Source organism: Lissotriton vulgaris, chromosome 8 (genome assembly GCF_964263255.1).
Source record: "Lissotriton vulgaris chromosome 8, aLisVul1.2, whole genome shotgun sequence".
NCBI lineage: Eukaryota > Metazoa > Chordata > Amphibia > Caudata > Salamandridae > Lissotriton > Lissotriton vulgaris.
Window position 1 is genome coordinate 1,048,389,598 of NC_141696.1, and position 144,179 is coordinate 1,048,533,776.

At 43.4% G+C, this 144,179-nt stretch overlaps 1 protein-coding gene across 1 annotated transcript; it reads left to right on the top strand.

Moving 5' to 3' along the window:
* Positions 1-10,003: 10,003 nt before the first annotated feature.
* LOC147698269 (uncharacterized) lies at positions 10,004-114,175 on the top strand. The gene is made up of 4 exons (XM_086936211.1): positions 10,004-10,430; positions 10,711-10,892; positions 113,255-113,381; positions 114,033-114,175. Exons 1-4 carry the CDS (start codon positions 10,004-10,006, stop codon positions 114,173-114,175), a joined length of 879 nt encoding a protein of 292 aa, XP_086792337.1.
* The last annotated feature ends 30,004 nt before the right edge of the window (positions 114,176-144,179 follow it).

The following is a 144,179-nucleotide window of genomic DNA, read 5'->3' on the forward strand; positions in this document are numbered from 1 at the left end:
CTCTGATGCTTTTTCCTCCTTTTCCTCTTTCTACTTGTGCTGAAGCATGCAAAACAAGTAGAAAGAAGGAATTCTAGGAGATATAAATATATTTCTCCTAATCACACCTCCTTTGGGAAGGTGTAGCATTTTGACGCAGTCTCGGGTCTACCACTCATGGTACATCTGGAAATACACCCAAGTCCATGGATGGATCAGAGGGAACATGCATGCACGACCCATGGAAAGCCTCCTTGGGGTAGAGTAGCACAAGGCAGTGACTTGCACTGCCTTGCGTAACTCTAGATTTACCAAGTACTGCAGGGCCATGCAAAGTGTCCTTGCGTGACTTGATAAATCTAAATTTAGTGTTGCATTGCCCTTGTGTTACGTCACGTGACACAAGGGCAATGCAGCTCTTTGATAAAAAAGGTCCTAATTGTCTAACCTCTGAAGTAGTTCTTTACCAGCCACACAGAACTCTGCAAGTTCCAACAAAACATATTTTTCAGAGACCAGTGCAATTTTCTTTTTTTATAAATATAACTAGGGCCATTATTTAGAGATGGTAAAGAGTGAGCAAAATTGGCACATTTATCTATTTCTGAGTGATCAAAGTAATATGGCATTAACATCACAAATGCATGATAATACCACCCAGCAGCATCAGCAAACAGGACCTGTTAGGACGAGCAGATGAAATGGAGCTAATTCTGCAAAAATACATGTAGAGAAACTCATGGAAGCACTCTTTATAGAAAGTTTTCCCCATTCCAAGCTAATGTTTCTGTAATACCAAATGTTCTGTATGCGCTCTTGCAATTACCGATACACCAGATTACCCCCCAATTACTGAGAATTCTAAATAAAGGCCTAAGTGGTATAATAGGGAGTATTTTCTTACTTGGAAAAAGGTCTTTAAATTATACAGCATTGTTTATGAAGCAATTAGAAAGCAGGCACTTATTTACAAACGTGAACTAGAGAAAGTCTGTTTAAAAAGGCTTCAGCCCAGCAATGAATATAAAAAAAGACAACAGTTGCTCGGTATCTCCAAGCTATTCCTAAGAGAAAGAAATCTTTGCAGTAAAAGCAAAATGATAAATTCGTACAACCCAAACATGTCTGAAGAATTTATTTTCCAATTTTATTTCTTTTAGTGCTTATAACAAAAGCAGCGGCACCAACAATGAATATATGTAACAAACTAGTCATGGACAAGAGGTAGTGGTGAAATCACTCTTCACCATTTTCCCTAAAGTTCACTTCCAGAAACAACCTATATAATTTATATAGCATTGCATATCCGTTTTGGAACAAGCACTTGGCATATAGCTTAGAAAAACAAGACATAATTTTTAATTGGGGCAAATACATCTTACGCAACAATTTCTGATATTACTTAATACAGACTCCTTTTAAACAAACCATACCATCAAATTGAGATATTAAAATGACTCTCTACAGGCTGTAATTCTGTTTGTTTAAATCATGAGCAAACAATACCTTTGTCAAACATGAAGAAGAATTGCATACAATCTATGACACCTGTACATACAAGCTCACTATTTTACATAAGGCTTGAGCACTGTTCACCAGCACATAAATCTAAACACTATTATTGGGAAATACACAGTGGCAAAGAAGGGGCCACTGCATTTCTGCTTCATGGATTTCCGCATCCTTCGATCCTCAAAGCTGTGGAAAACCATAGAGGAGATGGGGATTGAATCAGGGATCATACGTTTCATGAGGCAACTTTATGTGGACGCAAAGGAAGTAGAGACGTGTGCTCAGATAGTTTTAATATCGCTAGGGGGGTCAAGCAGGGCTGTGTTTTAGCCCCGTTTTCAATCTCCCTTTACCATACCCGGGTAGAATTCCGCCTAACGTTAACTACCAGAGATACTGTCAGTAATAATAGGCTCCCATCAGTAGCGTAACAAAACTTGAGGGGGCCCCCCTGCAAAGCACATGGAGAGGGCCTCCCTGGCAGCCTGGCCCACTAACTAACACTTTGCCCACTGCCCAAAAATCTGGTACATTTAATGAAATGCCTCTATATTGTCTTGCTCAAAGTTCTAATGAGAAAGTTGGACACAACATACAAGCTACGCCATTTGTAACAAGGTCAAGATCAGATTATTTAACTTAGGCAGCAATCAGATCAATGCCAAGGAGCGGTCCTGTTTTTCTCAATAACTGGCTATCATGAAACAACAAAAGAAGAACTATGTAGGGTCCGAATTATAATTTATATTGATGGACAATAACGTACAACTATCACAGCAGCTCTACAGAAATGATTGCCATCATTAATGCCAACTGCTGAGAAAAATACCTGGAGTGTATTTCAAATGTAAGGAAGCCAGGCAGTGTTGTGTTCCATCATTACCACCTCCTTGACCTTTGGATTCTAAGACACTATGCAAGGCTAACATTATTTACATTCTGTTACTCCCTGCAAGAGTGCCCAAGTTCATTCAACGTATTTCTCAGGAGTTTTCTGACAAATAACGTAGAAGATGGAAATTATGACCTCCCATGTGAGTGATAAATACTTTTTTCAAAACATGCATTTGATTATAATTTAGGCCTTGTTACATTGCTCATCTGGTTGTACCATTCTTGATGAGATAAAGAGAGAATATTTGCTATTTTGACATTAGGCAGTCTACCAACGAGGAAGTTGGTGCAATCAATAGTGTGTGGTACTTCTGAATGCTACCAATTTCTCTTACATGTGAAAGGCTTTGTGGGTTCAACCAACTCTGAATTCTGTGAACTCTGGGCAATTCAGAATTCATCAACGTCTATTTACTAAGAGATGTGTGGATGAAGTTCATCTGTAGATGTAGGGTTCGTTTCTGCATCATGATGCACTTTCCCTAAGGTAATATTTCACATTGAGGGAATGTGATGTGAGCACAGTTGTATAACAAAGAGAACTGATGTACAGTGCCTGCAGCATTGCATATAACCTCAGAAGCACTTATGCAGAATGTAATCATTCTGTATCTTTGTTATCGTTTCATTTTTTGCGAACTTTGCACATAAAATGTCTTTTCCATGGGCCTAGACATGCCAACACACTTGATAATTGGGGCCATCAAATTCGAAGATGGCGGCACCAGGGACATCCTAAGACTTTTATGTGCCCTGAGCCAAGCATATTTTGGGGGCCCCTGTAAGTAACAGTTTTGAATTTATGATTCTATTTCAGCTCTTTCATACCCTCTTTGGCCAAGTCATTGACAGAGCACAGACCCACTTGTCTAAATCTAAATGTGTTTATATGTAATATTCAGGGACAGTGATGTGTGTTTCCAATATTGTAACACAGCAGCTGCTTGCTAATAATATTGCGAATAATCTCTGTCACACACACCCATTTCCCATATGTTTTATTGATGTTGCATGAAACTTAAACACAACATTTCTCTACAAAATGTAATAGACACACATATCACCCACAGTGAAAATAAAGCAGAGGAAAATGGTATTCAAAACAATCTGTTTAAGAATCATTCAAAGCCATCAAGCAAGCAAGATTCTAAAGAACAGAGCTGCTTCTATGAGGGGGCTCCCTGCAATGCTGGGGCCCTGAGCGAGAGCTCACTATGCCCATGCTATAAAACGTCTCTGGCATCAGTCCTTAATTAGTTGCAACAATCTCCCATCCAGTAGTGGCAAGTCAATAAAAGGCAACAATCATGACCTGGGGAAAACAAAGGAGGCCCTAGCAAGAGGCCGCCTAGACGTACTTAGGCGGTAGTCCACTCAGATGTACCTAGTAACAGCAAGCAACCCCCAAAAAAGCAGCAGTGCCATCACAACCCCCATAGGTACCCCACCTACCCCTCCCTCCTTAGCAGCGACCAGAGTCACTGGACACTCTATTAAAAAAAACATCAATCCAATGCCCTTGCAGGGCTGCCTGCAGGCTAGACTGGGCTGCATGTAAAATGCTTGCATAGAAAAGGGCTTGCCTACAAAAGCTTAGTATATTGTAGAAAATGCAGAGCCAGCTGCAAAGGCTATTGTCACATCTTGAATAAGCGTGTAAATTAAAATCGTGATGTCTCTTCTGGCTCAAGTCTGGCTACAGCAATGTGTGTGATTAAGACGCAGCTTTAGAGCAGGAAACACATTTTAAATGGGTCAGCATTTTTCATATCTCTAACATTTGTTGTTTATACCCAAGAAAGTACACCAGGGGTAAGAAAATGTATTCCCCAATCCAACTGCTGTCATCCAAGTTGGGTACCAGCAAATATAATCAGTCCTTTAAATGGAAAAAAATAAATGTAGGTACTCATTAATTTGAGCTGGGGCGTGGGAAGTGGCCGGAGTTAGAGGCAGGACAAGACATGATGATGCAAAGACATTTCTATGGGGTATTCATTTTGCCCTGGCATTTCCCTTGCTAGTAGTTTCCAACGTCCCATATATGCAGATTAACAGCTTTTAAATTAATACAGTCAAGCCATCAATAGCATTATTCATGCTAATATTCGGTGTGCCTCAGAACAAAAGAGACTATTAATAATGAGTACTACTACTGTTGCAGGACATAACAAAACGTGAGATATGTATCAATTTAAACAAAATGTGTTAACTCATTACACAAAATAAAGGTCTAACACGATATGTTAAGGTTTCCTTGTTTAGCAATATTTGCAGCTTCTTACTTGGTTGCTTTTGGCACCAAGTACATATACACAAAAACAAGCAGACATGCACACACAAAAGCATTCCACGCATTTCTTTAAAACTACCTTCTGAGAGTGTCCTGATTCCCTTCCTCTCTGAGCTTGCTTTCTCTGTCATACTCAAACATACACAGAGCAGGCAAACACACACACACACACACACACATACAAGCAGACAAATACACACCAAAAAGGTTCATATGGGATTATTCCTGCGCTACTGCACAGCAAGGGACAGTGTGAATGGGATTAACAGAGCAGGGCCTGAATGGGCCCTACTCTATCAAACAGAGCAGGACCTGAAATTTTCAGCAGACAGGTATCCCTTACAGAACGCAAATGAGCCGCTTCTGAATGGTTAAGCAGTGACTCGGCTAAGAACTAGAGAGGCGCTTGACAGTCAGAGTGCCATACAGATCTGATCCGCTCTGACTGCCTCAAGTACAGCTGCAATTGCACCAATGAGCTTACCTTTAATGAGTACTGGTACTCTCATTGGCAGTGAAGAAGTGCTGGTACTCTGATTGGTAAAATATAAAGTGCCGGTACTCAGTACCTGCGAGTACCGTCCCATTTAAGGCACTGATAATAATAGCTTTGGTAAAGCCCGCAGTCACAATGAAAGTGCTGTCAATAAAGCATGGCACATAAGGCTTTGCTGCACCGGGAGAGAGAATGGAACCACCATCCGCCGTTGGAAATGAAAGCACGGCCACAGAATCAAAACTTTCAGAACCCTTTTGGTCCCTAAACTCACGAAATGGCAGCAGCATGCCAGACAGTGGGTCAGACGCAGGCTAAGGGAAGATATGTAAAAAAATACAAATAATCACTAGTACATACGAAGAAAAATATTAAGGGACTAGGACACCAATTTTAATTATTGCCTTACTCAACGTCTCAGTACCCAGGTCCCACCAGTCAGCCAGCCTCACGTGCAGTTTACACTGCGCATGAACATTCCAGTCCAGCCCTGCCCCAGCCTGGCCCCACCTTGAGGTAGAAGACCATAAGCTGTGTGTGCGCTGCGCACGGCACACCACAAAGCATTTCATTTGTTTGAGGAGACTGGCGGATAACAAGTCTCCAACCTTTTCTGTAGTGAGAGCTACTTCTGATCATTGAAAATCATTGTGAGCTACTAAAGTCCAAGCAATATGCGCAATTTACAAGAGACCCCCCCAAACCCCTCTCTACACCCAGCTTTTTTCACTTGGAGCCTAATTTCTCCAGAGCTCATACTGTGGTTTGAACACGCACTGCAGTGAACTGATTTCCCGTAGAGACCAAATGAAAAGACCAGATCAGCACGTATTGATCATCACTTGCAAAAGTGAAAATACAATAATTTAATTTTTTTTTAACAAGTGGGTGTTTTCTTTTCCTTACATCTGACACATTCACTGTTAGAAGATAATGGCACACAAAGTACGTTAGAACCATTCAAATAAAGTAACCTAAATATGACACCGGAATGCGAAACCTATCATAGCTCTCTGCCTGGCTAGCAATGTGGTATCGAAAACAATAATTACAAGCAGGACCATGGACAACTGACAACCACATGCACACAAAAGGGCAACACTGTCACACCTATCCATGAATGTGACACTCTAAACATGTTTAAAATAATTAGGCTCATTTTATTTTACATTGACCAACTGACACTGTTACTAGATTGGGCCCTTAACAAGCGTCTAGCCAAGAATACACAACTAAAGCACATCTGGTCGAGGGAAGATCCCGAACACCATAAAATGGGCGTCTACCATGAGAAAGTGCTTAGGTACCAAACTAAGGGGCTCATTAGGATAGCAGATTTTCCGCATCCTCTGGGCCGGTGTAAGCCACCGCCGGCCCGGAGGATCCGGAAAATCCGCTGCGGACCCACCAAAGACCCACCGCCACATTAGGATGGCTGGTGGGTCCTGGTTTCAGTCCGCTGCTTTTCCACCGTGGTTGGCTTACAACCGCGGCGGAAAAGCTCAAATATGGTGGCGGTGTCTCTCAGACACCGCCAGCCATATTAGGATGGGGTTTAAAACATGCTTTTCCGCTGCGGGTTTTCCGCTGTGGAAAAGCATGTGGAACTTCACTGCAGGGGCCCGTTGCGGGCCCCCTGGGTGAAGAGGGGGTGGGGGGTGCACATCGGGGTACCTATGGTACCCCCCTGCATTTGTATGCAGAAATCGACAGGCACCGCACGGTGCCTGCCGCTTTCTGCATACAAATGAAATGTAGGCATTTTTACCATTGCAGCGGGTGCAGCTTGAAGCCGCACCCGCCGCAATGGTAAAAATAGAGGATGTGACCGCCAGGGTGGCGGTCACATCTTAATTTCACAGGAGGGAACTCCGCAGGCCATGCAGAGGTTCCCTCCTACTCTGGGATCCTATTTAGCCCCTATTTGTGGACGGCGCCATAGAAAGACTGATTGGCGGAGCACAGGCAGCTTTGTTCTGCACCTGATGTATTTGTAAAGGCATTTTATGTTTTGAGGTAATAACATTTGGTTCAGGGAGCTGTAAGAACTTGCATGTTAGTATGTCTGTGTGGGAGAGAGAGGACCTAATAGTTGCCACAAGCCTCAGTCAACTCGTTCAAAAACACTACGAAAGATCCAGGTGGATACTGTGTGGGTAAAGCTGCATAAAGGAGCCAGTGCACGCAGTGGTGAGAAGTGGTACCTGCCCCCTTACACTCTCATGATTGTGCATAAATATTCCCTTACTTCCCAGGCTCCCGGCATCATAGTCAACCACATGAGCTGCAGGCGCTAATCAGCATTCTACACATTTCCAAATGGTTATCCATAGTAAAGCTCTGTGGGAGACCTTGGAAATGACAGAGCTGGACGCTAATCCCAGCTGCGGCGTTTGACTGCTCAATTGTGTGATTCTGGGGAAATCTCTTCTCAAACTAGGAATAGAAGTAACATAAACACATATTAGTATACATAGTGTGCTGTCTAGTATATGTTCTCGCTCCCAGAGCCCATTACAACTTGATCTATGCAACTGACCTGTTGTCAACTGGACTCCCCGCACCATATTCTTCTATCTCCAGGACCTATTGCTTCAATAAAAATGTTCTTCATAAAGCGCTGCACTGCTGACTGGAAATAGATTCGAGGCAGAGGGACCTAGGACCTGTTGATGGCATTGCTACAATAAGATGCATCTTCCTATCCAGATTTGTACCTCTCCAAATGTTTGTGCTCCAGGATGTTAGTTTGACCCTGGCACACCTCACTCCTCCCACTCTACATAACCTTTGCATTGGAGCTGGCATCTCCTGATGACCTCTAATAGCGTGTGCATGGAGGTATTGAACCAAAAACATTCCCCATGATACCTTTAGGGACCACATGGCTTCTGTCCTACAGTAATACGAGAGTGGAAATTTCACTTCTGCTCAACCAGTTATACCCACGGTACAGCATACAACCTGGGGGGCTCCTGAGGAATACTGTAGCAAAGCTGTAAACCAGCTGCCTGCAGTGCCCTTAATGTAGCACTGAACTTTCATCTTAGATCACCTGTTAGGGCTGAGCTGAAGTTGCTCTTCCAATCCTTTTCCATTTAGGCTGTTTCTGTCCCCTCCTGATGGAGAAATCCAGCCTGTTTTTAGTCAACCGAGGTATTCTGTGGCGTAAACCCAGCAACGCTCAAGCCGTCTCTAGGCACCAAACTTCACCCAAGAAGCTGCAAGGAATCCATGAATAATTGTTTTCTCAAATATGTTGATGTACATTTCTGTTGCTCGATAGTTACAGTCCCTAAAAATGAGTGTTAGAATCACGGGGAAATGGGACATCAAGGAGGGGAAAATACCCTTTGAGGCCAGGCAGACTGCTCTTGTTGTTTTTCCCAACCCTTCCCCACCAGCAGCCACTGCTTGCAACTAACAAAGCACCCGCAACTATTTCAGGCCAGGGCTTACCGATTTATCTGCTGCTCCGCACGCAGAGCAGATATGTGGTGCCAGACTTGAAAAGGTAAGCCACTTACACACTACCAATCTTTCTGGCCTCTTCCTTACAGAACACATCGCGCAGGTTGAAAGTTTGGTGTCAGACTGTGAAGGGCAGGTGGCGCAGAGATCACACAGATGAAAAACAACGTAGTACTCTCCAGCCCGCCCCAGCTAAGTTCACATAAGCCTGTCAGAGCAGCTGGATTTGGTGAGGGGTGTCAACGGCTATTGAAAAAAGCCAAACAATGGTAAAAAGAGTAAAAAAAGGGCTACATAATCGGAATGCTGGTGCGAGCCACTCCCTGGGCCTTGGCGAGCCGGTAGCTCTCAATCTACCGGTTGGAGATCTAAGTCCCAACATGGTGTGTGGACCCTGCTGTGAATTACTGTACTGTGCGCTGAAGGGGCTCCCTGGAGCTCAGCCCCCCTGCAACACGGGGCTGCAGGGGCCTGTGTTACACCCCTGGCTCCCATCCTCTCCCTATTCTTTTGTATGCAGATGATGCCATGTTAACAGCTAGAACCGAGTGGGTCTTGCAAGCACTTATAAATGATTACATTATTTTTAAGGTGAACCCGGACTTGGAGTCAATAGCTCCAAAACGTACTTAATGCTAACCGGGGCAAACCAAAGATAAAAACCACTGTTTTCGCAGAAGGGCAAAAAGTGATGAAAACCCCCATGTTTTGCTATTTGGGGATACTTTTTGATAACAAGAATTCGTAGATCCAAATGACAGAAACAGATGCGCAGAAATGGAGAAGGCCATAACAGAGTTACACTCATTTACTAAGAAATTAGGATTTAAAGCAGTAAGGGAACTTCTTAATATATACCTAATCAAAGTAGTGGACGTGGCCTCAATCGGAGCAGGGGTATGAGAAATGACAAGCATGCAAAACATGCAGAGTCGAGGACTAACAGCCAGATTCATCAATGTCAAATTCTGCGATTTCAAAATTGCGAGAAAAAGTGAATCGCAATTTACAAATCGCAGAATGGCATTCATGAATATTTGCGAGAAAAAAAAGCGAATCGCAATCGGCCACAATCGCCGATTTCGAGTAGCAAAAATCAGAATAAATTCGCAGAATCGGCCGATACCCGTGTTGAAATTGCGATCCCGCAATTACCGAAATCGCAAATTGCGATCTCGCTAATTGCGAGATCGCAAAAACGGGAAGTTGCATTCTGAGCACAGTGATGACATCACAACCAGGAAGTAGGCAGGTTCCACCCTCATTCAGCAGTGAGAGCCTGAAGTGTAAGCTGCATTGCCAGGGCTCCCCTCCAGAGTGCCTACAGGTGAAAACGAGGAGACACCCCAGTGCCCAACATGTCACAGGAAGCTGCAGGTGGAACTTCCACAGGAAGAAAACGGAAAATTAAATTTTCTGAGCAAGAGCTCGAATATTTGATAGAGGGAGTCTGCAAGGACCAGAATCGCCTCTTCGGTAAAGACTCAAGAAGGGTGCCTGAGGCCGATAAAAGGCGGATTTTGGTGCGCATCCGCGCAAAAGTGAACTCTGTGGGGGTGACCCAGCGCTCTGTGGATGAGCTTAAAAAACGTTGGTACGACCTCAGAGGGCGGGCAAAGGAGAAGATCGCAGAGAGGCTGGGGGATCGTGTTGCGACAGGTGAAGGGGAACCCACTGTCCCACCAAACACACCACTCGAGGACCGAGTAGAGGACACCATTAATCCGCAGGCATGCGTGGGTGTGATCCAGCTGGACTCCTCCCAACCCACCCAAGATACACAAGGTAAGTGCCATGCGACTGCAACCCCCTGTCCCCTAACAATGTCCATGACTCCATATCATCCCATTTCAAACACCAGTCATGCAGCCAAAGCACACCACAAAAGCGCTATTGCATTGTGGGACATGTAGTCTGACCACAATTACCATCTCGCCCCATAAAGCCAGACCTGTTTAATGAGAGTCAATCCTGCAGCAAGTCAGGGAATGGTAGCCTGCATGCATGTAGGAAGCTTAAATGTGGAAGAAACATGTCACTAATCAACGTCCACTTTACATCACAGGTGGAGCAGAAATCCCCAGTATGGACAGCGATGCCCTGCAAATTGAGGATGACACAGAGGACACTGAGGGAGACTTACATCTATCCCCACAGCCAGGACCATCAGGGCAAGCTGCCACACCAGCGGTCATTCCACCACCTGCCCCTGTGGACAGTGCCACCTCTGCGCCAACAGGCGCAGCAGTACCACAGCACGTGACCCAACCACCAGTGGGGCTGACAACACCAGCAGCAGCATGCCGACAAACCCGCCGCCCTGCGGCTGTGAGGAGCCAGTCAAGCGCACTGGTGAGGGAGCAGTGCAATAACACATCCCGCGCTGGCAGGGGGCCAAACATGCGTCCAGGTGGGCTCTCTATTGAGCACCGTATGCTCCACGTGCATCAGACACAAGCCCGTCATCTCGCGGCTATACACCTCCAACTAAACAAGACCGCCAGGAATGTTAGTCTGATGTCAGACCGCATGGAGAGTATGACAGCTGCTATGGAGGCCAACACCCAGGCCAACACCCAGGCCATGTACAGCCAGCGGGACCTCAACCGGCGCAGACACCGGCAGCTGCTGACCTGCCTGTCAGCATACACGCGGTCCAATTACATTATTGGCAACGCGACCTCCCAGCTATGGCCATGCAGGTCCAAATGGTCCAGTGCTGTCAGGACGTTGCAAGAGCTTTGGAGCAGTACAGGGCATGCAGACAACTGGCCATGGCCAGGCGGGGGGGGGTGACGACACTAGTGAGGCTAATTCCAGCCAGAGTAGCCAGTCCTTGATACTGGTGGTAACACCCCGCCGCAGCAGCAGGCCCTCTTCTGCCTCACGGCTGAATCAGGAGGAGGATGTGGAAAGGAGGTTGGGAGCATCTGCCCGGAGGCGGCATTGAACATTTGAACATTACCATGAGGGGCCATGCTGCTGCTACAAGCATGCCCTCCTCAAGAACATGGGACATATGACGCAATATGTCAATCATGTAACAGTTTGCGGAATCCCCACTTTATCGCGCTGTAACAATAACAAATATTCTGTCTAACTTAATCTGACTCATGTCATTATTACTATTGTCATGCATGAGTGAAGTAATGGGTGTGGGGAGAGGGTGCACTAGAAATAGTTCATGCTAATTTGGTTACGGCGCCTGTGTCCTTCTGGAGGATTCTCCCCGCGTGCGTGACGCACATATGCAGGTGGTCGGTTGTCCCCTTACGACTCACTCCCAGAGAAATCTACAGGTATCCTGCGCTTGGTAGCAATGTTGTGGAGGATTGCACACACGGCCACGATGCGGCAGCAGACCTCTGGCTCGTATTTGATGGCCCCACCAGTCTTGTGCAGTATGCAGAATCTGCTCTTCAAAAGGCCAAATGTCCTCTCAATGCAATTTCTTGTGCGTATGTGTGCAGCATTGTAACGCCATTGCTGTGGTTTTGCAGGGTTGAGGTATGGGGTGAGGAGGTACTCACGGAGAGCGTAGCCGCTGTCACCTGAATGAAATGAGCAGAGGGTGAGTGCCTGTTCTGCGCAGCTACATTATCACAGTGTACTATTGTGGGGCATGTGTACTTACCTAGTAGGTGTCCTTCCCCAAAGTCTCCCCTGGCCAGTCGTGTGTGAATGCCGCTGTGCCGGAATATGAAGGAGTCATGTGTATTCCCCGGGTACTTGCCACTATGTCCGTTATGATTGTCTTAGCATTGCACACCATCTGGATATTGAGAGAGTAGTAGGACTTGCGGTTGCAATACATGTATTCCATTTGTGCTGGTGGGCAGATGTGGATGTGGGTACAGTCAATGCATCCTATTACATGCGGTAATTGTGCTACGTTGTAAAATTGTAGCTTGGTGTCATTCAAGTCCTGTTGGCTGGTAGGGAATGAGATGTAGTGGTGTAGCCGGGTCAGCATAGCCTCCAGGAAACTCCTTAGGCAGCGAGACATGGTGGGCTGGGATATCCCCCCTGCAACAGCGACTATCCCCTGAAAGCTTCCGGAGGCCAGATGGTGCAGGCTGCACAATACCTGGACATGGGTGGGCACGGCATTGGTCCTCCTTGTTGGGTGCTGCATCAGGGGGTCTAGATCCCGGATCAGCTTGATGATCATTGCCCCATTCAGGCGGTACTTAGCGTAAATTTGCTCCCTGGTTTGGCCCAGAAGGGTGACCCGCTGGCGGAATATCCGCTCCTGGATCCTACGTCTGTTCCGTGCTGCTCGCTGTAGCCTTCACCACCTGACAACCATGCAGAGTCCTGGCATTGTGAGAGTCCTCATGCTCCAGCTGCATATTCTTAAGTGTGTTTGGTCAGGCCTGCACCTGATGGTAGTTTGTAATCATTTTTTTGAAGAAAAAAAAAATTCCTTACTGGTTACCACCTGGTTTGGGTTTTCCCTAAATTGCACGTCGCAAATAGCGATTTTTGGGATTTTCGCAATCTGCGATTTTTCATGAATAGCGATTGTTTTGCGATTTTGCAGATTAATTCGCAGATTCCTTGGTTTCTCGCAGTTTCAGAATCGCAAATGGGCTTCTTCCAGATTTCTGCAAATTTATTTACAAAATCGCAATTTTTCTTTAGCGAATTCGTATTTTTAGATTTTACACTGTCATGAATTCCTTTTAATCAAATTGTGATTGCAATTGCTTATTCGCAGCTATTGCAATTGCAATTTGGCTTCATGAATCTAGCTGTAAGTTTTTAAGTCCATTCTTTCCCTTCCCCCAAGAACGGCTAATTATGTAGTCAATGCGGAATTGGGGATGCTGTTTATTTTCGACACACTGAAGATAGCTTTGGCACTTGATCTGTTCACATGCGGACACAGGCTTGAACAAACTGATTTTTAACAATGCCATGAATTTTAACTATGTGATGAAAATTCCATGGCTGGGACACATGTGAGCTGATTGGTTTACCAAAACTCTTTCTCACCCCAGAAACTAGTAAATCAAACCAAGTGAAACAAAGCCTTCAGTACAAGTTAATAGATCAAAGAGAACTGGCAGAGGGGTTTTACCATCTGTATTAACTTATAACACTTTGATCCCCGAAGAGGGTCTGAAATCATACTTGACAGTGGTTCGTAACAACCAGCAGAGATTTATTCTAACACGATTTAGGGCAACCGAACTCCCTTTGATGTTAGGCTTCCCAGGTAATTGCCATTCTATGTCTGAGGTATCACCGTGCCCGTGTGATAATATCTCCTCAATAACTAATTTGCATATCATATTTGTTTATACATTTTGTGCAATTTCAAGAAAAAGATACATTTTATCTATTTTTAAAACCCTTTATTTTAGACAATGTAGGCCAGCCCTTTTATACTTAGTCCAACTACACTTCACTTGTATGCTGTGCAATTTCTTCCTATTTGTGGCAAGTGTGGAAAATAAGCAAAAGCATTCAGGGGAGCATAATACAGGAAAACCCAACGTAAAGATCACACCTGGCCTATACAAGGTAATATATATATGAAAGGTGTTTTTTTTAGAAATGTGAACATGTATTATATATATGAATTGTGTTTAATTAAATTTGATAATGTGTCTTTTACTAAATGTTTTTATCTTGTTGTGCATCGTACTTTTGTGTTACTGAAAAGCAACAAATAAAATATAAATGTTCTGACCTGAGCTCACTATTTTGCATAACGCTAGAAAAGGGATGCTCCCCAATAAAGCAAAGTGATGAAATGGAGCCTGAGACCATCCAGACGTCATACCGACTAACTTTGCCATATAAATACCTGACAAAAGAAAGGGGTCAAGGAACAAAGCTGGTGATGGTATCCATTTTGGATGAATTAAGATGCAGAGCTGACAAAAAGATCCCCGGGGCCCTGGTGCTCTTAGATCTCTCCGCCGCATTTGATACGGTGTGTCACAACTTACTGTTGAAACGCCTGAGAGATCTGGGCATCGGGGGGACCGCGCTGGGCTGGCTAACTTCATTCCTGCAGGGAAGATCGCAGAGGGTCCAGTTGTCAGACCTGGTTTCTACATCAGCGGCCATAACCTGTGGAGTTCCGCAGGGCTCTGCCCTTTCACAGCTCCTTTTTAATATATATTTACAGCCACTGATCTCTGCTCTTAATCAGATGGAGTGTCAGATCTACAACTATGCAGACGACACACAGATTATCATACAAATTGAGGATTCATCTGGAGCCCAAGCCAGGTTGCATAACATCTTAAAGTTTACGAGTAACTGGATGTCCACCAACTCCTAGAAGATCAACCCAGAGAAGACCGAAGTGTTGCCCATTACCATATCTGGCAACCCGTGGAACGATCGCTTCTGGCCTCAGGAGTTGGGTAGGACCCCGGCACCAGCTAGGGTGGAGAAAAGCTTGGGCGTCCATATTGATTGTAATCTATCTATGAAACACCAAGTGTCCTCGGTGGTGGGCACATGCGTTGGCCTCCTAAGGCAACTGCGGAAAATCTCTCAAATGCTGTCTTTTTCCACTTTAAGGACTGTGGGGTCCGCAATGATTTTAGGACGTTTGGACTATGGGAATGCCATCTATGTTGGGCTCCCTCAGCAACAACTTTCAAGACTGCAAATAGTGATGAACGATGCAGCTAGGCTGATCTTTGGAAAATCCAGAAGTACGCATGCCTCTCCTCTTCTATGCCAATTACATTGGCTCCCTATTAGGCACAGAGGTTTATTCAAAGGTCTGTGCATCACACATACGGCAGTCTACGGTAATGCTCCTAGTTACATTAAAGCTAGACTGGTGCAGTAGATCCCTACAAGGACCCTGCGCTCGTCTGAGGACACTCTTTTGGCTAGCCCTCGCTATCGCAAGGCTACCTTCGGTGGACGTGCTTTTTCGACCACCCTACCGGCAGCTTGGAATAAGTTAACACTCGGCCTACGGAAGGAACCAAATTTATTGCCTTTTAGGCGAATGTTAAAAACAGTACTCTTCCGAGAAGCGCGGGGTCTGATATAATTTGGTTGCCTGTTCTCTGTAATGATCAGTTTTTTCAATTACAAGCGCTTAGAGACCAATCGGTGATAAAGCGCTATACAAATTGAATAAATAAATAAATAAATAAAGGAAGATGCCATGCAGCTCTTCAGATGATCCTTTGAAAACAACCTTAGCACACACGGGAAACCTAAAGTATGGATATGTTGTTTCATACACTCTGACCATACTGCACAATTCACAGGTCTGTATGTCAACAAAAAAAGGGCAGCCAAACTGACATACATGTCTACTGAAAACAGACAGCACCCCAACTAGACCTTGCAGCCGGCAAGACAAACTCCTCCCCTCTCCTATGCAGGGGCTAATTGATAGAAAGAAGGATTCAAGGCAAGCCAAAGCAAAGCATGGCCGTTCTGAAACTAATCCTTATATGATACACATTACATGCCAGTATCTGGAGACCCTGCATGGTCTTGACTATCCTTCGAAAGGTTCATGGAAAGTTTGTCCTAGTCACTAGACCACATTGAGTTTTCAGAATCTACAACTCCATGCCTGTATCTATGTACAGAAGTGACATATGATGGCATTTCCATGAGACCAAGGGTGCTGTGCAATGAGTCAACACTGGGCGTAGCGCTTATTGTAACTTGAACAAATTGAGGTTCCTTTGCTGCACGCCTACATTTAACTGTTGTTTTAAATCTGCCATTCGATTCCCCTTCATTAAAGTGTGCTACAAAGGAGTCTCCTTAATCCGTTCATGATGCACTGACAGATTGTAAAAATCCGCTCCTCCTGATTCGCACTGTGGAATTTTTGCTTTATGCTCAAGCCTGCACACACACTCTGCATAACTTTCCCTACGAATTTACTTCCGTTATCTGACCATACAATCCATGGCATGCCATACCTGGGGAAGTACTCTTTTAGGAGAATTTTGGCAGTGGACAAGGCAGTATTATCTTTGAGTGGATATGCTTCGATCCACCTTGAAAAAGCACAGACTACCACTAAAACATATTTAAGGTTGTTACATCGATCTATGTGAATGAAGTCTAACTGAATCACTTCGAAGGGGCAGGAAGGAGGAGCGAAGTGACCAGCAGGTGTGGGGGTTCCCTTGCCAGGATTATGCATCAGGCATATCATGCAGTTTCTCACCACTCTTTCTGCACACTTACTAATTCCATCATTCTTCCAGACTGGAGCCAACATCTTACAAATCCCTTTAGAACTGATGTGCGCTGCTCCATGCGCCATCGTTACCACCGCAAGCACATACGCATCAGGCAACATCCAACGCTGTTGTTTCGTCAAATCAATCCAACATCCATTCGAGTCCAATTTACCCGTTTTCTCTTTCCATGCAAGCTTTTCCTCTTCAGTTGCTTCTTCCTGAATCGTTCTCACACTTTCCATTGTGTCCTCACACATTCCCGAATCAGTAACCCATCTTGCAGACGTTGCAACATACATTCCACTCATCGGATTCCTAGCTGTCTGTTTTGCTGTCTCATCAGCAAAGGCATTTCCTCGACCAACATCATCCGTTATTGCTCGATGAGCACTGCACTTCACAATCGCAACTTCCATTGGTAAGGTTAGAGATTCCAACAAGTCATTGACTGGCTGACCATGCTGGATCTTAGTCCCATGGGACGTAATAAAACCTCTTTCCTTCCACAATCGGCCAAAACTATGGGCTACGCCGAACGTGCACTGACTATCTGTGAACACATTCACTCTCTTTCCCTTAGCTAAAACACACGCTCTAGTCAATGCAATTAATTCTGCAGCTTGGGCAGAATTCTGACTCACTCTTGCAGTCTCCACAATCGTACTCAAAGTCGTTACTGCATAGGCAGCTGTTACATCACCATTCTCCAATTTAAACAAGACCCGTCAACATACAACGTGCCATCTGGGTCTGATAACGGAGTGTCTTTTAGATCAATTCGTCCTTTTGTCTCTTCCTCAGTTCTAAAACAACAGTCATGTGGCTCAGAATCACTCGACTCCTGACTAGTCGGCAACAATGTTGCTGGATTCAATACATTGCATCTCTTAATCTGAATATGACTTGCTAACAGTGTCAGCTCATAGCCTGATAATCTAGCACTGGTAAGGTGCTGCGTCTTTGTTCGGTTCATGAGTGTATCCACGGCATGTGGAACCATGACTACTAGCATGTTGTTCATGACCAAACCAGCAGATTGTCGGATGGACGCTGCAGCTGCCGCTGTAGCTCTCAAGCAACTAGGCAACGCTCTGGCTACCGGATCTAATGTTGATGAAAAATATGCACAAGGGCGTTGTTTATCACCAAATTGTTGCGTCAAGACACTCAACGCGCAACCTTCTCTTTCGTGGACATAGAGTGTAAATGGTTTACTGTAGTCAGGTGTACCCAACACAGGAGCTGAACATAGTGCGTTTCGTAACTCAGAAAAGCTTTGCTGACATTCGTCAGACCATGGCACTGGATTCGGAACACCTTTCCCAGTCAAAGCCACCAACGGTTTTGCCAAGAGAGAAAAATTTGGGATCCATTGCCTGCAGTATGAAGTAATACCCAAGAACGCACGCACTTCTCTCTATGTGCTAGGAACATTCATCTGCGTAATTGCTTTTATTCTCTCTGGGGTCAACCTTCTTCCCTCCTTTGACAAGAGATGACCTAGATAGGTCACTTCTTGGCAACAGTATTGCATTTTGGAAGGTGACACCTTGTGATTTAAATCAGACAAATGATGCAATAAGGAAATTGTAGCTGCTTTGCAAGTTTCCTTGTCGTCGGCAGCTACTAGAAGATCATCGACATATTGCACTAAGGCAGAACCAGGAGGAAGTACAAAAGAATCCAACTGACTTTTTAATGCCTGACTGTAAATGGATGGGCTTTCACAATAGCCTTGTGGAGCATGTTTAAATCTGAAGCTTCGTCCTCCTAGAGAGAAGCCGAAAATATCTCTGCTTTCTTCGGCTATCGGAATACTGAAAAAGGCCTTCTTCAAGTCGATCACTGAGAACCACGTGGCTGTAGCAGGAATCAACGTTAACAATGCAGTAATGTCTGGAACCACAGGAAACTGTGGAATCACAATTTTGTTAACCTCTCTAAGGTCGATTACAAATCTATAGACGGGAGGTTTTGAGGGATCAGTGCGTTTTAGAATAGGCAGTACAGGGCTATTACAGACATTTCCTCTAGGTTCCTCTATTACGTCTTTCTTGATCAAATCTTGTACTATCAGTAGGAGCGCACGCTCACCTTCACTAGAGATTTTGTATTGTGGGATTCGTGGAAATTTGACATTTGCTTTTAAAGTTACTACATATGGTGGACTTTCCAAAGGACCTACATCGTTAGGACCAGTCGCCCAAAGAGTATCAGGGAGAGAACGCAGCTCCAGTGGGAGCGCATCCATTGACAAATACATCGGGGAGATGATTCTTCTACCTAATGTAAGCTGTACTCCTGAAGGAGAACAGTACAATGTCGCATATAGGCGTTTTAACAAGTCTAAACCAAGCAGATTTTCATTACAACCAGTCGTCAAAATCAAGGGTGCTTTCAATTGACGAGGCCCAACAGAAATAGACAAAGGACCAGAAACAGGGTTGTGAACAGGGGCGCCTGAAAAACCTACAGAAACATTTGTTAAGCCGGACAAAGGTGCGCCAGGGAGTTTTGCATGTATGATAGAACTTTTTGCTGCACCAGTATCCAACAGAAACGGTTCGACTACACCTGATGTGGCTACTGCGACATAAGGCCCACTCTGGTCTACTGGAACTGATACTACTCCCTCTCTTTGCCCAAGGCTGTCCTAGTATTCATTTTGCTGAAATTCCTCACCACCTTCACAGTAATCTTCAATATGATACTGTTGAGATCTAGCTGGCTGTGTAGACTGACCATTTCGTTGATCAAAATAATTAGAAGGGCGATCATTCGTTTGTGGAGGCATAGCACCTCGTCCTCGACCTCTAGAATTTTGCATAGAACCACCACGACCTCTCTGAGCTGCAGCAGCATTATTTTGTGCCAGTACCGGACACTCATTCTTATAATGGCCTTCCTTTTTGCAATAAGCACACTGATTCCATTGGTACTGCTGTCTCTGTGAACCATAGTCGGTCCTCTGATATGGCCCTTGCTGTGTATTCGTTTGATTTGTGCGAGCCGGATATGCTTGTTGCAAAAGGACTTTGGTTTTTAAATCTTTCGTTTTCTTATCTGATTTTTCCTTCTCTTCTTTATCCCTATTTTCATAGTACTGGGCAGTTGCAAGTATCTGTGCAGTCGTAGAGACAGCCCACGCACTTTCAGAATTCTTTAATTTATTACTGAGCTCTGGTAACAGATTGTGCACAAATTTATCAACAAATAATCTCTGGCCTCCTTCCGTGCTCATATCCTGACCACTGTGATCTACGAAAGTTTCCTCAAATCTAGTGAAAAAGTCAGAGACGCTTTCATCTTTCTTCTGCCTGCATGCGGACAACTTGTCCCAGTTAACGCGCAATGCTGGCATCAGGGTTTTCATTAAATCGATTATTCTACCGGGCAAATTAGCAATTAAAGGTTCAGGTTTAGAACCCCCAATTTGTTGACCATCTGCCGCAATTATAGCTGCCCAATCACCACCTAGAGCAACTGGATGATTTTCTCTACGAATTTTAGCCCAGATTGGTTGCGGTACTACATTACCAAATAGCATATCAATGTCCGCTAGATTCATTACGCAAGCTTCAACCGTCTGAGCCAACTCTTTGTAATATCCGGCGGGATTTTTACGCGTATCTGGCAAGGCCTGTTTTACTGCTAACACTTCAGCTCGCTTCCACGGAATGTGTATCCACACTCTCTGGAATTGCGCTGGAGCGGCTGCAATACCATTCACTGCATCAGCTTGAACGGCTTCGCGCCATATTGGCGGAACTTCCCTCATAGGATATTGACGACCTTTATTTGCGCTACCTTTCTCTGAATCTCTTGGTGAACGGAGGGAAGGATCAACCCTAAAACCTAGAATCAGTTCCATTGCTTCTTTTATCTCCTGACCAACTATCATACCTGCAGCAAATTTTTGTTGAATATGAATTAATTCGTCTGGAACTTGTTCAGAATCATTCTCATCCCATTCCTCATGTAAAAGGGAACACATAACATCAAACACATAGTGTTGTGTCGGTTCATTCCATTGCATAAATGTATCTAATACATCTCGTTCATTATACCTTCCAACTTTCGAAATCCACCTGAGAGCAGTGGAATCTAATATTCCTCGTTCTTCAACACTAGGAAGCTGACTACGTCTCTGAACAGATTCAGAGGCAGGACTTTTAATCAAAGTTTTGTAAAAGGGAGAGAGAATATTAGAGACAGATTCAGTAATTCTCCGACGAACAGAAAGCGGAGTCATATAGCTAGAGGAAGTTTGAAGTAGAGTGGTAGTTGGGACAGAAGAAACAGCACCAGTAGGTGTAGGAGGCAAAGTAGCTTGCGAAACAACAGGTATTAGCGGTACAGGCATAGGCAAAGGAGCTGGCAATCCTGGAAGAGGGGGTGCCGGAGGAATATTGTTAACCACAGGAAATGCAGGAGCTTGATTCAGGGGAGCAGGAGCAGGTATACCATACTAGTGTGTTTCTCAAACTTTATGTCCTAAACAATAAATATTTGGCGTTACACAGGAATCGTCAACAATATCTGATGTCAAAACATTTACGAACGAGAGGTTCCCACTGTTCCATCATAATCCCATGTCATCTTTCCATTCAAGAGCCAGACCGCCTCATCGTAAATTTCGTTACCTCCCCCTAATAAAGGCCCAGAAGGAAAGGAGCAGAGCCAGGTGCAGAAGATAGAAAAACAGGATAAGAGATGTTTGTGGGTCGTAAATGGGCAAGGCTACCAGCTTCGGCCGCCTAATCATGATCAGGCCAATGAACACTAGAACCAGTATAGCAGGACTGGCCTCGGGCAGGGGAGGCAGCTTCTGCCGAGTCATGCGGCCACAGCGTTTCTGTCCTAAGGTGCACGTGTCACTAGCAAGGTGAATCGCCGGCTAAAGCCTACGTGTCCTTATGTGAAATGAAGTGATCAGAGGTCACTGCATGTCCATTGACTATGTGAGGGCAAGAATACAAGATGGATGCCATGATCTAAAATGGATGCCATCGGTGTATCAGAAATGTGGTTATAACAGGAGTGCTCTTGCTCGTAGCATAGCGAAAACACCAGGATATACTAAATGGATCATTTGCGGTTCATCGGTATCAAAATTATGAGTTTACGACAATGTTGAAAACACGGGTTCATATCGTCACGGAACCTCATAACGCTGCGCTCTGCCTTTCTGAAAATGCAGAAATGCTCCATGTTTACAACAATACAGTGCATCCCTGCATTTTCCCTATTGCTGGCACTTAACTCAGCTGCCTACTTCCAATGCAGGCACTCTTTCACAATAGCGCAACAGTGTCTGCATTGCGGAAATTATTGTTTAAATGCAGGAAGCTGTCCCTTCCTGCACACCAACAGTCCAAAATGGAGATTTGTAACTTCTATGTGTGATTTACAATGCATGCAGCACACATAGAAGTTGCAAATCGTACGTTTTTTTAATGATTGTTTATGTGCTGGAAGTGATACCTTCCTGCACATAAACAATCATTCATGGCATTTTGCGCAGTGCAACACAAATAGAAACATAAATATAAACAATCATCCATGGCATTTTGCTGTTTCTATGTATGCTGCACAATACAGCACACATAGAGACAGCCAAAATAGGGAGAATTAAGGCATTTATCTTGTTTCGCCATGTTGAGACCAGGTTTCCCTGGTCTTAATTTTGGCTCTGCCTCTATTTACGCCACCCTTGTAAATAGGGGGCAGCGTCAAAATCAATGGGTGGTGTGGTTGAACACCCACCGCAACACCCATTGCCCACCCCTTTGAAAATTAGGATAGCGCAAAAGGGTGCCTTATATGCAAGGCAGCATTAAGCCACATGAAATGACTTAACGCTGCCTTTTAAATAAGGCAAAGCCCCTGTTACCACAGGAACATCAATAAACGTGACTTGTCTGTTGCGTTAGGGGCGTGTAATTATGCCCAAATGTCCTCAGCAGACTACTCTACAAGGACAATGGTACCTGGCAGGGAATTATCTGTTAATGGCCATGTTGTGGAACATGGGAAGATCAACAGTGCCTGCTTTTAGTGACTTGCTTGGCTCAACACATGACACGATGCATGCATGTGTATTGGTGTATGAGCAGCCCAATGAATGCTTAATGATGCAGAATATTTAATTGCTTCCCTTTTTGTACCTGATCCTGTCTGTCTTTTAGAGGTTGTGCCTTTTTTGCATCAGTGACAACTTTGTAGTTTGGAAGGGACTCATCAGTGTCTGCATTACACAGCAGAGAGGCTGCTATGTATTCTCCAGTTTAGCTGACTCGCCTGGTAGACCATGGATATGGCTATTTGAATTTTTCAGATGCAAATTGACTGGTATCGCTGATAGTTGAACCATGGCATGAGAGTTTCAGAATACTGGGGCATATTATCAAGGGGGTTTATCTCCGCTTTTTTGGCTTTAAAAGCCAAGAAAGCGGAGATAAAATTATCTCCCTATTACCTAGCTGTCGCTAACACCAGTTAGCGACAGCTAGTAGGAGATAGCGACCATCTTGTGCCCCACTTTGCATGTCAGTGATATTTATCACTAATGACATGCAAAGTGGGCGTGCCAAGATGTTAGAGACTGAAAACAGTCGCTAACATCGCTATCTCCTATTACCAACTTTTGGAGATATTCGCGCTAAGCGCGAATATCTCCAAAAGCTAACACCTGCCCTGAGCAGTTCTTAGCCATGTTATCCAATGGGAGGTGGATAACATGGCTAAGAGCATTAGCTCAGTAATGCATGAATATCGCTGACTTTTCAGCGATATTCATGCATTGCGGCGATTTTTATCGCATTTGCGATAAACCTTAGTAATACCAAGGTTTATTTGCGGTAAAAATCGCCGCAGCTTAGCGCTAAATTTTTGTCTCTAACCAAGCAATAGCGATAATTGTCGCTATTGCTTGGTAATATGCCCCACTGTTTAAATCTCATTGCTCAAAATCCTCTCTATATTGCGTCCATTACTACACAGTTTTTCCAGGCTCCTTAGCCATGCAACTATTCTAACTTTCTTGGTGTCCTTTCATCCATTAGTCCTATTTCCATTTCTTACAATATTATTCTGGTTCCTCCTTTGATCATTTTATCTATCTGAATACAAGGGGGTATAATGGTTCATCAAAGTGAACCTTCAATTTTGCCTTGGTATTTAACGCAGGTGTAATCAGTGCCACTTTTACATCCTAAAAGTAGTCTGAAAATATAGGCGCATATATAGCAATGAATGGGTTATTAACTCACGATGTTCATAGACATTTCAGCTTAGTTGAGGGTGTTGTCACATAGAACCACTGCCACATACAATTCAAGAGGTTGCTTCTGAAGGAATGTTCCTCTGCTTGTGAATGAAGGTAATAGAACATTACTGTTTGAAGCATTCAAGGAAGAGTACATGCTTAAAAGTTAAAATCTTCAGAAGAGCGTGAAATAATGTCAAGCGTATTTAAGAAAAGTGCTACATTGCAACATGATAATGACTTTAAATTTAGCAAAACTATGAAACTAAAGACAATGATATGAAAGCTTGTGCATGAGAATACACTGAGATCTCCGACAGGACCTATATTTGGATACAATACATGCTGAAGTTGCCACATCTGAGCATTACTACACCTTCTCTTCCGATAATTAACAAGGGGCTGTGATGAGTTTGAATAAGAGTCTGTTTGGTAACACAACTTTGACCAGGTTGGCACTTTTTAGGGACAGGAAGTGGATCTTTTTGATAATGAAAAAATACTCTTTTGTACATTATCCCAGTCGCCAAAGACTAAGAGTGCAGCCAACTTTGGTCCTGTTTTCTCTGTCACTATGATTCCATGAAATGTTTCATGATATCTTTACAACATATCAAATGGAGAAGCAACCATGCATCTGAGATAAAAATAGCTTAACCCTTATAAGTAGGTGAATGAATAATTGTTCTGGATGGTAGTCCACCACCAGGAGCAGCCCTTGCAGGTATGAACTATGGGACAGTGGGGCAGGGACTTGACAGGTGTGGGTAAATTAAATTAATAATTATTTTTCCCTCGTCATCGGCTGTTGATTCCCTCCCACCTCACCATACCGCTCCTCACCACCACAAATAATTAAATCACTAACCTGTTAGGTTCAGTTAAAGATTTGCATAATCTCCATCTGAACTCAACCCTGGTAGCTATGGCACAGAGTAGATAGGCTTAATTAGGCAACATTTTTACGCAATAAGCTTTATTGCGGCTATTTCAGCCAAAAAAGCACGAGGTATTTTTTACAATACAATAAAACATAATCAATGTCAGCATTGTCATTTGCAGTTTCACTTCATTTTAAATTCATACATTGTGCAAGGAATCGCAGTAGGAGTGCAGTGAATTAACCATGTAGTTAAGGCTATATAAAAACATAATTTAAGATAAAAAGTTAAAAAGACAATCTAAAAATCAGCGAACAATAATTTTAAAAGGAGAGAAAAACATCCCAGGTCGATACATAAAATATATCTCCAGAAGAAGGAAGTCGCTCTTAACTATATAGCTTCGTTTACCAAAAACATATGTTTCAGCCACATTGCAAAGAGGAATTTTGAGCACACCACAGCATGTACTAATGCAGTATCAGATTTCAGAATCCTTAGAAGACCTCGATAATTTCTAATGCCCATGTTCTTACACAGTTGGATGATCCATTTTGCCCAAGACAATTTATACGCAGGGCAAAAGAACATTACATGGGTCAGTGTTTCCTCCTCCACGATGCAGCCTGGGCATAGGGACTTTGTGTATCCAGCCCACTTATCAGTTACTGCATGGAGCAGGAGGGTTCCGTATCTGAATTGCAAATACAGCCTCCTTGCTAACAGTGGCTGAATCTGGTCTAAAATCAATTCAAATTGATAAACTGACTTAAAATCCAGAAACACTTGTGTTAAGCTTGTCGTAGCTACTCCCTGTATTACCCTTGTGAGTTTATAGGCTCTCACAGTCTTAGCTAATTGACTTTTGGAGATAGCTGGACATGCTTCTTCAGGCGAGGTCCATAGGTCCTCCCTGCCCCTGCACGGAAGGAATCCTTAATAAACAACAGCCAGGGTATGCGACCTGCAGCCCCCAACAATGACAGTACCACTTTCAGTTCATCCGTGTAATGCCTTAATTCCGGTCTACTCCACACCTGCCGTCAATACAGCAGCGGCCTAGCCGAGGTAAGTTCTCCTCTTGGGAGAATACCCAAATCCATTCGTAGTGGGACCAGGGGGGTACTTGTTGGTAAAGCTAGAATATTTCTTATGAGCTTATTTTCCGTGAGTTGGAGGCATTTAGGCGTACAGTGATCCCAGGGTTCTTCCCCATATGTGGCCGCTGCCCTAGCTTGGACTTTATAAATCTCAAGTAACTGGCTTATAATCTTTGTCATACAGGACTTGCGTCCTTTCATTAAACCTCCTACAGCTTGTATTAATTTCAAATTTACCTTAGCAATTTGGGTGCTCCATCCCATCTTGGCATTTAATGACAGACCCAAATAGTCAAATATTTTAACTTGCACTAACGGTCTATCGTCCATCAGAGGATATGGGCAGTTAGTGGTGGTGGCATTAAAGACTATATATTTTGTTTTATTAATATTAACTACCAATTTTCGCTTCTTGCAGAACTGGGCAAACTCATTTAACATCTTCTGCATCCCCATTGATGACTTGGAGAGGAGCAGGGTGTCGTCTGCAAACATTAGAGCGGGAAATTTAGATGACGAGATTCTCGGAGCATCTAGATCTTTTCCGAGAAGCAGATCATCTATCAGACCATTTAAAAATAAAGAAAAGAGGGTCGGGGCCAATACACAGCCTTGTCTGACACCCTTTCCAACTGGGAAGGGTGCTGTTAAAAAACGTTCTTCCCATATCACCCTGGCATAGGTGTTTTCATGAAGGCGTTTAAGTTGAAAGCAAAGATATGGCGGAACCCCCATGTCCATAAAGATATTCCACAACTGGTCACGGTCCACCATATTGAATGCTGACTTCAGATCTACAAATGTAAGATACAAACTCCTTCCTTCTAAAACTACCTGCTTCCAGTAAATTATCTGGAGCCTAAATAATTGGTCTGTAGTTCAAATCTTCGATCTGAATCCTACTTGTAGTGAAGTTAATGTGTCTCAGTCTTTAATCCATTCCTGTAATCCGACCAATAATATCCTTCCGTAAATTTTCTGTGTGACATCAATGAGACTGATTGGTCTGTAATTCGCAGGCTCAATCAGTGACCCTTTTTTAAAAATGGGGACAATCTCTGCCTCTGCCCATGTTGAGGGTAATGGAAGCGGTACAAAAGGGGGTATTGATGGACGGAGCATCTGAACCAATTAAACACTCACACCCAGTCAACACATCTGGGTTTAATCCATCACCGTTCTTTAGCCCACTCTGCCACCCCTGTTCAGACATGGCCATATGCAAATCAGTCTGAGCCTGTGCCTCATGGGAACAGTCCAGCCCGAACTGCCAAGCCATGCCTTCCCTGGACCGGAAACAAGCTTCCGAGGACCGGTTTTTGGCATTTCAGCCGTCTTCAGCCCGGCTTGCTTGAATCCAGTGGCAAAGTGAGCAAGGGACTCATGTCTGAGCATACCCTGCCAACTTATGGCGAACAAAGCGGTACAAAAGGGCGTGGTGATGGACGTATATGAAAGGCCATGAAGTATCTAGTTGAACAACAGTAAAAGATATGGTACCCATACTGTCTGTTCGTTTTTTAACAGATCCCCTGGGATCCTATCCAGCCCGGGCTCCTTGTTAGGTTGTAATTTTGCTAGGGCTAATAGAACCTCGCCACTTGTAAATGGGGATGTTTCCTGTATTAATTCCGAGTTAAAATGACAATGGGATGAATCAGAAGGAGGAGGAGAGGAACCAGAGTACAATTTTTTAAAATATAGAAACCATGATTGTTCGTCAATGTTAGGATCTATATCTGTCCTTCCCTCAGATTTCCTGGTGTGAACCAGGTTCCAAAATGATCTGGCGTCCTTAAATTCTAGGGCGTTCTTAATGGCCTGCCATCTATCATCCTCCCAGTCCAATTTAGCTTTTTTAATTATTCTTCAAAAATCAGCCCTGGCATCCCTAATGCCAACCCTGTCACTCCCCTTGAGTGCACAGAGCAATGCCTTTTTAGCTACCCTGCAATCCCTACTATACCAGGATTTTTTATTAAACCCGGATTTCTGTTTTTGCGAGCTGACATTGGAAAAGAAAACTCAGCTAAAATCTGAACCATTTCCATGTGTATTTCCCCGAAATTGGTTAAGGGGGCCATGTTTATTCTATTCTCAGTTAGGCCTCTAGCCTTTTCCAATAGAGGAATGACGCTTGTATAAAGCTTAGACAAAATGTCCGGAGACTGGTTGATTTTTGCCCACCTTATACACCTACCTCCATGTGCCACTTCTAGACTATTACACATTGCACAGACTCTTGACTGGTACCCACTCCTACCAGCTGGAAATCCAGATTCATAATTAGTGGGTTGTGGTCACTTTCAGGGCGTGCATTGATTCCAAAGTCAGTCACATGGTGCCAAAGTTCCACATTAAGCATTAAGTAGTCGATTATTGATGATACATCTCCTGTCCTGAAAGTGGGATTACCCTGGCTATCTCCATTAAACCTCCCATTACATGCTCTTAGTGAGTAAGTCAGTGTTAGGGTTGTTAACTGCAAGACGAGAGGTGTCCACCCCCTAGTGGGATAACTATTAGGAGGGGGAATTGACCATACTAAATCCTCTTCAGAGCTTATGGGTTGTGTGTAATTCCTTTAAGTGGCTCATAGTGACAATTAAAATCCCCCCTAATAATGAGGTGGATGCCACCCTCAAGTGTGCCAAGGAAGTCTGCCAGAGAATCTATAGTTGGGGAGGTGGCCCCAAATTGCACTAGCCTTGAGTAGACGTTAACAACAGTTGGTCTAGGGAGATTACTGTCTATCAGGAGGATGCACATAATATCGGGGGAGCGCCTATCTACCCGCCTTATTTTGAAACCCAAATGGGTGCCTACCCATATACAGAGTACGCCTGATGGTCTACCCATGGGCCCCTTGGACGTTACTTCGCAATATGCCACATATCCTGCTCTATACTGAGGATCAATTGCCCACGTTTCCTGAAATAAGCAGATCTCATGTCCATCAATGAAGGCCCCCCCAGTCCAGTTGGTCCATTTTGGACACCAGACCTGCAATTTCCAGGATAAAATTCTAAAGCTTCCTGCGTCTAGACTTTTCTACGGTTGTGGGCTTACTTCATGCATCTCAGTCAGAACTTGAATAGCAGTTTCACTATCTCCCCTAGTTCCCTGATCTAGTGCAAGATCTTCACAACTGGGCACATTAGTTCTTGTGGAATTCTCCCCCATATCAGCTGGGTTGGGCCACAGTATGAAGCCATCCAAAGCTGGCCCATCGTCTATGTTTGGCACAATTCGTGGCAATAACCCCCCTCCCTGGACCCCACTAGATATTGTTTTTTTAATTGGCATAACATGCCTATTAGTGGGCGTGGGGGTTAGTTAGTCTACCAAATCTAAGCCCCACAACCTATTACTAAGTGGGACCATGAATTGTAAACCGTTGAATCCAACCCTATTACCTTCTTGCTGGTCATAATTAGACAGTTGTTTTAGGGGGCAATAAAAGTGGCTAAGGTTGTAGGCCCTGATGGCTGTGCCTGTGTATCTCAACGGCCATGCACATACGTGGCTCACGGCTCTTGGGTCCCTAAAGTTTACAACGATGCAATCCCCCACCCAACTCAATCCCCTCTAACACAGTATCTGGCTATGAACTTCAGCCGGGAGGGGTCTGTTTGTGTTTAGTCAGTGAATCGTTTTACATATAAGTTGATCGTGTGTTTCAGACTTCCCCTGTTCCAGTTCTGGCACTCCCGTCAATATTACCACATATGGCGCACAGTCTGGAGGAAAATCCAAATGGGACTGGTTAGTCTTTGCAACCATCCCATTATTAATTTGCTGGCCAGACATGGGCTTTCTTTGTATACTTAGAGCCCCAAGGGTCCTTCCCTCGCAATCCCGCTCCCGAGTCCCAACATTTGTGGGCTCAGGCTCAGGTGTGGGTATAATATTTACATTAACCCCTACATCCCTTACAAAACTTGGGGCCATTACTTGCACTTTCTCGTTAGGAATAGGTCTAACAGGCCCCCCACTATCCCCGGGTCCCTTCTTCAATATAACATTTGATCTATCAGGATTTGCTATAGTACTTTTGATAGTGTCCACACTAGACAACATCATTCCTTCAATTTTGTTCAGCTTGTTTTCAATGTGCATTAATCGTTCTATTAATGGTTTCAAAGACGAAGTAATGAGACCGCTAATCCTCTGCCAATTGGGATCCTCTAGGTGAAAAAGTCTTGAGTCAGAGTCAGTCACCTTTGATGTACGGCCGCAACATTGCTATCCTGGACTATTTGAATGGCGGAAGAGTCCAGTATAGCTTCATTATTGCTTTTACTTGGCTTAAACGCTTTTGCATTCCTCCCCTTCTGATGTGTGCCTCCACGTTTGCTCTTCGGGATTGCTCCCGACGACTTTTCTGGGGATGGCAGTTTAGACCTTAGGCTATCCATTGCACGAGTCGCAGGGCCTCTAGGCAGGTCCAGTGTGATAATGTTAGTGGGAGAAACTGAGTGAGCCTGCACCCCCTTTTGATTAATTTCAGCATTCACAACATGCAAATCACTGTGACCTGTTGTTTGGGGCAGAGTAATATAGGCCTGCCGTGTGCCTGTCGTGGGAGATGGGACACTCAAAAGACCCCCCCATGGAAGAGCGCTTATTAAATGCAGGGTCCAACGAGAGGCGCCTTTTAGTTATAACAATCTCGTGTTCAAGGACAGAGGAAGCTCTCGTGATAAATTGGCCCAATATGCCAGCCCTTTTCTCCTGGGCGGGCATCTTTATCAACAGCAAGTGACAGAGTATATACCGCTTACTCCTACATTGACTTGAAGCAGAGGCAGGAATACAGTAGTTGTTAAAGGGGGGGCCCAGCCCAGCCTCCCCCGGTCTCTAACGGGCTCAAGCGAGCCCGCACTTGGCCCTCGCTTCGCCCGGAACGCGTTCGCACGCGTCCGCGCGGCGGAGACAAGGGCTTCCTAAAGTACTTTCGGTGTAAGGAAGAGAGGCGGGGCGGTTTCCTGACGGCCCCCGCGGCTCTCTGGGGCTTCAAGTCCCGGCAAAAGTAATGCAAACAGCAACAGCCAAGTGCGCAGCGTCTCCCTATTTAGAAATACAAAACAGCTAAAAACTCAAAAGCACAACACAATAAAAGTCAAATTCCAATTTATTAAAAAAATGATATGTAAATAAGTAACGTTTAAAAAAGAAAGTGACACCAAAAGGAAAAAAAGGAACCTAAAGTTGTAGATTTAAAAAAAATATTTAAGGTAAAAAGCACCAATAAAAAGCAAAGCACCATGGATGACCAGTGCCTAGACACGATTTCAGTTCCACTGCAACGGAGGACAGTCGGAAAGGCCAAGCAGGTTCATCCCAGTCAATGATTTAACCTCAGAACAAAATCCTTCAGCAGGGCACAGTTGAAGAGAGCATCAAAGGAAGTTCTCTTGAGGCTGGATTGCTGTTACACTCGGTCCCTGCTGAAGCCATTGGGGTTTGAATGAAAAGCACTGAGTGGATAACATTAAGACTTCACACCCAGATAATTCTTGTTGTTGGGAGACACTTTTGGAGCCTTTGTATGTGAAGATCTCTACGTTCAGACTTAGTCTCTTTTTTGGCTCAGAGTCATCCAGTGGGAAAAGGCAGACAGTATGTGAAAATGAGTTCCACAGGCCAGATACATTCTCACCTACGGCCCACTGAAATAGTTTTGCTGGTGTGGAGAAATAAGCTCCAAGCAGGATAAACCTGTTTATTCAGCCCATCAAAGTTTTCCCTTAGGTGCAAGAGGTGTGGGGTTGGTCCCACACCCCCGGTGGCTGGAAGTCAGAGACTGTAGGGTAGTCCAGCTGGACACAACCAATGACAGCACTTAGAGGTCAGAGCTCATTCAAGCAAAGCCCCCTAGCAGTGACCAGTGCAGGTCCAGATGAAACTGGTCATGTGGACACTATGAACAAAGGTCTTTTACAGCTTGTTGTGTCCCTGTAGCCACACAGGAGGTTAGCCAACTCACCCTTGGAGTATTTGTTTGGATCCTGGGTGTACATTAGAGCAGGTCCTGCCCTTCAGTTCTCCCCCCCTGGTCTAAAATTGGAGGTGTAGTCCTTCTTTTGTTCTTACACCGGTCCGGAAAATGTTTAAGAATCACTCTCTTGTGCTGAGGTTTTTAAGTGGAGGTGGTAAGTTCTGAAAAGTAGGAATTTCTGCCTATTCCCAGGGTGCCACATCATCACTCCACCCATCATCCAACCCTCCTACACAGACAGCTGAGGCATATAAACATGGTGGGCTGAAAGATTCAGTGCTGAGACCAACTGACACAGCTGCCTGACCTATTTAGAAAGGAATTTCTAAGGGGAGCACATCCTGTGTTTAGCTATGGCGTTCTGGGCTTCCTCCTTTATTTCTGTGGGCTTTGGCTTCCCTAAGTCCGGTGCAGTCTAAAGAGCTAATTAGATCTTGTAGATTTTATCCCCATCCTTTCCTTTCCCAGAAACTAGGCCAAGCACTGGCAAATGGCTCTATTGTATTGGGATGTCTTTGATCTTCCTTCTGGCCAGCAGAGCAATTTACTCTGCCCAGTAGATGTACAAGAGACTGGACATCTGCTTATGAGCTGAGCTAAGGAAATATGATAATGCTTTAATTGCCACTAAAGACCACAGTTATTACAAAAGTGACATTGAATTTGCACTTAGGGTGTGCTCATGTGTTCCCGTATAACCAGCCAAGAACATCTAACTCTAGCTCACAGAAGTGCCTTATCTGACACTGGTGGTTAGCACTCTCATGTCCATTAGAACAGAGTTTACACTGAGTGTTTCTCATTTGGTGAGACTCACTCACAGTAAAATTCGAAAACTGCATAGTCACAGAGCAAAAAAAACAGGGGGTTTAATTGGACTGAACCCTTTCCTTACCACATGTATCCCAAAAAATAGCAAATTATATTCCAAAGTGTTGGAGGATGAGCGATTATACCAGCATCAGGCAAATATTATATTCCATCACATATAAATACCAGAAAGATGGAGTACAATAAGGAAGATTAAGAGCAATTACTTGATATTCCTTTGAAAGTACAAAACAAAATCTTGGAAGTTAACAAAGATTTTCTGAAAGAAACATTACAGATTACCTTAGCGGATGGGTATGACACAGATGATGGTGTCTGTCTCTTTTAATCCAAAAGTACTAACACTTTCTTCCTATTGTTTCTACATCAATGCCAGCAAAAATAGTTTGTGAACAAGAGGAACAAAAAATGCCAATAAATGAATAGGTAGCAGGGGAATGGAAAAGACAACAAGAAATATTTGAATGACATTGAATCTACAGTTTTAGGAGTGTTTGATCAAGTGAATCAAAAATGGAACAAGCCACTACTAATGAATAGCATGCTGTTAAAGGATCAGAAACCAATACCAATCCTAGAAAAGCAGGGCCATAATAAGGAATTCGGAGGAAGATTTGAAAATGGGCTCTGGAGCACTTGAATGATATGGTAATGATAAAGAATACACTCATACAGCATATGTTTCACCATGCATCTGAATCAAGTACATACCCAAATACATGTTATGTGTAGAAAGTGAGACAATACAATGAGATTTAATTGATACTAATGTTTGACTTTGATACCATTCTATGAATTAATGCAAATTAACAAAGTTGTACAAAGATGTGGAAAATGACAATTAGAAGAGCACTACTTAGAAATTGAAGAATGTATATTTTCATTAAATTATTGATCATAATGGAGAAATGTTTTGTGAAAAGTAGGTGAGCCATAAACACATGAAAGGGAATAAAAAACATTCTTAAAATATAGGGAAAAGCATACCACATTTGATTTTCTTTTAGTCTTAGTTTGTTTTAGTGCCTTCTTGCGGGTTGTGCTCTGGAGGCAAGCACATTTTGAATATCCATCAGAGCTTCATTCTGCGGTATCTTAGTGTATAGCAGCTCTAACTGCAAAACTATTAACAGATCTCTCTCGGATAAGAATGGGTGCTGTCTTTGCACATTCCCTGCTTTGCAACGCAGTCTTCATAGTGCATTATGAACGATATACAAATCGAGGAACAAAATAGTTATTTAGGAATTTTTGCAGAACTCTACTTGATTAATAGTAATGAGGCAATACTCAGATTGCTATACCCAGTATCATAGCCAGGTTTCACCTTGCAAACAGTAGCCTGTTAATGGTTTTTTATCACAGTTGGAGTTGCTATGCACTGCTACACTACATGATGGTGTGTAAGGAACAGGGACACATCCCTTTGATGCACTAGCCAGCTTCCATTTCGCAAGTCTGAAAACTTTCCCAATTCTCAGAGTTAATTTTTCATTGTGAATCGAAATGTGTGTTCATAAAGCCACAATTTTGTGAATCACATGTTTTGCAACCTAAAAACAAAGTGTCTCAATTACATTGGTCCCAAAGTATTTAGGCACCTATGGTTGTGACTGACTGACTAACAGCCTGTCAATACATTTTCTCTCCTTTGATGTCTACGTTATTAGATGTCCATATTATTATTTAGTAACCCAAACTGGGGTCCGCGGACCCCCAGGGGTCCGTGAAATATTCCCAGAGGGTCCGTAGGCAGCAGTTTTAAAAGCACAGCAAAGTTTCTCAAATTAGCAGAGTTCGAGCAACAATAAAAGTGTCAAGATATGCCAGTGATTAATGTACCTGCTGGAGAGAGAGGAGAGTTTTGTTCAGTGGCAGCTTTGACTTAACTAATGTAGCACAGATGGTTAATGTGCCTACTGCAAAGAACGTGTAAACTGCATTTTAAAAAGCCGATTTATGTGCATAAGTCTGTGATTACTGCTTTTGTCACAGAGATTCTTTTGTTACTGTGCACTTTATAAGTGACAATCGGAATCTAGCAGAGGGACTTATAGGCTGTTATGAAAGAGCGGCTTGCAAACTGCATGGTACCAGTCAGTAACTTATGTTTTTTCCAAGTGATTCATTATCCTGATGCTGCTAAAAAGATTTATTTGGGTTGAAATACATTTTTAATGTTAAAGTCAGTGCTAGCCACTGTGTTATGTTCTGAATCCTGAGTTTATCCTTTTCCAGGCCAAGCACTCTTTACAAATGCCTACCAGAATGAATGACATGTGAATACTACACCTTGTAGTCCCCTTTGCCTTATGTAACGTTTTCTATACACTGATTTACATGTATGATTCATTGTCTCTATATGTGTGTGATGTAAAGTGCTCTGACATCCTACAATGGTATGAGAGATGCTACAAAACAAAGGAATTACGTGTGACAGAGGGGGTATTCCTTCAATATAAAATACTAAGGGCCAGATGTGCGACCAGTTTCATATGTGCAAACGGGTTCGTGAACCTGTTTGCGCATGCAAAAACCTATTGGGCCATGTACATAGTCTATTTCGTGAGTCGCAATTTTTTTGCTACTTGCTAAATAGGTTTTGCAACTTGCTATTTGGGAGTGGCATTCCCTTCTAAATAGAGAGTCTCAAAACCATGTACAAATGTTTTGCGACTGCAATTGCGGTTGCAAAACAGTTGCAAAACACTTGCAATTATCACCTACTTCAAGTAGATAGTAACGCATTCGCAAATGGGAAGGGGTGCCCAGGCGACCCCTTCCCCTTTGCAAATGCATGCAAAATTATTTTTTAAGGGCAGGCAGTGGTCCCAGGGTCCACTGCCTGCCCTTAAAAAACTGAAACAAAAGCGTTTCATTTTTTTTTTTTTAAATGCATGGAAAACAGGCTGCATTTTTTTTTAAACTGCTTTATTTAAAAGCAGTCCCAGACATGGTGGTCTGCTGAGCCCAGCAGGCCACAATCCCCGGGAGGGCTGGCATGCCCAAACAGTGTTAAACACACTCTTGTACATTTCATTTAGCGACTCACAATTTGCCACTCGCAATGGATCGCCGATTGCGAAGCCCTAAATAAAATGGTCATACATCTGGCCCCAAAATCCTTAGTACTTTGAGTATTTGATTCGTGTGCACACGTGTTTTTTTTTAAATTACTGGTTTAATATTTGAAATTTAACTCATACAAATTGCTTGGGGGTCCCTGGCTTCCAGTGGTGACTCAATGGGGGTCCTCAGAAGTCAAAAGTTTGGGAACCACTGAGTTAAGGCATTGTCTGCAATTAAGAGTTAAATAGTAGTATCTTTTTATGGATTATGTGTTTTGTCACTTAATTCTTTAATGTTTAATTCTCCTAATTATTTGTCTTCACCCACAACCCTGCCTAATTTCTATTGTTTTCATACCAATATTAGCAGTATTCTTTAAATCATTTAATGTGGATTGCTCAGAATTGATTACCTTGAATTGGGTATTTTTCTTAATCTGCATATTGCATACATGCCCATCAGTATTGTTGTATCACAAACTGGTCTACCATTATTTTCCATAAAAAAGTAATATGCCTTAATTTTCCTTTAAAATGTATATTTACATTTCTGACTTGGTATGGAGAACGCCATTCACGGTGCAGATACAACAGATTTTCCTCTACTGTGCACATGTCTTAAAACATCAATAGATTTAATAAAGAGCATTGAAGAGTCCTCTCCATTTGTAGTATTGGATCCTTGTAAGTCTCTCCTTGGATGTGTAATGTAAAATCAATACCTTCCCTCTTTCTATTTCCAAATTGATCTTACTCTGGGATCAATAAAAAAAATGATTGGGCTGCTGCAATATTTTCACAATGCTTGCAGAAGGAGATTCCAGTCTTTGACATATGTTTCGGGTTTCAGCACTAGAAGCAATGGTGGTATCTGAAAGTGTGACCTATCATCAAAATAGACAACTACAGGAATGAAGAGGATTAATGTCTGAGCTTAGATTGGGTGTAAGATATGGCCCTATCCTATGCATATTTAATGGTCTGAACTCCTGTTTAATGTTTTTGATAATTCATTGAAAAAATAACAATTTCATAAACATATCTGTTGTCAAACTAATATCCTTAACACATATATTAGTGTGTGTAGTTCTTACATTGTCCAGCATTTCCTGTTTTAAGTTGTGTTGTGTTTTGGGCAATGGGCCAGTATTGTCTTAATGTGAAACACCACCCAACTACAGGAGCAAATATTTCAATTCCTGAATCCAAATATTTGGTTTGTGAAGGTAGCTCAGTGAGTTCTGAAAAAGATTCAGAAATCTCAAATTTAACTCAAGATGACATTCAAACTGAAGGGGAATGAGTGTTTGAAGACTTTCAAATGAAGCTACTTGATAAATCAGTTTAAAAGTTTTCCCCACAACAAGGAGCCTGCTGAATATTGTTATTAGCAGTAGCATGCAAGAGGGAATAGGAAAAATCTGTATGACATGAAATGGTCTTGATTCTGGGCTTTCGGTGTCCCCAGATTGATTGTGATTGTTGTTGTAAATGTTCTCTGATGCTGCAGGTATCCACATAATTAAATCTATCCTAGGATTGAAGAAGGTCCTTGTTTCAGGTTCAGCAAACCTTTGTATATCAAATCATCAGAACAGATGAACATAGAGACTTGATCCAACAATGATGAAATCAGGACAGGTAGTATAAGCCAACAGATGCAACAATAAATGGCCATGACTTTGTGGAAACACTAAGGGTCTGATTCACAAAGGTAAACCTACCCTTTTGTGTAAATGTACAATTGTTTGGTATTCACAAAAGGATTTTGAGCATTGTCTTCATGAGTGTGGAGTCTCTACACATAAACTATAGGACAATTCTATCTTTGTATGTGTTGAATTGTGTTGAGATTCCTCACCCACTAAGATACTATTCGTAATCCGTTTGTGAATAACAAACAATTGTAAACTTACACAAAAGTTTAAGTCTACCTTTATGAATAAGGCCCTGAGTTCTTGTATGAACAAAAGAGTTTGTTACAATACTTCAGGTAAACTACAACTGTTGATCTATTTATCAGTGGATTAGCAGAGAAAAGAGAAAAAGTAATTGCACTTTAGTCATATTCCCAGCCACTGATGGTCTCTGCCCCTGAAACAATTCCATGCAGGGAAGAGCAGTGTGGTGGGGCAAAGTCAAGGTGATTGCAAGAAAAAAAGTGCGCATTCCTTAGGACCCTCACTGGAACACCTTTGGTGCTTGACTTTGACTGCTGTACTTATATTTACTTTGCCAACTGGGTAGTGCTTCTTCATGGTTCTCATGCTTGCCCTCGCTTCAGCTGCCTTTCATGCTTTTCTGTTCACAGACGGGGTAGTTGTTGCACAATATTCATATGATATAATAATAATAATAATAATACCAGTATTTATAAAGCGCGAACAGATGCCTCAACTAGGAGGCGTCCCGGCGCTATGAGGGCTTAGCAAGAAAGCTATCTGGGAGTCTGCAGCCTAGAGAGGCACCGAGAACAGCCACGACTTAAGCTGTCTCCTAAAACTTGTTTCTGATTGGGCCTTTCGCAGCTCAGGAGGCAGGGAATTCCAGAGACGGGTCACGTTGGCTGAAAAGGTCCGGCCGCCCAGTCTAGCCCTTTTGACTCGTGGCACACTCAGTAGCACCTAATCATTTGAGCGAAGGGAGCGGGACTGTGTATATCTAGGCAGACGGGCTCTCAAATAATTAGGACAGGTGCCGTAGAGGGACCTATAGGCCAGAGTAAGGATTTTAAATTTTATTCTACTGGCGATCGGGAGCCAGTGTAAGGCCCGAAGATGGGGGGAGATGTGCTCTTTAAAAGGAATATGCTTAAGTAACCTGGCTGCCGCATTTTGCACCGCTTGCAGCCTTTGAACCAAGTATTTCGGGAGACCGCTAAACAGGCCGTTAGCATATTCCAATCTCGAAGTGATGGTGGCATGGATCACGGTTTTCCGGCAAGACTCAGGCAAAAGTTTCAGGACTGGACGGAGGTTCCTCATTTTTCTCAGGCAGCAGCCTGTGACCTGATGAATCTGGGGCACAAAAGAGAGATTTTCGTCCCACTTGACCCCCAGATTTTTTGCCCCCCGAGAGGGGGAAGGTGGAGTACCCATCTCAGTCGGCCACCAGAGCTCAGCTGGAGGGTGACTGCCTTTACCAAAGAAGATCACTTCCGTTTTTCCCGCATTCAGTTTCAGCTTATTAGTATTCATCCAGGAAGCCACATCCTGAAGGCACCCCTTAAAGTTTGCAAAAGCCATATCTGTAACCTCCGAGTAGGGAAAAAACAACTGGGTGTCATCAGCGTAAGAAATTGCGGTGACTCCCCAGTTGGCAATGAGAGAAAAAAGAGGGGCAAGATGAACGTTAAACAAAAGGGGGCTAAGGGCAGATCCTTGCGGGACCCCGCATTGCAGCGGCTTACGCTTTGAGTCACAAGAGCCTAGAGTGACCCTCTGCGTTCGGTTAGACAAATAGGATTGCATCCAGCCGAGTGCCTGATCTTGTAGGCCGATGTCTGCCAGACGTTGGATCATCCTAGCATGATCCACCGTATCAAACGCGGCCGAGAGATCCAGGAGCATCATCATAGCTGAGTCTCCTGAATCTAACGACCACCCCAGAGAATCAGCCACCTCGATCAGCGCCATCTCCGTACTGAAGCCGTGTCTGAACCCAGACTGAGTCTCATGAAGGATGTTATTAGATTCGACATGAGCATTCAGCTGGTGATGAATTAATTTTTCCAGCATTTTCCCGGGAGCAGCCAGCAGAGAGATAGGATGGAGGTTAGTTAAATCCTCCGCATCCCCGTTTGGCTTCTTCTTCAGTGGAAGGAGCGTCGCATGCTTCCAGCTCTCTGGAAATTCCCCAGTGTCTATGGAAGTATTCCAGATATGTTGGAGCATAGGTGCAATAGCGTCCACTAAAGGTGCCCACAGTTTAGGTGGACAAGGGTCCTCTGGGGAGCCTGACTTACACCGGATTATCTCTTGCCTTGCCTCATCTAGCGGGATAGGTTGAAATTTCCTCAAAGAGACTGGGGACCGGTCCCCATTCTCTCTATCCTCCTTGGCCGTAGGTTTATGTGGGCCAAAGGAGTCATAGACCATCTGTATTTTATTATCAAAGTAGATAGAGATCTTGTCACAGAGTGCTATGGATGGGGGAATATCCCTTTCAATGCAGTGGGGCTTCAAAAAGGATTTAACCAATTTAAACACTTCTCTGCTGGGATTCTCTGCCTGTTGAACAACGGAGGCATAGTAGCTCTTTTTTTCTTTCCTAATATGCTTGTGAAACAGCTTGGTGGCCTCTCTAAATTGTATTTTTGCTAGGGGGCAGTAATTTAATCTCCATTGTCTTTCGAGTTTCTTACAAGCTCTTTTTTCCACTCTTAACTCATCAGAGAACCAAGGGGCCGTGGGGGAAGTTCTCAGCGCTGTCACCATTTTTGCTGGCGCTACCATCTCTACCATGTTGCTAATCCAGTTATGTAGTGCCTGGGCATCCACGCTAGCATTCATGGTACGCTTAGGTGGGTCATGGGATAGAATTGGGTTCATGATGGCCGGAGTGAGATTTTTCCATTGCCTCTTCATATAAGAGTGTCTACTTTTTCTAGGTTCTACACTATTTAATACTAGTGTGAATGGTATCAGCCAATGATCTGACCATGCTACTGGGAGTGCGTCATCCACTACTATGCTTTCTAGTGTGGAGAAAATTAAATCCAGCGTGTGTCCAGATCTATGTGTGGGACCTTTGTTATGGAGCATCATTGCTGCCATCAGATGCTCTGCCGCTGTATTGCCCTCCCTATCCATGTGGACGTTAAAATCACCCACAACTAGGAAGTGCTCGTGCTTCAGCGCATTCAGTGTAATTGCGTCTATAAGATGAACTGTGCTGAGAGTCCGGGGGACGATAAACCACCATCCCAGCAATGGCTAGTTGGGGGTTTAGGAGAAGGCAGAAGTATAAGCATTCCATACCTGGGATTGCAACTGATACTGCGGAAGATATGGAGAAGCAGTCTTTAAGAATTACTGCCACCCCGCCTCCGCGTCTGCCATCCTCGCGATTCAACATACACATGGTAAAGCCTGCCGGTACAGCTAAGCTAATGGCTGTCATATTATGCTCATTTAACCAAGTTTCGGTTAAAAACAGTATGTCCCAGGCCTGGCTCTCCAGGAGCAGCCAAATGTATGTGCTGTGTTGGGGCAATGATCTGCAGTTCACAAGTCCCGCTCTGAGACCTCTAGTTACTTGGGCTGAAGCCGCCCCTGGGGTTGGCTTAAGAGGAGAAACGGCCCTGACCCACGCAATGCCGCATTCTGAGCAAGTAAGTGGGAGCGTGGCCTCCATAGGGGAGTGAGTTATGCAAGGCCCCCTTTGATTAAAGGCCATTAGCTCTTGCCTCGACCAAACAGTCCTAACGTGATTCGACATCACTGGGGCAGCATGCTTGGCCTTGGCCGCAATCCGGCCGCGGACGGGCGCAGACGGGCTGGACTTAGGCGCAACTTCGGTGCGCCATCGTCGCGCCCGCTGCGCTCGTCCGCTGCGCGGCCGGATGCACATTGCCTCTAGTAGGGGTCTGGCCCGGAAGTGATGCTAGCTGGGGGAGGAGTCGCGTCCCTCCGCTCAATCGGCACACAAAAGCCGTGGCGGAACGATATGTTAGAGTACTTTGTTTCAAAAGGGGTCTAAACATTATTGGCTGAGATGAAGATGGAAAGAGATTTCTTTATAAATGTTTCCTTTCAGTTTTAACCAAATCAACTATTTTAACACTCACCTTGATGGTCCTACACTTGCAATAGTAGTAGTATTTGACACATTTTCTGAAATTCCTCTTACAGAGAATTGCACTATTTGTTCCAGCTTCCATCTAGATCTTCATGATTGTTGCACCTTAAAAGGATACAGCAACAGAAGTAGGTTTTCTCAGCTGGGTTGCAGATGAACAATAAAACAAACTGTAGTTTGTTTTGTGCAAAGTGTAGTACAATTGGAAGTAGAAACCGATGTGACACAACTATTTGGTGATTGAAAGGTGTTCCATGAGGCAATCCAGCCTGAAACATCTGGTAGATGTAACAGTGTAAAGATTATTTTGTAATCAGTTGCTGGATGGCAGGCCTTGACTGAAGACTACTTTTAGTTGTGTTTATAAGGCTTTGTTTACCTTCATCTTCAGTTGCTACCTCTTTTTTTGGGCTGCAGTAAATTTGGTGATGAGTGCTCTTGCACAACTCTTCTGCATTTTGAACTATGTTTTTATGAACTTCAAACAAGGCACCACTTTGAAAGAATGTCAGACGGTGAGGTTTTTTCTTTCACTATCTGATTGAGTGAAAGTGTCTATACCTTTATGTCCTGCGGCGCTACATTCTATCTGCACTTGTTTAAACAAAACTGGAAAACACTGCCACACAATATAATTCACTGCACCACCCTTGCATTACCATTTCTTTTTTCTTTCTTAAAAAGAAGTGTTTGGTCCTGCTTCATCATTTTATCTTCATTTGTTTTTAATTAGGAACAACCTGGCTGGCAATGTTAGGCACTGCACCACAGCTATTAGTGCTATTACTGGTTCATTGTGTGCACTTACCCTTCAAAATATAATTGCTGTTTCAGACATGAACCTCACAGCACGTTTGCTCTGGGCAAAAGCTATGAACATTCAGAAGCGTGGCTTGAGGCATGACCTGTTGCTTGCTGTATCGATATTCATAGTGTCTATGTGGCTTACAGCATTTCTCCATGACTGGTCTGCTTGCATGACCATAAGCTTATAGCAATCCCAAATCCTCATGAACAGTGGTGGTCGACACAAACAAAGGGCGTTTGGGGGGTGTAGGGAAAGCGGGAGGAGGAGTGCGGGAGGGGGACACACAGGGGGGTGTTACAAAAGTTTTTAAAAATAATAACGTATTGTAATTTTCCCCTATTCTCTTCCTCATCCTAGTACATACTAGAGCCACATCGTCACAGACTTCCATCCAATCTCTGTGCTGCTCTTCTTCTAGGAGAGCAGTGTGGGGATTGGCCTTAGCAGACAGGAAAGATTTTCAGCTCACGCCAGGGAGTCTGTTGGGGTTTCTCCAGCCCAGCTGTTCAAGGTAGCCAAGCTGGAGAAACATAAGTGCGCATGTGTGCTTTGGTCAGCCTGAGATGGCCGGTCAAACACATATGCACACTTTGGCAGTGTAGATAGCACTCCTCCTCCTGTGCATCACCCCTTCTTGCAAAAGCTGCCTTCAAATAAAAAATGAAACATTTGGACATTAATAGTTGGCAAGTGTCCCCGTTGCATATTTTCCCCTTTAAGTCAGTCCTGACCTTTTAACCCCTTAAATGCTGAGCCCTTTTTATATATTCGTGGTAATTTGTGCTTAGGGCTCCCTAACTTTTTTTTCACATATGGTATCCATGACAAATGTGCTTCCCTTTATTCCAACTGTAGTTAAGATAAAGGGGTAACTTGAGCGCGCATACGAGAGGAACGAAGCACCTCCGTTTGTCCCGCAAAGCAATTTTCTTCACAAGAGTTGATTGGAATGAATGCCACACCGGTTTCAGGCTGAAGTTATCCGCTCTGTCCCATATACTGTCCCCCTGTCTTGAGAAAGACCCGCCGCGACCACCAACCGGGGCGCAACAGGGTCGAAACGTCGATGAGCACCATAGGTCCAGAAAGACCAGGATCCAGATAGGAACCTTAGGAATCCTTGGTTCAAAAAGCATTGTCTGGCCAATGAAGAAACTTGTATATATTTGTACATAAAAAAACACGAGAGGTACTCAAAGTCTGGGAAAATAGAAAACTATTGGAACCTGATAGTGTCCAATATGTGTGTTCAGATCACGCCGTTGATCTTGAGCAGATGACACTATTATGTCAAAGAGGTGAGATAGAGAAGATACAAAGTCTTAGAGGCTAGAAAACAGTACCCAACAGCCCACTCAAAAGTGGAGTATCGTCATCTGGGTTGTTGGAAGAAAGGTGTCCTCTAGGCTCCTCCCCAGCGAAAGTCTGAGGTTTGCCTTAATAATGGACCCTTGGGTCGAGCATCCAACCCACAGAAGACAGTGCGTGAGCAGAAGGGGCAAAAAGTTGCAGTGCTGAAAATAAAGGAAAGAAAAGGAAACTAATCCTCGTGATTAAAAATACCTACTTTGATGACATAAGGAAACTTTATTGGGTTTGACCATCAAAGTGGTATCATTAAAAGCAGTATGCTGATAGTATGCAAGGAATTACTATCTATCATGTGTGTTAGTTGGTCGACATGTTTCAGCCTTTAACGGCTTTCTTCAGGACCTATGATATGCTACTGCAACACATACTTATCGTGAATAGCACCGTGATTTGTGACCAATCTCCAATGGATTCAAAGGATAAAGGTGTATCTTCTCCTGTATAAACAATGTGGGAAACAAAAAATAAAACACAGTGTTAAATACATGCATATATGTAGTACACACCTCACACCTCTATAATAATATTAAAGTGCATGGAAGTTGTAGTATAAACTCACCCTTATTGTGGGGAGAAAAAGCCTCACCTCGCCTGGCAACAGCTCAGGTAGGAAGGATGCCACGCACTAGAAATAAGCGCATGAGATTGAAATTAGTTACCAGGTAACTGTTGATAATAGACGTTTCAAAAAGCAATATCAGGGGAGGCAGATGTGAAAGGCTAGATCAGGAGAGTCAGAGACTAGCGAGATCCTTATCTAAACAATAACAACAGGCCAACTAGTTTGTTGATCTACTGCCCGAGTTGTGTCTCAAAGAAAAAGAAGAAAAAAGGACTAGGCACTGCACGTTAGCGCTAAGTCAGTGCAATCTAAGCATTCTCATGGCTGAAGCCCTCAGAGGATAAAGCGCGAGTGGAGCGCTAAATAACCTACCTCTCCGTCGTTGCCTCGGGTCGAGAGACTGAGCCGAGGGGGAGGTGAAAAACTCACATACCGTAGATGTTTTTGAAAAAAGGTAGCGGACCTGAGAGGAAACTCTCTGTATGTGCCTCGCTATTGGTTGTGTTATGTGGGCCAATAATTTCGGTCCAGTTTAAGCTATCAGGAAGCATGGACCCAGTGACGACTTCCCATTGGTTGGGTGATGTTAACCAATGGCACTGGTGTAGGCTTTTTTGCGGAGCTGAAGTCAGCGTGCGCAGACACGCCTATCGGAGTCATTCAATTAATACGAAGTCCGTCAGGGTAGCGGACCTCATAGTAGGACCATGGATGGAGTATTTACTCGTGTCTAAACAGGCTGAAACACAGAGAGCGTGATTGGGGTGGTGTAAACTACTCGCACGAAGGCTCGTAGGGAAAAGATTGTAACAGGTAACTGATAAAACCCACGGAATAGTATTCCTGCAAGGTAAACCCCAAGATCTAAAGCTGGGTAATGAATGTCAACACAGCGGATTTTTACACAGCTGTGTATAAACAGAGGTGTGTATCACCACCTGTGAGGGGGCAGTATTTACGCAGGTAACTAAAGTGTACGTAACCAAACATGATGTGGCTGCGTGTGCTTCTGGTAGGCGCTTATTTCTAGTGCGTGGCCTCCTTCCTACCTGAGCTGTTGCCAGGCGAGGTGAGGCTTTTTCTCCCCACAATAAGGGTGAGTTTATACTACAACTTCCATGCACTTCAATATTATTATAGAGGTGTGAGGTGTGTACTACATATATGCATGTATTTAACACTGTGTTTTATTTTTTGTTTCCCACATTGTTTATACAGGAGAAGATACACCTTTATCCTTTGAATCCATTGGAGATTGGTCACAAATCACGGTGCTATTCACGATAAGTATGTGTTGCAGTAGCACATCATAGGTCCTGAAGAAAGCCGTTAAAGGCTGAAACATGTCGACCAACTAACACACATGATAGATAGTACTTCCTTGCATACTATCAGCATACTGCTTTTAATGATACCACTTTGATGGTCAAACCCAATAAAGTTTCCTTATGTCATCAAAGTAGGTATTTTTAATCACGAGGATTAGTTTCCTTTTCTTTCCTTTATTTTCAGCACTGCAACTTTTTGCCCCTTCTGCTCACGCACTGTCTTCTATGGGTTAGATGCTCGACCCAAGGGTCCATTATCAGGCAACCTCAGACTTTCGCTGGGGAGGAGCCTAGAGGACACCTTTCTTCCAACAACCCAGATGACGATACTCCACTTTTGAGTGGGCTGATGGGTACTGTTTTCTAGCCTCTAAGACTTTGTATCTTCTCTATCTCACCTCTTTGACATAATAGTGTCATCTGCTCAAGATCAACGGCGTGATCTGAACACACATATTGGACACTATCAGGTTCCAATAGTTTTCTATTTTCCCAGACTTTGAGTACCTCTCGTGTTTTTTTGCTGTATTAGTTGGGGGACAAGGTACCTTCTCTGTCTATAAACTATCTCCCCTAGGACCCTCCAATACTCTGTATGTTTTTGTATATTTGTACATAGATTGCACTGCATAATTTGCTATTCACTGAGCACCCTTCACCGAAAGTCACTTTTTATTTGACAGTCACTACAAGCATTGAATGTTATCTAAGAATGAATACTATTCAGATACCAAATGTTTGAAAGCCTTTAATACAATTGATTTAATACATGACATATAGCTTTTGAGTGTTCATTGATTAATTCCTCTAATTGTTAGACTTGTATCAGAGAGTTCTTGTTTTTTGTTTGCATTAATTGAAGGTTTTCAAAAGTAATTTGTCCGACACAACAGAACCGCTTTTTTGTTTAAATCCCTTTATTCCAAAATCCTGTAGATTTTAAAGGTACCTAAGGATTGTATATTACATTGGATTGTACAAAGCAAAAGACCAAGATATAGCTACATTTTGAGTTTATTGGAAACAATAGGAAAAAGGTGTCTGTTTTTATTTTTCTAAAATTGGCATGTACAAAAGGGTCAGTGACAAAGTCACCATCTTCCCAGCTTTCAGGAACAATCAGACCAGAATAAAAAAAGATACTTTCAGTTTGTGTTGGGAGCCAGTGTGAAACCCATAGGGTGATCCAGAAAAAGTGGTTGAAATTCTGAATTGAGCAAGGTGTTACACTTGTAGCTCCCTCAAGGTCTACCAAAGAAACTAAGGGGCATATTTATTAAACTAGGGTGCAATGCAGCAAGTCATCTTGCCATCCTGTGTCATAGGAATAGGGCAGGAATGTACAATATTCAGGGAATATGGTGTATTCCTGCCTTTTCCTCAGTGCTGGTGCACTTTAGGCAGCCTAGCACAAATTGTCCCATGGCTTCCCCTTGTTCTGATCTCTGTTATTCTGCTCACCAATTATACGGTGCCCCACTCTTATCCCTCTCCTTGTCTCCAGATTGACTCGCCTCGCCGACCACGCTTGGATCGGATTACTTCTCCCACGGACCACGCAGCATTGGGAGCCTCTCCGAAAGTGTATTATTCTGGCACTACGTTCAGTGGGGTGAGTTGGCAATTCTTGCTCGTCACTACTTGCTTTGATAGCTTGCCATCACACTCTTCCTTTAATTAGGACTCACCCTTGTTCCACAGATCCATAATCCCCGGAACCTCCACCGACTCCTTAAATTTCTGGATGCCCATTTTGCAAAGTGCATTATTCTGACACTACGTTCAGTGGGGTGAGTAGGCAATTCTTGCTCGTCACTACTTGCTTTGGTAGCTTGCCACCACACTCTTCCTTTAATTAGGAATCACCCTTGTTCCACAGATCCATAATCCCTGGAGCCTCCACCGACTCCTTAAACTTCCGGATGCCCATTTTTTTCCCTCAGCACATTGGATTTATACCACCAGTTCGGCTTGACATCTACAGCCGACCAGCTGCGAACCTCAGTGAGTTCCATACCGCCGACCGCGCCACTTGTTTATCCATAACTGACCACACCAACCCTCAAACCCCCCCCACACCCCATCCTGGACTTCCTTCTCTGAACCCTCCTTTTCTCCCCCTACAGCACTTCCACCAACCCTTGTAGTCCTGAAGATGATCCTAATCTTATGGATCGAAACGCCGTCGACTCATCAGCCAGATCATAGGCGCCCCTCACATAGTGGTTCTCCCAAGAATACAAAAGGAAAATAGCTCTTCTAAATCATATGGAAATCCCTTTGTTTTTATTCACTGTATATAATTATGCACCAACACCTTGCGCCGCCCACGCTGATCACTCTGTCACTTGTGTCGCCGTAGTGCTATTCACCTTTTCACTCATGCACCATGTACAACTTTGGGTTGTTATCCTTGAATTGCAAACTGCAGTGCTGATATTAACTGTAATTGTACTTGCTAACTCCATTGAAAAATGTTTAGTAAAATGATGCCTGGAGCACCCTTTACAATTCATATAGAGCCTCCTTGTTCCTCCTTGGATAATGTTTTTTCATATCCTTATTAATTGTCTTTAATTCTCACCAGTTGGGATATTGTTTTATTTACATAGCACAAATTGAGGCACTATTGCACTATGCTGCAAGGGTACCTTTGTTGTAGGCAGCATTGTTTTTGTGCAGGAAGGGACACCTTCCGGCAAACAAATAATCATGGAAGCCATATTTCTCTATCTATATGTTCTGCAGAATGCAGCACACATAGAAGGAGGAAGTAATACAGAGAAATTAAGGGATTTCTCCTTGTTATGCTTACCCTGGGAAGGTGTAAGACTTTGGCGCATTCCAGTTTTACAAGTTCTTGTAATTCTTGGAATTTATCAATATCCATTGTAGTTGAGTGAGAACACCCACCACAATGCACATGGAACTCCTTTCCAGGGCAAAGTGGAAGAACGCAGAAATCTGTGCTGCGTTGTGCTTCTCCATATTTATGAAACTACTCAGAGTCATGCAAAATGGCTTTGCATGGCTTCATAAATCTGTCTTAGAGGTTTGCTTCATGCATGTACCACAATGCGTGTTGCAAAACCGACATAACCTCCTTATAAATATGCCCCAATTTCTTGAGATCAAGAAATATTGAAAATGAGTAAGGATAAACAGAAATTTGTGATATTTTCATCTGAAAACTTTGGTCACGAAGGCTGAGTTACAAAAGCAATATGGCATTATGTCCACTAGACCCTTCTGGTTGCAGTGAAATATAGGTTTTGCAGGCTTTCAGTTTGAAATTAGGTTGTCCTGGTAGCTTGGAACAAAAGCAATCTGGGTTAACATAGAGGCAATGTGAAAAGTATGTTTGAAGCACACAAGTACTAAAAAGTGAGAACACTACACAAGAAAAATCCTACTCAAATTTAGAAAGATTTCTCAGTTAAAACACAGTGCCGAAAAGATCAAAGCATCATCCGCAGACATCTAGTGACACCATACTGGGTCACGGTTGAAAAATATGGCCAACCACGATGGATTACGAGTAAGACACAAGAAGTGGGTTGGGCCCTTACCTGTCTGGGGAGGTAGACGTTTAAGCCTACAGATGGTGTCCTAGGAGGAAGCCTTGTCATCAGGGAGCTACTGGACGAAGTCATAAAAAAGATTTATTTGTTTGGACATAGACCCTGATTTTAATTAGAGTGAATAGTCCGAGGGAATATTGCTCCATCCCCATGATGGAGAGCCCACCCACCTAATTTATAAATGACTGCCAAGCAGGTGATCATATATAAAGGCATTGTCAGGAGCCACCATCACAGCAGTTCCTGTCAATGCATGTTACGGTTTGATATCAGGCTGTGCCAAAAGGATAAAGCCCTGTATCTACCAGTATTCTTTCTTTCTATTCAAAAAGAATATTCTGAAATGGGATTTTCTTTTATAAGATATAAAAAAGAATGCTCCCCTTGCCATGGAATCCTTGTCCTATGGCAGGAGGAGTATTGTAATGTTGTGACTGTTCCTTACCATCAGGAATTGCCTGGCTGTAGGAAACAGTAAAAAAAAGATTGACTACTTGTCCACCAATCTAAATGGGGCAGACAGACATGTAGCCATTTCTCTAAGGGTCTTTATTTCCCAGGAACGACAGATATCTTTGGCCATGGTGGAGACAGAGTAGTATCCACCATGGCCAATCTTATATTCTGTCTGCAATTAAATTTGGCAGGCAGACCAATATATTGTCAGGGAGTGAATTCTGTCACTGTTGTGGTGAAGTACCAAGTCCAGAGTGCTGTTTTATGTACTATGGACATTGGAGGGTACTGAAAGATTTTCTCTGGTTCTGTAGAATGGGATTCATCTACTGGCAAACTCAATTTGATTTGATGAGTGGAATGAAGGTCAATATCACACTGTCTCCCTTGTGATGTCATGCTGTGATGAGAAAGAGTGATAAATGATTCCTGACTATATGGCAGGATGCCATGGTAAAAGCTAATAAATGGGTCTGGAGTAAAGATTCAGAAGTTGGCTTCTAGAAAGATCTGGAGTAGCTTAATTTTGGTTCCGCCCTTACACGTCACAATTACGCAATAGATATGTGCACTTAGCACTACATACACTGTTTATTCTAATTTTATTAATCTGAAGTGTTGCATTTCAATTCAGTACTGAAGTACTTTCACTGTAGAACTAGAACATCATATATACTGTGTGCCTTAAGTTTATTGTAATGAAATATGGTATACAGCAGGAATATCGACAGGATAATATCGACTAGCATAAATATTGAGGTAAGAATATTGAGTTAGTAAAATATTGTTTAAAAAAATATTGTTGTTGTAAACATCGATTTTGTAGAATAACATAAATATCGACAAATAAAAATATCGTTGTATAGAATATAGTTGAGAGAAATATCGTTGTACATAATATCGCTATTATAATTAGATGTGTTATATAAATGCTGAAAAATGTATGTTTTATGTTAAAATTTTAGTAATTTTATGTCTATTGTCATTATTATTCGGAAAAAAATTATATAAATTATAAAATATTAGTAAATATGTTAGGAGCGGGTTATTTGTTTTATAGGGGATAAGGGTGGGTAGTAATTTAAAAAAATTGGGAAAATATTTTTATAGAATTGTAAAAAAAAAATTGCAAAATAATTTTACTATTAGAAAATCGAAATTTTAAATAATTTAGATATTAATTTTTTTTATAATAAAGTATGTAAAAGATTTAGTAGCGGGTTGTTGGTTATATAGGGGATTAGGGTGGGTAGTAATTTTATTTTGTGAAAAAAAAATTCAATTTAAAAAAAAAAAATCGCATTTCGAAAATAGAATTTTTAAATTTGACAATAATATATTATATTTTAACATTAAATTAAGTGTGTGATTGTTTATTTTGAGTGTTTATTTTTAAAAAAATACGCAATTTAAAATTAGAAATTAGAAATTAGAAATTTGACATTTGAAAGTAAATTTCTTTTTTTATTTTACATTAAGTTAAGTGTTTTATATTTTATTAGTGTGTTGTATGTTTTATAGATGCTAAGGTTGGGTAGTAAATAATAATAATGTGTGTAAATGTTTTAAAAAATGTGAAATTATTATTAAATTAAAAAAATATTTTAAATGCGAAATTTAAATTTGAAATAAAAAGTCTAAAATTAATTTTAAATTAAATATTAGTGTGTGAATGTTTTATTAGTGAGTAATTCGCATTATGATGGATAAGAGTGGGTAGTAATATTTAAAAATGTGTGTTAATGTATCATAATAACTACATTTTCAGCAAAAATAATTTTTACAAATTTGCAAATTTAAACATTCAAATTTCAAATTTTTAATATTCAAAAAATAAAAATGTACAAAGAAAATATTAGGGGGTCCATTAGGATGACGGGCGGACTTTGCCCGCCCGTCATCCTATCGTAAATAGGGACCGACCGCCATAAGGGCAGGGGTCCCGGGGGTGCCATTAGGATGTGCCCGCCACAGTGGCGGGCACATCCTGTATTTTCAGCATTGTGGTGGGCGGTGCTCTCTGCACCGCCCGCCACAATGCTGAAAATGCACTTTCACATTTTCATTTGCAAAGCGGCAGGCACCGCGCGGTGCCTGCCGCTTTACAAATGACAATGAAGGGGGGTACCACAGGTACCCCCCATGTGCTCCCCCACAACTGTGCTTCACTCTGGGGGCCCGCAGGGGCCCCCCAGAGTGAAGACCGCATGCCTTTCCGTGGCGGCATTTCTGCCACGGAAAGGCATTGAAAAATGCCCATTATAATATGGCTGGCGGTGTCTGATAGACACCGCCACCATGTTATCCCTTTTCCGCCCCGGCCGCAAGGCGACCAGGGCGGAAAACAGGCGGGCAGTGTTTCCCACCGCTGTGGTCCCCTCCGCCATCGTAATATGGCGGGGGGGAATGCAGGGAAGGATGTCGGGCGGATTGCCTCCACCAGGGTGGCGGTGGCCACCGCTACCCTGGCGAAGGCAATCCGCCCGACATCCTAATGGACCCCTAGGTTTTTGTATTTATTAGTTGAGTGTATAAGTTGAAGGGTGAGTAGGATTTATAAATTATTGTGCTTTACTGTCCAGCACTTTCCCTGAGTTATGTTGGATTGGAGTTAGAATAGTAAATTATTATGGTTTACTGTCCAGCACTTTCCCTGAGTTATGTTGGATTGGAGTTAGAATAGTAAATTATTATAGCTTACTTTCCCTGAGTTATGTTGGATTTGGAGTTAGAATAGTAAATTATTATGGTTCACTGTCCAGCACTTTCCCTGAGTTATGTTGGATTGCAGATAGAATAGTAAATTATTATGGTTTACTGTCCAGCACTTTCCCTGAGTTATGTTGGATTGGAGTTAGAATAGTAAATTATTATGGTTTACTGTCCAGCACTTTCCCTGAGTTATGTTGGATTGGAGTTAGAATAGTAAATTATTATGGTTTACTGTCCAGCACTTTCCCTGAGTTATGTTGGATTTGGAGTTAGAATAGTAAGTTATTATGGTTTACTGTCCAACACTTTCCCTGAGTTATGCAGGATTGGAGTTAGAATTGTAAATATTATGGTTTACTGTGCAGCACTTTCCCTGAGTTATGTTGGATTGGAGTTAGAATAGTAATTTATTATGGTTTACTGTCCAGCACTTTTCCTGACTTATGTTGGATTTGGAGTTAGATTAGTAAATTATTGTGGTTTACTGTCAAACAATTTCAATGAGTTATGTTGGATTTGGAGTTACATTATTAAAAATTGTTAATATTAAAAATATATATATAAATAAAAAAAAGATTTATATTTGTAATTATTATTACATATATGTTTCTAATATTAATTTTATAAAGACACAAATATATATTTTTTAAACATTGTAAAATTTACATCACAAGTTACAACATTTATTAAGTACAATAGTAATATAGTTTCTTATTACTTTCTTTTGTAGATGGAAAGATTTAAGCATTTTTATCACACACTTTTTTTTATATCTTAACATTTTACATTGTAGTATTTGTAACATATACATTGTAAAATTATATTAATTAGCATATTAAATTTTAAATATTTTATTTAAAATTTAATATGTTAATTAATTTACATATAATTGCCATTTTCAAAAGTATATACATAAAATAGTTCACATTTTTATATAATTAAAACATGTTTTTACAATAATAAACACATTTCTAATATACAATAATTTATTAATATATAATTATATTAAAAAAATTGTATATTTTACAATATTCATATGTTTATTCTAAACATTTAGAAAATTATTACAATTTATTAAAATTAATTTGCAATTTATAACACATTTTTTCTTTATTCTAATGGGGATAAGTCCTATTTTAGTTTTTATTATGCTGCCATTTTGTTTTGTGTACTTCACTTTTTAGTCTATCTACATAGTTGATTGGGTCATTTCAGAAAACGGAACCTCGCGGTTCAGAGCTGCTTCGTGTTGGTGAATGTAAGTTTAATTTTCATAACTTTTAAGTACATTTTAAGGAATTATTGAGCTAGTTTTAGTGTGTACGTGTTGCTATGTGTTTTATTTTACTGTTTATGTGAAAAGTATGTGTTATTTAAGGACATTAGTGATAGCATACTTTGTTTGATATTTAATATGGAAGTCATGTTAATCTATTGTATTAAAGTATTACTTTATGTAACTTACTGTCTTTTATATGTTATTTTTAGGCTTTGTGGGTTTCGTATTAATTGTGGGTGGGTTTTGTTTGTACTTTATTTACAGGTGTTCGTTTTGGTCACCAGATGGATTTGATCTCGTTTTTATTTTTTACATATAGGGAAATGTTTAAATACATTTCCTTATTTTTCGGGATTTTGGAGCGTTTTTTATCGTGATTTATTTTCGGGTTTTTTATGGTTCGGTTATCCTGAGGATTGCTACGTTGAACACTTATATTACAGTTGTATTTTTAGCATTTTGTGGGGATTTTTTTAACGATGTGGATTGCTTTTGGTTGCATTCTACCGCTGCAGAACCGTAAGTTATTATTATTTTTTATTTTGGGGTGGATTTTGCTAATTTGTTAATTGTTTTTTAATTTAGTTCCATTATGTATTGTAATAATAAATTACATTTATTTTTACATGACATAATTTAATTAAATAAAAAAATGGTCTGTTTTATTTATTGTTTGATGCGTTCTTATTTGTATTTTGTTAAAGGATAGATTTTGCAATTAGGTTTAAGTATTCTAGACCTTGGATACTTGGCTACATTCTGTTTTTTTGTTGTAGGTATTCGTACATATTTAATGTTTTTTTGCTTAGTTTTGGCCCGATTTTTGCTAGAGATTGTTCAATTCTTAGTTCTTGGTAGCTTTGCTCTTTTTTAATGCTTTGGATTAGTTTATGAAGTGTTGGTTGTGTTCTTCCTATTGTGGCTTGGAAGGCATTATGCCATCCTTCTACCGCGTTGTTGGTTTTGGCTTTCTGTGCTATAGTACTAGCATACACATTCCACCATGGAATTTGGAATTTAGGTTGTCTGCGGTGACCAGAACGATGTTATCTTCCCACCCATGTGTCTTCAAAGTAGTCTAAGAAGGGAGTAAATTTTTTCTCATTACTGCGGTAGAAAGGGCTGTCAAGTAATAAATTGTAATAATTAGGGACTTCTGTTGTTGGCACATATGCCAGTGCAAATAACTTTTTAATCTGGTAAGCAAAGTTACTGTTTGAAGAATATTCAATGCTTAAAGTAGATTTTTGTAAGTGTCTCCATATACTTTGGTTGTAGTGATAATAACACCCTTGTATTGAAGTGTGTAGATATATTTTAAGTATAGCTTGAATCATAGCTATTTCAAAGTCTATTATGATTCTTTGTGGATAGTAATTATCAGTAAAATCTTTGATAGTTGTTAAAATTTCTACGTAGGTATCATTTGTTTTATTTGGCAGCAGTGTATAAATAAAGGGATATTAGTTTCCTGGTATTCACCATGGATGGTGTAAAGGTGATAGAAAGGGTTTGGGACAAACTTTAAAAGTTCCGTCCATCATCCATGTTTCACACGATTTTAGTTTTTGCAAATTGCTATTTGTTGCAAAAAGTAAAATTCTTTTATCATGACTTTGGTTATCATACATTAAGAATGTATCTTCATTGTGGGTAATAGTATATTCTGGATATATTTTAATGTCTTGAAAAGTTTCAGGTGCTGGTGGAGTTGGATCAGAAGCTCGTTTTGTTTTAGCTATTAATCTTTTCAAGTTGGGGATTAAAGGTAACTGTCCTGTTACATGCTCAGGCACTTTGCTTAAAACATTTTTCAAAATAGTGGTGCTTGTTTCTTGGGAGCCAGTACTAGCTTCTCTCAATGTCTCTAGTTCTTCTCTTACTTCGACTTCTGTTATATTGGGTGGGTGGTTATGCTCACGTACATTTACAACATTGTTATCAACAGTAGTTGCTCTACCATAGCATGCAGTTGAATGATATTTACTACATTTCCAATGGGTTTTATTTTCTTTGACTCTTTCTTGGGTGTAGGTATAACATATGTAGCTCAGCATTATTTTCCCCTTTTGAGAAGTTATAAAAGTAGCTCCTTCTGCCATGTCTAAGGTAGATATGTGAAGACATACATATGTGTTTTTAGTAAAAGTGATAAACATTTATTTAAATGTCTAGGCTAAAATGAGAAATTTAAAAATGTACTTACAATGTTGTTTTTCTGCTAATCAGATGTTTTCTGTTCTTATATTCAGAGATTCACTGTTTAATGTCCTGTAGTTGTGGTAGAGAATAGTAGTAATTAATGATATAGTTTTATACTTGTTTATTTCTACTTTCTGATTATTAATAGACACAGTGGGTATACTTACTTAATTTAGTAGAAGATGTTGTTTGTGTAGTTTTAGATTAGTAGATGAAGTTTGTATGTTCTGGAAAAAAAGTTAATATTAGTTATTTATTTTAATTGGATATATTTGTAACTCATAACATATCAAGTCTTTTGGAACTTCTGTTTGCAATATTCTTAGTAATTTAACATTTTTCTAAGTAGAAATTGATAAGGCTTTTCATATTTTCATTTATTTGTTTATTGTGCCTGTTGTTGATAGGATGTTTTAGTTATATATTTTACAAAAAAAAAAAGAGCATTTCTTTAGTTCAGGGAGTTTAGCTACTTTTCGTGAGGTTTTTATGCTACATAAAAAGGGAGTTCACTTACTTGAGTTGTAGTAGACTGTGTTGTAGTCATTGTTGTAGGTGTGTATTCTCTTTTCTTCAGCAAAGTAACCGTTTTTCTCCAAGTTTGGGCCAAAAATGGTAATTTTAGTTAAGTATGTAATTGTTTTTATAGTAGTGAGTTAAGTAATTGTTCATTTTGATTGGTTCAATCACATGTACTTTAATTTCATTGGATGAGAACCTTAGTTTGAATTCGAAAACCGTTATTTTTTAATGAACCTGTAGTAATAATTATTTTGTTCTACTTTATATTAGAAAATGTTTTGTATGTGTTTTATTATAATAGTTAATCATGTTAAAAATGTTAAAATATGTTAAATCTTAATAAAACTATTTGAAAATGAGTGTATAATACTTTTTGGTAACGTTTATACTACTAATGTCTATTTAAATACAATATATTAATATTTGAAATATAGTATATAGATATATGTTGGAAACACTTTTTTATAATTTAAATAATTGTAAAAAACTAAATTAGTTGAAGGTATTGTGTATTTAAGGTTATAGAGAAGAAGGCAATATTTTTAGTATATATAATTAGGTACTAAGTTACTCGATATTTGTGTTATCGATATTAGTGTAGATGGTAATGTTATTTCAAGGGTTGTCGATAATGTAGTAGTCGATATTTATGTACTCGATATAATTGTAAACGAAATTAATGTAGTCGATAAAAAATAATCAATATTTCTGTCAATCCTTGTTTAAGTATATGGTGACAATATTTTTGTAGACAATATTTTTGTGACAATATTTTTGTTGGTCGGTGTTTTTGTAATCGATATTTCATCATGGAACCATGAAATATAGGCTTCAGAGATTTGACTAACCATCATCACACTATTAAAATGTATTTACATTAGAAACCTGAGAGATTTCTGTAAATATGTGCACTAATGTTATCTCTTTGGTACTCATAATGTGATTCTTAGTTAAACATATATTCATGCATTCAAAGTTACTTTACTTTTACTTAAAGTGCAATGTTAATCTAATGCTGAATTTATGTACTTTAATGTGTTCTTAATGTGTGGTAGTATGTGCACAATTGGCATGTTTTAATCTGCACTATTGAATAATAAACCTAAACTGAATTAACTATGCCTGTATTTCTTTCTGATTAAAATACTGTTTTTCTATTTCTGCTTGCTTGTCTTTTCCTTTCAGGTACTTGGAAATGGTTTGTTAGTTTTCGAATTGATGCAACTATGTACTAGTGATAAAAAGTCTTAGAAGAAGACCTTGCCAAAGACATGGTGAGCCAGAACAGTAACTGATAGTCTCTATTCAGTAATGTTACGAGGAGTTGCAGGGACCCAGGGACGATGTTGTTCTCAGAACTGGACTGGGATATTCTACTAATGTTGTAGCTCACAACGTGGTAATAGAAATAACAATGGAGTCCCTGATGTTGTAGTCAATTGGTGTTACCCAGATGATTCTGTGGTGTTAACCAGTGTTCTCACAGGAGGACCTAGGCCACTTTTCTTTTGGGAGGTACAGACCTTCCTTAGTGCTTACTCCTTCGATTATTTGCTGAGTGTGGCTTAGGTTAACACTTATTTCCCTAATCCTAGAAGACTCTTAACCGAGCTTCTGAAATGCTGGCAACTTCCCACGACTTATTAAATGTTTTCTCCATTCTGCATTTCCCTGACCTTTGAGAATCCTTAGAATAATTTTCCTTTATTATATTTAGACTCTAGATTTAAGGACTTAGCCATGGACGCTTTGCGCCTGACCTGCCTCATTCAACTGCAGCTAACAGCCATACTCTCTGGGGTTGGACTACATCCCTTATCCTTCCAGGCCATCATGTGGGTGTGGACCGGGCACCAAATTGCCATAAAGTTATCAGAGGCATGCCGCAGTGTCTCAGCCTCGCTTACTTTGTTTGCCCTAACCTGCCTCATTCTGCTGCTGCTGACAGCCATACTCACTTGGGTGAGCCTACATTCCTCAGCTTTTCAGGCATCAAGTAGGGGTGGACTGGGCACAAGAGCACCATAAACTTATCAGAGATGTCCCGCAGAATAGGACATGCGTGGGTCGCACCTGGGTGTGTGCCCAAGTGAAGACCGGGCAAAAGCAGGCCTGTATGTGCCTGTCCCTGGCCAAATGAGGCTGGGCTGAGCATACCCTTTTGGTCCTGGATTCTGGACCTTGTTGACTTTGCTGATTAATATAGTGTAGGCACTCTGATATGGACTTTCACTTGGTTGGGTATTATTTGTGGAGTAAGTAAGCTACATTGCTTAACATATTACTCAGCGTTTTTCCCCATCTCTGTGTTGTTTGATGTTGCATGATAGAGGGAGCACGCAGAAGTGGAATTGCATCTTTTTCTATCTAAGCAGCATATATGGGTAAATGCAAAGTCAGAGGTGCTAAGACACCCTTAGACTCAAATATCACCCCCACGCATTCCATTATAGACTATTCTTTAGCGCATGGAGTGGTAGTCACATCCAAACAAATAGATTTAGCAAGGCAGCGTTTATCCTTGGGTGCGGTTGGGTCAAATGGAACAGATGAACATGTGGTAACTATTGAGGACTCTGATCCTAGTTTTGACAAAGAACAGGAATCTGTGTAGAGACAGTATCAGCATTGCTGAGGTTTTGGATGGTTCTATTAATCATCAGCTTACTACTGTATCTGTGACAGCTCCTTCTCCCCCTACCTTGGCATCTACATCTCGAGCTCGCCTATCAGCAACAAAACACAAAAGGAAGTGACAAAAGGACATAGTTGATAGCCCAAGACCCCCTGACCTCCCTGTCCATCATGGGGCTGTTGGTTGCCCTCTTCCTCCGGATGGGGTAAATTAATGGCTACCATTAATGGTTTACTGATGCCTACTACAGAGAAGTTGAATAGGTTGGAGGGTGAAATTTTAAATGGAACTTCCTTTTGTCAGAAAGTAACTAATGTGAGCAAAACTAGTGCTAGTGTTTTTGAGTCATCTTCACCAAATTCTGGGCAGGTTGATTCTGTTAGTAACCCTGCCGTGGCACACCAGAAAGTTACAGTTATACCTGGGGTGTACCATTCGGGAGCGGACCTTAGTGAGCACTATGGAGGTTTGTGCGCAAGTGACAAACCCTGTGCCCTTTGCACAGACACCTACTATGGGCCCTCCTCACCAGAGCCAGTTACCCTTTCTTGGTACACTGTCACAGTCACTAGTAACCATACTCATTTCAACACCATAATGCCTCTTCACGATTTTTTATCAATCAATTTCCTTCCTGCTTACTGCCCTTATGTGGCGGTCCTGGTTAACCCTTTCCCCTTGAAATTGGGCATTAGTGAAACCTCTGAAACCTTGAAGAACAAGGTTGTACACTGGCACAGTTATTGGTATCTTTCCACCTGATAGAGCACATCAAATCTTATTTTCTAGGACAGTGGGATGGGCCGGGGTCGCTAAAGAAAAATCTGAAGTGGGACTCCATAGTTAATCATTGTCAACACCCAGCATATCTCGAGATATTCTCGCAAGGACAGTGCCACCTTCTTTGTTTGTTCAGAATATGGCAATGTTTCTTTTGGGCTATTTTATCATCATTTACGGAGCCCTGCAAACACATATAATGATGCATGGAATCTGCAGAGAGTGCCAAAGCCCAACCCTTCTTTTTGCCCTGACCTAGTTGTGTCTAATAGATACCAGGTATTGAGTACTCTAGAAGATGCATGATTGACTCAGCTAAAGAAGGCACCACAATATGAGGTATGGAGAAGATAATCCTGGGCAATTTGAAGGCTTTTGATGGTGACTTGTCCCAGGATGACCATTTGAATACCTCTCGGATGGAAATGGTCCCTATTACAGGTAAATACAAATCTGTTGATAACAGCCTAAGCCTAGGTTGCCTACACACCTTCGCTCCAATAATGGGCAACAATAGTCACACTCTAGATGGGAGTTATACATTAACAACTTGGAATGTTGGTGGGTGAATGAGTAAGTCAGGAAATGTAAATTGGATCAATATCATATCTGGCTTTGATTTTATTTGTATCCCAGAGACCTGGTGTACAAGCCTGATAGTTGAGGAGGGGGTTTTCTCCTATTTTCTGGCTGGGTTGGCTAAAGATCGACTTCAGATTCCCATTTCAAATAGGTTCCCTGTAAATATTAAGAAGAGTTCATCGGTGGGTCCACTCTCTCAACTGTTGTGGTTGAGTATGAAGGGGGGATGAGACCAGGTATTGGTAAACGTTTATAACAATGTTTTTGATGTTACACACAGTAGAGTAGCAACGGTACTTGATTATGGCATTGAGGTTTTCTACATCCCATTCGTCCCAATGTTGTATTATTATGGGCAGGTGATGCTAATATTCAGGCTTGTGTGTGTAGATATACCTTCAGGAAGGGGTGGGTTGTGTTCTTTTCTGCCAAAATGAGTAAGGGGAAGTTTTGAATTATGTCATTTTAAGTATGAATTGTGGTTCCTAAGAGGTAGCTGTGATGCTAATGGGGAGCAAGTCCCATCATTTACTGGAAGAAACATGTCCACAATTATTAAGCATGAATCAGTATCTTCTTTTGAAAACAATATGTGTGGCACCCCTAGTATTGTACATGTATTAAATGATCAAAATTCCGTTATATTACCCTTCTTTTTTTGGGGAAAGAAATGTGAATCATTTCATTTAGTAAATAATACCCACCTACTGGGTCTAACAGTGCATAAATAAAGTAGGCTGGCATTGATCCCAACAGTATGTTGCAAAAAATAGTATTTAATATTTCTATAGAAATAAGTTACTGATTATAGTTTCTTCAAGTTTGTTGAGGGATCATTTTAGCCACATTATTTGCTCTATTAAATCACATTTGACTTGCTTTCTGAACACTACACTGTAAAGCAATAGAGTATGGTTCTACCATGCTTGTCCCGAGGCCTCTTGGTAATTGAAACAGAGTTTATGAAATTCCTCCCTGGATATCTTGGCCATTAGGTCCCTTCATCAACTTCATAAACAGGCCCTGCAGGGAAGAAAACACTCCAGGTGGAAGTATGAAATACATTGGAGAAACTAAGGATACCAAGCTATTTTGGGACACAAACAATGCACTGTTTTAAGTAAATGATACTCTCCTGGAGTTCTGTTCTCTTGTCCCCTGTGATGCTTGGGTGGCACATTGTTTCAAAATATTAAGGCAGGAGTAGTAAAGATGGTGAAATTGGAGTTTGTGAGATGATGCATTAATAGCTTCCTCTTCCACTGTGCATTACCAATGATGAGGTTATTTTAGCTTTATAGGTCAGCACTTGGGGGACAGGCCCCTTGACTGGACGAGGTACTGTAAGATGAATTGTAATCTGCCACTGAACTTTGGGGGCCCATCCTTATGAGAGTGTTTAATGCAGCTTCTGTAGAGACAATTCAATCTTCATGGAGTATTTCTATATCTCCACCCATCTACAAAAAAACGATGATAAACAGACCCCAAAAATGATCATCTCATTTCAATCCTGGACTCCTCCGTGAAAGTAATGAAAAGAGCTTTAGTGATGAGGTTGGATAAATGGGTAAAAGAACAATCTATTTTATCTCCAGTGCGGTTTGGGTGTATGATGCAGTTGGGGACCATTAAACAATGCATTAACCTGGAGTTAATATTTGGGAAATATGATAGAGCAAAACCAGATGCTCTTTATCTTTACTTCATAGACTTAAGTCGCTCCTTTGATTTGCTTGACCACAACATCCTTTGGTCATCATTGATTTCCCTTGGTGCACCCTGGCCAATCATTGGATTTTTTTTCTCGCCTTTATGAGAAAGTTATTTTTGGGCCCCAGGGTGAATGTGTGCCTACTTTTAAAGTAGGGTGAGGCATTCAACAGAGCTGTGCTTTAGCCCCCTTACAGTTTTTACTTTTTATTAATGGGTTGGATAATTTCCTGCAGTCTCTACAAGCTGATGCTCCCAGTGCTGCTGGGCACGCCATACCAGCAATGTTATATTCTGACAGTGGTTTTTTGCAATACAGGACCCCGGTTGGTTTTCAAAAATTAATGAATACTTTTGAGAAGTCCTCTAAGAAAATGGTGATTAACAAATCTAAATCTTTTACTATGATTTGCAGGCTCAAGCACAAACAATGTATAACCGTGTTTATTGATAATACCCCTATTGTTAAAGTAAACTCCTTTTGTTATTTGGGTGTTTTTATATGGACACAACAGATTTTGAATACCAAAGCCAAAATAAATAGAGTTTCACAAGGTATGTGATCCATTCAGGAAATCATTGTTATTGCTACGGCTAGTGGGGTGACCAATGCCACAAATGGGGCCGGTCTTTGTGATTATGCATCTAGCGCTACATTGCAAGTTGAGGAAAACTGTTTTTTTTTAAAAGGTTATCATGTTTACCCGCTTCTGTTTCAACTGCGATCATTGAGAGGAGGCCGGTCCTCAGCACTTAGAAGATGTACTTTTGCTAAGACTTTTGTTATTATGGTTTTCTCTATGGGCAAAATAGGAAACTAGTTTAACTAGATAAATTATGTTAAATTGTCAGTTGCCCTTTACATGTCATTCGACTTAAAGGAGGGTGGAATTAGTTATTTATCCTTTTTGACAAATATGCAGCATCGTTTTGTCTTGGTAAAATTAACATGTGGTATTTTGCATCATATAGAGGCCTTTCCAAATATGAAGTCTTGTCCTTTAGATACAACCCCCTGCTCATGTGACGATTGAAGCAAGCAAAGAACGTTGCACTTTCTGTTATTTTGTCATTTTTATCAGAATCGTAGGGGCTTTTATCATCATCAAATAAGCTTTATTCGGCGTTTGACCATAAAAGCAACAACAAAAAAATACATAGACGCAAAAAATAACTCAACATAACATTACCTAGTTAAAAGAAAAATGAATTAAGACCCAACTAAAATAGTTTAGCATATCAGCAGTTCTAAATAAAACCCCAAAATACACAGAAACCCCCTTTTTCACCCGCTGTTATTGTGATTCGGTGCTCGAGGACCAGGGTAAAAGTCATGCAGGTCCCAAATACAGATGGAGCCATCTCCAAGTTTTGGCTGGATAGATCGCAAGTAGGGGGCAATGTTCCTGTCTTTAAACCTAACCAGAATCAAGTCCCCCGGAACATTTTTGGGCAGATGACCAAGCCACCCCACCCTTCTGACGCTCAGTATCCCACCGTCTAGCGAAGAAGGTAATGGTCTATTGTTTTTGAGCCAAAAGATGGCTTTGTTCAGTAGGTCCTGGTGCAGTTCACGTTTTCCTGGTCTGAGTGCGGGGACCCCAGAGAGAATGGTGACATATGGGGCTGCTACGGGGGGTAAGTCAATGCGATGTCTTCTATCTAGTGCGATCACAGGAGCTCTTTGTGGGGCATGATCAAGATTACGAGTATTATTGCGACCACTTTGAATAGGTGGTATAACAGGGGAGTCACAGGTTTGCAATATCCTGGGCGCATTGTCCGTAGGCCTTTTCTGGGTGTTAGTGGGGGTAGAGCGTGTGGGAGTTACAGTGTTTCCGGTTGGTGGGTATGACCGTGCTACCGTTTTTTCAATCCTGCACAGTCTATCTCCCAAATCATTAATTTTAGCAACCAGTGGAAAAAGAGCAGTATATAGCAGACGCTCGATTTGGGCCAGAAGGGTCGATTGTAGGGGGGATCGAGTCTCAGCCTTATCCAGTGGTAATGAGGCTGTATTAGGGCCGGGTACAGAGGGGCTGCAGTTATTAGATGGAGGGAGGGTTGTAACGGGGGATGCCTGGGGGGAGCAGATTGCTTGAACAGTGTCTCGAGCCACTATGGGGGGGGATAGAAAATCCGGGATATAGTTTGTGCCACAGAGGGCATTCAGCTCTTCCCAGATGGACATTGTAGTTGGGTAACAGAATCCAGGAATCCTGGTGACAAGTATAGACAGTTCAAAGCGATAGGGATAGAAGGAATGGAGCTTGACTGTACCTTCTCCAGTGCTGGAGCCAAGAGTGGTGGCCCGTCCCGTCCTCCTTGTGCCTCCGAGGGCCACAGAGGGCCTGCCCTTGTCCCGGGCTTCTCCCGCGCGCGACTCGCGGGGCGAGAGTCGTTCCTCTCCCTTTACGCGCCTCCGGGCGCTCTGGTCTCGTCACTTTTGCGCCACAGCCGCCGGGGCACCTGGGGATTGTAGTCCCAGCCCTCACGGCGACGGTGGCACTGGCGCTGGATTGCGGGACCCGCTGCTGCAGATTGCTATTTCCCTCACAGCGTGGACACTAGCTTTGGAGTGCGGGACCCGATGTAGCACTCAGCCGTTCCCCTCACGGCAGGTAATGCAAGGCTCCCAATGATCGCTCGGCGCTCCTCTCCCTTTACCCACCTCCGGGCGCTCTGGTCTCGTCACTTTTGCGCCACAGCCGCCGGGGCACCTGGGGATTGTAGTCCCAGCCCTCACGGCGACGGTGGCACTGGCGCTGGATTGCGGGACCCGCTGCTGCAGATTGCCGTTTCCCTCACGGCGTGGACACTAGCTTAGGAGTGCGGGACCCGATGTAGCACTCAGCCGTTCCCCTCACGGCAGGTAATGCAAGGCTTTTATCTTAAACCTATTTTTGTAGTACAGCATATTACATCCAATCAAGTTACCATGAAGTATTTGATTCCACTAAATGAACCTTCTGTGTATTACAATGTTGTCCTTTTTATTCTGAAAGCCATCAATGTAAGGAAAGGTTTTATGCATTTGAGGGTCGGTGATTTTAAATAATGTAATGTATGCAAATTATATAATGGAAATATTATTTAAGGTATTTTATTTGGATATTAAGACATTTTTATTGCATTTAGTATAGGTTCTATGCACTTTTATGGCTGCTTTAACTAGCCCAACAAATTTTATGAAGCAAACCGACCTTAGATATTACTAGTCATGGGGCTCTATAGACCATGCACCAACCTCAACATCATACTGGACGCTCAGAATGAACTGCCAAATCAACGCAGTATCCTCATCTTGCTTCCATATGCTCCACCTGCTTTAAAAGACATTTAGATGGTCCCCAGAGAATCCAGAAAGACGGTCAACCATGCACTCATCACCAGAAGACTTGACCACAGCAACACACTTAATGTTAGTGTCACCCTTAAACAGCTCAGGAAACTACATAACGCCCAAAACGCTGCAGCCAGACTAATCCTCGACATCCCCCTCCACAGACACATAACTCAACACCTCTGACAACTCCACTGACTCCCAATCAACAAGAGAATCACCTTCAAGCTCCTCACACATGCCTACAAAGCTTTTCATGATCCAGGACCAGAATATTTGAAGCACCGGTTCGCATTCCACACACCCTGCCAGATAACTCCACTCTGCCCTGGCCTCCATCCCACGGATTCACAAGAAAAGGACCTAAGGAAGATTCTTCTCCTACCTTACCACCAAGACCTCGAAAACCCTGCCCCTCCATCTCAGGCAATCTGCGTTGTTCACTCAGGACCTCAAGACCTGGCTCTTCAAGTGAACCTCTATACCCTGATGGTTCAGCAGCTTCCCCCCCCCCCCCACCAGTGTCTTGAGACACTCACAGAGGAGTAGTTGTGCTATACAAATTCCTTATTGATTGATTTCTTGATTGATATTTAGGAAAGATGAAACACTCTTTTCTGAGCATCAGATTGTGCTGTTGATTCTTTGGATTGCTGTGACTGAACGTCTTGTTTGTTTCATACTGGTGCGCTTGAACTTCTTTAAGAAGACAGGCTATCCAGTTGTTATTCCGCACCTTTACAGCATGGCATTGTAATTGACTTACATTAACTTAATTTCTAACTTGTAATAAACTTCTTGATTTCATTTACGGGTTCCTGTACCGAATTGTGTAGCTAAATGGGTTACACTTTTAATTATATATAAATTTGGTCAAGTGCTAACTCCCATCACCTCTCAGTCACGCAAAAAGACCCATTGGATAACCAATGATAAGAGGTTGGCCCAGCGCTGAATTAGGTGAGAATTGGAAGACAAGGGTGAAGGATTCTTTGTTGGTTAGGAAACGTCCGTCCAAATTTTCAGAACCTGTCAAGGTTTGTGTGTTTTACGATATGGATTGCCTTTTACAGACACACCCTCGATTGCCCCTTCTCAACACTGCCCTCCTACTGCCTGCTGACATTGTGATGCAATCAGCTGGCATTCTGAAATGCTAGCTGACCTCACAGCAACTGTCAATCTGGGGAGTCAGTGGACAGCAACTGTCGTCCTGTTTTTCCGCACGCTTCGCTCCTTTGATGTGTTGGTAAGCAGTTAAAAGTCATCTGTACAAGCTTCTTTCAAGAAGTAGAACAAAGAAAAAATAGAAACACAGTGGAGGATAAACGAGAAAGTTTGAATCCTAGAAAGTGTTATTGGTGTGGAGTACCAGACACTCAGCTAATGACAAGACATGCCCTGCGCACACACAGAAATATTGTAACTGTAGCATTGTAGGTCACTTTCAAAGGGTCTGCCAGATGAAGTTTGGGAGAAAAGTCAAAATGGTGACCAGGAAGTTTAGCTGATGATTCTAATGTTAATATGTGTGTTTTTAATATAGATGATGTGAATGTACTGGGTATACAAACTGGAGCCAGTATTACAGAAAGAAGCTCACATGTGAGAAGTCTATTGGTGAGGTGGACATCTCAATTGTGACTGATTCTAGTTAATCATATACAATAGTGAACAAAGATTTCTGGGACAGGAAATGTGTACGTGCTTTTGGACATGAGTTAGTGTTACCGGATGTTATGCTTAAAACATGCACGGGTGAGCCTATAGTAATCATTAGTTATAGGAAACTAAAGTTTATATTTAAAAGTAGAGAAACTATAGGTAAGTTGTATGTTTCTGCCACAGATCTCTCTGTTCTGGCGTGGATTTATCAAGGCAAACTGGGGATAACCTTAAATCCCAACAGCCCAGAGCCAGTGTGGATTGTAAAACTTAAAGAAGAGCTGTGATCACAGATGGCTAGTATATTTCCCAATGTTGTCAAGGGCAACACAGGAAAGCTTAAAGGGCTCCAATATAGGATCAAACTTAAGGCCACCGCCAAACCTTGTATTTACAAGGTTAGGAAAATAGCGTTTGTGCTTAAACAGTAAGTAGGAATACTGTTGGAAAGATTACTAAAAGCTGGAGTAATAAAGGAAGTGAAGTCTTCAGAGTGGGTGGCGCCTTTAGACATAGCTATAACAACTAATGGCAAGTTATCATTATGCATTGACTCGGGTACCCTTAATCAAAGCATTCTGGTGGACCAGTATCCCTTACCCAGAATCAAAGAAATGTTAGCCCACACCAAAAATATAAAGTGGTTTTCTCCATTGCTCTGAAGGCTTCTTATTACCAGATGTCGTTCTACCGTTTGGGTCCTTTAGGTCCAAGAGAGTACCTTTTGGCCTATCCTCAGCTGTGACAATGCTCTGAAGATTAATACACATGGTTTTCAAAGGAGTCAAGAATATATTCATCTTCCAAGATGACATTCTGGCGATGGGTAGGACCAAGATTGAGCATGACCAAATATTGCAACCGGTACTTAGCATTTTGGAAAAGAACGGGTTGACTTCAGAAATCATCAAATGCAAATTTGCAAAGAAACAAGAAACAAGTTACGTATCTCTAGACATGAAATATCTAGGGAAGGGATTAAACCTAATAAAGAATTGTTGCATGGCATTAGAGAGGCACCAGTTTCCAGAAACAAATATGATGTGAAGACGTTTTAGTTTTAGTGTTTGACTGAATTTTATTAAAAGTTTATGAAGGATTTTTCATCCAAAACATATGAAGTATGCTAGTTACTAAAAACAGGGAACACATTTGAGTGGTCAGATTGGTATCAAGAAAAATTGATTGCCCTCATGGAGGACATTTGTAATGCCTCTGCTTTACAAGAATTTGGCCTAGATTACACTAACATTGTCACGATTGATGCCATCAGTAAGTACATAGGTGTTGTTCTTACCCAAAGGAATAAACTTGGCACACCAGGCACCATTGTGCTTGCTTTCCTGACACATGATCGAGCAGGAAGCACTCGCTTGTGTGTAGGGCTTAGAACAATTTCGCCAATTCATTTGGAGCTAGAAAGTAACTTCATGCAGTGACCATAAACCTCTTACCAAAGTATTAACAGCTAAGGACTGCATCACGCAAGCTGGCTTACATGATTGTGAGATGTTTTGATTACAATTACAATGTATAGTATGCTCCAGGCTCTAAGAATGTGAGGCCTCATTTATGAGGTTGTGCGTCACTTTTACGCCGCCGGTTCGTCACTTTTTGTGACGCACCAGTGGCGTTAAAAATGTGCCTTGTTGCGCCATATTTACAAAGTGACGCATCTAGGTAGATGCGTCACTTTGTAAACCCCTACACCGCAATATACATGCGCCAGGTACAATGTATGCAAGGGGGGCGTTTTGAAGCAAGATAGGGTCATGGAAGTGACGCAGTAAAATCTTAAAAATGTCACTGCGCCATTTCTTGGGCGCTAATGCATCAACATTTTACGCCTGCTTCATGGCAGGTGTAAAACTGACGCAGGCACTAACACCATGGGACTTGCCCATGTGAAGTACGCATTTCTGGAGTTGCGTCACTTTTGTGACACACTCCAGCAATGCGTCACTTTTGCGCATACAGATACGTCAGAAATACTGACGTATCTGTAACTCCTTGCGACATGATGTGTCATATTATAATAATTAAAGTCAGAGTGTGCTACAAGGGACTTATTCAAAAAAAGTTAAGTTTGTTTGATGAGTAATACAACGGTATCTCACTCAATAGTATCCACAGAATAACAATCTTGATTCAAAAAGGTAAATGAATTAATGGAAGGAAAAGAGAGAACACACAGAGCATAAATTATATTATGAAATTTTTTTTACTGCAACAAAATTGGGGAGATAGATACAGACAAACTAATTAGAGCAAGAAGTCATGAACAGAGGTAAATAATACTTTTTCTCTACAGTTCATAACTTAAAAACATCAACTCCAATTGGTAAACCACACAACCTAGACTAGTTAATAAACATGGTTGTGAGTTAGTGTCAAAACAGCAATAAAGGAGATGATGGAATGTCGATGTTTCGGTCTAGAGGGCAGTCGTCAAATAGACCATCATCAGGACGATATTTTTCTATGCTGAAGAGACTCCATGGAATTTCCAACAGAATGCCGAGTAGAATCAAAAAACAGCAAGAGACGTGGGGCGCAGTATCAACCATGAATAAAATCTTGGATATTTAAAGACTTGGGCCACATCCATTGGCCTCGCTTCACTATGGCTGTTGAATTAAATCAGCAGAGATATATCCAGATGCTTTGAAACACGAGCTTTGGCGGCATACAATGTATCTTTGTTGGTTCGTCGGAAATGTGAAGGAGAATTTAGTACACGCACAGAACAAGTGCAAGAGATTATACGATTTAAAGCATAAGTGTAAAAAGGTACAAATCAGGATTGGTGACAATGTAAGAGTTAAAAGGAGTGACTTGATTGGTAAGGACCAAAGCCATTATACCTATCCTTTGATAGTTGAGAAAGTTCATTTGGAAATTTGGAAATTTGGAAAGGTATTTCTAAAGCGCAGACGGTCGCTCCGGAAGGAGCATCATGGCGCTATAAGTCATGTTTCCAATTCACAGAGTGAAGTGAGGGAGGCTAGATGGCAGCTTTAGACCAGTCGTCGGGAAGATTGAAAATCCAGGTTTTGAGGAGCTTCCGGAATGGCTTCTCGTCTGTTTGAAGCCTGAGATTCAGTACTGTTAAGTGAGGGGAAGGTCTGGCATTTGCCCGAACACTCCTTGTGTAGAATATGAAGGGAAACAGAGGCAGGCATATCCACAGTTATTAAAGCAACAGTGTGGCACATGGGAGTGAACAAAGAGTGAATGGTTGCAAGATGATGGAGAGACCCAAAGTGTTGAAGAAACCAATGGCTATTGTAGGAGGTTAAATATGCTGCTGAGAGCTGAGAGGATGCAGTGGTGATCCTGATCCAGGGTAGTTCCAATGACCAGGTCATAAAGCAAAGTCAGAATGGTGTGAGTGGAGAAAGCGATGCTCTCAGCAATGAGGCCATTGGAGTTGCCAGAAGTATGGTCAGTCCTACTCAACAGGGTGGAACAGTAGACTCACATAGCAGTAGCGATAACAGCATTGATGGTGGCACCACTTTGGACAGAGTAATTAGCAGGGCGGGCCGCACCATTGTCAAACCCAGTCAGTTTACAGATTTTGTGTGTGAATAAGTGTCCATTACCTGCAAATGTTTAGTTTTGTGTTTTTTTTAGAAGTTTCACCTTACGTTGTGCTTCAACATCTTTTGTAAATTTCTTTTGTATGCACATTCCACTGTTTCATTATATCTACCTTTCTTGTAATGTGTAGCTCTCATTATCCTGTGGTTTTGCTTACATGTATAGAGCTTCTATTTACATATTTAATCTATAAATGTGTTGAGGTAATTTATTTTAGTGCTCCTTGTGTTTGCCCAAGGGGGAGATGTGTTATGATATTTTTTTGCCTTTACTGACACACGCTTGCTTTTCCCTTTTGGACAACGTCCTCTTGCTGTGCAACGTTAGCTGATCTCTCAGCAACTGTCATTCTGGGGAGTCAGGCCGGTGTGACAATCTTCCTCCTATTGGGGTTTGACATAGTTCGCAACAATGTAGAATGTTATGAGGATTTACTGATTGAGCCTAGCCCTTGTTCACCACTTCACGCTCATGTATCACATCTTAACATGCCTGGAATGCTATTTTTCTAAACTATATATAGGATTCATTTTTGTTACAATTCTTTACTGAGGAGGAAAGTGCTAAGTGTTATGTTTATTTCCTTATTGTTTCTTGTTCTTTTCTGAGAGGGAGGTGTATAGTGAATGAAAGCTGTTCCGTGGGGCATTAAATGTTGGACCATCTTGCTGCCAGAAAGTTGTAAAGATTCTTTTGTAATCAGTTGCTGGCTGGCAGGCTCTGAATCGATTGTAATTTCCATTGTGTCAATAAATCTATGTTTGCCTTCACCTTCTGTTGAAACGACATTTTTGCACTCCACAAATCACTTATAAGGTTTTGAGTAGATGGTAAAAGACAGCCCCCGAAAGGGAAAGCTATTTTAATGGGTTAACAGATGTTCAAATTGGGGGGAATCTTCCTGGTTTTCTACCCAGGCAGGAAAAATGAAAGTGGACGGAGTTGCTTGGGTTTGTATTTCACATCTCATGGCAAAAATCTCAACAACGATAGAGGGCTTAGAGTTGAACAACCTTGGGCTGATTAATGATAAAACCATGCCTTCAGGGCCTCACTCTTGGGTGGCGACTTACATTGAGCATTCATGAAGGGATCCTTGCATGCTTCACGGAGGGAAATCCAGGATGGGGTGACTAGTGTGGCTCTCATCAGGTTCTGTTATCCAGAACCACTTGCAAATCTCATACCTTGTAAAAAAACATATTTTCCTCACTTTTCTGGGATGGAAAGTTCTTGAATGTCCACAACATTCCACCCACCCAGCATTCCCCCAACTATTCCAATAGAAATGGAACTTCACTTTTGGGGGTAGGCCTAGTGCCTGTGACAGGAAATGGCCGAAAATACAACATAAGCATATCATATTTTTCCAGTGAAAACAGACCCTTTTTTTCACAATGTCCCTAGCTATGTATTTTGGACACTCGCTTAGCCGGCACCTAGGGAAACGTAGCAAGCCTGTACATTTGTTTAAACTACACTCCCAGGGGAATCCAGGAGGGGGTGACTTGTGTGGCCCTCACCAGGTTCTATTTCCCAGAGTCCCCTGCAAACCTTAAACTCTGTAAAAAACATTTTCCTCACTTTTCTGTGATGGAAAATGCTGGAATCTGCAGTGAGCCACAAACTGCTGCCCACTCAAAATCCCCCTTAAGTGTTCAGATAAAAATAGTGCCTCACTGTGTGAGTAGGCCTAGTGCCCGTGACAGAAAATGGCCCAAAACGCAACATGAGTACAGCACATTCTTCCAGTGAAAAACTACCATTTTATCGCAATGTGCATAACTATGGATGTTTGCGCTTCGCTCAGCCGGCACATAGGGAAACTTAGAAAACATGTACAATTTTTAATACTAAACACCCAGAGAAGTTCAGGATGGGGTGACCTGTGTGGCTTTCACCAGGTTCTGTTACCCAGAATCCCTTCCAAACCTCAAACTCTGTCCAAAAAAACTATCTTCCGCACTTTTCTTTGATAAAAGTTCCAGAATCTGCAAGGAGCCACACATTTCCACCCGCACAGCATTTCCCCAAGTGTCAGGATAAAAATGTTACCTCACTTGTGTTGGTAGGCCTAGTGCCCGTTACAGGAACCACTCCAAAACGTACTGTTGAGACTTCAAAATTATCTATCTCAAAACTATCTGGTTTTGTGAGGGAGTCACCGAAGTTATTGGTCCCAGGCTCGGTGGCCATCTAATGAAACCTACCCAACCCTGATATTTCAGAAAACTAGACACCCAGGGAAGCCCAGGGGGGGGTGCCCTGAATGAATCTTCTTACATTTTCCTACCAAGAATCCCCTACAAACCTCAAATTTTGCAAACAAAAAATAAAATTTCCCTCACATTTCGGTGTGGGAAAATTGTGGAATAACCAGCATGACATAATTTTTTCTTCCAGCCTGCATTCACTCTCTTGGTTTCCTGATAAAAATAGTACCTCACTTGTGTAGGTGGGCCAAGTGCCTGCAACAGGTAAGGGCCCAAAACGTATTGTGGAGACATCAAAATTATCTATCACAAAATGACCTGGTTTTGCAAGGGGTTCCCCTGCATTTTTGGTCCTGGGATCAGCAGCCATCCAGGGAAACCTAACAAATCCAGACAGTTCTGAAAACTAGAAATTCAGCGGAGTCTAGGAAGGTGTGGTTTGTGTGGATCCCCCAATGTTTTCCTCCCCAGAATCCCCTGCAAACCTCAAATTTAGTTAAAAAAAGCTAATTTTTCTCACATTCTGTGTCAACACAAATTTCCTACCACCAAGCGTCCCCCTCGGTCTCCCAATTAAAATGATACCTCTCTTGTGTGAGTGTCCAATGCAGAACCAGCCTAAAACTTATCTATAAGAAAATATAGCGCTTAAAGCTTGCTGTCCTATCCTCTCAATCAATACGGTTTTGGCCCTTCTCAGTTGCAGGATCTTGGCCCACCTACACAAATAAAGTATCATTTTACTCTGGAGACTGAGGGGAATGCTGGATGGTAGAAAGTTGTGCTGGTGCAGTAATCCCACACACACCGCCAGCAAAATGCCAGCCAAAGGTCAGTTCATACAGACCCTCAGCCGAACTCCAGTTCGCACACACACAAACTCTCCCTGGTTTCTGGTGGATTTTTGCCCCCACTTGGGCACAGATGATTCTAGAAATATCACTGAAACAGCCAAAATGTGTGTCCAAAAAAATGGGAGTGACCTTTACCTATGGGGCATCTCCCTGACGTGCCCAAAAACATATCCCTGTTGCCTAGTGGTCTTTTGGTCCCACCGGTGAACAGATATGGGGCTATTGCCCCAATGGCCTTCTGGGGGGTGGAACAATGTTTTTTGGGGTGGGGGCATTCGCATGCCCATTCTGGCCAGCCCCACCCCTACGTATAAAAAACCAACATAATCCCAGATGAGAGTTGGCTTTTGGCTTCCCTGGGGGGCTGATCAGGGGCTGTTACCCCATCTGCCTCCTGGGGGAGGCAGAAAGACCGTGGAATTTTTGGGAGATGATGGGAGCATTGGCATGCCCATTTTGGTTAACCTTCACCCCTATAAACATAAAATAAATCTCTGATGCCCAGAATGCTTTTTGCTCTCTCGGGGCAGATCAGGAGCTATTGCCTTATCTGCCTCCCAGGGGGGAGAGAAAGACAGTGGAATTTTCTTTGAGGTGTTGTGGGGAATTAACATGCCAATTTTGGGCAGCCCCACCCCTATACATAAATGGAAAAAATCCCTGGTGCCTAGTGTGCTTTCTGCCCCCCCCCCGGGAAGCAGATTGTGTGCATTTGCTTACCGGGGGTTGCGAAAAGACTGTGGAATTGTTTAAAGGGATGGCGGCATTGGCATGTCCTTTTTAGGCCAGTCCCACCCCTATAGACACACAAAAAAATCCCTAGTGCCTAGTGTGTTTTCTGCCCCTTGGGGGTGTAGATCAGGGGCTATTGACCCCATCTGCATCCTGGGGGAGCCAGAAAGACTGTGAAATGTTTTAGGGGGCAGGGTGATCGTCCTGCCAATCTTAGGCAACCCCCCCCCCCCCACCATAGACTTAAAAAAAATCCCTGGTGCCTAGTGTGCTTTCTGCCCCCACTGGGGAAGATCGGGGGCTATTTCCCCATTATGCATACCAAGGGGGGACAGAAACACTGTGGAATTTTATTGGTGGTTTGAGCAATAGCATGCCCATTTAGGGCAGCCCCCACTGCTATAGACATAAACAAATCTCTGGTGCCTAGTGTGGTGTCTGCCCCCCCCCCCAGAAGGCCAGATCGGGGATATTGCCCCCATCTGCCTCCTGAGGGGGCAGAAAGATTGAATTTTGAGCAAGCATTGGGGGATCAAAAGCCCTTGCCAAAAGGGCCTCTACCCCCCTTATGCATAGTTGGTGGATCCCTGCTTGGGGATCACCCTCCTAAGGCGATCACTAAGCAGAGATCCACTAGGGAGGGGGATTCTCCCTTTTCCAGTGATACCTCTCCTTTCTGCCTCGGTGCTCAGGGGGCTGAGATAGCCCCCTGAGAACTGAGGCAGTGAAACTGAAATTAGCTGATCAGCTCATTTCAGTTTTGCTCTCTCTGAAATAACTTCAGTGCGACATGCGCGCTGATTGTCATTTCAGAGAAACAATTAGAACAGCCTTGGGAGCTGGGGAGGCTCTTTCCTTGTTCCTGAGGCTGTTTTGATTGAAAGGAAATCTCACTGGTGCCAGTACCAGAGGGATTTTATGTGCCATGGTGGGAACGGCCAGGTGCCATCCAACGCACATGAGCACTATGGCGTTGGAAGCTCCTGGCCATCCGACGCACACAAAGGGTTAAAGAAAATGACATGGTTAACCATATCACATACTACAGAAACATCCAAAGTGATGTGGGCATTAACACCATTGTTGTCAGATATCTTACTAACACAAGTGAGCAAAGTAAACAGCTCAGACTGAGTACCTTCACTGTCAGGGTTCACGCAATACAACATTGCACTCCAAACAGGATTTCTGAAGCGAAGCTTAATTGGCCTCCAGAACTTTATTAGAACCCACAGAAGAGGCGTAAGTATTAATTAGGGACATGAGTAGGATGCTATGTCCCAAAATGTCATGGATATATCAGAACAGGTTTAACAATATCAGTCAGAAGTTTAGAGCAACATGTTAAATTAAAGGTTTTAAAGAAATACATTTTTGTATTTCTGTATGCCCTATCACTACCAGTGTAATGTATATGCCTTAGTCCATGATTATTGCTCTAGGCAAGCTTATTTCTGATTTGTTGGCAAATTGCAAGTTGTTTAGAGAAAGCACCACAAGGAAAGCAGTATGATTTAAGCTAGTTTGCTCTAGGGAAAATAATGACGAAATTTAACGAGGCAGCTGTGGCCAATGAATGTTTTCTTGGGAGTATCACAAGATGCAAAAATTACCTTGAAGAGGTCATGAATTTCCAAGAGGTACACATTGGCATTATCTGTGTGTACATTCAAGGAATAGGAATGAAGATTCAATGGGCTCTCCTGTCTTTTAATACGCTTTCTATGGCCATGATGCAAATGCACATGCCACGCTATTTCTATTCATATACATGAAAGGCGTGACCACTAATACTTTGACCAATAGGAAGGGATTAGAGATTTGAGATAGTACTGAGCTTGCTCGGGAATCATTTTTTTCAATAGGATTCACTGCATGTATTCATATATTTTTCTTTAGGTGCCCATGGAATTTGAGGCAGTAATCAATGGAACAATTGTTTCGCGTAATCCCTTGCTTCTGAATTTGTTCCGTCTATGAAGCACCACTCCTCTCATTCAATCGTTAGAATATCCCTCCTAAACCTAGTTTTAAAAGTCAGTACATTGCAATAAATGAAGCAAAATAAATGGGACTCAACCCAAAGTGAGAACAGTTTAATAGGTAGGTGCGATACAAGGTCGGTAAGATGGCATTGTTATGTCATTTTAAACTTAAAAATAGGAAATGTAGATTTGCTAAACCAGGTTCTAAAAATGGAACAGTGGGAACATCTGGATACAGAAACAAATAGCAGGAGATATTGTGACCTATCTAGAATTTGTTCCATGAATATCTAGTCTTTCATCATGAAAACACATAATAACCATTGAACGACCCCCACAGACTGATTTTTATCTGGAATTTAATGGGCTCAAGGACTGACTTAAACGTATGTACACTATCTTCTTAAACACTGCAGGAGTGAGGCCTTTTTTTGCATTATGCTTTTTTTTTGGGTTGCAGATAATCTATACTTTTGTAGACATAGATGGAGTAGGTGATAAGCACAAGGTTGGAAATTGGATTGCTGGTTTGGGGGCGGGGTGAAACCGTATTCTAGCAGCAGCCACAATTTCTGTCAGGGTGAAGTCAAAAGCAAACACCAAATGAACGTGCGTAAGGCTCCGGTAGCTTGGCACACAGCAACATGAAAAGCATTTATGCAACACCTCAAATAGTAATAAAGTAAAAACACAACACAAAATAATCCCCCAACCAATTTGGAAAGGTAGAGGAAATGTAATCAATTATTTGGGATCAAAATGACAAACATCCAATCAGTAGAACCAAAGATATACAGTTTTAAATATTTAAGTAAAAATAGTGTGTAGAAGCACAAAGTGCCAACTGTGGTTATCTGGTCGTTCCAGACCATTACAGAGTCACAAGTTCAGACCAACTGCAATGCAGCACAGACAGATACAGGGACTTAGTTTGGCCTGCTGAACAAGTACCTTAAATCCTCATTTGCAGAATGTTGAGAGACCCAATATCAAGATGCTTCCTGCGGCAGCAGTTCCGAGGAAGCTGCGATGCTGTATGTGAAGTCCTGTGTCATCATTGAGGATACAGTTACGGAAGGCCTTGCTAAGCAGACGTCAGAGATGTGGGGCGCTGCAGCAGTTCTGCAGGGAGCTTGAGCTACATTGGTTCTGCCCACAGGACCACAGATGGGCTGACAGACCTCCTACAGGCCCATTTCCAAAGGCACAAGACTGGGGTTGAACCAATTAGGGGGTAGGATTCACAGCAGACAGACCCTTGGTTCAGGGTTCAAGGGGGTTGGAGACTTTTCTGTCCCTGAGCATCTGATCGGAAGGCCAGCCAACTAGCTCTTTCAGTCATTCCAGTGGTCTTAGGATCAAGATGCAAATACAGTCCTTTTATTCAGGTAGCAGGAGAGCATGGCTTTAGGGGATCAGAGTAGCAGTTCTTCTTGTAGAGCAGCACAGTAGCCCGTCTGAGTGTTCCACAGCTTCAGAGGTGTATTGCTGAGTTGGGTCTGATTGTCCATTATTTATACCTAAGGCCCTGTATGAAGTAAGAGATGTTTCTGGAGGATTCCAACCCCAGAGGTGTTTGTAATTTCCTGCCTCCCTGCCCTGGCCCCAGCTTGTCTGGGGTCAGAAAAGACTAGTGCTGAACCATTTGTCAGAGTGCTCAGTCAGAGCCTATGTGATGTGCAAGTGTGGTCAGTGACAGCTACTCCCCCTAATCAAGTCAGAAATGACCAATCCTGCAAACACCAATCCCCTCTGTCTCCCTGTCTGAGAGCAACACACACACCCGCCACCAGCTACACCTAATCATGTGACCTAGGATGCAGGCACTAAATAATGGGGACAAGAAAATGTAAACTTTCTAAAAGTAAAAACAGCAAATCAGCCCCTCAGCTCAGGCTGCCATCCATTCCATTGTTTTTCACCCAACATTTCACCTCAATTTGGACCCACCTGACAGCTACTCCCCTCATCAAGTCAGAAATGACCAATCCTGCAAACACCTATCCCCTCTGTCTCCCTGTCTGAGAGCAATACACACCCGCCACCAGATACACCTAATCATATGACCTAGGATGCAGGCACTAAATAATGGGGACAAGAAAATGTAAACTTTCTAAAAGTAAAAATAGCAAATCAGCCACTCAGCTCAGGCTGCCATCCATTCCATTGTTTTTCACCCAACATTTCACCTCAATTTGGACCCACCTGAGGTGCCATGTTGTGCAAAATAACATTGGGCTGGGATGCACCCTAAGTAATTGCCAGTACTTGAGATTTATTTAAGCATTCCATCTATCACTTTGTATATGCTTTAACTATGTTGCCCTAAGTGGGTCCCATGCACTCTGTGTAACTGGAATGAAGCTATACCTGACTGATGAGCCCATTACTATGGCAAAACAGGTCCTGAGTTGCTTGTGTTCTGTTAGGCCCTGTATCGGCAGTTAGGTCTGGAATGCTCCCATTGGAGCAGGGTCATTTCCATGTAGCTGGGTCTAAACTGTGGTGGTATGGTGTGAAAAATAATGATGGATTGGGATGCGGCCTGAGTAATGACCAGTGGCTGAGGTTAATTCAAGCATTCCATCTATCACTTTTTTGTATGCTTTAGTATGTTTCTGTAAGTGCGATGGTATGCCCTGATGTGATTCCTGTGCACACTGTCTCACTTGAATCAAAATATACCCAGCTGAAGACCCCGTGATGAAGGTGAAACCTGTCCTAGGTTGCTTGTGTTCTGGTTAAGGAAGGACCTGGCTTGGCAGTTTAGACTGGACTTCTCCCATTGGAGCATGCTCAAAAAATTGATTTATATATAGCAGTGTACAAATTGAGGCGGCATGGTGTGCAAAATTACAATGAACTGGGAGGCGGTTCAAGCAATTTTCAGTGGCTGAGATTAATTTAAGCATTCCATTTATCACTTTTTGAAAGCTTTAAATCTTTCAAAAGTGGCATTTTCTAAATTGTGACTTAAGATCAGACTTTCTGGGGCATGGCTAGTCATGCTACAAAGATGGCAGCTCACCTCTAAGTTCAGACAAGCCTCTGGCATTTCTCCAGGGCCGGATGCCTACACCAAACTTTTCAAAAACATAAGTATGTGGCGGAAGACTTTGAGATCCTAAGGGAGTAACTGCTGACCACCAATCCATGCAAACACTATGGTTTTCCCTCAAACCAACTCCGGCATTCGCAACCAAGCACAATCAAAATGGAAGTGACTGCTTGCCCGTGTCCCCGTCAGCCGCCGACCTGCCTGTAGCTACTGGTAAGGTTGGAGAATGATGACCTAAAACAAAAATATGTTGGGATGTGAATTGCATGTCTGGCTTTTGAGTGACAGGGGCTGGTGAGGTGTGGGTGGCTCCAGGAGGGGCAGGGTGAGTCAGAGCTAGGCTGAATGAGACAACTTCATTTTGAGTAGTGGGAGCGGAAGTCCCTGGTCCCTGAATAGGATGGTGCCTGCCCTAGTGAATGCTGGCTCCACCCCCCTGTGGTGTGTCTGATGATGAGCCCCCACTTAACAATAAGGAAGAGGAGCCTGGTAAACAGAGCTCTCCAGAACCAGTTGGAACTGGTTCCCCCAAGCCCTGTACTATACACACAAAGGAAAATATACTATAAATGAAGGGGCTGTGACCCCATGAAAGTGTTGTGCTTGTGCTGACTTTGAGCGGACAGTCTGCCAGGAGGAACCGCTGCGGGACCCAACTGCTGTTTCCTTGGGGTTCCTGAGTGCTGACGTGCCTGGATGTGCTTTGCTGGGGTCTCCCCAGCACCAAAGACTCTTTAATTCTGCCTTTCCCAGGACTTTGGACTGAGTGCCTTGAGAGAGCCTTACTTTTATTCTTGAATAGCACTTTACTCTTAGTTTGAAGAGCACGTTGCTTTTTTTTGCTGGGAAGAAGTGCCTGCCGAGGGAATCCGGAGCGTAGGGATTCCCCCCTGTGCCGCTGACCCAGCGGGAGCCCACCCCGCATATGCCACGAAGGAGAGGAGTTCGTGCCTGCAGCGCTGAGCTGCTCTGTCATAAAGAGGGAATCCCTAGCATAGGGATTCCCCTGTGCTCAGAAGGGAAGCAGGAGCCCACCCCGCTTTTGTGCCTCTCGAGTGGGTGCCACCCCGCATTTGCAGTCAATGAAGCGGGTGCCAACCCCGCTCTGCGTATGCTCCTAAGCGGGTGCACACCCCCCATCGCACCGCCGAGGAGAAAGTTAGTCACCCACGCTGCGAGAGGCAACTCTAGGAAGTCAAACCAGCAACGTCAGACTGTGGGCAGGGCCGGAAAAGGATCCCAGGGGCCGTCCAATAGCTGCAGTGCCGAGTGGGAAGTCAGGGAAGAAGAAGGTGGGCCCCCATGTACCGTAGGGAGCCCCGTGTTTGATCTGACCCCACGCACGCAGAGAAGCCAGGCGGGAACCTACCCCACTCTGGCAAACACCCCAAAAGCCGCTGGAGAGAAGAGAGTCAGGGTGACTCTGCTGCCTGGACAACGGTGACGTGAGGAGAGACGCTGGAAGTCTGAACCACCCCATTGACTGAGGGCCTGGTTGGTGCACCTAAAGCTCTACAAGTGCCAAGCTTTGGGGGATGCCTTGGCCTGAGCGGTCCCAGCACTGTGGAATGCTCCACAAAGGGGGCCTAATTGTTGTAAGGAGGCCCAGAGAGGCCCGTACCTATGATTTTTCAGCTGCCCTGTCTGGCAGTGGGCAGCTGCAACGAGTGGGGCACATTCCACAGAAGAACTCCCAGTTGGGCTTCACAAGGGCACTGTGGTGTGTTTGGGGCACATTGTCAGTGTCCATTAGGCTACTGTTGTTCAGAGAGCCCCAGAGCAGGGCCCCAGAGTGCAGCGCCGCCTTTCCAGCACCTGCATTTTGTTGCCTGCACAGCTGCACCGCAATTAGCGGCAGCTGCTACATTTAGGCCAAGTTCATTGCGCACTTTTCCTAATTTCTGATTTGGCAGATTCCAGCCCTGACACTTAGGTAGAGAGGGCATTTGAGCCTCATCAACAAGCCAGTTGGCCTGAGAGTCAGTTTATGGTGAAAGGGTGCAAGGCCCCAAGGTAACATGTTATATGCCTTTGATGCCTAATGCAAATGTCATGCTGTGATATTTAGGCCTAATGACGGGCATAAGGTGTTTTTATGCCTTCAGTGATGCAGACATAACGTGTTTATGTTGCAGGTGGTAATGCTGAATCCATTACTGTACCAGTAGTTACTGGTTGTTTTACTTCTTTTCTACTTGTGCTTTTCTGATGGTTCTGAGAGTTGCCCGATTGGCCTGGCCCTGTATATAATACCCTGTGAATATTGCTTCTGCCGGATAGCACATTGTAAATGTGTGATTATGTTTCTAATGTGTTTATGACAATACAAAGGCTATTTTTTATATAACCTTGTGCGGAGTTCCTTTGGTGGTGTGCCTAGTGTGTTGCTGCTGTGTTAGTGTTTTGCGCAAACGCTTTACACATTGCCTCTGAGATAAGCCTGACTGATCGTGCCAAGCTACCAAGGGGGTGAGCAGGGGTTATCTTCAGCATGTAACTCCCTAGCCCTGACTAGAGTGGTGGTCTCTGCCTGGCTTTGGCGCAATCCTTAGCCAACCAGAAATCCCATTTCTAAAAATTACCAACAGGGTATATTGTAACAATCGCTTGTTGTATCACCTAAATACACTCGATCAGTCACCTTAATACAGTTCAGCTTCCTCAGTAAATGTGACAATTCACAGAAAGAAATGTCTATCCACAACATTTGGTAGCCACAGTCCTGCTTAAACATCAACTCCTTCCAAGAGAAGTTTGTTGTTTCACTGAAAGCTTTGTCACAATAAGCCCTACTTAAGCCCAGTGAGCTTTACCTTTACAAACAACACCGCTGTCCTACCGGCTCAATATGTCGGACAGCAGAGAAGTCAATATGAAGGATAGGGAAACTAAGGCAAACCTAAAATGCTTCAAACAATCTTCACCTTTTCCGCAATCACTAGTGAAGGGGAAAACAGACTCTTCCTCCACATTAGATGTCATTCCTCACAAAGTGAATACAGTGCAAAATAGCTCAGAGCACCAAAACAAACACTGATTGTCTCCAGGTTGAAATGGCTTGGATATGCAAGGACCCCAAAGACTTCACAATAAGAATCTCTACTGCTGAATCAAGGATAGGTTATGTTGAAGACTACAGTAATGCCCAATCCAAACACCTACAACTATTAGAATGCTTAATATCCTCTATGAAGAAAGAACTCACAGAACAGGAAGACCTCAATCGAAGGAGTAACCTTCACATCTTTGGTTTATTAGAAGGAATTGAAAGCACATCCAAATCGGTGGCTGACTTTGTAATCACATGGATCCCCAAAGTACTTCAAATCTTCTTCGATACAGGCTTCGCGATAAAAAAAAAATGACAAGGTACCAACCTTTTAACCGAAAAATGTGTCCTCTTCAAGACCGCTGATCTTGAAACCACTACAGCAGCAACATACTGAGCAGATCCTAGCCGTATGAGGAAGATTAGAATGATTAAGTGGCAGGACCATAACATTTCCTTCTCTCATGACTATTCTGTCATACGTCAGCAAGACTTTCTGGGGCCACAGAAACGTCTTACAGGAATGGAAAATCCATATGCGTTCTCAGGCCCTTCTAGGTTTGAATCATGTTCAAAGATCAGATAATAATTTTTTGGGACCCTTTGGAGTCATCTGATTTCCTAGACAACAAATCTGAATTGCAGATGGATACTGACTGTATTCCGGAAACCACAGCAAGATTTTGCCACACCTGATATCTCTAAAGCTGCAACAGTTTGAATGTCAATATCACCCACATATCCTTTTATAAGTTGAAACACTAATGGTATAGTATATTCACAATTGATTGATAGTTAAGGCTGGCCACTGAACTGTGGTAGATTAAAGTTGTCTACTTCAATGATTAATAGTACATGAATCAATCCAATTTTGTATCGTATATAGGTTCAAGTGGCGAGATTGCTCTTTTTCATGATGGCTCCTAATCTCTTAACTAATGGTGCTTTGTTACGATTAGCCCTTTCAGGCACTTAGAGTAGACTACAGTATGAGGCACACCTTGCCGGAGACAATTATACACATAGGTCATCCGCCTAAGTTATCTTAGCTCTGGTATATGTTTACATTGATGTTTAAACAGATAATTTGTTTGAATCAAAATATGTTCTGATCTGCTCTAAATGTTTGGTTGGATTCATCAAGACACTAGCGCTAACTTGTGTTAATAAGATTCTATGGTCGGCTATCAGCTGGGCTGATCGCCTCTACATCACAGCAGCAGAGATACTCCATTCCATGAATTTCACACACAGCACTGCTCCCTGTATATCCATGTTCATGCTTCACTCACCCACCAAAGATGAGTGATAGACAGGTTGGGTAACACATACCGTCACTCCATTTATACTACATACACATAAATCCATTCCCACATGACTTCACCCGTGGTTAGCCCTTTTCTTCTGACATAGATGCAATGGCCATCCAACACTATGAAACCCCAACACTCTTTGACTCTTACAGATATCACCTGGTAGGAAGGGGCTCAATTTCTGATCTGGGAATTCCCTGAACCCACATAGGTTCTCACGGTTGTTTTTTAGCATCCTCAATGTTTCACCATCTCTACACCCCCCTCACTTGTCACCAGTGGGATAACTGATTCAAAGATAATGATCTCAAAGACGCCAAAGGCCTCTCCTATGCCCCCTCAACCAGAAAGTCTACCTGTTAATCTTTACAAGCACCAATGTCATCATTAAATGTTAAATCCTTGAAAATGATGGGGCTGAATCACCTAGTTAAAAGAGCCAAAATACTAGACTACTGTAAAGATCTGTTGGGGGACCTAGTCCTCCTCTAAGAAACAAAGATTGGATTTAAAGACGCCCTATCATTGAGAAGCGGCTGGCGGGCAGATGTAGCCTGTTCTGAAGCCTGTAGGAAAAAATAAAGTGGTACTTACCCTAACCTCTAAATCTTCTGGGCTAACATTAATCACCTTAGAACATGATACTAATGGCAGATGGCTACTTACCAGACTGACCAATGGAAAACATGGCTTTTATGTGATGAACATCTATGCAGACGACCCGTTATTCTGGCACACCCTCAATAAGATATTAGCAGACATTCCACAAGCCTCAAAAACAATATTGGGAGGGGCATTTAACCTTTCAATGGATCCCGTTTTGGATTGTCAGTCAGCCTTCAAATTCAGAACTCATAAATCGCACAAACAGATGCACAAGCTATGCAACTCACACCATATCCTAGACGTTTGGATTCTACACAACCTGAGGAGCATTAACTATACATACCTCTCCCCTCCTCATTCGAGTGTCTTCTGCATTGACTAGCTCCTACTAGATGCCTGTCTTCTCCAGGCCGCCTCCAATGCTAATATGCATCCCTTTCTCATTTCAGAATATGCTGCAATATCAAAGTCTATTCTAAATCTCCACAACAAAGGAAAAAGTCTAATCTGGCAGTTAAATGCTGACATTCTAAGAAAGAAATTGCATATAACAGATCTAAGGAATTAAATTGAATAATTTGTTTAAGAAAATGAACACTCTGTAAGCTCCCCATAGCTCTTTAGGACGTGTGAAGTGTGCCGTGAGAGGATAAATCATTATATGCCTTTAAAAAAAAACATGAAATTAAGGAAACTTTACAAAATATAAGCATGGAAACAAAAAAAGAGACAGCATTTAGAAATGCTAAAAATAAGAACCTCATAAATTAAATCAAACAAATAAAATGCACCTATAACTCCATTGTCAGTTAACAGGAATATATATGGGTACATGCTCAAAAATCCAAACAACTACTATTTATCAACAGATCCGGCAAGGCCCTAGCAGCCATCTTCAAATTTAAAAAACTTAATAACCAATTCACACAAGTGAAGGCACAACATGGTTTTAGGAAATTCAGAACTACTAAGATCTTAGAGTTATTTAAATACTTTTCTGCAAACCTCCACAGCCCACAATCAATGTGCGATAAATCAGATCCCTTCCTATCACATCAGTCTCCGACTCAGATAGAGCCCGCCTAAACAAACCAAAAGAAAGTGAAAAAAATGTCAATGCAATAGGTCAATTTGCTAGAGGAAAGCACTAGGCACAGGTGGCTTACCCATAAAATGTTACAATATATATATATACAAACTTCATTATTAGACACCTTAAAAACATCTTAGACCTCATTGCCCTTTAAGGCAAGGTATCTGGCACTGCCTCCAAAGCCACGATTGTGGTGATTCCCAAAGAGGGGAAGGGCCACTTGACCCCAAAAATGTCCACACCACATCACTCCTAAATACGAAAGTCAAGATATTCACCAAAATCTTTGACAAAAGATTAAAAACATGCATCCCCAAACATATTCACAACTCCTAAATGGGATTCGTCAAAGGTAGACTTGCCACAAACAACAAAACGCACATTTTGACGCATAATTGAAAAGGCCGTGGCTGTTGCAGTTGATGTAGAAAAGGCCTTCCATAAGCTCTCCTGGCCTTTCCTCCATACAGGCCTCAAATACCACAATCTCAAAGACACATTTATCAGAATGGCCTTTGTCACGAAGACCCTCACCTGAATTCCGTTTAGTTCCTGCTGCTGCTGCTGATCCCCATCTCCCCCGGAGACCTGCCAGGACCAGCAAGAATATGAGAAACTTACTGTTCGTGACTGACCCCCAAGGGAAAGGGGGAGTGGAGAGAGCGAGAGAGACGAATGCTTCTCGGGGAACAGCAAACTAATCTTGGAATGCTGGTGCTAATCCTGGTCTACGTAGTAGAAGCTACCCTGTCCAGGATAGCTGTACATTCGCACTTCTATTTATTATTCTAAGTGTATAACTTCTTAATGTGACTTCTTGATAGACCTTCTTATTTGCACCAGTCTTCAATTCCAAGAGGGGTTCTAAAAAGATAAATAAACCAACTCAACCCTTTTGCTGGCTACTAAGTATGGGCGAATTTTGCGAATTCGCGGTATGCAAATTCATGCAAAAGCATACTCGCGGTCCACAAAATGCGTGAACTTTCGCGAGATTGTGTATTTTTTTATTTGTGTGTGTTCGCGGGATTTTTTTCACCGCGGCTACTGCAAACTTACCCATGCGGTCGTATATGGGCGTGGTCATCTTGTTGCGTATTTCCTTTTCCGGTTGCTAGTTGCATGCTCGCGTTGCGCTTCTCCTGTTCTGGGCCGCAGTTGTGTGTTCCCGTCAGTTTTTTCGTGCTCGCAAGGAAAATATTGAGCAAACTTACCCACGTGGTTGAAATGGGCGCGGCCATCTTGTTTTTCATTCATTGCTATGGTTCTGGGCATGCCTTTTCTATCCAGCTTCAATCTTTGTAATCCTTTTTTTTTTACTTTTTAAAAATCTTTTTTACTCATTATCTATCTGTTTATTTTTGTACATCTACATTTTGTGTTTTATTCTACTTTTCGTTACTTTAATAACTACTTCTTCTTTTAACTCTCTCTTGTCTTTTATTTACTTTTTCACCCCCTATTCTTTCCTCTTTTTCTTTAACCCAGGACCATGGCAAAGGGAGCCGGCAAGTCCAAGAGGAAGAGTCCCGCACCCGCACCACGCAGCCGGCTCCCTTGCGGGTGCTTACGGGGGGAGTCTGTAAGCCCCAGGGAGATCATCAGCGCGGTGGAGGTGGCTGCACTGGTCTTCTTTTCGCAGCGCTACCTCCCGAAGACCCTCGCAGCAGGCAGCAGGCCCGGTACCAGGTACGGCCTCCGGGAGCGTCACCAGCTATGGGTTCCGGCGCACCTACATCCAGGTGATGCACCGGTGGTCCGACATACTGGACCGGGAACAATACCTGCTCGTCCTGCTTGGCGTTGAGATCCTTGGGCTTGGTGAGTACTAGTAGCTATGTAATAACTACTTTGTTTTCTTCTGCTCTGTGTTGTACTGCAAATATATCTTTTTTCCGAAGAGCAAGAATGCTGCCGATTGCATAGCAGGTAAATTATGTTTCAAAAGCTTCTGTGATTGCAGGTGCTCGCCTGCTGAGTGGTGGTGCTAAGATGTTTACTAGTTTTTAATTTTTTGCTCCTTTGGCCTGAGTGAATATGAGTGTACTTTACAGAACAGCACAATGCTAGAGACTAGAGACTCAAGTCCAGTCCTTCCTTTGTACTCCTGCCACTAAGAAGAGATAGTGGTGGTGGATTGATAGGTTGAGTATATTATGACTTGTCATTCAGTAGGATATTTTTTTGTGGCTAGCAATCATGACGGACTGTGTCTGTCACTTTGCGTGGTGATGAGTGCTGTCAGTCCTAGTAGAACCTAGTAGAACCTGGTAGAACCTTTTTGTAGTTGGTTTAGCGAGTTACATAACTTTCCAAGTAGACGGTCCGCGAATCCAGCAATATCAATATCCTAGTAGACCACATCAGATAGGTCAATAAATTTAGTGCAATTGTTGTTTATTTCACCTGAAATAATTTTTTATTGTTTTTTTGAAATGTTTGATTTCGTAGACAACAATCATCCATGTTTGTGTCTTTCTTTCATGTACATCAGCTCCTCCCAGGGGCAAGAGGACAGAGGTGGCGGTGGCGGCGCTGGTGGAGCAGGAAGGCCAGGATCGTTCCCCAGAGGGCTCTTCTGCTGGCCCCAGTAAGTTTTCCTGTTAATATTAATAATTATACTTCCCTAACTTTTACAGCACCTATTTATTCCAAACGTTCATCATGATTCTATTTGTTCCTGAATCATCTTTGATCTTCTTGTAGACTGTTTTTAAATTCTTATCCTGCCTCTACTATGACTCTCTGTGCTACTACTATTTATTGTTATTAGTCTGTCTGTGTAGCTAGATAAGCTTGCACAGTTGACAAAAGGTGTTAAACAAAACTCCTATTCAGCAGTAGCTCTAGGCACTGAGTGCAGTCCTCTGGGTTGTCCATAATGTCTATTGAAGTCTTCTTAATGTTTATGCTTTGACAATTCCCAACAATAAAATGTCAATGGCCACCAAGAATAAGATACTAGTTTACTTTTTGATTGGATAGGAGGACATACTACTACTGTTGCAGGGACTATTCTGCACATACAGAACTATGGGCAGTTAGACTTTCCACATACCTCAGACATAATAGAAGTTGAACCCCCAATCTCCTTACTGACTAGCTAGTGTGTCAGAGTAATTATTTAGCTCCCGAATGCAGCGATATTCCCCAATGATTACACAACCCAGAACATAAGACTGCGGAGTCAGAGTCCCGACCTCTCAGAGTCACGGAATCATGATTAGAAATTGCAAACCCTTGTGCTCACTCACTCGCGACCAAAAACCACAGAGTCTATGTAAGTTTTAAAGCTTTATTAAAAGTAAAACCACTAACTCTGTGTGTACTCAGTATATTAATTTTCAATTGTGCATTATATAAAAACATTTATTAAAATCAACTTCATACTAGAAGAGAAATGGTGAACTTGTGAAAACTGAACAGTGGCTGATTTACACATTAATTGTGGGAGACCCCTCACCTGGTTAGAACTTAAAGTACTGGTGGTGATGATGGTGAGGAACATATTGCTCTTGTTCTTAGAAGGCAATTGTCTGTCTGAGTGTCTGTTATGAGAAAAAAGGTGCGCGTTAAAAAGAAAGCATTCATCAGTTGTGCTAAAAAGTGTAGCATATTATGGCTAAGCATGAATAAAAACACTGTCCCCTTCCGAAAGGGGAATTTTTAGTTTAGGCTAGAGAGTCACAAATATTTAAATTTGTTTATGTAGTAACATTTTTTTTTCATTCCTAGACACAATAGGGAAGGGTGTATACGGCATCTAAAAATATGAAATTTACTTTCTAGGCGGAACACCATCGGCACAGCCCACCACCAGTGCCGGGGCCAGCGTGGAGGTGGTCACTCCAGGGGCGGATGCAGTGCCAGCAGGAACTGCTGTGGGGGATCCCTCGGTAGTGGCGGGCAGTGGTAAGCTATTATATTCCTTACTTATTGAGATTGGGGTGTATATGTTGTACAGTACAAGTACACTTTACTGTTAAGAAGACTTACAAATATAGAACTAAGAGCCTTATTTATGAAGGACTTGCGCCGCCGGTGCGTCACTTTTAACATGGGAAAACGTGACGCACTGGTGGTGCAAGAATTTCATAAATGAGGCCCTAAGTTTTTGTCAACCAGCTAGAAGACAGTCACTCTTGACTTTGCATTAGCAATAGCATTAGCGGTGGGAGTTGACAAGTAACCAATGGCCTCCTCTAAATTTGACTTCAACTCAGCTGTGAAGGACGAGCAAGTTAAATTAATTAGTGGCAAAGAATGATACGTGTTTTTGAATGCAGGCACAGGTGGCTGTGAATCTGATGCATGACCGGTTGAAGGCTGAAGCAAGGATGGGTGGAAGGAGAAAGAAAAGAAGACTGCCTGGGTGGGTGAAACAGAAACTGTATGTGTGCGCAATATATCCCTTGGGTCAAATTCAAATGCAAGTCAAGCACGGATGCATGGGTGGCGCTTTACAAAATAAAATAAAAAGGGTGTTTTTCGGAGAGAAAAAGTAGGGGTTGTCCAGTTGAGACATTAAGAAGAATGATTGACATTTACTTTGAATGGATGGATGCCTGGATGGTATCTTCCTCATAGATAGCATAGGGTATGTAGAGTAGACAGAGTAGACAATCACTGGATGAAGAGTGTTACTTTGAAGAGCATGTAACACCGCACGTCCTTGCCAGAGTAGCAAAGCCGAGGAAAGTAGAAGTTGTAATTTTTTTCAGAATACTCCCTTGACTAACAGTAGTTGGCAAGCACAGCATATATTGTGCATCTATATTGTATAGTTCACATTATCAAGTCAAATCACAAGTGCCTTACTCCAGCGATTACGGGGACCTCTCACCACCTACGTTTATAATTTTTTTGCACCTGTTTCTTTCATGTGTGGCTTATCGGTGTTCACTCAATCAATAAATACAAAGCACCTAAAGTCAATCTTTATAAAAGCAAATATCCTGTGAAGGGATAGATGATCATATTATCTTCTTAATTTTCCTTTTGTAGTAGTCAGGGGCACGGCAGGGTGAAAGTTAAATTAATTGAGCAGTAGCCCTTGTAACAGAGTATGGCCAGTGCCTCCCGCAACAGAAAAGTAAGAGCTTCCCCACCTGCATGTATAAGGCTGGTAACAGTAACGCGAGTCTGCGTCATCATGGCTTGCGTCTGTTTTTCTTGGGTGCAAGCTGACTGCACTGGCATTATGCCGGCTTCCACAAGTTTACGTACTAATTTCGCTAAACAAGAGAGAAGAAGAAGACTGGTGTACTGTCTGAGTCTAATGTAGTGAGTCCATATAGTGCTAGTAGAATTCCTGAAACTCCCACTAATGTTAGAGGAGAGGCCGACAAAGTGGGAGGTTAGATAGATACATACCACAAATGTTATGTACTGTACTTGCAAGTTGCTAGTTCTACTGTGACACAACTTTCTGTTGAAATATTTTGTTTTAATCTTAAAGAGTATTGGTTACAGTATTTTTTTCCTTCTTCATATATATACTCCTTCTAAACTATCAAGGAAGGAGTTAGCTATCCGGGCCAGGCAACAGAAGCTGGAGGCTATTGTCGCTGAATATCGGCGGCTGGTGGCTCAGGAGGAGGAGGATGACTCTCAGTCAACATCAACAACAACAGCTGAATCCTCCTCCGCTGCCCCTGGGTCATACAGCCAGCGCTGCTCCAGCAGCCACCCGACGCCGCCGAGCAGCAAAACCAACAGCTGCCCCCACAGTACCTGCAAGGCTCGTGTGCACCGACTAACCCTGCGAGTGGCCTACCTTGAGCAGGAGGTGGAGAGGCAGAAAGCCCTGCTCAAGGCCCTCCGGAGAGAGCTGCGTGACTACCTTGCCACAGGACACCTCCGGCCAAAGTAGAGACTGTCCCTTGACCCCTTTTTGAAGACTTTTGGGGGCGTGGGAATTGGGCATTGGGGTTTTTGAACTTTTGGGGACATTTCATGGACATTGGTTAGGCTTAGGGAGGGGGGTGGGTCGGGTCTTGTGGGATAGTTTATTTTTGTTATGGTCAAAATAATTATTTATTTTCCACTTGAACATAGCATACGCGTTTTTACTGTTTTGTGGGGGAGGCAGTGGGGGTTAACTGTACGTTTTGTTTTCCTGAAACTTAACTGGCTGGTTGATTCAAATTGTCTACGTAATCGCCCAAATATGTACAAAAGTGCCACTGACAGAGTTAGTGAATTCAATTGTCCTACTACTTTACTAGTACTACCGTCAGTCTCTCCTCTCCTCCTACTCCATTATTCTTCCTCCCCCAAAATTCTTATCTTACCTGTGATTCGTGTTTGAGAATAGGGCTAGGCACAGGGCTGGCTGCATGGCAAATGGCGATTAAGGTTGGCTATGGAATCCGGTACAGATGAAATGGCATTGTTGTGGTGGTAGTAGTAGTGGTACACACTAGCAGTAGCAGCATATGAAAAAAAAGGAAATGAGACATTCAGTGGCCTGAGGAGCATTAGAACAGTGCTATAAATTGTAGCCTAAGCAATGCTAAAGCATTCAATCACAAGTTAACTACTAGTTGTGTGGAATATGGCTACTACAAGAACTTGTACTGAAGGACACAGCAGCGTAAGCTTTCGTCACATGTAGGAGGATTAGTTTAGTTTAGTTTTGCATTTCTAACGAGCAACAGCTACCCACAAAGGGTTTCCGGCGCGAATTTGTGAAGTTGATAGAGTAGGGCTAAGGTCAGAGGGATTGTCTAGATTTTAAATAACCAAGTTTTTAAAGCTTTACGAAAGATCATGTAGTTAATCTCGTTGCGTACCGAGAAAGGTAGGGAATTCCATAGCAAAAGCCCTAGATAGGAAAAAGATTTGCCGCCCATACGAGAGATCTTGGTTTTGGGGATGACAAACTTTTTTAATGTGGAAGAACGGAGAGTACGGGGTGGGCGACATGGGTGAACGAGCGAGTGGAGATATTTTGGGGCTGTGCCAGCATTGATTTTATGCATGAAACAGAGTGCTTTAAATTTGATTCGGTTTTTGACCTTAAGCCAATGAAGGTCACAAAGGTATCGGGTAGTGCGAGTGGTTCTAGGGATTTTACAAAGCAGTCTAGCTGTTGAATTCTGGAGAACCTGCAATCTGCGGATGGTTGCTTTCTTTGAGCCCAGATAAAGCACATTGCCATAATCAATCCTGGAAGTAATCAAAGCATTGACTACGGTTTTCTTAGTAGATTCAGGCAGCATCCAGCAGATCTTCTTTAGCCACTGTAAGATGGCAAAACACGTGGCCGAAGTTTTTACAACTTGCTGGTGCATGTTGAGGGAGTCATCAATGATGATGCCTAGGTTGCGTGCCTGTGAGACTGGGACAGGGAGCGTGCCCATTTCCTGAGGCCAATGGTGGGGGCCCCACAAGTTTTTATTTTTGCCAAGAATAATGACTTTGGTTTTTTCCCATTTAATTTGAGGAAATTATCCTGCATCTATCCTGCTATTTTAGTGAGCCCTTTTTTTAAGTGTCGAGGTAGTATCAGTGTTCTCAGAAGAGAGGGAAAAGATCAACTGAGAATTGTCGGCATATGAACACAATAATAATAATTCCTTTATTTAGATATAAAACATATCTTTAAAAGGTCGCACAAATCACATTGTATACAATTTTATGAAGTAAAAGAATGATTAAAAGAGAAGCAAACAATAAAATGTGGCTTAAAGCATGCCAGGTAAAACATTACAATTTGAAGATTAGCCCTTCCGGTCTTCGCAAGTTCTATTAGAATGCATATTCAGATTTAGCGATGAGCAGAGACCTCAGCAGTAACCATTTTATCTAGGTTGCGGTATACTTGCTGAATAAATTTGGCCAAATTTATGTTTAAAATAATATTATCTAAGGACAAAGCAGCAGTAATGGCATGCCTACAGGACCGAACCCCCAGCCTGTTTCATTCTGGCTTAAGCAGACGCCTGCGTTGAGAATTAAATGTAGGGCAGAGGCAGACCACGTGCAAAATTGTTTCATTTGCTAACCCACATCCTCTACATGTTGTGGCCTCCTTCTTGCGGCGCCAGGTGGGTAGATTTTGAAGAAAGCGCCAATCTCCCATTCTTAGAGGAATCAGACAGCGCTTTAGATGAAGTGAAAATGTCGTGGAGAGGTAGGCAGAAGGGGTTAGTCATTTGTAGGAATTGACTACTGCCCAGGAATGACCACGCTTTGTGACTAGAGCTTTGTCTGCAGCCAGAGATTTCATTCTTACACATTTTTTGATTATATTTTTAAAAACGGTCTGACTGGGGTTAAGGGCCCAGAGTTCGGCAGCTGACATTTGGTGAATATAGTCATTCAAGAGGCGGCTGAATGTTCCCCCTGGGTTGGTCTCATTGATTTCTTTCCAGGTTAGAGATTCTAGTGTACCTGGTTCGGCCTGTCTTAATTTGTGACACAGCTTAAGATAGGTGCCGGCATTAGAGGCTTCATAGTTAGTTAGTCCTAGCTCTAATCTAATCTGGGCCGGGGAAGCGGTGCTCGGCAAGTGAAGTGCCTTTCTATAGATTTTAGTGGTGTGCTTGTTTAGGGCAGTATTCATTTTACCTTTCAAGATCTCTATGCCATATGAGAGTGTTGGCCCGATCTTTGCTCTAAGGACTTCAATAGGCCTGAATCTTACACCACCTTGGCTAAGGGGCTCATATATGAATGGAACAATAGCGGACTGAGTATGGAGCCCTGAGGTACACCATGTTCAAAGACATGTGTGTCCGAGCAGGCGGATTGAGAAAAAACCTGAAAAGTACGTTCCATCAAAAAGGAGATGAGACAGTTAAGTGCAGAATCATGGATACCTAACTAATGAAGTGTGTTAATTAATACAGTGTGAGATACCGTATCAAATGTGGCACTTAAGTCTCTCCTTTATCTAGCTGGCAGCAAATGTTCTCTGTGACTCCTAATTAAGCATGAGCGAATTTTGCGGATCTCGCGTTCGCGAATTTTGCGGATTTGCGGATTCGCAATCCGCAAAATCCGCGAATTCCCGCGATTTTTTTTTTTTTTTGTGTTCGCCCGTGTTTCTGCCAGTTCGCGAGGGTTTTGTACACTTTCGCAAATTGCGAACTTACCTGTCGGGTCGCAAGTTTCGCGAACTTGTTGTTTCTACGTGTCCAGCCTGTTTGGGACACTCTTCTTCATCACTGCCACTCTCTGTCACCACTGCCACTCTCTGACTACTCATGCCACCCTCTGGCCCACCCATGCCACCCTCTGTTTCATCACCACACCCTCTGGTTGTCCAGTGTACATTATTTTCGGCAAAGCAAAGCACACCTTCCCTGCCTCAAGTGACCTGAATTAATTTGGGGCTGATTAATGTGTCACAGAATATTTTTTTAGCTGGCACCTGCTTCCTTAGTGCGCCCTGATTAGTGATCTTTTGCACTTGCTAAGTGCTTTCATTGTTGCAAAATTAGTTACAACACCTGCCCTGCCCCAACTGACAATAATGAATTAGGGGCTGATTAATGGATTTTAACTTCCAGCCTGGCTCCTGCTTGTCTCCCTTAGCTGTAATTCAGGACCTTTGTGGCATATGTGTAACTATTCTGAGGTTCAGAGCAGGGTCACATAATAGTTTCAACTGGCAACTGAACTCTGGAGGGGCCCCTCAGGAAGCACTACAGGAAATGGCTACTAATGATGAGCCTGAACTTTTGAACCTGGTAAGTAGTTACTTTCAGTTTTGCTAAGATCGTATTTCTGCAATTTTGCACTTATTCGCGGGGCGCGAACTCACGCGAACTCACGCGAACAGTGCGAGCAGTGCGAGCAAAATCCGCTGCTCGCGGATTTGAGGATTTTGCGGGAGATTCGCAAATCTCGCGGATTGCGGATTTCCCGAAAATCCGCAAAATCCGCGAGCGAAACGGATTTTCCGCCCACGCCTACTCCTAATAGAGTGGTTTCTGTTGAGAATCCAACTCTGAAACCTGATTGACAGGGGGCAGCAAGTCTTGGGCAGTGACATATTAGGTGAGAGTTTGATGAATGTTTTTCCAGAATCTTGGAAAACACAGGTAACAGAGAAATGGGCCGAAAGTTGGAAGGATGATTAGGGTCAGTTCTGGCTTTCTCGAGCAGGGGGTGTATCATTGCATGCTTCCAGTCAGCTGGTACAGTATCCTCCTGTAGGGAGGTGTTGAGAAGATCCGTAATAATGTCCAGTGACAGAGGGCCAAGCTTTTTGAGTATGGAGCAGGGTAGGGGGTAATTTGGAGATCCAGATTTAATAGTATTAAGTAGTTTGGTTAGAGTCATGATGTTTAGTCTGGGCCAACTATTCAAAGTACTTCTGGGGTTCTGAGGAGTATGTGAGTCAGAATTGCTAATATAGTTGTGAGTAGAAGGGGCCGGTGAAAAAGTTGCCAACGGAGGGCAACTACTCTGTGCTAATGCAATTCCTTGGTAGATCTTGTCCACTTTTTGTATGAAAAAGGTGACCAATGTGTCACATTGTGTCAAGTGTGTCAAGTTCTTTCACCATATTAAACAGTGTTTTGGAGCGGTTGAGAGCCTCCGAGATGGTGGAGCACACATAGTCGGCTCGTGCCTTATTACAGAGGGTATGATATTTAGCTAATTTACTTTTGTACTTTTTTTTGCTTCAAATTAGTACATTTTTCTCCATTTACGGTCACAAGTTTTGCATTCAGATTTTTCTTGTTTCAGTTGTTCTGTGAACCATGGGGCAGGAGGGTGCTGACCCTTACGTTTTAAATTGGTAAGAGGTAAACAAGTATCAATTGCCGTCAGGAGCCAATTCTGTACTGCCGTATGTAGGGAATGTACAGATTGCTTTGAACAAGGAAGGTGGGAATTTAAAAAGATGTTTAATGTTTCAATATCTAACTTTTTCCAGTTCCTAATTCGCTTGGGCTGATCAGAGAGGACCTGAGGCTTCTGCATGGCTACTTGAAATGAAAACCTAATCAGATAATAATCTGACCAGCAAATAGGCAGTGCGGGAAGGACATTAATTTCCTCAAGGTCAGTGAAAATGGGGTCAAGTAAGTGACGTGACGTGTGTGTAGGTCCAGAATTTAGTAGGTTTAAGTTTAAGTAGGCTAGATCAGAAATGAACTCAGAGGTTGGTGTGCTAGTTTTGTTTTCTAAATGTTAGTTAACGTCCCCAATAGGAGAGAAATTGGCAGCCTTTATCACTAGTGGACTTATTATTTCTGGGAGGGCAGTTGCCCAATCTGTAGCAGAGCCAGGTGGACGATAGACAAGTATACCAGTAAATGTAAAGTTGGGGGTAAGGGCGAGCTTAAATATAGCAGCTTAACTGTTGGGGTTAGGCAATGGAGTGAAATCACAATTGTACTCTTTTTTAAAGATGATAGCAATCCTGCCTCCTGTTTTGTTAATGCAATCAATTTTTTCTATTTCATAATGGTCGGGTACAGCCACCGCAATGTCCCGGCCTGAACTGTCTTGGAGCCAGGTTTCTGTGAGAAAGAGGGCATCATGCTATTCATCCATTAGTAGGTTATACATCTCAAATTTATGTTTAGGTAAAGACCAACAGTTCAGGCTAAGAAAAGAAAATATTTTACATTGAGATTGGCATTGGTCGCTCTTGTCACTGACCCTATTCATGGTGAAGCCGCAATGCCCGTAGACGTCCAAACCGTACGTACAACCCCTATTCTTAAAACGAAAGCTCCTCATCTGATGGAGACACGGGAACACAAGCTAAATCAAGAACCAAACATACAGAACAGCAACCAACAGCAGGTCCATCTAACCCTGCGGTCCATTTTTTAGAGCAAGGCAAGGGACAACAACAAGACACAGGCGGGGCAAAATCCGCAGAGGCGGAAAAAGTCACAGAGGTAGAAAAGACACCGGCAGAACCAGAGAAGAAAAAAGGCCCACGCAGGAAATAAATGACCAGAACAACCTAGTAATAAACCTCTCTGCATATCAACTCACAGCTGAGGAAACACGCAATTTGCAGAAGGGCCAATCATTTGTACCAACCACGCGGACCAACACACTTGAACTAGAAGTTAGTGTCTTCAAATTGATACGTAATTTGCGTCTATGACATCATTTTCAAAATCTTGTGATGATACCACAACAAACTGATGACATGCTGAGAGGGCTATGACCCCATAGCACGTTTATGGCTGCATTGAGCCACAAGATCATAGACACATTCGAAAATCAAGTCAAACATGAAATCTCCTTACTTCCTTTTCAACCCAGGATCAAAAGAAGCAACCTTTCCAAGAAAGAAATGAATACCCTACAAAAACTGTCTAACAACCCATCCATCACCTGCCAAACAGCCGATAAAGGAGGTGCGTTAGTAATAATGGATACCAATTATTACCTGGAACAAATTAATGAACACACCTCTGATCTCAACACCTATGCTCCTCTTGCGACAGATCCCACCATTGAATTCACGGATATTCTTAATAAAATCATTCAACGAGCCTTCGACAATTGAACTATTGAAGACAAAGTCAAAATATACCTGACACCGAACAACCCTAGATCACCAACCATGTACATGGTACCAAAAATACATAAACATTTAACCAAGCCACCATTTCGACCTATAGTGTCAACTAAAGGCAGTATACACGAAAACACAGGCACATTTTTGGATAAGTACCTTCAACCCTACGTGATACAAGCTGCATCGTACATCCGAGACTCCACCGATTTTTTGGTGAAACTTAATGATTGTATCAACCTACTGGGAGAACAAACATTGGTGTTTTGTACAGTAGATGTACGTTCACTGTACACTTCGATACCCCATGATCTGGGTATTGAAGCAGTGGAGAAAGTCCTAACAACATCCACATTGGATCATGACCTACAAGTGTTCTTAATGGAACTGTTAGTATTCACACTGTACAACAGTTACTTTTCGGTCAAGGACAATTGGTACCATTAATTCTGTGGTACTTCCATGGGCAATTGTGCCACGCCATCGTATGCCAACACATTCATGAAGATCTTCGAAGAAACTCATATCTTGAATGACAACGTGTGGAAAATGCATGGCAAACTATATCTAAGTTTTATAGATGACATCTTCATACTGTGGGCAGGCAATCAGACCGACCTACTCAATTTCTTGGAAAACTGGAATCAAATAAACGACCGCATACAATTTACATGGAACCTGGATGAGAATACAATCCACTTCCTGGATATAGAAGTGAGTAAACAAGGTAACAAGATCCTAACCAACCTCTTTAGGAAACCAACAGATCACAATTCTGTACTGCATTTTGAAAGTTTTCATCGTCCTGGTCTCAAACAGAACCTACCTTACTCCCAACTACTGAGAGTTAAACGAATAGTATCCTCAGCTTCAGAAAGTGATGAACAACAAAAGCAGATGCTACAAAAGTTAAAAGCACGAGGATATCCCCAGCAAATACTTGAAAAGGCATACTCCAGAAGTAAAAAGGCAAAGCGAGAAGAATTGTTATCGACCAAAACCAAAACGGAAAATACTAGAATGGTAGTGGTGTCCAAATACACCACCACCAGCAATCAATTCCGGAAAATCATTTTGAAACACTGGCCTTTACTCAGCAAAGAACCGGATTTTAACAACATCTTTGCGCAACAACCCATCTTTGCCTACACCAGAGGGCGGAATCTGAAGGAGATACTCACAAGACCTAAAGACAACATAGAAACCATAGTTTACAAGGGATTACTGCCTTGTTATAACTGCAGTAACTGCAACAATACCATCCAAGGAAACTTCACCAACCATCTTATGAAAGGTCATAAAGTGAAATTGAGGGTCAATGCCACGTGCAATTCCACAAACGTTATTTATATGTTGAAATGCCCATGTGGCCTCAGCTACATCGGGCACACAGAAAGGAAAATACAAACTCGTATTTTAGAACATAAAAGTAACATCCGCACAAAGAATATCAGATCTACCGTGGCAGCACACTTCATGGATAAATATCATACTGTGGCTCAATTAAAGTTTTTGATTTTGGAGCAAGTCCAAAAAAACAGACAAAACAAGAACACACTGCTAAAGCGAGAGAACTTTTGGATTCGCTATATGGCGACAATGCAACCGCATGGGTTGAATGATAGAATGGAATTCCTTTGTTACCTATGAGTTATTATAACCAGCTGAGATTGTTGATGTGTCATACCTTATTTTCCAGTACTTTGTCTATGTCTATGTTTTGCTTATTTGTTTACCACGTAACACACTTTGCTTTATTCTTATGGTTGCCCCATATTTAGGTTTGTTTAAAAAGTAATATGGATGGTACTATCGAACTCGAGAATGTCACAGATATTAGGCTTTCACACACGTAAACACGAACACACCACTCCAAGATGGCGCCCATTATCATGGACTTGGTCCATTGTTTATGTTGATTCACTTATACGCGACCCGCACACTTCCACTGAATTACCCCACAGAGGCCACTACCCGATAATTCGGAGGGATCGACATACGGGGGGACTACCACACATTGAGCTTTCTATATCGCCGTTACCGACGTAAGTACCTCATAGAGGACCCTTTCAGCACGTCCGTTTAACTATATTAAACCGGATGCTAACCGGACGTTTGTCACACATTGTTTTTCAGGCTTTTACAGCCACAAGCAAGTTTATGTGAGTCTACGATTTAGTTCCTCAGCATGCTCCGAACCTTTGCATGATTCGAGTTCTCTTTAGGCACATGCTGTTCTATCGGGCAGACTTACGACTTAAAGCGCACCTGTTTTTACACACGTCGGGTTTACCACGTTTTTAAAGCTGCACAATACTTTGTTTATTTCACATGGGTTCTGTTCACTACCTCATCACCCAGAGCACACAAATTCCATAATTCAGAAGTTGGCATACTTTCACGAGATTTGTATGCATCGGGTCCATGCATGTCTTATAGACACTAATGCCTCACCATCACAGATATTGATTTTCTTTAACTAAACATCAATGTACTCTTATCCATAGATCATAGCAATCCTCCTTTTTCTTTTTGTAGAGTATCCTCTGACGAAGGGCCACAATAGAGCCCGAAATGCATTGGGACACAAAAACATTACTATTTTCTTGTATTGGATGTAAGAACTTGAGAAAGACTTATCATGAAAGTTAAAGCAAAAGCCATGAAATTAATGGAATGCTGAACCAGTAATAAACTTTTGATGTTTTACCTATGATTAAATCGTGAAATGAAGTAGACTCTTGCAGTCATTTGTGCAGTGCTTGGAGGTGTTCTACCCCACCACGGGGTAGCTACATAATAGACTTTGTACAATATACGCTGTTTGAACACGACAGCGATTCCACCGTAGCACGCCACAGACCATTAATTGGAAGAAAACAGATTATCAAGCAGTGCCAGTCCAAATCATTTTCTTTGTCGAAGCCGCAATTATGGCAAGGTGCAATTTTGCCCTCCAAGTGCAATTTGCAACATTCCGGTGATAGGGGGCTTTTTAAAGCCCAGAGCTGCTCGGAATTGTACCTGAGTAATAGATGATGGCTATTATAGGAGAGGTGTACAGCCTGAGTCTCAACTTTAACTTGGTTATTTGCGGAGTTAGCATTTGAAGAAGTGGGGCCAGAGTTTCTGGCCCTGAGCCCGGTCCAGACGCAGACGGGCGCAGACGGGCTCGCCTCTGGCGCGCCTTTGGTCGCCAGCGGCACGCCCGCTGCGCACGTCCGCTGCGCGACCTGGATCTGGTATACATTTAAGGTCTCGGGAGATAACAAGCTCCACCGGGGCTGTACGCTGATTGGCTTGCAATCAGCCAATCAACGAAGGTTACATCAGGAATTTCCCAATGGTGGCCGCCACACGAAAAAACAGCGTGTGAGCGGAGGGGCAGGTACAAAGGAAAGAAAGTGCGCGGTACAAATAATCGTGGGTGCAATTTAAAAGTTTTTAAATGGTTTTCAGAGATTGTCCCCCCAACAAATTCCCATAAGTATTCTCCACAAAAGAGCAGCGCAAACTGACAAGGCACCCTTTTCAGGCCTCTGGAGACAACGAGCTCCGCCGGGGATGTGCGCTGATTGGCTCACAATAAGCCAATCAGCAAAGGTTACAGCAGGAATTCTCCAATGGTGGCCGCCACACGAACCAACAGCGTGTGAGCCTAAGGGCAGGTACAAAGGAAAGAAAGTGCACGGTACAAAGAATCGTGGGTGCAATTTAAAAGTTTTTAAAAGGTTTTCAGAGATTGTCCCCCAACAAATTCCCATAAGTATTCTCCACAAAACAGGATGTTGTTGTAGATGAATCCACTCAATGGCAGACATGAAATTCTGAATTGATTTGCAAATACTCATGGGTGTGTGTCAAGCAGAATACCAATATATCCTCGGATTCCTTGACCTGCCATGAAATTGATTTTCTGTTGCTTTTGGCCTTATCCTCCCAAGCAAGCGTGTGGAATTATTGGTGTCATTTAGTCACACCTCAATGAAAACCACACAGCCCGGGGGAAGAGGGTTAGGGTTTGAAAAATGGATGGGAATGGGGTTTTTTGGGAAAGTTTTTTGGAGGGAGAAAAAAAAAACACCGCATGGACAAACAACAAATGAAGAAAAACAAATCTTTGGATACGAACATATCCATAAATCTTTTAAGGGACATAAAGGAAGTTCATGCATGATGTTGTTTGCTAAATGGATGGTTAAGTTACTGAAAAGCAGTACTTATACTACAACTTACTAATTAGTACTAAACAATTAGACAGTACAGGGCTGAAGTAATTATGCAATTTCACTTGTCTATCTGCCCTCAGAGAGAATAAACACTTAATAGTACATTACATTATTTTTAAAAATAGCAAAGAAACTTATCAAATAGCTGTAGGGATGAATTTGAAGCAGAGAGCAAACGCACAGAGTCGCACTCATAGAAGTTCACAACAATAACATTATTTAAAAGATAAGGACAAGTGAAGTGGATACTGTAACTGTATGTTGTAGTTGGCCTGGTCAAATTGGGAAGTTGCATGCATCCAGCCATTCCTCTTATTCGCGGTACTCCTCCATTCCATCAGGTGCTCCGTCGATCAATCTTGGTGACCACACTGTCCACTGCCTGCATGGCGGTTGCGGAATTGCGGATTGCTATGGTAAGCCTGAGTTAATGTTTTTCCCATCGCACAGGGTAAGTGACGGCCTGTAATTCTCGATGGAAAAACAGAGAGGGATATTAAAACACCCCGGAGGAAAAAATATAAGTTATGGTGTGTAATGCAAAAATAGCACTTTCACTTTCAGAGGAGACAGTATTACATACATGCATCATTTCTAAAGTGCCTACTCTGAGTCTCTGTTTCCAGGATAAAAATTAGCACACAGCAGGCCAGGGCCATGCAGACGGTCAAGGCAGGCACCACTGAGAGATCCAACCTCCATGTAGCATACCTCTTTGACACAGACAGACAAAGCAGATATAGTTTTATACAGCAAGCCAGATAGCCGCAGTTTTACATGAACGGGTGTCTGGACTCTGGCATAACACTACACTGGATCGACCACTCCATACCCCAACTAGACAGACATGTAGTTCTGCTGTGGTTGTTGTTGACTTGTTTACCTGTTTGCCACTCACAAAATGGCCATAGTTCTTCCCTAAATCGACAATGATGATCCATCCATCCCAGTGAGTGACTCTGAAGATATTATGTAACTTTGGTCATCATGACTCATCATCATCATGGTGTTGGCAAACTCAATGTTGTTCATGCAGTCACAGTCTACACACAGTGAGTCCAAGGACATTTTCCATATTAAAAATGCAATGTATTGGCTCCTGCAGTAGAAGTACAATTTGCATTAAACAAGGTAAACAGAGTAGACTTGAGTTACATTTAGTGTGTAAAAGAATAAATAATAACAGAACACATAGGATTCATTTCATGCACAACAAACAAACAGTAATTGCTTTCCTCAGAGCCAGGCAGCCAGTTTTGTCCACTGCATGCCTTCTCATCAATTATTACCTGTTCCACTTTCTGTCAGCATCTTAATCTTAAGTGAAGGGCCACAGGGCAGCCTCTCGCGTCAATTTCAGAAGTAAAAGTCAGCAAAGTCAATCATTCCAGTCCCACTTCTTTTGAGGGGACTCGTCTACGAAGCAACAGTTTCTTAATTCTGTGTAATCCGGACATCTGCCTTGAGGGAAATGGATAGGGGGAGTCTGGAGGAGGAGGATAGAGGAGCATGACTGAGTTGTGAACTTGTGAACTTCAGGAATGCAGACAGCGGCACCTTCAATATGGAAATAAGACGAAGACAGTGTTGCTGATGGATTTGTTGTGACTAGAGTTTTTATGTTGTGCTAAAAGTTGCAAAACAAAGAAATACACACAGAAATTAAAGTGAATAAGGACGAGGAAAAAAGTAAGTATTTCAAGCCTAGGTGTCAGGGAAGTAGAGCTCGTCCTCAAACTCTGTGAATTGAACCGGGAGTAGGTCAGCTAACGAAGAAGGACTACCGTCACCTACGTCGGTGTCCTCTTCTTCCTGCGTGGATTCACGTATTTTGTAATCTGGTGGTATGAAGTGCTGATTCATCTTGATCATTGTTAACCTCTCCACATTTTTGGGAGAGAGGTGGGTCCTTTTGAAGTTACAATGGAACCAGCAGCACTGAAAACACATTCAGAAGACACGCTTGGGAGTGGGCAAGACAAATAATTTATAGCTAACTTGGTGATCAGTGGCCATTGAGGCCTTTTCCCATACCGGTAGACCAATGGGTTCTGATCAAAGAATACCTCTGTTGGGTCATCCAGATAGGCCTGCACCATCCACTCAAGGTCCTTCAGGAGTTCTCCACTTTGCGTACTATCTGTTGCCTTTGCATCAACACTGGAACAAGCGAACCCTTGATGAGTTACCCAATCCGCTTCTGACAATATTATGGCTGGGCCTGGTCCAGGTGATGATACGGTTGCTGGTGTTGTCAACGGCTCTGAGGGAAAGTGACTGCCTTCGGCTACAGAAGTGGACCTTGACGCCGGATGGCCTGCTGCTTCAGTAGTACTTGTGGTGGTTCCTTCAATTTCCTGCCGTTCTTTTTTGAACTGAGTGGCTGACAGAGTTAGCCAATGTTTGTACTTGGAAACATCTGCTTCAGAAAAAGGAATGAATGTATTGCTGGCCAGTGCCTTTTTGTACCGTGGATCCAGAATAGTGGCACAAATGTAATGTTGTTCCGAATGTATTGCTTTAAGCCTTGCATTGTCAACTAGGTGGCTTAATAAGCTCTCCGCCAACCGATATACGTCTTGTTTTTCAGCATTAACTCGGAACGTTGAAGACATCGCCTTCAGTTGGTGCTCTAGCATGCGCAACAATGGGATAGCTTTGTCCAAAGTACAGTCCTCCCTGCTGACTTCACGTGGGAAGACTTCAAAAGGACGAAGCATGTTTGTCAGGCTTTTAACTAGGTCCCATTTCTTCACCTCTAGCCTCATGTCTTTCAAAGAAGCAGCCCGTGCATGAAAGACATACTCATTTATTACCAAGTACTGCTCAAACAGACGCTCAACCATGTAGAACAGTGTTTCCCAAACTGGGGTCCGCGGACCCCCAGGGGTCCGTGAAATATTCCCAGAGGGTCCGTAGGCAGCAGTTTTAAAAGCACAGCAAAGTTTCTCAAATTAGCAGAGTTCGAGCAACAATAAAAGTGTCAAGATATGCCAGTGATTAATGTACCTGCTGGAGAGAGAGGAGAGTTTTGTTCAGTGGCAGCTTTGACTTAACTAATGTAGCACAGATGGTTAATGTGCCTACTGCAAAGAACGTGTAAACTGCATTTTAAAAAGCCGATTTATGTGCATAAGTCTGTGGTTACTGCTTTTGTCACAGAGATTCTTTTGTTACTGTGCACTTTATAAGTGACAATCGGAATCTAGCAGAGGGACTTATAGGCTGTTATGAAAGAGCGGCTTGCAAACTGCATGGTACCAGTCAGTAACTTATGTTTTTTCCAAGTGATTCATTATCCTGATGCTGCTAAAAAGATTTATTTGGGTTGAAATACATTTTTAATGTTAAAGTCAGTGCTAGCCACTGTGTTATGTTCTGAATCCTGAGTTTATCCTTTTCCAGGCCAAGCACTCTTTACAAATGCCTACCAGAATGAATGACATGTGAATACTACACCTTGTAGTCCCCTTTGCCTTATGTAACGTTTTCTATACACTGATTTACATGTATGATTCATTGTCTCTATATGTGTGTGATGTAAAGTGCTCTGACATCCTACAATGGTATGAGAGATGCTACAAAACAAAGGAATTACGTGTGACAGAGGGGGTATTCCTTCAATATAAAATACTAAGGGCCAGATGTGCGACCAGTTTTCATATGTGCAAACGGGTTCGTGAACCTGTTTGCGCATGCAAAAACCTATTGGGCCATGTACATAGCCTATTTCGTGAGTCGCAATTTTTTTGCTACTTGCTAAATAGGTTTTGCAACTTGCTATTTGGGAGTGGCATTCCCTTCTAAATAGAGAGTCTCAAAACCATGTACAAATGTTTTGCGACTGCAATTGTGGTTGCAAAACAGTTGCAAAACACTTGCAATTATCACCTACTTCAAGTAGATAGTAATGCATTCGCAAATGGGAAGGGGTGCCCAGGCGACCCCTTCCCCTTTGCAAATGCATGCAAAATTATTTTTTAAGGGCAGGCAGTGGTCCCAGGGTCCACTGCCTGCCCTTAAAAAATGAAACAAAAGCGTTTCATTTTTTTTTTTTTAAATGCATGGAAAACAGGCTGCATTTTTTTTTAAACTGCTTTATTTAAAAGCAGTCCCAGACATGGTGGTCTGCTGAGCCCAGCAGGCCACAATCCCCGGGAGGGCTGGCATGCCCAAACAGTGTTAAACACACTCTTGTACATTTCATTTAGCGACTCACAATTTGCCACTCGCAATGGATCGCCGATTGCGAAGCCCTAAATAAAATGGTCGTACATCTGGCCCCAAAATCCTTAGTACTTTGAGTATTTGATTCGTGTGCACACGTGTTTTTTTTTAAATTACTGGTTTAATATTTGAAATTTAACTCATACAAATTGCTTGGGGGTCCCTGGCTTCCAGTGGTGACTCAATGGGGGTCCTCAGAAGTCAAAAGTTTGGGAACCACTGATGTAGAAGGTTGAGTTCCAAGGTGTTGCCACCTCCTGGATGAGTCCTCTGACTGGCACTCTACGGTCATGTTGAATGATCCTCAGCTGCTTCCGGGCTTTAAAAGAATGTCTGAAATGTGTGCAGATTCTTCGGCTGGTGGTCAGTAACTTGCTGACTGTGTTTTCTTTTTTCAAGAAATCTTGAACAATAATGTTAATGCTGTGCGCCAAACACAGTACTCTGAAATAGCCACCATCAGCCATGGCCTTAACCATATTACTGCCATTATCAGTGGAAACATAACCAATCCATGCACTTTCTTGGATGCAGCCATTCAAAGACCTTACTGTTAAACTCCTCCAAAATGTTTACTGCAGAATGAGATTTCTCCATGACAAACATGGCTACTGTTGCATGTTTCCAAGTAGCTTGAAAAAAGTGTGACACTGTCAACACCTGTAGCTATCTTTCCTCTAACCCCCACAAAAGAGACCCAGTCTGCAGTGATGCACATGTAATCAACGGCTTGGGAACTGGTCCACATGTCTGTTGTCAGGTGAATAGTGTGAACAGCACTCTTCTGCAGAGCTGCCCCTATCACATCCAGCATATCTTGATGTAGTGCTGGAACCGCAAATCTGGCAAAATAGGACCAGCTACGAACCGTCCATTTAGGGCAGACTGTTTCCAACAATTCTAGAAAACCCACCCCTTCCACGAAAGAATAAAAGAGAAGGTCCAGCGCTAACATTTTAGCCAGCATTGCATTATACAGACGTGCCGTTGGGTCGTTGTGTTCAAATGTATGTATGTATGTATTTGGCATTTATTAGGCGCATGTATCACCCGTAGGTCTCACAGCGCCAGCAGGTATGAGAAATGGATTCACTGTGGAGGGCTCACTACTTTAGAAAAAGCCACATTTTCAGCAGTTTACAAAAGCTTTTGTGATTGGTTTCTTCACATAGCTGGATTGGGAGGGAGTTCCATGATTGAGGGCCGAGTTTGGAAAAAGCTCTGTCCCCTGTTTTGTCAGTTCGCACTTTAGGAACATTTAAAAGGTGTTTACTAGATGAGCGAAGGGATCGAGCCGGTGCATAACGTTTACGTTTATTTACTAAATACAAGGGGCCTTTGCCGCTGAGAGTTTTGTGAAATATACAGCAGGTCTTGAAAATAATCCTTTTTTTTCACAGGCAGCAAGTGTAGGGCCCTCAGAGCGGGGATCGAATGGGAGCGAGGGGGGAGGTTAAGAACCACTCTTTCTGCCGTGTTCTGCAGTACCTGAAGTTTGGCTAGGTACGCCTCATTATAGCCAGCCAGTAGTGCGTTGCGGTAATCTAAATGGCTAATATTGAGGTCTTGAACAAGGGGCATCCGGGAGGAAAGCGGGATCCATTTAAAGATTTTTTTTTAGGGTTCTCAGGATGCCAAAGCCAGTGCGTACAGTGGTATTTATATGCTCGGCCATAGAAAGCTTGTCATCAAATGGCGCCTCAGACCAAGACATGCTTTTAATGGTGGTCTGGACCGTTTTCATATGTGATGATGATCCAGACTTCTTCAACCCAGTTAGGCTCATTGATGTACTTTTTCACATTGGTGTCTCTACCAGACTCTTACTGTGCCTCCTAGATGTTGCTGGGGTAGAGGGTATGGGCGCTGCCACTGCAGTGCTGTTGCCAGGGGTACTGTGTATACCAGAAAAAATGTTTCTCACTTCTTCACCTCCCCCCTGCATGATCAGCTCCTCGTCATCACCAGATGCAATATCAATGGCTACTTTTGGATTTGTACTTTTGGCTTTCCGGATGTTACTTAGGTGCGCCTCCCACTGGATGATGTGGTGTTTTTGGAGATGATCTCTCTGGCCTCCGGTACAATAGTTCGTACCAAGCTTACCTCGACTAACTACTTGTTTACAAATCGAACAAATAACGTGATTTTTCACCTTTTTGCTAATACTAAAGAAGTCCCAAACTGTGGAGTTGAGATTTCTGGTGGTGGTGGTGGAGGTGCCACTTTCAATGCCAGATGATGTGGAGGATGGGCGTGGCGGAATTTGTCTCTGTTGTGCACTTACAGCACCACTACTTGAGGTAATGGAGGTCCAGCTGGATGGAGGTCCCTGCCGGCCCTTCTGAAGAGAAAATATGGAAGCTGTAGGTCGTGTTGGTGTAGTAGTTACCTGTGTTGGTGGTGTTACCAGTGCCACGCTGCCCACATACCGCGCAGCATTTTCGGATAGGGTAAAATTGCCTGTCTGCTGTATGCCCGCTGGGGCTGGTGTGATGACTGTGATGACTCAGCCGTCATCGTCAGACTCTTCATCAGCAGCAGAATAGACCACTTCTACTTCTTCTTCATCATCACCCAAAACTGAAAGCTTTACAGGAACATTCCTTTTACTTAGCTTTGTTGGCTCATGGCGTGCCTCCCTCTCAGACTGAATTGGTGGGTGCCAATCAAGATCTAGATCATCAGAAGGAAGGGAGGTTGAAGAAGAAGTTGTACCAGTAGCACTCCTTTTCCTTCCTGGGGATCTGGGAGACAATGGATCATCAGGAGTGGCTTGCTCGGCTGATACCTCCGCATGAATCTCGATTTCCTCATGTGCCGCTACTTCTGGAGGAACAAGCATTGTGAGCAGTTGTGCCTCTCCTTGTGCCTCTCCTTGTGCCTCTCCTTGCGCCTCTCCTTGCGCCTCTCCATGTTGCACCTGTGGTTGTCGTTGCGGATGTGGTTGAACACTCGTCAGATGAGTTAAACCCTGCGTTGATTGGATGCTACTTTGCGATGAGTCAACGCCAACATCACTGGTCGATGGTGAAAGAGCAATTAAAGTGGTTGCCTCTGCGGCACTCATGGTCTGTGACCTAACTTGGCGTGGTGGCACTGAGACCAATGAAGCGGAGGTGCTGCTTCTAGATTGGTCCCCGGCGGACACCGCTGCTGCAGGCGTAGTTTTTTTCCCAAAAGAAGTGTCGGTCGGCACACCAGTATCCTTGGTAAGTGGCGCCACTTGCTTCTTCTGCTCCTTCTTATTGGCAGTGGCACTGGCAGCTTTCTTGGTAGAGGAGCTACAACCACCTTTCTTTGGGTCCATCTTCTTCAGATGTCAGAACAGCAGGTCGCAGTTGCACGAGTTGCAGAGTTGTCTGTGGCCACACGTGACGTCACATGACGATGTGCACACACCGCAGCAGGACTTCTTCCTGGCACTACAAAAAGTGATGATGATGAGGATGATTCCTGGTTCTCAGTCTTAGTGAACTTAAAAGCAAAGAAGCCAGGGAAACATCAGTTAAATAAATGTTGCATATTCTTCAATTAATACTATTGAAACTAGGCTTTTATTATTATTAACACAACACACCCAAAAACGGAAAGACCCAAAATAAAAATTGCAATTCTCTAATCAAAAATGGATGTTTAAAGTAATAGAAGAGAGACCACACAGAGAGAGTTATTTCCTGCACCCATTCATCATATAACCCTAGGCCGACTGGCCCGAAATCGCAAGCTTGCCGGCCTATGGCAAAAACTGCCTGGCCTCAATATGCCCCCCCAACCACATGGCCAGGCCCTGGACTAGGCCCCAACAACACCCACAAAATCGAAATACACACAAAAATCACCCCAACCCAATGCCATCCATGCCCTAAATGATGCTTAAATTAAATTGACCCCACAGAAAGACTTTGTCCATACACCACTAAGTACCCCTGGGCATAAGGGATGAAAGCAAGGCAGACTGGGTGCAGGCTTATGGCACAAAGCACACTGCCTGGCTTCAAAATGGCCCCTAGACCCACACCCACATGGCCAAGCCCTGGACCAGGCCTCAAAATGGCCCCCACCCACATGGCCAGGCCCTGGACCAAGCCCCAACAAAACCCAAAAAATTGAAATACACACAAAAATCACCCCAATCCAATCATGCCACCCATGCCCTAAATGATGTGTAAATTCAAGAGACCCCACACAAAGACTTGTTCCATGCACCACTGACTACCCCTGGGCATAATGGATGAAAGCAAGGCAAACTGGGTGCAGGCCTATGGCACAAAGCACACTGCCTGGCTTAAAAATGGCCCTAGACCCCACCCACATGGCCAGGCCCTGGACCAGGCCCCAACAACACCCAAACAATCAGAATACACACAAAAATCACCCTAATCCAATGCCATCCATGCCCTAAATGATGTTTAAATTCAAGAGACCCCACAGAAAGATGTGGTCCATGCACCACTGATTACCCCTGGGCATAATGGATGAAAGTAAGGCAGACTGGGTGCAGGCCTATGTCACAAAACACACTGCCTGGCTTCAAAATGGTCCCTAGACCCCCACCCACCTGGCCATGCCTTGGACCAGGCATCAAAATGGCCCCCACCCACATGGCTAGGCCCTGGACCAGGCCTCAAAATGGCCCAACCCTCATGGCCAGGGCCTGGACCATGCCCCAACAATACACCAAAAAATTGAAATGCACACAAAAATGACCCCAATCCAATGCCATCCATGCCCTACATGATGTTTAAATTCAAGAGACCCCACAGAAAGACTTGGTCCATATATCACTGACTAGCCCCGGGCTTACTGGCTAGTTTATTATTATTATTATTATTAACAGAGATTTATAGGAAGCGCAACTAAACCCGTAGGCATCAAGGCGCCGATGATGGCTTTAACACGCACCCCAACATTTAAAATAACTTCCACATATAACAGTGAGCTATTCAATTCCATGCCATCGATGTCGTAAATGATATTCAAGTTCAACAAAACTCACAGAATCAGTTCTATCATGCACCCATGACTAACCCTGGGCCTAATGGATACTGTGGCGAACCCACAATATATTTTTTTTAAAGGTGTGAAAAAATGTATAAATTGTAGTTGCAGCAACTGCAATGCCCCAAATAAACAACACCAACTTACTTGTAAAATCTCAAATTCAAAAGTGATCCAAACAAAAAGTATTTAAATACAAATATCCAGCAGAAGCAACAAAGAGTAATCCTTCCAGCTCCAGATCCAAATGAAAAGTGACCAGGACATGGTCAAAGCACTGTGAGGAGCCTGCTGGACAGGAACAGGAAGTTGGAGACTCAGGGGCACTTTCTTCCTCCCACAACCCCAAAAATGGACTCCTTGCACAAAAAAGTGCAGCGGAATGTCAATCTGAGAAGTTATTCTGATCCAAAACATCATTTTCAGAAGGTTTATGCTGCCAGCAACAGATTTCTTGTGCAGAATTACAATTCAAATCTCCCGCCGATTTGTCAGCTGCGCTCAGCATCTACGTATTCGCAATTGTTTACTCTCGAGATGCGTGATCGTAGGCCCTTATGACATATTTGCGTTCTCAAAGTCTCGCAGTGCAATATGGCGGGACTCCATGACGTACTTGCGGTCGAAAAGCCTCATGCGATCACGCAGCCAGATCCAAAACGGCGCACGCAAACAGGGAGGAAAATAACTCGGCGAACTCAGAATCACGGTAAGTCAACGCCCCATGCGCGATATTGTATTTTTGAAGCACGACCAAGGAAAAAAAAATTGCCAACTAACGAATGGTGGATTTTTGAGCAATTTTGTGCGGTTTGCGGACCGCAAAATTGCCAAAAATCAGCAAATTCTGCGAGCTGAACGAATTTTCAGCCCATGCTCACTGGCTACATACAATAATATGGCTCATTGGACCCAATGGCTTACTTCAGCCTATTCAGAAAACACCTAAAATTCTTTTAATAAAGGTCCTTTACACTACTAAGTTTTGTAGGAGACCTTTTCAGGAAACCTCCAAAGTCTTTTAACAAGTCCTTAGTAATACTGAGTCTCCAGGTGGGCAAGAACATGGAAATGCAATTCGTTCAGCTTACTGTTGAAAGTTTGTTCTGGTTGAATTCAAGCATTTTTAAAAAACTCTTGCAAAGTCTGCTTTAACCAAACGTCCTTTAACCCTTTTGCTGCTGCCGCGATTTTACCGCTGTGCGGTAAACAAAAGAACAGGGCAGGGCTGTGACGAACCCCAGCCGTCATCAGGACACGCCCACCGCGGGGCGTGACGGCTGGGGTTCGCCACCAGCATGGGAGGGGTTAAGTACACAAGAGTCTTATTTTTGGCAATATCAAAAGTCAATCTTTTTCTCTTACCGGTAATTAGCTGTGAAGCAATATTAGCGTTACCGGCGCACACGCTGGTTGCCAGGCAACGATGTTGTTGACACGCGTCTTCTTTCTCTTTTCTTCTGCAGGAACCGGATGCCGAAGTCTTGAAGTCTCGAGGGAAGTCAACAGAAGAACGCCGGGCGAGCATGGATGCCAACCAGGTACCTCCAGTCCGAACGAATCTGGATGGGAACTCGGGAATCACGGAGCCAGGTAAGGAATCGCTTTAGACTTAAAGCGAAGCGCTGGAAGTAGGAAAGGTGGGGTTGAATAAGGTCCGATCATGCGCTCAGTCACGCGCAAGACCCATGCTGTTGGAAACGTTTGAAAACGTGTTTAATTTAAATACTCGTGTCCTTGAGAAAGAACCCAATGCTAGTAACCACAATCTGACTAGGATGACTTGCTTAGAAGCAAGCATTGGAAAAAAACAATAGAATACATACTGTCACGGACTTTAAACATCAGTTTAACTTGTTATAAAGAACAACCATTGGTAAAAACAATCAAGGGCAACTTTCTTCAATGTTTAGGAAAGGGTGTCAGTAACATCTCTGATTCATGGAGGTTGTCTTACAACAGCCTTGGCCTTATAGGCAAATATCAGAATATATGGCACGCTCTCTACTGCCTTTGACCTGTACCAAGGCATAACATAGGGCTGCACTCTCTCCTCCCTGTTTTTTCTCCTCGCTATTGAACGCCAGCCTAAATTAATCAATGCCTGCCCTATGATTAAGCATTTTCAATTCAGCACTAAATCATACAAAACTGCAGTATATGTGGATGATATCCTCATTTTCTCAGACGACACTAAAAATGCAATTCCAATGATCACTAACCTCATCTATTATTTCCCAACAGTCTCTGGATACACCTTAAACAAAGATGAAACTGAGGCTTTCAACGTTTCTGCCCTGTGGAGACTGCAGAAGGGGTTCAGGGGCATCCATCAGGACCACAAAACTATTAGTGTCACTGTGCCATCAAAGTTTGAAAGAACTTAGAGAGAGAGGACTCTCAGTGGGTGTGCCGCCATAGGAGACCATGCAACAGACGCCCAGCACTGCGTGTTAGGTAGCCTTTTTAAGCTTGAGAGTGAGCTGTACATTGTTGCTTCTGTACGGAACAGGACCCTGTGATTGTGACACTGTGGGCCAGTCTTTCTGTATCTTCTGGTTTATTTTGATGAGGCTGATATTAAGTTCCCAAACTTTGATTGCAGACTGACTCTAATAGTTTTGTGATCCTAATGAATGCCCCTGAACTCCTGCAGTGGTCTCCACAGGGAAGATATATGTTGACCTAACTCTATAGGGAGTACTCTTTCCAAATACCGTGTCATTCTTCTCTTGTCAATCAGCCCTTTACAATTTATGTTGAAACTAGTTAAGCATCTCTGTTCATCAAACCTAAAACATATCTGCTCCTCTCATTGGAGAGTTGTAGCACACACCTGGTACCTTGCAGTGCAGGTGTTAGGAAGGGACCCTATGCTAAATCATTTCACCTAAAGGTGACTGAGGGTTCTCGTCCTAAGAGAAGCATTCTCCAATATACAGTTTGTCTTCTAAAAGACTAAACTTTCTTTGTTCTCCCTTTATAGATAATAGATGTACTTTGGTTTGTTTCTAATTGTACTAGGGAGCAGTATGTCTTTGGGTGGGTTCCATCTCCTTTTAGACCCCCATGTGTAGTAGGTTTTACCATATGTACCATCACACTTGTTAGACATGGGTTTCCTACCTTGAAGGAGCACATAGCTCTCAGGTTGAATACCTTTCCAACCTCAATATCTCAAGTGAATTATGACAAACATTAGATGAATACATAGAACAAAACAACATACTCGCCCCTTAGTGACAGAAAAATATGATCTCTACTCTCACCCTCATATTCATAAACCATAACTCCCAGTACCTCCCCCCTCCCCATTTGTTGGTTTCAGAGTTGATGCAATCCCAATGATATGCAATACATATAAGACTTTACACTTGATACATACTAGAGACACACTCATCACAGGTTTCATCCCAATACCTTCTTGTCAACTCCTCTATATAAATACATTATGCAGGAATTTAAGGAGTAGGCCTAACATCAGTCCCAGATTTGATGTTTGATTTATCATGTACTTGTCATTATAATTTTTCACCCTGTATACATATCGCAGGTTGCACTCTCCTGTATTCTTGTATGTTCTATTATAAAGCAAATGAAAATAGAACACAAGATCAGACTTAACCATGAAAGAGAGTTTTTAAATACACTGCATACTGTCCTATGGGCTGTTTAGGGCCTACTCTACGGGTGACCTATATGTATTAAACAGGAAGGTTTAGGCATGGCAAAAGGTTTATTTTTCCACATTAGAAAGGCAGTTTAAAACTGTGCATACAGGCTACAATGGCAAACCTAAGGCATATTTTAAAGGCTACGTAAGTGAGTGGCACAATACGTGTTGCAGGCCAACTAGTAGCATATAATTTACAGTCCCTGTGTACATGTGCAATAAGCCAATTTCACCATGTTTAATGGGGAAAGCAAACACACCTTAGCACAGGCTAGCAGTGGTAAAGTGCATAGATTCTTACGGTCAACCAAAATGAGATCAGCAAAAAATGGAGTGGTAAGGCAAAAGGTTTGGGAGAAGACCACCCTAAGGCTGACACTTCTAACACACAATGTTAATGTTTGTGATGCCTGAGCTTAGATTTGCTTCAAACAAAGTCCATTCTTTCATGGGATTACATAAGCCACTAACAAAAAGCACCTGGGAGAACAACTCCCTGCTACCAGATAATATTCACACGGCAAGGACAAAACAGAGAGACGCTGTCTCTGGCTTCCATTGATAAACTTGAACTAACGCACAGCAGGCTCCCTCACATATAAACAAATACTATCAGAAAGACAACAAGCAAACTCTTAGGCAATACACAAGGAAACAATCTCAGAACTGCAATTAATTCATCAATTTACACTCTCAAGTGTACACCCAGAGGTGGGGGCACACATTTACAGACATACACACACTCAAGTGAATATTTAAAGCCCCCTCAATTTTGAGAACCACATTTGTGCTCCAGAGACAGGATAAACTACACTACGTAAACTCACAAAAATTAGAGAACTACTTGGTGCATTCCCGAACAATACACAGTTACACACAGAAACTTTCCTCCTTTAGGTAGTGCTCATTAATCCACAAATCAAGCCCTCTAATCACAGTGGTGGCCCGAGGTTCGTGGATACGTCCTGCAGACAAAGACTGCAACCACTCACATCAGCAGTCCATATTTATATCATCTGCCTATTGGCTTTGGAGCATGGAACAGAACACCTGCATGTTTCCATTATTTCATTTTAATGGATACAAAGATATATAATTGAAGCAATGGGCGTTTTCGACTGTTATTGCCCCTTGTTTAAGAATGCTGCTGCCAGTTATCTGGTATTGTTAAGAAGTGTCAGTCTGTTTGTAATCATTCGAAAAATGATGGCCGTGTAAGGATACTACGTTTCCAAGAGGGAGGGGGCAGTAGACCTGCCAAAAATTTCCAAGCTTCAATGTTCGTTTGCCAACAGCGAAATGGTCCCACAGTAAGATGCTCCGCCTTTCTAGAAATGCCCTCCTAAAATATATTTTAATAATGCCGCGCTCCTCCAGATTTCTGCTCTTTATTCCTTCCGCTACTCAAATAGTGCTGCATGCTTACACGTTCTTATTGCATTATATGTCCTTGGCCGATATTTTGAGTATGAAATTTGTACCAGTTCAGCTGAATATTGAGTTAATTGCAGCCATTCTGTCTCCAATTTCCAGCTCGAATCCTTCCATCTGACATCTGTATGTGTTAATTGGTCTAAATCCTGGCAAACCTTTCATTCCAATCTCACTCTCTGGCTGTGAGTCGACCTCAAATATTCTCTGGACCCGACTGTAGTTCAAGCCATTATTTCAGTCTGGCTGCCAGGCATTTCACACAGACTGTTTTTCATATAATATGATTCCAAATTGAGTTCTAGCAAGAGGCAATAAATCTGTTTACTGTTTACTGTTCAGTGTTGTTGTGATCTCATTTACTATTACCTGGTTTCCTACTTTAGAAGAATCTGAAAACAATATTTTAAGAGATGCTCCTAGTTGATCCAAGAATAAAAATGTGTCCATTACTTTCGTTTCTTATCCCCTCTATTTCCTTCCTAATCTGTCACAATGGTTATCAGGTTTTTTGTCCTTGCAAACTTTGTATCGATTTAAGGCTGAGCACTTGATTTGTTGTATCTATTAATCCAGTATTGTGAATATTTATGTTTTTTAAGTCTGGTGTGATGCTACAAGTGTCTGCATGACCTATCGATCCTTACCACATGCATGAGCACTATATGGCTACTGTAAAACCGGCGTCTGCCACATTGTTGTGCTGATTTGAGTCGTAAATCTAAATTAAGCTAGAGAAGTTGTATTTCACAATTGTAAGCAGTGTTAATTAACTGATTGCTTGGAAATGTAACGGAATGTGTTGCGTTTGGCTGGAAATATAGAAGCATCTATTGGTGCCTCTAAAGTAAACAACCGAACATAACAGAGTAACAGAAATAGCATAAACTCAACTAAAACATAACAAAGCGCAACACAAAAAAAGTCAAATAGAAGTCAACAAAACAATAACATGGAACAAAAACTACACAAAACACAGCAGCAAAAAACAACTTATCCCCGTCACAAAAAATGCTGCGCAGTAAATATGAAAAAATATTTTTGCCAAACAATACTACCGCCACCAGACTGCTTTCATTATATAGCGATAAAGCATGTTTGCACCAAACACTGACTCATTTACCACCAAGGATACTAATGTCTCCACCATCTCCCTCAATCAATAGTCATTACTGTTTCACATCTTCGTGGGCTGTCTCCAAAGCTCTGCCCTGGCAGGAACATGTTAGAACCGACTGTAAACCTATTCAGGAATAACCAGCACGATATGAATTTATGCAGTGCTTGAGTCAAAAGGGCAAGAACAGTTGGGAGCAGATTAGATTTACAAATATTTAATGCAGCCCTCGCGTCAATTTTTTTATGTTACTGAGGCTTTTTTTTATCGCCGTCTTTACAAGTTGCCACAAAGTTCAGTCAGCAACATTTATTCAGCGTTAATGGCATTGCTTTCATAGCTGCACTTCTGTTAGCGTGACTTACCAAACATGGGATGCATTGTAGGCGTTCCCTTGAAAAAACTCCAGCAAAACACACAACGCCATATTTACAATGGTTTCCTTGTACCAAACAAAAAAAGAAAAACTGCTGGTAGGCCCCATTTGTATTTTAACTGCAGAAATGAGCTGGTCTTAAATATAGTGCAAATGCACTTATGGCCTCATTTAAGAGCCTTTGGTGCTGGACAGCGCTGAAAGGAATCTTGCTGCCCTGCGAAGAAACAAATGGACAGGAATGTGCGCTATCAATAAGATAGGGCACGTTCCTGTCTTTTCCCCCTATGTTGGCACAGAATGGCTGCCATGCGCCAACGGGAGGCGCTCTTGCGCATTGGTGCAAGGGTGTCTGCTTTGCAGAGTTGATTGATGTTGTGCAGGTAGGGACACCTTCGTGCACAAAATCAATCAAACCAGGCGAGTTCATTTTTAAATGTGTGCCGCAGAATGCAGTACAAATAGAAAGAGGAAAAAAGAGGAGAAATTAAAACATTTATCCTCGTAGCGCCTTCCAAAAGCCACTCTTGGGGTGCTGTTAGATTCTGACACCTTTCCAGGTTCACTCTTTCTTGTAAATCTGGGAATGCTTCAGATTCCATTGGTTTTTGGTGGAAACACCCACAGCAACACCCATGGAGCGCCCCCTTTTCATGCAATTTTATGCATAAAAGGATCTCATATTTACAAGGCAATGAACAGCCACGTAAAGTACATGGCCTTGTAAATATACTGTGGCACATTGCGCCACCGGAACGTCCAAAAAGTGACATTCCAGCAGCGCAAAAGTGGCGCTAGGGCCTTGAGGCCCTTGGTTAATAGAACAACCCCCACAATTCAACCTTGCCAAGGTCACCAACGCCATGGACCTCCTGCCATTGCAGCTAGGAGCACCAAAGAGACAACCACCCCGGTCATTAGCACTCACCCGAACAACTGTTAAGTTCCCTTTGGATGATGACTGGACCAGGCGCAGCAGGAACAGATAACAATGGTGGGGCAGGTGCGGGCGGTGGGAGGAAGTGAACAGACAATGGGAAAGAGAAAGTGAAATAAAAAAATAAAACCACTTACATTGTGCTCATTGCATTGCTGAGTCGGCGATGCAGCAAGCGCAAGGTAAGTAGTTTTATTTATTTATTTATTTTACTTTCCCTACCCCGTCATCCGTCCACTCCCCACCACCACCCAACTCCACCGCTGTTGCCTGTGCCGGTCATGTCTGGACTGGACCTGATCCCCTCTAAGTGCTGACCTTGGTAGGCCAGAACATCAACAACAGGAAACTGGGGCCTTGAAACTGCAGAAAGCCAGAGACTCTCCAGAGCTGACTGGAATTTTGGAAGCAGCCATGGCCGATGCAGGTAAGAGCGGTGGGGCCAGGTCGGTGGGATTTTGACAGACGACAGCAAGGAAAAAATAATTATTTATTACATTTTCCCTGGTTGTAGTATGTCAAAATCCCTCCCAACCCGGACCCAGTGCTCTTACATGCACAGGCAGCAGCTGTGTGGAAGACTGAGAGACGCACAATTAGGTCATCTGCCATCTGAGGAGTCACATCCGGGGGCCGCCCGGACTCTGCACTGGATGGCCATGTCGCAGTAAAGTCATTGTTACTGGGGGAGCATTTAGGGGAAGTATAGGGATCCTGTCTCTTAGTGCAATCACACATTGTCGCCGCTGCATGCTGCGCCTTCTGCCATTCTTGTGTAACCTGTTAGAGATTGGGGTGGCTTGTAGCTGTGGCGGGGGGCACCTGCTCCTCCTACGCCCCCCACTACGTCTGGCTCTGCGAATGAGAGCTTGTTGCATAGACTCTTCACTCCCTGTACACAGCACCTTGCGACCAGTAGATTCCAGCTAGGTTCAAATGTGTTCATCAGTGTCACAGAATCACGTGTTATCATCTGAGACCATGTGCAGGCGGAAGGGAGATTATGATGCCCAACTCTCTAAGGCATCGCTTAACCACTAGAAACAACCTCCTCTGCCATTGAATGGCGTAGGCAGGGAAGAAAAGTACTGTGGTGTTATCCACTTTCACCTTCCCCAGTGGCAGATGGCTCACTGGCACTCGATGGGCCAGCTCCACAACAAAGAAGGGAAAGAGTGCACCTGCTGGCAGTAGGTCAGGCAACCATGTCTCAATATGTGCCCCTGCATTTACTCCTTCTGCTTCCTCTGGAAGACCCATCACCTGCTCGTTGTTCCACAGGGAGCGCCCTCTGCATCCTCTGATCTTCTCTCAAGTGACTTCACAGGTGCCTTTAGCTGCTGTACCTCAAACGCTGCATTCCAAGAAATAGGGTGGACTTCAGCAAATTCTTGCTCAATGTTGTGTACTTTGTCAGTCAGCTTGCGATGTTCTGTGCCTCCAGGGTGAAGTTGACTGTGATTTTGTCGATGCGGCCCTCAAGAGACGTGCACGTTTGTTCGAGGGAGGTACCTATTTCCTCCACAGCCATGAGTACAGAGTCTAGTTTCTAGTCCAGGGTGTCGGCTGTCACCTGGCCCGGTGGCCAGCGACCTCCAGCCGCTTGCTCCATCGACACGGAGGAGCAGCGATGTGTCAACGCCACCCCCGTGTGCAGGCGGACCATCCTTGTGCCAGATGCCCTGGCACTATGTATGACATGCGGTGCAGTGCAGTGTGGCTAGCCGGCCCCTCACCTCCAGTCAGATGTATGCTAAGTAGGAGCCTTTGTTTAGGCGGCACTGAGTGAAATCAAACAGGGACTCATTAGCATGGCTACTCACCCATGAGGGTCTCATGGTGCTGGAGGAGAGGGGCTGCTGGTCAGATTAGTGGAGGATCATTTGAAGAGTCAGGTCTTGAGGTCCTTCCTGAATTGGGTCATCAACACAGATTGCCTGAGGTGCTGGGGCAGGGTGTTCCCTGTCTTGGAAGTGAGGTAGGAGAATGACCTTCATCCTGTTCTGGTCTTGTGGATCCTGGGGACAGAGGCAAGGGTGACATGGGAGGATTGGAGTTGTGTGGCGGGTGAGTGATGAGTTTGAAAGTGAGTCTCTTGTTGACTGGGAGCCAGTGGAGTTATCGGAAGAGTTGTGTGATGTGACTGTGGCAGGGTATGTCAAGGACCAGTCAGGCTGCAGTGTTTCTGATGTTCTGTAGTTTCTTGATATGTTTCTGGTTGACGCCAGCGTAGAGTGCGTTGCAGTAGTCGAGTCTACTAGTGATAAGTGCTTGGGTGACCGTCTTTTGGGAATCTGTGGGGATCCTTTTGAATGTCTTTCGAAGTAGTTGGAGCATGTGGAAGCAGGTTGAGGAAACTGCATTGATTTGGAGGTTGGGTGTGTGGTCTGTCAGGGTGGGGTGGGATCCCAGAGCATCTGGCCACCAGGAGTCATCCCAGGCTGAAGGGGTGGGTCCCAGCATGTGTACTTCGGTCTTAGCCGAGTTGAGCTTGAGGCAGCTGTCTTTAATCCAGGGAGCAAAAAATTCATTCCACTGTGGAAGTTACTTTTGGCAGTTGCGGGTTCACTGGTGAGGGAGAGGATCATCTGGATGTTGTTGGCATAGGGGACGAATTTGAGTCTGTGGCTTCTGATGATGGCTGCGAGGTGGGCCATGTTAATGGTAAAGAGGGTGGGGCTCAGTGAGGAACCCTGGGGTACTCCACAGCTGATCTCCATGGGCTCTGAGAGGAATGGCGGTAGTCTGATTCGCTGGGTCCGGCTGGTGAGAAAGGAGAGGATCCTTTCCAAAGGCTTATCGCAGATGCCTGTGTCATGTAGTCTTGTGATTAGGGTGCGGTTGGAGACGGGGTCGGCGGAGTCCAAGAGGTCCAGTAGGATGAGGGCTGCAGTCTCGCTTTGCTCAAGGGAGGAGTGGATGTCATCTGTGGCAGTGAGGAGTGCAGTCTCTGTGCTGTGGTTGCTTCAAAAACTGGACTGGGAGGTGTCCAGGATGTGGAACTCGGAGAGTTGGGTGTTGAAGCCTTCTCTATTAACTTGTCTCGGAAGGGGAGGAGTGAGATTGGTCTAAAGTTCTTGAGGTCTGTCAGGTCTGAAGATGGCATCTTCATCAGAAGATTGATCTTGGCATGTTTCCAGTCATTGGGGAAGGTGGCGGTTTTGATGGAGCAGTTGATGGCGCAACAAAACTGGCGGTGATGGCAGTGGCTGCTCTGTGGAAGATGTGGTAAAGGCAGGGATCCACCAGGGCATCTGAGTGGATGATCTTGATGATCGTGAGTGATTCCTCTGTTGTGAGCGGGGTACAGCAAAGCATGGTCTGTTGGGGTGCGGCTTGGTTGTGTACGATGATGGCGGGTGTTGTGGCCAGAACTGGGGTGTCAAAGCTGTCATAGACCTTCCTAATCTTGTGGCGGAAGAAGGTACCAAATTTGTTGTAAAGGTCTTCGGAGGAGGGCACGTCTGTGGTCTTGCTTTTGGGCCTGGCGAACTCCATGACGATGATGAAGATTTCCTTGCTGTTGTGTGTGCATTGATTCTGTCTTGGAGGGTCATTTTCTTAGTAGTTTTCAGAAGAAGGTAGTGTGCATTGATGGCAAATTTGAAGGTTGCATGAGTTTCATGAGTTTTGTTGTGGCTTCATCTATTCTCGAGACATCTGCAGGTGTGTCTGGACTTGGGCAGGGCGGGAGTGAGCCAGCTAGTATTTCTGGAGTGTTGTTTGCCTGGTCTTTTCTTGAGGGGTGCCAGGGTGTTGGAGCAGTTGGAGATCCATTGGTGGAGGTGACAAGCTGCGGTGCTGGCATCCGTGGGCGTTGATGGAGTGGTGGTGCTGAGGGAGTTGATGAGAAGTTCTTCATGGCCTTGATCCAGCTGCGATAGGGAGGCAATGACGATGGTGGTGAACAGTGGGTGTGGTGAAGTGAGATGTACAATACAAGGAAAGAACAAGAGGAGCACTCTAAATTCAACACTGTTTCAAACTTAATTATAACTTATAAACTAAGGGTGCAGCATGCTAACTGTGTTGGCTACACAGTGTGTGAAAAGCTCAATGGAAATGTAAGCCGGGCCTACATGCAGGATGCACTGTTACTAGAGAAAATATTTTTCACCAGTTTCATACAGTTCACATATCCTAAATAATATGTAATCAGTTAGTTACTGTTTGAAAAACAAATTTATTTGCATTAAACTATTTACGAAAGTACTGGCATTTTGTTCAATTGATATAATTGAATAACATAAATATTAATGTGTGTATCTCACTATACATTAGATTTCTTGGATGAATACAACAACTAATAGTATACCTATACATATCATTATAAGTACACTATACATAATTTCATTTCTCAATAGCTGGACTTGCGAAGAAGCGTCGCCCTATGCATTTCGGGAAACCCCGTTACCTTCTTCAGGGGAGAATACCTGTGAAAGAACATAACATAAATGCATCATATAACTGTCTGAAATGCATCAGATATTTTTAGTTTAAGTACATGGGGGGGATACTGACTTAATGGGTAAACAATGAAAGATACAGTCAACGCTTCCTTTTGAATATGTGGAACCTGATTCTGGACAGCAATACAGCCTAACTAATGTATTGTGTAATACCTACACGGTTAACTGCAAAACTGGCTTACTCAGGATAATAACCCTGGGGGGAAAAAGGATTGGGGGAGAAAAAACATGTTGGCATACTGAATGGCCTAGAAGTAAACCATAACCAATAGTATTCACACGCATAGAATCATCAATAAAAAGGCACAATAACATTGTAATGAATCCTCATGATAGCCATATACTGGGAATTGCAACTGCATATATAGAGACAAGCATAAAACCATTTTTGATAAGTGGTGTTTAAAACAAATACCTGTAACTGGCTTACTTCACATGAGAATGTCAAACCTTGTCAGTTGATGCATAAACAAAAACTCTTTGAGATATAAGAAAAACAACACTGAGTGTGTGAAATATAATCTACGATAAACCACATAATATATGTGAGATGTACACAATGATGGGAGATCCAGGAGAGTTCGGTGGTGTGGCTGTAGTTGAAGTTCCCGCTGATGGAGAAGACAGGGCTATGTGGGTCGGTGTAGTGATTAGCTGCTTGAGTACGATGTTGGCGAGGTTCTCCAGGAAGGAGCTGGTGTTCTGGTCACTGGGGTTGTCCAGGGGAAAGTTGAGGTCTCCGAGTAGGATGAAGTTGGTGCATCCGAGAACCTTGGTTGCAATGATGTCTATAATAATAATAATAATAATCCACATTTGTAAAGCGCACAATCACCCGTCAGGGTCTCTAGGCGCTGGGGGCTGTTGGGAAGATTAAGCAAGCCATTGCCCAGAGTCACATGGTGCTGGGATAATCTGCCACCGTTGCCAGGGATCGAACCGTGATCCCCAGATTCTGGAGTCAGTCGCCCTTGCCGCGGCGCCACACCTTTTCCTCTATGATGGTGTTGGAGAAGTGGTGTCAGGAGCCTGGGGTGCCTATAGACGAGGGTTGGTCTGGAGCTGGAAGAGGAGGTGTTCCATGGTTGCCGTTGGGTCATTAGAGTTTGTGGTCAGTTGGAGTGTGCTTTTATGGGCGATGGTAATGCCTCCTCCTGGACGGTCGGGTGGTCATAGCGGGTGATTGTGATGGTGATGTCTGGTTTGGAGCAGGGGTTGGTCCAGGTTTCCATGAAGAAGGCAGTATTTGGAGAGGTGGCGTCAAAATGTTCCAAGATTTCTGTAGCTTGTTTGTGGAGGGACCGCATGTTGAGGAGGATGCGATTGAGTTGAACAGGTGCACTGTTGGTGGGCTGTGCGGTGAGTGGAGCTGGTGTGTTGGCGTGGCACAAGGTGCGGTTGCAATTTCAGCAGTGTAAGGGCCCAAGGGTATTCTTTGTGATGCTAGATGGCAGGCAGCGTGGCATCCAGGGTTAAGGGCAAAGGAGGGTGCTTGCATCGTAGTGGTGGAGTTTCTGAGAAGATGTCTCCCTGGTGCTAGGCATGATCCAGGCATAAACAGAAGCAGCCAGGCTTGCCTTTGCATGCAGCAAGACAGTGGCTAACATTAAGTAGTGTTGTCATCAAGGTTATACTTAGTATCCTCATAAAATGAAATGCAAATATAATAAAACTGTAATGGTCTGTCACAAGTATTTGCACTAATTATCAGCAGTTTTTTTCAATAATATTAATGACCTAGGAAGACACAGACACATTCTTCTCCCCATATTTTGTAGTATCAGCAACAATACAATGATTCTGCATATTAATACAATGACCGTCTGTCAGGAGAAAATAATTCTTTTAGCATATGTATATTTTTCCTGATACTCTTTCTCCTAAGCATGTTAATACTCCTGGGAGCTCCAAAGTGTCAACCATCAAACTCAGTGTGGATCCTATTTGAAATGCTAATTTAATGAAGCACTCATCCTGGTGCAGATTAACTGTGGCATTTACTCAAGCCGAAGACTGAAAGTGCCACTTTCAGTTGCAGATATACCTCAGATGTATGTCCTATCTGCAGCCTCTTCAGATACAGTAACCCAGGGGACTCAGGGTGAATAGGATTTTTATATCATTTTTGATTTCAAAGCTAGTCCAAAGCATAAGAACCCATTATGCAAAGCAATACCTTTCTGTTTCGTTCGTCAGTGACATCAGTGGGTAATGCAACTCTAAATATAATCTTACCAAAACAAAATATTTATGGAAATCTCTTTTAGATGTTCCTACACATGTTTCTTTCAGCAATCAATTCTCTATTCTCCAATACTCCAGTTCTGGTCTCAATTATTTGTTGCTCAATGCTTTGGAAAGAATTCCTAGTTGATTCTGCATGTCAGTAAAATTGTCTTGAAGTGCCAAACCTCTTTTTTTTTAACCATGACACATTTGGAAGTTCATTTTACTTTTATATGGAAAAATGTAAATTCGAAAAGAATGACTTTAGTTGTTCCCTCCTATACATAAATGTTGGCCTTTTCCAAATATGTAAACAAAACAGCCTCCCACACACCACCACCTGCCCCACACACCACTCACTTATTCATTAACAGCCTTATTCATGAAGGCTAAATCGGCTCGCAAAGGGCCGGATTCTGAGAATCTGGCCCTTTGCGAGTGCGATTTTTGCTTTTGGGATTCAGCATCCCAAAAGCAAAAATCGCTAATTGCGATGTCGCAAATGTGCGAGGAAATGACATTTAAGGAATCTCTATTTGAGATTCCTTAAATGCTATTCAACATCCTATTACAATTTGCGATTTCGCTATTTCTAGGCGCAATTTACCGCGAGGTCAGACCTCGCGGTAAATTGCGAAAACTCAGAAAAATGCATTTAAATGCATTTTTCTGAGTTGCATGTTACACACACACATGTCCTTTGGACATGTGTGTGTGCAACACCTGTGTCACAGATCATTTGAGGGGTGCTACAGGGTGTCCTGTGGACACCCCTGGCACCCTTCAAATCGCAATCTTATTTGCGATTAGCTAATTGCTAATCGCAAATAAGGAATACTCCCCATTCATTCCTATGGGCCTTTTGGCCCATAGGAATGAATGGCGAGTTATTCCTTATTTGCGATTAGCAATTAGCTAATCGCAAATAAGGAATCAGTAGGAATCGCATTTTATTATGCGATTCCTACATGATTACCGTTTTGCGAGTCCTTAATAGCGAATCGCTATGATTCGCTATTAGGGGCTCGCAAAACGGCCCCTTCATGAATAAGGCTGTAAGAGTTCAAAGAAAAAGGATAAAGGGGGAGAACAAGCTACCAACTAAGAACATTTTCAAAAGAAAAATTTGAATAATCTTAGGAATGTGTCCAGTTAAACCAATATGTGGACCAGTCTGCCCTCGGTTGCTGACCCTCCCTTACATCTTTTATGCCACTGCTGAAGGATATCCATTGCCTTCCTTTAAAAAGAAAGCAGGACCTTGCCTGTACATCTCTTTGAACTTAAAGATGTGCAGGTTCTTGTAGAAACGCCTGAATACCGGCAGCCTTAAGTGGGTAAATTGTTTATTTAAGTCTCGATCTACGATCCATGGTTAATTTGCAGAAGTTAGAGTTTGCAAAAAAAGAAAAAAAGTCCACTGTAACCAGAGGGGAAGGAAGGGATTTGAGGTAAATAGCCCGTCAAAGCAGAATAATACCCTTTGCCCTGGCTCGTTATGTCTGTTATGAGCGCCAAGAAACCGTCTCGGTGTACGTGCGCGGTATAAACTTTTTAACATAACATAACATAACAACGTTTCCAAACACAGATTTGAATACGACGCGGATTAGATGTTGAGCCGACCACCTTGGACCCAGTTGACAAGGGAAATCGAGGCACCCTGTAGATCTAGCTATCCTAATCCAAATCAGCAAGGTCAGGGAAAGCCTTTTTAAACTAGTGAATCACAAACTGATGGGTGGCACTGCCATCCCTGCCATCCAGCATCCTCAAGATCCCAAGGTTATATATGTTCCATATGCACTGGCAATTTTCAAGATCTTCTTTCTTGGTTTGTATAGACAGGATCTGTATATTGTGCTCCTTAACTAGTATTGATGTTGACGTTGTGGCTTCTTCACTCTCAGTCACCCTCTGCTGCAGATATTGAAGTTGAGAAGTCAACACCACCATTTTAATAGTTATATCAATGATCATTTTTGCAATTGCAAATTATCAGCTCTGACCTCAGCATAATGATTACAAGTTTCATCACAATGAGCTTGAATCAGATGGAAAATGGAAGCCAGGGATGGCTCAGAAGAGCCAGACACATTTTTGCCCTGAGTCAATTATTCTGCCACTCCCTGATGCATTGACATCATGGTAGAGGAATTTGTCTGTTTTAGGAGTCAGGGGCCACACAGTCTCGTCTGTTCCAGTACCTCACAGAGGATGGCCTCTGTATCTAGATTGTCACACTGTGTGGTCTTTGCATGAATTTTAATTGTGCTAGCTCTATCATCAACCAAACCCTACTTTGTATCTATTTCCCAAAGCCCCCGTGAACCTGGACTTCGAGGGGCTTTCCCAGGCTTTTTTTTCTTGTACATTTTTACCATACATTGTTATATTGTAGTTCCTTTCATATTGCTACAATTCTTTTTATTTTGAGCTTGTACAGCTCGATCCGAAGACCATTGGGCCCGAGGGCTTTCCCCGGCCGAAGACCCCTAATAGCCCGACCCAGCTCCTCAACGGTGAGTGGCGCCTCCAAAGTGTCCCGTTCGGCCGCAGAGAGAGTAGGTAGCCGAATGTCAGATAGTAAGGCAACGGAGTCCTCCTCCAGCCGATCAGACCCTCTACTGTAGACCTTCTGGAAGTGCAGCGCAAACTCCGTGACTATCTCACGGGGTTCCGTGATAACGGCTCCCGATTCAGCCTTAAGCTCGGCGACCACTCTCTGTGCCTGCTGTTTTTTATCTAGCCAGGCTATGAGCTTGGCCGCCTTGTCTCCTTGGTCATATAGTCTGCCCTCCTTATCTCTTGATAGAGTCTTAGCGGCGTCAGTGGAAAGGCCTTGTATTCAGCCGCTTTGAGTTGCATCTGGTGTATAATTCCTGGGTTGCCATCAGTCTGCGCTGCATTTTCCAGCGCAAGAAGATCACTTTCCATATTTATAATTTGTGTCTCCCTTTCCTTGCGATGGCCAGTGATCACAGAAAGGGCCTCCCCCCTGAGCACGGTCTTGAAGGCCTCCCACAATACTACTGATGACTCTACAGAACCTTTGTTGCTCTCAAAGTATTGGTCAATCGAATTCCTCGTCTCTTCACTACGAAGGTACCAGGCAGTTATCGGCGCAATACACCCCTCCAGCTGATCACCAATTGTGAGGTGGGCCCACAGCGGGGAGGAGTCCGAGATACCCCTTGCTAAGTGTGTGACTTTCTGAATTGTAGTGCCCTGGTGCATAGGTGTGAGGATGTAGTCTATACGCGAGAAAAAGCAGTGTGGGCCTGAAAAGTAAGTATATTGTTTGTCTGTCGGGTGTTGGAGACACAGGAGATCAAGCTGGCCAAACGCCTCAATGAAATCCGCTAGCCACAGGTGTCCCGTCGGTATGTCCCTAGATGGGTGCCTATCGAAATCCCCTGAGACCAAGGCATTAAAGTCTCCGCCCACTAGGAGTTGCCCCTCTGGAAGGGAAAGGAGAAGACTGCCCAAGTCTTGGTAAGATTGAGTTTGAAGACCCGGTGGGATATAAGTCGTTACCAGGTTGAGCCTGCGTCCCTCCCATTTTCCCGAGACAGCAGCAAAGCGCCCCAGAGGGTCAGATTCTGTGTGATCAATAACAAGGGGGAAGCTACAATGAAGAAGGATTCCCACCCCCCGGGACCCTGAGGTAAAGCCAGCGTGAATCACCAGAGAGTACCCCATCTATTCAGCGCATGGCACGTATTTCCCAACAAGTGGGTCTCCTGCAAGAGTACCACATCCAGGAGGTGTCTTTTAACAAATTGCAGTACAATGGTCCTTTTAAGCGTGTCCCCCAGCCCGTTGACATTCCAACTCATTATCTTAAGGCTTTTATCCCACTTCATAGCCATAAGCGCATTTCACTGCAAGAACAGCCCTGTGATTCCTGGTACGTTGCATAATTATGTCAATACATTCCCGGTGTGACCATTCCAAACATCTCACCCTGCCCCCAACCGTCCCCCACCCCACCCTAACACCCTGAAACTGACCCCTAACTCCCTTCATCCCAAAAAGGTTTGCCCCCCCAAAAGACTCCCCCACCCTGCTTCCCTGCTCCGTAGGTTTCGAACTACCCACAACCCCAATTAGCAGATTGCCTTTTGCCCGACCCCAACCCGGGAGTGAAGAAACCTCCCCCTCCTGCTAAAACTCCTAAAGGGGGGGGGAAAGTGCACCATCACCAGCTCCAGCCGCCGCTCATGCCTGCCCTCCCAATGCACAACAGCTGTATACCCAAGAATGCACTCCTAAAGAATCAGTTCACACTCATGACAGTTTGTTTCCCGCCATTGGCTCTACCATGTAGCAACCCCCGAGGGGAACCAGCACCATGTCTTAGTTCGGTATGAAAGTGGGCTTCTGTCCTACACCCCCATCACTACAAGGTGAATTTGTGGCTGTCTGGTCTGAGAGGCTCCCCCCCGTAACCACCCTCCAATTGTGGGTAGCCCAGTATCCTGGCAGTTTACTACTTTATACATTACAGTTTGTCGGGGTCAACATCTTGTGTCCGCCTCCACTAGCGACCATCCGTGTCTCGGAGAGACACCCACTTGGGGCTGGCCGATCTTGATCGCCAGGAGCGCTGACTCTGGGCGTCCACATCCGATCTCCCGGCTGTGGATCCCGGCGAGGCGACCCGGTTGTCTCTCCAGGTTTCGCCCACCGTCCGCTCCTGTGCTTGCGGCGACTCCCTCTCAAGCCAGTCATACACTTCTGATGGCACAGTGAAAACAGGGATTTGCCCCCCGCGATGACCTTTAATTTCCCCGGAAAGAACATCATGTATTTGAGCCCCCTCTCCCGGAGTGCTGCCTTCATGGCCGCGAAGGAGCGCCTTTCCCGTTGGACTTGAGGCGTGAAATCCGGGAAGAATCGGATCGTGGTGTTTTTGTATTGCAAGTAACCCCTCTGTCTGACCGCCTGGAGGATAGCATCCCTATCCCTATAATTTAGCATTTTCACAATTATTGTTGGGCGGCGCTCCCGTCTTGGGCTTCGGGACTGGTGCACGGTGGGCACCTTCCACAGTGAAGATATTGGATAGGCACTTAGGCTGTAGGTGGGTGAGGATGAGGTCCTCCAGAAAAAGTTCCACGCTGGGCCCCTGCTTCCCTACTGGCACTCCCACCACGCGTACATTACTTCTTCAGGCCCTACCTTCCTGATCCCCGAGCCAGAGGGCCATTTGCCGGTGTTGGTGTACCAGTTCACTCACACGTTTTTCCAAAGACTTCGAGGATGCCTGAAGCTCCTGTATGCTGGACTCGTTTGCCTTTGCCTTTTCTGTGGTCTTGCCAAGGTCCGTGCGGAGAAAATTAACCTTTATTGAGATTTAGTCCATTTTCATCTCTAGGTTAGTTCCCAATGTTTATATCGCTGCCATAATGGAAGTCAAAGACGGCTCTTTCTGGCCAGCTTGGTCTTCGGTTGCGCTCCCTGCCAGGCCTTACCCCAGAGGGACTGCATATTTGTCCAATTTTTTGGTCTGGGCGGTCACGTTATTTTTCGGCCTCATGGTGGGGATCTGTCTGCACCGAGACTAGTGTCCTGGACCTCACACCTTCTCGTCACAGATACAATTGAACAAGGCGGCAGGTCCCTACCTCCAAGACAGCCACCCTTTCCCGGTCAGCAGGGATATGCCTCGGTGTTTGCACCAGTCTGTGTTGTGGCCGAGTTGGGAGGCACTGCTCCGCCTCCACTGTGTAAGGGGCCTCCCCAGTGGCCTACTTGAGGGACCTCATGTCCCTAGCATTGCCCCGGACAGCTCCCATGGCCAATAGGCGCCATTCACCATCTCCAAAGCGCTCCGATGTAATCTGGGGTACCCCGGCCTCCACTATTGGGCACCGATCCAGTGGTCAGTCCCGCTATGCGTCTCCCTCATGCTACGCGTTGCAGGGGCACTCCCAAGCTCAACCTCAGAACGGCCCACACCGCTTTATGGGGCCCAGCGCACCTCCTCGCCGGGTCTGTGTTGTAGTTCACCACCTGCCCTTACTCATCCAACTCCAGGGGGGCCCTCTCAGGTATAGCAGTCCCAGCCTCAGCCTCTGGGGTTGGTATCAGCCACCCCCCCTTGCTGTGTTTGGCCCCACAGTCGTCAGGGCTCACCGGTAATGTCCGTCCACCCAGGGCCCCAGCCCCATAGCACAAATCCGATACAGCGCAGGCTGCGCCTCCTACCAGAGCAGTGTTGTGGCTTCAGCGGCCAGGATCGATCCCCCACGGTGTCCCATGGCGCTACTAGTGTTCCACATGCCTCTGTACCCCCCTTTGCCACCGTTGGCCCTCAGGCGCCGTCCCGGACCACCGGTCTCGTCGTGCAAGCAATTCCCAATCAAAGTGTGGAAGTTCAATTCGGCGCCGGCGGTGCCTCTTACTCCTACCCGGGGGTGCTGCTTCTCTGGGGTGCAGGATAAGTCCCTCGCAGCAGCTCAGGATGTTTCAAGGGGTCCACATGCCTCCGTGCTCCCTTTCTCTGCTGCCATCCCTCAGGAGACGTTCCTGTCCATCGGACGCGTCCGTCCATTCCAGGCCCCAGTCCCACGCTAGGTCCTTATAGCGGCAGAGGCTACACCTCTCACAAGAGTGGTGCTGTGTCCATGGGGGCCAGGGTCCTTCCCCCACAGTATTTCAGGATGGCCAAAGAGGTCCGCACGCCTCCGTGCTCTCCTACGCTACTGTCAGCTCCCAAGCGCCGCCACGGATCAGGCCTCAGCGTGCACCCCCAACAGCGGGCAGGCCGTGGCCTCGCGTAGTTACGCGATGCGGGCGCAAGGCTCCAACGTTGCTGCAGGGCGCCCGGCCCTGCGACTCGGGAGCTCTTCTCTGGGCCGGAGGCAATCGCACCCCCGGAATAATTTCTGCAAGAAGATATCCGCCGTGACAGAAAGAGGATCGCACTGTAGTGCATCTCGGGTGGATATGGAGCGGATAATTAGGGGACAGACTTAGCTCTGGCGGAGCTCCCCTCCTAAGCGGCCATCTTCGCTGGTGCCTGGCCACGCCCCCCCATTGCTACAATTCTTATCTGCTTGCGGGGCCAAAACCGTATGTGAGGGAGCTACAGGGGACTACAGCCTGTAGGAGTATTTTCTGGGCTGGTTAAACTACCCAGAACCATCCGCCATATCCATCCGACTTGTTTCAGGAAGGCCAAGATCACCCCTTCCCTGGCAGCTTCAACAGTATCAATGCTATCCACAGCACTCAGATGGTGGTCAATCAATCCCATTTTGCCATTGTGGTATACACTGGCCTCAGTATACCCGATGATACAAGAAGGTCCTGGTGAAAGGCCTCAAGACATACAGCCACCCTGCCAACAACGTTGGCAGTAGTTTCAAAGCTGGTGAGGTATCTGGATGGAGTGACTCACTGCCCAGGGAGACCAAAATTGAGGACTCAGGTAGAGGTAAAAAGGGTGAGGGAAAAGCAGCCACCACCCCCTCCATAACAGCATTCCTTATCTGTATTGCAATGGGGAGGTGGAGATCAAATCATTGCTGGCCGAAGAGGCCTCCAAAGCTAAATTGGTCCCAATGGTGGCAGCTCTAGGAGAGATTGCCGAAGCAGAGCAATTAATGTGAAATTCACTTAACCAATTTTAGTTAAAGTACCACTGCAGTGACAAAGCGCGGAATTTTCAGCTGTATGGGTAAACTAAGTTTCCCTCATGCCATGTCCATATAGAGGGCTTGAGTGCTGCATCCTATGTAGCTTGCAGTTGACCTTGCAGGTGTCGCGGGAGCCATACAAACCACAGAGTCACCCAAATACAGGTGATATGACCCAGTAAATATCAGGAGTAGGCAGGAGGTGCTGGCCAGATAAAAATATTGAGGACATGAAAGCCTGGTGAATAAATCAATGCAGAATTGTAGCCAGGCTAATTGACCATTTATTATTTCTCCTCCTTGCATAGAAATGACTGGCCAAGCAGCAACATCCAGCATGTAAAAATCCACTGAAATGTTCCATACATATATTAGGACAGCAATATTACCCATGATGGCAAGAAGCCCTCGCTTTGCGGTCGTCAGCAGGTAAAAACAAGTGTAGTTGGCTCAATTTTTCAGCTCACCCACAGAGCAGAGCTGCAGCATCAGAGGTGGTGTTCTTTTCCAGCCCCCCTCAGCCACCTACCGTTGGCAGTCAAGGGCCAACAATCAGTGGGAATCAACAGCAGCTGATCTTGGGAGAGCATGGAAGAGAGCAGAATCAGCTGCTCAGCAATAAACAACATACCAAAGCGAAGCATTGCATCAAAGGAAGACAAAGATAACTTTAAGGATCAATGCAACATTGAAGCCACTCCGCAGTTTCCAAGACTCAGGAGATGACTCAGCAGCATGCAGTATGCACTGGGTGGAGGAAGGAGTGAGGGTGCATCAGCCACTGCCTCAGCCCACCACCATCTTTTATTCCCCACCTCAAATGACAACTGCAAAGGTTCCATTTATCATCCGTGTTCTACTTTGTGTTAATCTTAGCAGGTTATTTTGTGCTGCATAGATTATCATTCTCCAATTGATGTTAGTGCTATCAATCATAAAGGATACTTCACTGTATATTGTAGTAAAGTTACCTGGTATATTTTAGTCTTTTTTTCTGTTTTGTTCGTAAGGTCTTTATTAGTGTGGGATACCATGAAGTTACACTCTAGTGTAGTAAAGAACTTTTGGCATATTTTTTTAATTGTTTCTGTAGGATCTGGAGATCTTGCTTTCCTAAGGTATTGTAAAATATTTCTAACTTTTATTTCGGCAACGTGAGGACAAGCGTTGAAATGATACTTTGCTCATTTAAAGTGCATATTTTCTATGCATGTGCTCTCTTGACTGTAAGTATATAAAAAAGTGTGATTATAAGATTTTTTTTTTAAATGTGATGAAAGTGGCTCTTTCCACCATAATATCTGTGAATTTTAGAGTTATATAATATTTACATATTTGTTAATTCTACATTTCTAATTGTTATTAATAATTAATCAGGCATGAAATGTATTTTACATTTTATGCTTACAGATCTGATGCTTTTCTTTTTAAGAGACGTTTGTTGAGGTCTTTGTAAAGTTTTGTAAGTTATGGGACAGGTGCTTGATCCTTATCTGTTGAAAAAATTTAAATGTTTGTTAGAATTATATGGGTTAAAAAAGTTTTGATTATTTCTAGTGCTTCTTTAATGTTAGTTTCAAACGGCCAAACGGGGAGGGAAGGGGTGAGGGCCATCTAATCCGTGGTTCAATGACTTGCTAACCTTAGCTAAGAAGGGCTGCAAGCAGCTTGAGCGTGCCTGGAGACGTTCATATGAGGCGGCAGCAAAGATAGAATATCGGACTGCCGATAAGCAGTACCACAAGCGCATTCGGAGAGCTCAAGCGGAGTTTGTGGCCAATAAAATTCTGGCTAGCTCTAATCCCGCTAAAACAATATTCTCTCTGCTTAAAGGCATGAAGAACGCGGGTGGAACTGGGGTTTCTCCCATTTCTTCTAACCATCAGTGTAATGAGCTGGCGCGGTACTTTGTGAATAAAGTATGAAGATTTACCTGGGCCTACCTTCAGTGGCCTTGCCTGCTAAGGGGGAGGCACAGGGGCAAGGGACCCCACGGGGGTAAACAGCATGTCATCTTTTCCTCCCTTGTCACCCACGGAATTTGAGGTCCTGTATTTAAAAATCAAATTGGGCTCACCGGCCGACCCCTTGACATCCGCCCACTTTAGCCAGTTTCACTCCCTGATCTCTCCTGTGAGTATAGACCTGTTCAACCTGTCTTTGTTGTCAGCATCCGTACCGGGGGCGTGGAAATACGCTAAAGTCGTCCCACTGCTAAAAAAAACTTCTCTGGACCCTGTTGAGCCAGGCAATTATCGGCCTATCTCCCAGCTGCATTTTTTGGCAAAGCTGGCAGAATCTCACGTGAATTCTATTCTGTCCAAGTTCATCGGGCAGAACGCTATCCTGGATCCGTCACAGCACAGTTTCCGAGCACGTCACAGCACTGAGTCCGCGTTGCTGGTAGTGACGGAAGCAATCCGGGGTAGCTTGGATGTCGGGGACTCTGCAGCCTTGGTCCTTTTGGACTTAAGTGCCGCATTTGATACCGTCTCTCATGCAATACTTCTCAAACGCCTCCAGGAAATTGGGATCAGGGATGCGGCCCTGGATTGGATCCGGTCTTTCTTGAATGGGATGTCTTTCAAAGTTTCTGTTCCACCCTTTCACTCACAGGAGATTACTTTGCATCAGGGGAGGCTGTAGGGCTCAGTACTGAGCCCTCTATTGTTCAACATCTATGTCATACCCCTGGTGGAGGTGGTGAAGGGCAGGGGGTTGTCTTTGGTGTTGTTCGGTGATTGCTTTCTTCAAGAAATGCGATTCCAATTTGGATAGGTTCAAAGAGGACCTCCTTGCAGTCTCTTATCGGATGGCGGTAAACTGCTTACCGTTGAACAGTAGCAAGTCCGAGATTTTGCTGTTTGGGAAGGATCAGGAGCTATGGTCTGAGCAGTGCTGGCCGGATTGTCTTAAACCCGCCCCCCTCCCAAAGGAGGTTGTGAAGAACTTGGGCGTGTGGTTCGACAATGACTTGACCTTCGACACGCAATCGAAAGCTGTGGCAGGGGTCTTTTTTAGACTTCTGCGAGGCCTGAAACCGCTGCTGGGTGTCCTTCCTCCCAAGGTGCGTCATACCATTGTCCAGGCGGCAATCTTGTCCAGACTGGACTGTGGTAATTCCCTCTATCTGGGCGCGAATAAGGCCAGCATCAAGCACTTGCAGAGGGTTCAGAATGCGGTGGCTCGTATTCTGGTTGCACTGCCCAGATCTTGCTCAGTTGCTCACATGCTCCCCAAACTTCATTGGTTGCCTGTCGAAGAGCTCATTCAGTTTAAGGCTCTGTGCGTATCGCACAAGATCTTGACTCGCCAGGCACTTTGGGGCTGTCTAATCTGTTAGAGTTCTATGTGCTTAGGCGCCCATTGATATCTGCCGACCTAGCGTTGGTCTGTACTCCCCGAGTTTGGAAAGCCAAAGCCGGGGGGCGTTCGTTCTGCTTTCTGGCGGCGAAACTTTGGAACTCGCTCCCTGCTCCCATTAGAGCAATTCAGAATAATTTGGCATTTCGAAAAGCCTTAATGACCTGGCTTTTTACTGCTTCCTCTGTTTAACACCCTGTTTCACTCCTGGGCTCTTGTCTTCGGTCCCTGGTGGCGCTGGGACGCCTCCTCACTGTGGCAGCAATGCGCAATACAAATCTGAAATAAATACATTTTTAAGCTATAAATACTCAGGGTGTTTTATTGCAAGGTTAAATTTACTTTCTTGTAATATTTGGTTTGTGGAGTTTGAGATTTAGAAAGGTGATTCTTGTATTTTAATCTTTAGGTTTTTGGTTTTGCTCCACTGGCATTTCCTATAGTAAGTACATATAAATAGAGACCATTATATCAATCTTTGTGTTTATATCTGGGTTTTTGGATTTTCTAGTTATAATTAATTTAAGATGTATTACTTTCTTCTTCAGGGATGATTATGATGTTGTTAGAAAAGCATTCACAACAAATCAGGTTAGGGATGGCTTTCTGCACAATTCGTATTCAGAGAGACCTACCGGCCGATTACGACATGTCCAGATGCTTACACACTCTGTTTGGTCGGACTTGCATTTACTTCAATGGGAGCATGTGTCCCGAACGAGAACACATGCTCCCATTGGAAAAAGTGTTGGATGGGCAAAACCTTGCACCTTGGAGCGGGCATCCTATGCTGCCTGCCACATTATACATTGTTGGGAAGAGGGGTCCCTTAGGTTGTTGCGTGTTTATCTAGGTTCCTGATCGATACTGTGACCTTATGCCCCTATTCGGCTATAAATCCATTTATTCCCTATATTGGCATAACCGTTCAAGTGCGATTTTCAGAAAGTCATCTCTGGCCTCACACAAATAGAGCCACATTCCAGCATAGTTCTCTGCCACTTCCTTTGCAACCAATTAGTGCAATGACAGAGCAGAAGTCACTATCTGATATTCCTAGATTAACACTCCGAGTTCTTCAACAAGATAAAAACTCAGCAAACCTGGAAATCCCCGCTTGCTGTGTTTTGATTAGTAATGGAACTCTAATGAGCAACTGATAACTATCACTTCCTAGTGACATCTTTAATTGACGTCTTATGTCCAGCAAACTTGCGTCAAACCCGGCACCTGTCAGGTATAAATATTACCAACGTTGCCTTAAGCAATGTGAGCTGTGAGCTGAAAGCTATCGTGCTGCTGTAAGCTACTGTGCACTTTGTTGTGCATCCCATTGCTGCTGCAGGCAGTACGCTGCTGCTGTTGTCCCTTGGTGGTGAAGCTACTGATACCATTATCGCTGCTAAAGCGCGAACGATGGTGCAGTACGCTTAGGAGCTGAACAGCCGTCCCTCTACGAAGAGCCCAGCAGATTCCAGCTGCCGCGGACGCTGTCCCCCGCCTCCTCCTCCCGACGCGCTGAAGAAGAGCCGCTGCCTTTCTCCTGCAGAGAAATCCAGCTCCAGCGTTTCCGGTCTGCCCTCGCGGGTGACTGGGATATTGAGTGCCCCCTGAAGGAAATACCAGACTTCCATCATTCTATTCAGAGGTATGGTGTTGACTAAACCCTTAGACAAGAATTCTTGAAGCAAACCTTGGCAAAACCAACTTAACTTAAAGCTACTTACTTACTCCCCTTCCACGTGTTAGGCTTAGGTCAGGCACACTGGGGTAGGCGTAGTTAGAAGCACCAGTTGAGTATTTTAGCCTAATGTATATATGACTGTATATATGTTTTATTACTTTTAAACCATTGTATGGCTAAGAAACCATATCAATGCTTTTACAGTTCTATTTCGCAATCCTTATCTTACTGTACGTACTTTTTATAATAACAAGTCTTGCAATTGTGGCAATACATTTCTCTTGTACGAGAAGAAAGACTGTTCAATAAATGTTAACCCTTTATTGACAAACGCCCGTCTCTCTATTCTCTACATCTCGTGAAAGTAAACTGCACTAGACTGACTGAGTGAAATACCTGTCTATTGTTTCACACGACCCTAGAGATTGACTCTTGATCTGAGGAGCAAAGTTGTCATGTTGCACGGTTGTTGGAAAACTGAATCCCTTCTTATCTGTGCCAGGGAAGCTGATCACTTCCCATGCAGAGAAGAAAGTTTCCAGTGACCTCTGAGCTAGTTGGTAACACACCCAATTAAGTTTAGCATAGTCAGTGGAGGCCTGGAATATCCACAGTTCCACGTCGATACTACTGTTTATGTTATTCCAATGCGCAGGGCCTAGTGGGAAACTAGGAACTACACTACATGGCGCCCAACGTTTGGTAAGGCGATAAACTAACGCAAGACGTTAGAGTAACTCAGTCGTGCATATTTCACACAGACCCCTTTCTCCCGTAAATACTCCAATAGACGTCTGGAGTGGGTGAAAGGTTAAAATCCGCCCGACCTTAGTAGGAAGAGATTCCTATGTAAAGCTCTGGTTTATTCAACGTTGAAGGATACAGTGTTCCAAAATATTGTGCACCTAATCTTTGTCTCCTTGGAGACCTACTCTGCAAACCTTGCATTTTTAACAATGCCAGGAGAAAACGGAACCACTGGGGCCGCAGCAGATGCGACTCAGCAAGGTCCCGAATACACAGACCCGGATGCTATTATCATCCCGGTCCACTTAAGAAGATCTATAACTTTAAAACTTATAGATAACGGACTGACACCTCAAGGTGGTACAGTAATTTTCGTGATAGAGGCTCACGAATATCGGCAGACAGAGGTATTCTATTCATGGATAAACTTTCCAGCGGTAAACGCTAGAACAAAAGAGTTTCACTATTACAAAATAGAGAAACCTCCGGAAGAGTACGCTCCTTTCGAGGAGATTGAAATTCCACTTAAATTTCAAGAGCACCTGCTCTGGTTTAATGGCGCCCTAAAACACAATGATCACATTACCAGGCTCGGTCCACTAGGTAGACCAGGAGCAACGTGGCCGGTTCTAGCCAGCTACACACCACATCCTGACATTGTAAAAATGTCTAAGGAAGAGCTGTTAGTACAGCTAAAAACATTAATAAAAATACATAGGCAATTAGTCCAATATGTAATGCGGACTGCAACAGTCCAGCCAGCTGTTAATACACCGCAGCTGACCCCTCATCAGGGGAACACGAATAAAATTACACCACAGAACATACAATCATGTCTTGGTAAAACACCCGTAAAACGGGAACAAATTCCTTTCTGGTTAGCACAGAAAATCACTCAAATAGAGGCAGTATTTCCTGATACTAACCCTATTGAGAAACACAGAATCTTGACCATCTGCCTTCCTATGGGAATCGCACCACACGTGGAGGACTGTGACACTTGGGGTACAGTCTTTGCTTCCATTTACACGAAAACACACGGTGTTCCGTCTATGGCGGTAATACCAGAAGTGCTAAAACAGATTCAAAATGAATACGGTCCAGAGCCCGCTTTAAATCTTGGTATGAAATTACTGAAAGACTTCAAGCAGGTCTCGGCTATATTATTAGCCAACATAAAAGGGGAAGCAGCATCTGTGGCGATTCGCCAGAAGTTGAAGGAAACAGTTATAGAAGATCCTGTTGAGCTTGCAAAAATCATAGAAAAGTGCTATGAAGAATTAGGTAGAGACAGCTTGGGTGGGAAACCGGTAAAGCCCCAACTGCTCGAAAATCCTGAAAAATTATTTATTAAAAATAATTTAAACACTCCTAAAAAGAGCTGGGATGGAAATAAACAATCCACTCCCAAGGGAAAAGTTTTCCAGTCCAGAGGAAGGTCTCCTCGACGGAGGGAAAGAACTCCGACTCGAGAACGCCAGTCTCCCCAGAGGGAGCCCTCTGAGAAAAGATATAACCTTAGAAATAGGGATAATCTGAAAAAACCTGATAGATATCAAAGCATTGATACACGTCCCTCTCGATCTTTTCCACAGAATTCGGAAAGAAGAGGACGGTCAGACCCAGGAGAGCACACCAAGTCCAAAGACAAGGAACCTGCTCAAAATAAGAAATCTCAATTTCAGAAAAAGAAGGTAGCCAGTATTAGAGTAATCAACCATGCCGAGAATACTGAGGACACAGTTGAAAAACGGGGAGTGGGCATTGACAATGTTGGACAGTGCAGCAGAAATCAGTATAGCGCGCAAGATCTTGATGAGTCATCTGGAGACAGTGGACACGAATGAATACATTCAGGTTGAAACTGCCGACACCAGACTTAGCGAGCCCCATAAAATATACGAAATAACATTGCGTATAGAGGGTGATAAGACTAGGAAAATAAAGGGTCTATTTTGGGATAAGCTCTCGAAAGGCTATGATATTCTGTTAGCTGAAAAAGATTGGCCCCCGGAGTTTGTCAGGGAGTGCCCTCGTGGCGAAGAAGTGATTATGCCTGCCTTCTCGAATCACATTCCGATTCACAAAAAATATACATATGCAAGGAAATGGGCAGTAGCCCAGGCACCTGCATTGTATAAAAATCATGTAGGATGGGATGAGGACTCTCCTCCTCACAAAATCCAGTTAAAAAGTGAACCAACTGCCCAACGGCAGTATCCCATAAAGCAAGAAGCTAAAAAACAAGTCAGGGAGATCTTAGATCAACTTGAATACCAGGGGGTGATTGAAACATGCACCTCTCAAATGAACAATCCTTTGTTTCCTGTCTCCAAGCCAGACAATTCATATCGTCTAGTTTTGGACTACAGACATCTTAATACATGTTGCAAAACTTTTGCAGTACAAAACTCGCATAGTGCAGCCCTAATGAATAACATAGTTAGGAAAAAATATAAAACGACATTAGACATATCTAATGGTTTCTTTTGTCAGAACATTGCACCAGAAAGCAGATATTTGACTGCTTTCTCTGCATTTGGGTCACAGAAAAAATTCTGTCGACTCCCACAGGGGTTCAAGAACAGCCCAGGACTATTCTCAGCTAGGGTAACAGAGTTACTACAAATCTATGATGATGAAGCATTGTCTTACGTAGATGATATTTATCTCACAGACGACGACTTGGATACTCACTTGAAAAGAGTGAACACCATTATACTTGGGTTCGCAGCAGAGGGTTACAAATTCAACTTTAAAAAGTCCCGAATTGCCCATCTGACAGTACTGTTCTTAGGGTACGAATTATCAAGTGAAGGGAAAAGCCTAGCGGACAACTTCTTAGAGAAGTGCGCTGTACTCCAAGCTCCAAAAACGCGGAAGAATTTACAATCCATACTAGGTTTTCTGAATTTCGGAAGAACTTACATCCTAAATTACGCAGAGAGGGTTAAACCTCTCTACGAACTAATTAAACCTGATTTTAAACAAATCAATTGGACTCAAAAACACCCAGAAATTTTGAGATCACTGCAAACAGACATGTTAGCAAAAACTAAATTAGATACACGTGACAACACGATCGATCTTGTAATCCGAGTCATCCCAGGAAGATGCGGATTCACGTACCTGACCTCTAATGAGGGAGAAAAGGTACCAATTTCAATTAAATCTCACTTGTACACACAAGCAGAAAAGACATTCAGCCCCACAGAAAGAACTGTGAAAGCAGTGCAAATCGCATTAGCAAATGAAAGAGAACTAGCACACGGCAAACGGATTAACATCCTCACAGCGGAATCCGCCTTCGAGGCGCTATTCAGCCCAGTAAACCTGCCTACAGTGTCACTGGATCCGAAATGGATACAGTGCGTAGATTCTCTAGGAGCGGAAGACGTGAAATACTATTTCGCCCCGCAATTCGAAGAACAGAATGATTTAGAATATGAAGAAGAATATCCTCTGCCAATCGAACTTCTGCCTCTCCCACAATACGCCTGTATAATCTATACAGATAGTTTTGTACAGCATTTCAATGTAGAGAGCAAATCCTACAATGCAGCATGTGCGATTATTAAAGGTCGTTGGCTGTGCGGTAAATTCAGACCGAAAGTAACAAAAACTGAATCTGTAAGAAACTGTTCGGTTCAGAGAACTGAAATCAGATCTTTAAAGATGGCGCTCAAAAATGCAGAACGTGAATTCCCGACACTTATCGTGTGCGATTCTCATTTTTGCGTCAACTCTTACAATAACAAACTGCAGAGGTGGATTGAAAACGATTACAAAGATGACACAGGTGCCACAATAAAGCATAAATTGCTCTGGAACGAGGTAGCTCTTTTACACAAAGAACTACAAAAGACTCACGTGATTCACGCACAGAGTCTTCAACGTGATGGCGTTCACGTTGCAGGGAATTCATTGGCTAATACAGCCACAGCGGAAGCAACTAAACCGGCTTCCGTAGCCACAAAAAAGTGTACAGAAAAATACATAGACGGGGAAACCATGCTGGCAGTAAAAACGACCGTAAAAGGCGACTGTGCAGCGCTACCCGTAAACTATCCACTCAATTATGCATACGTAATTGATGCACACTCCGTTCCTTTTGCTCGAATCCCTGGAGTGGGGGACAGAGTAATTCCAAACACGAACAGGAGAATATTTTTAATAGCAGACCCACATATGGGTTTGGGTCCTAGGCACAGAGAGATCAAGGAATCACTGACTGAATTACAATCAGTATACTGGTGGCCGGGAATGAGTGTAGAACACCAAATATATGCAAACAACTGTGAAAACTGCAGTAGGGATCGCAGTAGTGAACCATGCTACCGGCTACCAGTCAGAAAGAGCGTAACGCTGCCTACACCCCATCCTGCGTCCTATTAACAGTTAAGGCTAAAAGCACTTAAAAAATGAGGCCCCCAGCGCTCGGCTGACGCTAGGACGGTTATGAAAGATTTGCGAGTCTTTATCGGCACATACGCAATTACCACGTTCCATTCTGACCAGGGTCCTGCTTTTAGCTCTCGAGCTTATAAGGAGGCCATGGCTAGCATGGGAATTGGGTTGCGGTATTCTTGTCCGTCGCACCCCGAAGGGAACAGTGTGGTAGAAAGAAAAAAACGTGACATAAAGCAATCTATAACAGCGAAGGTATTAGGTTCAGGCGCTGGGTGGGTCAAACATTTAATAAGTGTCCAAACTAGTCTTAAC

What these genes read in the sequence shown, in the direction of transcription:
- LOC147698269 (XM_086936211.1), top strand. Translation starts at nt 10,004, where the DNA reads ATGTCACAGGAAGCTGCAGGTGGAACTTCCACAGGAAGAAAACGGAAA. An exon ending in ACCCACCCAAGATACACAAG is followed by an intron (nt 10,431 to 10,710) that starts GTAAGTGCCATG and finishes TTTACATCACAG; the next exon opens with GTGGAGCAGAAATCCCCAGT. An exon ending in CTCGGGAATCACGGAGCCAG is followed by an intron (nt 113,382 to 114,032) that starts GTAAGGAATCGC and finishes ATTTCCCAACAG; the next exon opens with TCTCTGGATACACCTTAAAC.